The sequence below is a fragment of the Oryx dammah genome, unplaced genomic scaffold (assembly GCF_014754425.2).
Source record: "Oryx dammah isolate SB20612 unplaced genomic scaffold, SCBI_Odam_1.1 HiC_scaffold_27, whole genome shotgun sequence".
NCBI lineage: Eukaryota > Metazoa > Chordata > Mammalia > Artiodactyla > Bovidae > Oryx > Oryx dammah.
Genome location: NW_024070211.1, coordinates 64,548,403 through 64,663,279, shown reverse-complemented (window position 1 = coordinate 64,663,279; position 114,877 = coordinate 64,548,403). Strand labels below are relative to the sequence as shown.

Genomic DNA, 114,877 nt, shown 5'->3' with positions numbered 1-114,877 from the left:
GAAAGGAGGTAGTCGGCTTGGAGGCTGGCAAAGAGGAGAGTCTGAGTGGTCTGGCTGGACAGCGTACCCTCGGCACACTTCAGGGGAGGGGCCCAGGATTGGGGGAGGGGTTATTCCAGGGAGGGGTTCTCTGTTGAGTGTACAGCCCCTGCCTCATTGCTTTCTTGCCCAGAGCCTCTGCTGCTCAGGAGGATGCCCTGCTCCCAGCTCTTGGTTACAGCTCTTTTGAACAAAGTTGGACCCCGAGCCCCAGAATGACCTACTCAGGCCACCTGCTTTTTCAAGCAACCTCACTTTTCTGGACTAAGGAGATTCTCTCTCAGGAACCTGAACCAGGAAGGGGGCAATCACTGCCATGGGGGTGAAACTGCAGCAGAAGTTCTCAAATCTGAACAAGAGAGATGGCTGGGTCTCAAGCAAGCCGAGTTACAGAGAACAAAATCTGGGGCCTGTCAGGGAAGAAGTGGTGGAAACAGACCCTGAAGGTGTGGCTGGGTTATTTACCAGCACAACACAGTGCTGGGCTTATCAACTTAAATCCTACAAGGGCCAGGCAGGCAACGTGGTGGAGTGAACAGAGCTGACAGTAAGATTGGGGGCCCCAGAGAGAACAGTCCATCCAAAGGCATTTGCATGCTCATTTGATAAGTTGTGCCCGACTCCTTTGCAATCCCATGGACTGTAACCTGCCAGGCTCCTCTGTCCATGGGATTTTCCAAGCAAGAATACTGGAGTGGGTTGCCATGCCCTCCTCCAGGGCATCTTCCTGACCCAAAAATCAAACCTGCATCTCTTATGTCTCCTGCATTGGCAAGCGAGATCTTTACCACTAGCACCTCCTGGGAAGGCCATCCATCCAAAGGGCAGTCATCCAAAGTGGCCACTGTTCACACAGTAAAAGGACCCTTGGGGGACCAAATCATCTTTTTCTTTGGCTGCGCTGCACAGCATATAGGATCTTAGTTCCCCAGCCAGGGACTGAAACTGCACCCCCTGCAGTGGGAGCAAGGAGTCTGAACCCTCAGGGAAGTCCCTGAACTTTGGGGACGTTCCAAACCACCCCCCCACCACCACCACCACCTTTTTTTTAAATTTATGGCTGCACTGGGTCTTCCTTGTTACGTGCACATGGGCTTTCTCTAGTTGTGGCAAGCAGGAACTAGTCTCTAGCTGCAGTGCTTCTCACTGGTGGTGGCTTCTCCTGTTCCCGAGCTCGGGCTCTACAGCTCAGTTCAGTAGTTGTGAGGCACTGACTTAGTTGCTCCAAGGCATGTAGGATCTTCCCAGACCAGGGACTGAACCTGTGTCCTCTTCATTAGCAGGAAGACTAAACTTCTGGTCCACCAGGGAAGTCCCTCAAACCTCCCAAGTTTTGAATTGACAACATTTTTTGTTTTTAACATGTCTACAGACTGAGGTGGTAAGTGGCCAGACTCCCAGACCCTGCTGGCTCAAAGTCTGGAAGCTACCTCCCACCCATCCCTCTACACCCCCAGGGAGACCATACCCCTCTCCCTTACCACTCCTCTGGACCTTCTGAGGGAAGGGAAGTCTACCTTCCTTGTAAATATCAAATCTTATAAAGTGGGTGGTAGGATATTGCCTGGCTTCCCCAGGATTTAGGTGAAGCCCTGTCCAAACCATTTAAATTCCCTTGTCACCATTCATGCTCGTGATCAATTCCTGGCATCTAATTTTGCTTTTTGGACCCTTTGATGTGACAGGTGGGAGCACCAGTGCATTTGGGGAAGGGACGGGCCGGCAGTCTGCTCTATATAAGCACCCTGGATACGTCTAGTGTGTCTGGTTAGCGGAGATCATCTCCTAGAGACTGGTGTCTCAGAGTGTGTGCTGAGAAGTCCAAGGAAGATGCTAGGAAGATGCTAGAGGGACTTCTCTGGTGGTCCTATGGTTAAGACTCTGCACTCCCACTTCAGGCACAGGTTCAATCCCTGGTCTGGGAACTTAAGATCCCCCAGGCCCTGCGGTATAGCCAAAAAAAAAGAAGAGAAGGTGCTAGAAGTCTCTCTGACTCTGCCTGGAAATATGCAGGTACTAGTGCTCTGAAAGGGCACCCATTTTCAAGGGCAGACTTGAATTTAGAAAGGGGAGACCCTACAGAAAGACCACCCTCCAAGCCCACCTACGTCACTCCCTTTCACCTTTGGACAACATGGCAGAGAGGTGGTTCTGGTAAACAGGGATGCTCAGGTAAGATGTCTGGTTCCTGCTTCACTCATTCATCCCTTCCACTAGTCAGTTCAGTTCCCTCGCCCACCTCCCGTCACCATCACTGATGCCCTGGGGCTCTCACACCTGCTGCCCTCCTGGCCATGGGGGACGTGCTATGGAGTAAAACCCCAGCGTGGGCAGAGAAGCCTCTGGGCCACTAGAATGCAGTAAACAAAGTCTGTGTTGCAATTGGGCACCCTGGAGGAGGTCAGAATGCAGGGCTGGAGCTTGAGGAAGAAAAGGCAAAGTGCAGGGGAGGTCTGGCATGGAGGGGATGGGACTGGGCTAGAATCAAGAAACCTCAAGGAGGGGACTAGGAAAAGAGGAAGACCTGGTGGGTGAGGGCAGAGTCGTGGGAGAGGGTGGGGAGGGCAGGGGTCAGGGAAGGGGGCTGGCCTACAAGGCAGGTGAGAGTTGGAGGGACCCGACGTCCAGGCTTAAGGCAGGCAGAGCTAGTTATCAGCTTTGACACTGCCCAGTGAACCAGGCACCTCCTAACAGATTCCCCACTATTGCCTCTGGGTCTCCCTGGGTATCTGCTCCACCTCATCTTGTAGACCCTGTGCCCCAGCTCCTCAAAGGAGAAAACCCCAGGGCAGGGGCCTGCTAAATGTCAGAGCAGAGCCGCCTGCCCCATCTAAGCTTCCTTGGGGTCAGGGGTCATTCCACACTCTGTGCCGGGCAGTTGGCTGGACCCTACATACCCACTGCTCCAGTCCACTACCACGACCCTTGCAACACCAAGAAGGATGTGTTTCCCCATCTGACAGAAAGCTGAGGCTCACAGAAGAGAAGTGATTTGCCCATAGTGCGTCTGAGGCTGCTTCATCAAATAGCAAGCTCTATGGACCATTCCCTGCTCTTGCAATGGGCATGCAGGGGTGAGAGAGAGGCCTAGTGCTGCGGTTGTGTGTTGTGTTTTAGAGAGGCAAACAGACAAGTAGAGAAGTTTAGCTAATGATCAAGAGAATATGAAGGTCTACAACACTGTAAATCAACAGTACTTCAATAATTTTTTTTAAAAAAAGAGTGAGACAGTATATACACAAGAAAAGAAAAAAAATATGAAAGAACCAGGCTCAAGTGTTGGGGAGTGCTACTCTGGCTGGTGAAGTCAAAGGAGGTCCTTGAAGAGGTGACAGCCTGTCCAGCTGTCACCAGGGAAGGCCTGTCACACCAGGGGACCATGAGCATAGGAAGCCTAAGACTGGACAGAGCTCCCCACTCAGACACATCCACCTGGGCCAGCCAAGAGCATGAGGCTCTGAGGGTAGAGCAGCCAGCAGCCTCATGGGCCTTGGGAAGGAGGGAATGGGAAGCTGCACGTAGGGACAGAGGAGGTTGAGAGTGGAGGCAAGGAGGTCCAGCTGGAGGCTGTTAAACATCGTCCACATTAAAAGTGCTGGAGCCTAGAGCTGGAGACAGCAGAGGATAGTGTGGACCAGGATATGGGGGAACAGATGGGAGGCGGATGTGGGCCTCAACTGGGGAGGCTGGGGAGGAAACAGAAATGAAGGGAGGCAGAATTTGACCCTAAAACCCAAGCATCTTACCCTGACAGGAACTTTGTCTTTTTCTTCTTTGTCTCTCATTAGTCAGGACAGTGGAAACACAGTAGGTATACAGTTAACTCATCCATACATTCAATATTTATTGAGCACCTACTAGGTACCTGTTGCTAAAGTTGAAGCTCCAATACTTTGGCCACCTTATGTGAAGAACTGACTCATTGGAAAAGACCCTGATGCTAGGAAAGATTGAAGGCAAAAGGAGAAGGGGGCAGCAGAGGATGAGATGGTTAGACAGCATCACAGACTCAATGGACACGAATGTGAGAAAACTCTGGGAGATAGTGGAGGACAGAGGAGCCTGGCGTGCTATAGTCCACAGGGTCTCAAAGAGACACGATTTAGCAACTAAACAACAACAACCCGTGTGCCTGGCTCTGTCCTAGGCACCAGGGATAGAGTAGTGAACACGGCAGAGTCCTTGGCCTCTGGAGTTTACACTGTGGAGGGAGAGGAGACATGTGGGGGGGGTGGGGGGTGGTAATGGGGAAGCGAAAAGAGGACAAAGGAGCTCTCTTTCAGATGTGATCACGGCAGGGGGTGAGGTGGTGGGTCTTAGATGTGAGGGCCTTGGGGAAGTACATTTCAGGCAGAGGAAGCAGCCTAGAGTAAGACGGTCTGGAGGTGGGCAGTACTTGCTGGCTGAACTGGTTGAGTCATTAAATGATACCTGTGCCCTTGCCTTGGAATGTTCTATTATAAGACAAGTGCCTGAGTCTTTCTCATCAGACAAGAGTGGTCAGAAGGGCGAGTGGGGGCCACATCCCTGCTTTCTTTATACTAGTCCTCTTTCCCCAACACTGGCCAGGCCTAGAAGTGGGACAGGTACAGAAAAGGCAGAGAGCGCCAAGCAAGAAGGTAGCTTCTCTACTCTCCCACCACTCACGCCAGGCTGTTCTGGTTTTCACCCACCCTCTCATTCCCCTGCACCTCTGCCCCTGCCAACTCCCTCCTTCCACCCCGCACTGGGAAACCCTGCCCCTCCAGACAGTCACCTCCTGCTGAGTGGACTGTCAGCCTCTCACTGCCTCACCTGGGAATGCGGTGGGCACTGCCAACCTGCTCTGCTCAGACCTGGTGAAACCATGCAACTCAGGTTGGGACTTGAACCCATGTGGCCGGGACTCGAACTCAGTCAAAACCCAGTCTTCCAACTGAGGTCACACACCTGGTTTCAGGATTTGATGAAAGTTCTTCATGTCTCATCACAGAAAGAATTTGGTGAGAGACGAAGTTATGGGAAAGAAATGGATTAATTTCTTCTTTCTTAATATTCTTTATTGAAGTATAATTGACTTACAATGTTTCAGGTGTACAGCAAGGTGATTCAGTTATACGTATACACATATATTATTTTTCTGCTTATTTTCCATTATAGGTTATTACAAGATATTGACTATAGTTCCCCATGCTATACAGTAAATGTTTGTCACTTGCTGCATATCTATTTTTTTAATTAGAAATCTAGCATTCTATTCATACTGTCCAACAAGTGGAATCAAAATGACATAATTTTTTAGTCAGGCAAAAATTCATAAGCTTTCTAAAATATGTATTATACATACTATTTACATATATGTACACAAAAGCTTTTCTACTATGCTTGATAAAGTCTTGAGAAAGAACATCAAAAAAAAAAAAGAGAGAGAGAGATGGAGAAGCTGGAAAACATAAACTAAATGAAATGGGAGCAGCGAATATGAAATAGAAAAAGTGAAAGAAACTAGATAAAAGTAAAAGAGTGTCATATAGGCCAGTCCATGGCTGCTCATTAGAAACATATCTGGAGCTCTGGAGAGAACAGGCAATACCTGGGTTTTTTTTTTTTTTTTTTTTTCTGGGTATTTTTCAAAAAATTCCAAGATAATTCTGATATGCATCTGGATTTTAAAAAGTGATAACAGTTTTTTCTACTAAATGATAGTTTTGATTATATAGGATTCTATTGTTTTTCTGTTGACCAATCATGAAACAATGGTATTAAGTGAGTATAGTTACATAATCATAATAGTGAAAGATCTTTATCAATTTTCACAATCAATGTGCTCTGCTTAGTCACTCAGTCGTGTCCAACTCTTTGCAACCCCAGGAACTGTAGCCCACCAGACTCCCTTCTCTATTCACAGGGATTCTCCAGGCAAGAATACTGGAGTGGGTTGCCATGCCCTCCTCCGGGAGATCTTCCCAACAGAGGAATCGAGCCCAGGTGTCCTGCACTGCAGGCAGATTCTCTACCACCTGAGCCACCAGGGAAGCCCTCACATTCAACAGCCAGACAGAAACATAAAAGATAATTACAATTGCAAGCCGTAATGGGAACATGATTAACTTAACAATATAAAATAATTACATACAATTTGGGGGCGTCAAGCAGAGTGATGTGGTAAGTGGAAGTGCATACATGCATGTGTTTTCATCCACTTAGCCAGGCTATGTTGGTGCATTTAATCCATTTACATTTAAGGTAATTATCAATATGTATGATCCTATTACCATTTTCTTAATTGTTTAGAGTTTATTTTCTGTAGGTGTTTTCCTTCTCTTGTGTTTCCTGCCTAGAGGAGTTCCTTTAGCATTTGTTGTAAAGCTGGTTTGGTGGTGCTGAGTTCTCTTAACTTCTACTTGTCTGGAAAGCTTTTGGTTTCTCCATCAAATCTGAATGAGAGTCTTGCTGGGTAGAATATTCTTGGTTGTAGATTCTTCCCTTTCCTCACTTTAAATATATCATGCCATTCCCTTCTGGCTTGTAGAGTTTCTGTTGAGAAATCAGTTGATAGCCTGATGGGAGCTCTCTTGTACGTTATTTGTCATTTTCCCCTTGTTTTTAATCTTTCGTCTTTGTCTTTAATTTTTGCCAGTTTTATTACTATGTGTCTTGGTGTGTTCCTCCTTGGGTTTATCCTGCCTGAGACTCTCTGTGCTTTCTGGACTTGGTTGACTATTTCTTTTCCCATATTAGGGAAGTGTTCAGCTATTATCCCTTCAAATATTTTCTCAGGCTCTGTCTCTCTTTGTTTTCCTCCTAGGGCCCCGATATTGCAAATGTTGGTGTGTTTATTGTTGTCCGAGAGGTCTCTTAGGCTGTCTTCATTTCTTTTCATTCATTTTTCTATATTCTGTTCTGCAGCAGTGATTTCCACCGTTCTGTCCTCCGGGCCATTTATCTGCTCTTCTGCCTCAGTTATTCTGCTATCAATTCCTTCTAGGGTATTATTTCTTTCTGTTCTTTAGTTCTTCTAGGTCTTGGGTAAACATTTCTCATATCTTCTCCATTGTTTTCCTGAGATCCTGGATCATCTTCACTATCATTATTCTGAATTCTTTTTCTAGAACATGGCCTATCTCCACTTCATTTGGTTGTTTTTCTGAGGCTTTACTTTGTCCCTTCATGTGGGACAGAACTTTCTGTTTCATGCTGATTTACTTTCTGTAATGTGGCTTTTGTTCTAGCCTCTGTGGGACTGTGGTTCTTCTTGCTTCTTCTGTTTGCCCTCTGATGGGAGAGGCTGAGGCTTGTGTAAGCTTCCTGATGGGAGTGACTGGGTCTTGCTCTGGTGGGAAGGGATTTGCTCAGTAAAGCTGTAATCCAATTATCTGCTGATGAGTGGGTTTGCACTCCCTCCCTGGTAGTTCTTTGGCCTGAGGTGACTCAGGGTTCTATGACCCCTATGGTAGACTTAATGGTGATCTCCAAGAGGATTTATGGCAAGGGGGACCTTCCCAGACTGCTGCTACCAGTGACATCCCTGTGGTGAACCTCTGCCGACCCATACCTCCACAGGAGACCCTCCAACACTGGCAGGTAGTTTTGGTTTAGTCTTCTGTGGGATCACTGCTCCTTTCCTGGGGGTCTTGGGGTGTGCAAGATTTTGTTTGTCTTCTCCCAATACTGTGGAAGTCCTATATTCAAATCCCTCTGGCATTCAAGGTCAGATTCCCTGGGATTCTCAGTCCCTATGTTGGAGCACCAGACCAGGAAGCCTGACATGAGGTTCAAAATCTTCACAACAGTGGGAGAACTTTTTGGTATTATTGTTCTCCAGTTTGTGGGTCACCCACCTGGTGGGTGAAGGATTTGATTTTACCATAATTGTGCCCCTACTACCATCTTGCTGCAGCCTCTATTTTGTCCTGGACATGGGGTATCTTTTTTTGGTGGGTTCCAGCATTCTCCTGTCCTTGGCTGTTCAACAGCTAGTTGTGATTTTGGTGCTCTCGCAGGTGATGAGCACACATCCTTCTACTCCACCATCTTGAACTGGAAGCCTTGAAATTCTTTTCCAGTTTCTAGAGGCTGCTCTCACTCCTTGGCTAATGGCTCCCTTTCATCTTCAATGCCAGCAATGGTCTCACTCAGACCTCTGCTTCTGTCAAAACATCTCTTCCTCTATAAATGGATTTATTTAGAGAAAAACACATTCCAAAGACAGAGTGTATGGGCCATCCCAGAAGGTGAGAGCAGCCTCAAAATCTGTGATTAGCTTTCATGGACTGAGTAATTTCACAGGCTAATGAGTGGGAGGATTATTGCAACTACTTTGGAAAAGAGATTTCCAGGAATTGGATTATCATCCACTTTTTGGTCTTTAATGGTTGGCTTTGGAACTGTCATGGCACCTGTGGGTAAGTCATTTATCTAATGTGTTACAGTGAACATATACTAGTCTCAAAGTCTAGTGGGAGTTGTACTTGTCTACCATCTTGTTCCCATTTGGTTCTAACCAGTTTATGTCATGTTCTCAGGCTGCCCTACCCTCTTCCCTTCTGTTTCACTGGCACTGTGGAGGGACCTTGGAAACCCTGGTACCCTATAAGTCAAAGGAAGGGCTGGCCCAGGTGACCAGAGTGGATGCCTGGTCCTTGGCACAAACTCCACCTAGACTTTGACTGTGTCTTGGGCCACACGCAGCATATGGGATCTAGTTCTCCAACCAGGGACTGAACTGGTGCCCTCTGGAGTGGAAGCATGGAGTTTTAATCACTGGACCATCAGTGAAGAACCTGGGCTTTCTTATGACCATAAAATGATTGGAAGGGGACCATCACTTCCTAATTATTATTCCTAAGTCATTTCTGCTTCTCCAGAGATCTTACTCACAAGACATGTCACTCTAATTTCCATTGATTCAAGACTTTCTATTCTTATCAAAAAAACATAACAGGCAGCATACACACAAATGTGCCTGACCACACACAGAATCTTAGGAAGAACAAAGTGGGCGATAGGTTAAGGGATTTGACAAGGTGTCTTAGGCAGTACTGGAATCAGATGAACATCCAGGGAGAAGGGGGTGGGAGCATTCAGTGAAAATATCCTTGGGTAAACTCAAGTGACCTTCCCTGGTGGCTCAGATGGTAAAGCGTCTGCCTACAAAGCGGGAGACCTGGGTTCAATCCCTGGGTCGGGAAGATCTCCTGGAGAAGGAAATGGCAACCCACTCCAGTATTCTGGCCTGGAAAATCTCATGGACAGAGGAACTGGTTAGGCTACAGTCCATGGGGTCACAGAGAGTCAGACACGACTGAGCGACTTCACTCACTCAAACTCAAGTGAGGGGCTTCCCTGGTGGCTCAGATGGTAAAGAATCTGCCTGCAGTGTAGGAGACCTGGGTTCCATCCCTGGGTTGGGAAGATTCTCTGGAGAAGGGAATGGCTACCCACTTCAGTATTCTTTCCTGGAGAATTCCATGGACAGAGGAGCCTGGCAGGCCATAGCCCACGGGGTGTCACAAAGAGATGGACACAACTTAGTGAGTGAACAACAACTAAAGACACAAATGAAGTCACTGGGGAGCTGCCTGTCTGCCTGAATGAGCCAGATCATTTAATTCACCCTCCTTAGTTAGGGGGCTTCCCTGGTGGCTCAGATGGTCAAGCGTCTGCCTGCAATGCGGGAGACCCGGGTTTGACCCCTGGGTCAGGAAGATCCCCTGGAGAAGGAAATGGAAACCCACTCCAGTACTCTTGCCTGGAAGATTCCATGGACAGAGGAGCCTGATAGGCTACAGTCCATAGGTTCACAAAGAGTGGACACTCTGAGCAACTTCACTTCACTCACTTAGTTAAGGAGAAAGGAGATCTTGCTTTACCTTAAGGAGGAACCCCCTCCCTGTTCATCAACACACACCTTCCTACAACTGAGAAGGGAGGGGAGGGTCTTAGTGGGAATTCACCCTTTTGCGGGTGGGGACTTGAGAACTCTGGCCTTGTCAAAAGTCCAGGAAAAACAATGAGTTTTGTTTTGTCCTGTTTGCTGTTTCTTTTAATCCTTTTTTGACCACCACCTGGCATGTGGGATCTTAATTCCCCAACCAGGGATCCATGCCCACTGCAATGGAAGTGCAGAGTCTTAACCACCTGGACCACCAGGGAAATCCCTGTCATTTGCCTTTTTGATGGTCCCTGAGGCAGCAAGGTGACTTCCCAGGTGGTGCTAGTGGTAAAGAATCCACCTGCCAATGCAGGAGACAAAAGAGGTGCAAGTTCCATCCCTGGGTCAGGAAGATCCCTCGGAGGAAGGCATGGCAACCCACTCCAGTATTCTTGCCTGGAGAATCCCATGCACAGAGGAGCCTGGCAGGCTACAGTCCACAGGGTCACAAAGAGTCAGACATGACTAAAGCAACTTAGCATGCACGCAGGAGGTGGCAAGGAGGCAGGCAGGGTTGTACATTCTCCCTTTGGGAGGGAGGGGGTGTTAGGGTTAGGGTTGCACATCCCTCTTTGGGGGAGAGAAAAGTGATACAGGAAAGACTGCCCTGAAGATTCCACTATTTTCACACTTAACTGAGGGCCTGGCAAGACTCTGATCTTTCATGAACATTATCTCATTTATTAACCGTGGCTCAGAGATGCTTGCTCCTAGGAAGAAAAGCTATGAAAAACTTAGACAGCATATTAAAAAGCAGAGACATCATTTTACCAACAACAGTCTGTGTTGTCAAAGCTATGGTTTTTCCAGTAGTCACGTTCAGATGTGAGAGCTGGACCATGAAGAAGGCTGAGTGCCAAAGAATTGATGCTTTCAGATTGTGGTGCTGGAGAAAACTCTTTAGAGTTCCTTGGACAGCAAAGAGATCAAACCAGTCAGTCCTAAAGGAAAGAAAAGTGAAAATGAAGTCGTTCAGTCCTGTCCAACTCTTTGTGACCGCATGAACCATATCTCACCAGGCTCCTCTGTCCATGCGATTTTCCAGGCAAGAATACTGGAGTAGGTTGCCATTTTCTTCTCCAGGGCATCTTCCCGACCCAGGGATGGAACCCAGGGCTCCTGCATTGTAGGCAGATGCTTTACCGTCTGAGCCACCAGGGAAGTCCAAATACTAAAGGAAATCGACCTAAATATTCATTAGAAGGACTGAGGAAGCTCCAATGCTTTGACCATCTGATGAGAAAAGCCGACTCACTGGAAAAGACCCTGATGCTAAGAAAGATTGAAGGTAGAAGGAGGCGGCGACAGAGGATGAGATGGTTGGATGGTGTCATCGACTCAATGGACATGAGTTTGAGCAAACTCTGGGAGGTGGTGATGAGGAAGCCTGCCGTGCTGCAGTCCGTCCAGTCGCAAAGAATCAAACACGACTCAACGACCGAACAACAGAGAAAAAGAAGAGCCCGGGATCACACAGTACAAGGTGCTGGAAGCCGCGGAGCCCAAGCGGGCGCTGCGCTCTAGACGCCTCTGCCTCCCCTGACGCTCAGGCGGACACGCTGGGGCGGGATCGGGTCCTGGGTCGCTGGCCTTCCGCCTGCGCGGTCCTGGCCGTTGGGAAATCGGTGCCGGGCGCACAGCAGTCCTCAGAGCGAGGGAATAACTCCAGGCCTGGATTTCTCGGGTCCGCCGACCAAGCCTATACTTCTTGGCCTTGTCCTGGCTTCCCACCCCTCCCCAGTGGCTCCTTCCCGCGGCCCCGCTGATTCTGCGTCCACCCAGGAGCCCGGGGAGGGGAACAGCCCCGCCGGCAGCCCCGCCGGCAGCCCGGCCGGCAGCACCAAGTTTGCTGATACCCAGGGCCCCTCCCCGCCCCTCCCTCTGCTCCCCGCCCCTCCCCTCCCCTCCCTTCCCCGCTCCGCCCCTCGCTCGCCCCGCCCCCGACCCACCCTGCGCCCCCGGCCCCGCCCCCTGAGAAGAGATTCCCAAGCCGCGAGGGTCTGCCTCAGCAGATCTGCGCTAGGGATCGTGGAGGCAGCTGGTGGGAGTTCGCGAAGAGCTCGGGTGCAGGATGACAGCCCTCGGCGTTCAGGTGAGCGAGCGGCCGCGGTGAGAGCGGTAGGAGTGCCCTGCCGGAGTCCGGGGGTTGGTCAGGAAGCCACCTGGGACCACTCTTAGGTCCTTCGCACACCCGAGGCTCCCAAAACTCTCGGGGTCAGGGGGTTGTCTTACTTCTCTTTGGGGTCCTCTGTTTCCATCGGTTAGGTTTAACAGAAGGGTCCCTCTTAAAATGGGGCGCTTTTTGGGGGCGGAGGATGGACGGAATCCACTTGAAGAGTGAGGTTCGCTCCTCAGAGGAGGAGACATGTCTCAGGAAGCCAGAACTTTCCTGAACCCGGGCCAGGAGTACCATCTCCCCTCCGCAAAACTGAGTTTTGTAGGGACGGGGACGGGGGTGGTTTCGCTGGGACGCGCGGAAACCTGGGAACAGATTGTAGTGAGGTGAGGGGCCGGCATTGCAGAGATGAGGTTTCTCAGTGATGCGAGGCGTTTGTTGGAGAACCTGCCCGTCTCCCTCCGCCCCTCGGGCGTGCAGTTCTACCCGGCGGCCGAACTTCCATAGCGGACGCGTCCCGCCGGCCCGTGTCCCGACCTGGCGGGCCGCAAACTCAGCCCGCGAGCGCTCAGAGCGCCACAGCACTGACCCCAGAGCTCCGCCCAGTTTACAGATGCGGAGGCTGAGGCTCAGGTGAAGTGACCTGCCGGTGGCGGCCAGCTCAGCCCCAGAATCGAGTGAGAGCCAGACTTGACCCGAATAGGACAAACTCCACCCACAAGCCTCCCGCAAACCTCCTGCGGCCGGGATTCAGCAGCCCGAGAGCGGGATGCAGCGAGTTACTCCCTACTGTTCTGGGCATAATCTGAAGTCCCGACCGGTCTGCCTCCGGATCTTCTGCGTGGAGGGTGGGATCGGGTGTGGTCGCGCCTCGAAGGGCCAGCGGCCCAGCTGGGGAGAGACTCGCAAACAGGATTCAGATGGGTCCGGGGAAGTGAGTGCTAGATCAGAAACTGCGACAGGATTAAGGGGTAGGGGAGAGCTTCTTACCGGGCTGGGAGGGGCAGGAAGACTGGTAGCCAGGTTGAAGGACTTGATTTTTAGCAAGGATGGAGAAGGGAGTTGGGAGGGTGGGCGGAAAAGATGAGGTTAAAACCCTGGAGCGCTACTGGCGGGGCGGGGGTGGGGGGCGGGGGCTGTCTGTGCTTGAAGATAGTCGCTGACTCTTAGGAGCACTTAACCACAGGCCTGGGACTGTTTTATGCAGTTGCGGAGTTCAGAACTCGGTTCAACTCCACCAAGAGGGCAGGAGGCAAGACTAGTTATCTCCAGGGGTAAATAACTTGTCAAAGAGCTAAAAACCAAGCAGACTGGCTCCTGTACTTCTCTGATCAGTGTCCTGGGGTCATGCTGGCGAGAATGGGCTTACTGTTTAGGAAGCTGTAGAAGGGATTTTCTGTGAGGCTCAGTGGTAAAAAAAAAAAAAAAAAAAAAAAATCCGCCTGCCCATGCAGGAGACCCAGGTTGACCCCCTGGTGGGGGAAGCTCCGGAGGAGGAGGAAATGGCAAGTCCATTCCAGTACTCTTGCCTAGAGAATCACAGGGACAGAGGAGCCTGGCTACAGTGAGGTCCCAAAGAGTGGGACACGACTCACCGGCTGAGCACAGACGGGATTTCCAGCTGAAGATAAGGGCCTGACCTGGCCTTGGGCTGAGTGGGCAATGGGAGGTTGGGGCAAATAAGGAGGGAGTGGTGATGTGGAGAATAAGTAGTGGGCAGCCCAGAGTGTCTGCCTAGGGGTTGATGGAATCAGATGGGGTCTTGGGTTGTAGAGGAAGACAGGATCTTGGCAGTGGACTCAGCGGCCCAAGAGTGTCAAGAGACACTGTTCTACAGGTCACTGGAAATCATTCAGGGAGCTGGATGAAAAGGGGAAATGCCTCTTCATTTTTTTTTTTTTTTTTTTTAGTGGAGAAAGTCCAGGCCCTAAGAGACTAAAGTGACTTGCCCAAGGTTACAGAGCTGGGCTGGGCAGTATCAGGGACAGGGCTCAACTGCCCTCATCCTCGGTGGTCCAGAAACCTTCCACTGACCATGCTGAGGCTCAACTGCCCTCCAGGAGAGGTTCAGCCTTGGATGGCTCAAAGCTCAGGTGTGTGTGTGGGGGTGGGGGGTGAGGAATGAGGACTCAAGATGCCTTATTGGTCCTAATGTTAGGACTAGCTGTAGTAAATCAGGACTGCTCATGTGCCAAGCATCTTTATATACATAATCTCATTTAATCCTTGGGAGTTTTATTGGTGTCAGAGTTTGAATGATGCCCTACTTTGGGATGGGAGGGGGGAAATGACCTGATGTCAGCTGTCTTTCTGAATGTCTGAGGGCCTGGAGATTAAAGTCCAGTCTGTGCCCAGGACAGGTGGGGCTGAGCGCAGGACGGCATGTGCTTTTTCTCCAGACAGCGTGATGTCCAAGGTCAAAAGAGCTCTGGGTGCTGTATTCTTATGACTTGTTGCCTGCGTCTGGGGTTTTCCCATCCTAGAAACTTAACAACTTCTAGGGGTGTTAAAACCTCACGAGGTGCCTACATGGCTATGCTTTCCTGCAGCAGTCACTAACTCCTACAGAATGTAGATGACAAACAAGAGTCAAGGGGGTTAAGAAACCTTGTTGCAAGGACAAGCACCTTTATGGTTTGTAATCAGAGGTTTCAAAGCTCCCTTGGTTTTCCTAGCAGTAGAGCCAAATTTTCTATTGAAATCCAGTACAGACTCAGATTCCCAGTGGCTCTGGCAGGAAAAAGGAATCTGATGGGTTGAAGTGAGGAGCTCCCCTCCCCCTGCTAAGAGACAAGGAAATTCCCACCTGAATGCTCTTTACAGCACACCAGGCTGCCTTTATGTCTGGATCTGTATCGGTGTCCTTGGGTGTCCCTCAGTCCCCTCCACTCCTTTTCCTCACCACTATACTGAGCTCCTCACAGGATGGCCCAAGTCAGTATTTATTGGCAGCATGCATCCCCACCCCCACCTCCGCACACGATAGCTGTTGAGCCGCTGTGCCAGGCTTTACTGTGATGTAGGTCAATGCTCTTGGGCAGGTCCCTTGGCCTCTGTGACAGTTGCTGTCTTTGCATACCCCCCATGAAGTTTCCTACTCCACCAGACTAGTTTGTTCTTTTTTTTTTTAATGAAAAAGCAGCTATTTCTTTTCTTTTTTTTAAAGTGGTGGCGAGCCTAGAGGTTACTCTTGATAACGGTGCCCAGGCATCTCATTGCAGTAACTTCTCTTGTTGTGGAGCACGGGCTCTAGGCTTAATTGTGGCACTCAGGCTTAGTTCTTCTGGCATGTGGAATTGTCCAAGACCAGGGATTGAATGCTTGTCCCTTGCATTGGCAAGCAGATTCTTATCCACTGTACCACCAGGGAAGTCCAGACTCGGGTTTAAGGGTGAAATGGGATCCTAACCTTAGGCAGAAGTGCTATCCCTGGGGCTGCTACAGTGGGCAGGTTAGCAGGCAGCCTGATGTTCCTGCTGGGGCTCTGACCACAGGGTCTCCCAGGAGTGAGGCCTTGTTTTCTGCCCCTCACTGAGGGGGTGGCCCAGGCCTGCCTCTGGAAGCCTCTCTTTGCACGTGGGTAGGGCTAACCCTAGAATCCCCTTTTGGTTGGTTTCCCTAGCAGTGATCATCACGCTTGAGTTTTCTGCTTTGCTTACTTCCCAACCAAGGTGTAACCTGGGCTGCCTCCACACTCTCTATAAAGGACATAATTTAGGACTGGGCAGGAGATGGTTTAAAGGGAGCTTCAGGTGAAAGCGGCAGTGGTTGCAAGCTTGACGTTCATTTATCTCATGGCTCTTGAGTATGGTGCCAGGTGCTAGGGAAAGGCCCTGGCCTCCTGGAGACCTCAGTCTCTGAGTGAGACTTAGAAACTTGTCAGAACGGTTCCTCTGAGAGTGAACGGTTCCTCTGAGAGTGACTAGAGGGAGTCCCTTCTGGGTTGGGTGGTTACGGAGGCGGTGTTTTAGTCGGGACATGAAGAATGGAGAAAGGGGGGCAGCCAGAAGAGTCTTTCAAGTAGAGGAGCCAGTAGGTGAGGAAGAAAATTCTAGGCTTGTCCTCGGCATGGGAAGAGGGCTGTATGCCTGAGCAGGGTGGTGGGGAGGATGCTCTGGGTGGGCCATCTAAGGTGTGCCACTCTTGAAGCATTCCTTTTGCTTCTGGGTTGGGGGACCGTGCCTGGAGGGTGCCTCAGAGTTGTAACAAGAGACACCTCACTGGGTGCTTGGCCCAGGTTGCCAGGAGAGAGGACAGTGCACTTTTCCAGGGCTGAAACCAGAGACTGAAGGGGAGCCCCAGGGACTCCCCTTTCAACCCCAGAAGCTGCTGGAACACCTAGTGGTGGCATGTGCTGGGTGGGGTACAGGGTAAGCCAGACTGAAGGGTGAAGTGCAAACATCACTGAGCACCTGGGTCCTGGCAAGTTCAAAAGGTACAGATTAGGATGAAACTGGGGGAGACCAGGAGCCAGGGGAGGAAACCATCACTGATGTGCTAATAACTCTGTGTAGTGTTCTTGTTTCGCATATAAAGAAACCAAGGCTGTCTGCTGGCCCAAGGTCACAACAGCCAGGTCAAACAGGTTTTCTGACTTCAGAATGGGCTAAAGAGTATAGACAGGCAAATGGAATTTGGGCTTTTTATTCATTATAAAATCATTAAAGAAAGGGCAGGGAACTCTTTACCTGATAAATAACTGGATCCACAGACAGTGCTTATAGGTCTTGAATGGAGGGTGGGCCGGGAACAGGCAGGATGGGAGAAGGGTTCCAGTGGCAGTGGGAATCTGAACCTCATGTTGTGGGTCCTCCCTGAAGAGGCTGGTGGGATGTGGTGGGGGGCCCTCCCTGACATGCTGCCCCATGCTGTCTTCCAGGCACAGAGGCTGCTGGGCCAAAGGAGGCCCCACCGGTCCTTCTTTGAGTGCTTTACCCGAGCCCTCATCATCCTGTGTACCTCCCTGGCTGTGGTCCTCTCCTCCATCTCTGTCTGCGATGGCGAATGGCTCCTGGCAGATGACCGCCTCTTCGGACTGTGGCGCTTCTGCACTGCCTCCAACCAGACGGAGCTGCACTGCCTCCGAGACCTGAGTCAGGCCCAGGTGCCCTGGCTGGCCTCGGGCATGGTTGTGGCCCGCGTCGTGGCCACCCTGGCCGTGGTGGTCGCCATCTTTGGCCTGGAGTTTCTCATAGTGTCCCAGGTGTGCGAGGACTCCCTCGCTTGGCGGAAGTGGGCTCTGGGCTCCACCCTCCTACTCATCTCATTCATCCTCTCCTTTGGGGGCCTCCTGAGCTTCCTGGTCCTTCTCAGGAGCCAGGTCACGCTCTTGGGCCTCACCCTGATGTTCTGGAGCGACTTCACAGCTTCCTTCCTTCTCTTCCTGAATGCTATCAGTGGCCTGCACATCAACAGCATCACCCACATCAACAACAAGATGCATCCCTGGGGCCTGCCTACAAAAGTTTAGGACCCTCCTCCAAGGACATCAAGTTACCAGAAAGCCTGCCTATGAAGGGACTTTTCCAGACTTCCCTGGTGATCCAGTGGTTGCAGGGGACACGGGTTAGATCCCTGGTTGGGAAACTGAGTCCCACAATGCCGTGCAGTGTGAGGGGTCGGAAAAGATGAGACTTTTCTAATTCCAACATGTGACATTCAAATTGATGCCTCTTGGCCTTGGTGTGTTTGGGCCAGTGGCCCAGGGGTCTTTGCAGCCGGTCTGCAGCCCAGAGGTCAGGTGGGAGCCTCCATGCCACCTGCTGCACCAGTTTACCCACAGCCATGTTATATAGGATGTTGATTTTACAAGAATAAACATATTTTAAAACCTTTACTTGAACACTTCCTGGGATGGGAATAGACCTGGAAGCAGCTCCGGTCACTGGTGCCCAGGCCGGCTGCACAGGGAAGCACAGTTCACACCTGTTTTATTGACCCTGCTGGGATGTGGGCTGTAGGGCCCCTGGGCCTCCTGGGAGACTAAGAGTGAATCATCCTTCCAGCAAAGGGTGTCCAATTAGTGCCTCAGACTTTCTTCCACCAGCTCAAAGGGCCTTTGCATTTTCCCTGCTTTAGCTTTGGTCATGCCAGGGAAGCAGAGTTCAGGATTGCTTGCATATAGTAGGCTTTCAAACTATTTGACTTTATTTGAACCCTGCCCTTTGAGGGTACCCAAAATCCCAGGATAACCCCTGCTTCCAGCAGCTGGCTGTCCCTTGAGGACTCTCCTTGTGAGTACTGCCTGAAGCCCTTTGAGGAGAGCTGCCTAACTTATAATACTGGCCTCTTGATGTAGGGACTTCCCCGATGGTTCAAGCAGTAAAGAATCCACCTGCCAATGCAGGAGATTCGATCCTTGGGTCGGGAAGATCTCCTGAAGGAGGAAATGGTAAACCACTCCAGTATTCTTGCCTGGAAAATCCTCATGGACAGGAGCCTGGCGGGCTACAGTCCAAGGTGTTGCAAAGAGTTGGACACAGCTGAGCACATGATGAATGGATCTCTGACATAGCATGTGCGTCCATCTTTGGTCAGGGCCAGATAGCCTCAGTACCATTTTTGATCCTAGAGCACACTCCAGACAGCACGTATCTGGACTCCACGGGGTACAGGGAACTGGCCAAACCTTGGATAATGATTAACAACCAGCCTAGATACAGAGGCCTGCAGGTGAAGGAGACAGGAATCAATGGAGATTTCCACCCTTGCTGGCCGCTTTATATTTTTGTGCATTAAATTGCCCCCTTTTCAGTCCCTTTTCTGCCCAGTAGGTGGGGGTTTTTTCCGCCCTCAGCCTATTTCATTCTATACTAGCCCCATGCCCCTCCCTGACCTGATGAGCTCAGGCCTTCCCTGGTTCATTCTGGCCTCATGAGGTTTGGGTTTCTGCCTGCCAGGTCCTCTTTCTGGGTGCCTATACCTCATGATTTTTTTTTTTTTTAACTGATTCGAAGATGCACAGAGTTCATGGGGGGTCTCTGGAGAAAGTTATATCAACCATACAGGCTGACATGTATTCTTAGCCCTGGAAAATGGGCAAGCTGGCCTTTTCACCCCAGGGGCGGTCTATGAGGTAAGAGAGGGTGACCTTGTCTGCAGGGGTGAGATGCAGAAGTTGGGGGCCAGGGCCACTTGTCCAGGTCACCCAAAGCCAGAACTAGAGCTGGGCCCACCCCCAGCAAGATGCCCTTCCCTCTACTCTGGGGAGAGGGGTCACCTCTGCTCCTGTCCCGAATGCTTTCCCTGAGCACGTAGGCAGTGTTTTGTAAAAAGGTTCAAATATTCAGTCCTTTAATCTTCACATGTCCAGCAGAGAAGGAATGCTGATATGCGAGGGAACTGAGATCCAGACAGTTAAGGATAAGATGAAAATTCCCAGTGGGACAGGGAGACAGGCCCCCATTCATCCCGGCCTGGGAGCAAGGAAGACAGACAGCCTTGGAGCGAGCCTGGGGATTTAAAATCAAAAGTCCTGCACTGAGCTGCCACCTCCAGCTGGGTATCTTGGTCAAGTCACAGGACATTGGTGAATCAGTTTCTCTTCTGTCAAATGGATTCTGCCCCATTTTCTGCAGTACTACAGATAACTGAGGGCTTCCTTCGTAGCTAAGTCGGTAAAGAATCTGCCTGCAATGCAGGAGACCCGGGTATGATCCCTGGGTCGGGAAGATCCTCGAAAAGGAAATGGCAACCCACTTCAGTATTCTTGCCTGGAGAATCCCATGGACAGAGGAGCCTGGCAAGCTACCGTCCATGGGGTCTCAAGGGTTGGACATGACTTAGTGTCTAAACCACCACCACCACCACAGATAACTGAAAGCAGGAATAACAGGGTGCCTCATCCCTTGTTAGGGTCATTAAAAGGTTCCCTGTAACTTGATCGAGTTGTCTTGAAGGCTCCGGGGTAAGAGCTGGATGGGTGAGTTGCAATGAGGGCTGGGGAGGGTCCACCCAAGGCCAAGGGCAATTTCTCTGGTTCACTGGTTATTGTTCAGTTGCTAAGTCATGTCTAATTCTTTGTGACCCCATGGACTGCAGCACGCCAGGCTTCATTATTCCTCACTATCTTCTGGATCACTGGGCTTCTAAGCTTATTCCTGAAAACTGGAGCAGGGAGGTCAGGGAAGCCCCCTTCTCCAGAAAGTAGCGGGGAACAGCATCCTCCATCTTGTGTCTCAAGGACAAGAAGACCGACAAATACCAAGTCTCATTCCAGTTACCATTTATTCCCCTGCCCTCTCCTGGGACCCCTGAACTACTCTTTCCAGGAAACTCAACAGATCTGAATCCCAGGCCCTTTTGCTATCCCAGGCCCCATCAGTTCTGAGGAATCATGACCACAACCCCACCCCAAGGCCAGGAGGAGGGGTGTAATAGTCACTGGAGAGACCACACAGCATCTGGCAGGAAAGCAGGCTCTCCTACTGCAACAGTCAGCCCTCAGGACCTGGGGTGACCAGCCTCAGATGACACTGGTCCTATGGGTGGCCCGACTCTGCTCCGAGGGGCTGGCCTTGATGCCATTGCTGAAGGAGGAGCTGGGGGCCACGGGCTGCAATGGGAGCTCACGGAGGTGCCACTGCCGCCACTTCTTCTGAACTTCCAGCTGCACCTGCCCCCGGAGACCAGGAGTCAGCCAAGAAGGAAGGGTGATCTTTGCCCGAGTCCCACTTTTTCCACTGGGGCCTCAGCACAGGCTCTGCCACTCCTGCCCAGAGGGCATGCCTTCCCCTCCACTCAGATTTACCATTTTCAGCCCTGACATCCATAGGGACTGAGGGGCCCCTCTCCCTTAGGACCTTTCACCAGAAACCTCAGCAAACCTATCCTGAAGAAGGGGCCTGTGATCGTTCCACAATCTCCAGATGGTCACCTGGGACAAGTGGACACGTCCCCATGAAGCCACTCTAGCTCAGAACTCATCTAGGGACCAAGGGGCTACTCTTTGGAAATTCCTTCACAACCCCCAGCTGCAAAGCATTTGGGGCTAGGTTTGATGCTTGACTTTTGGGAAAAATATCAGAGGCTACTCCCATTCAAGCTGGGTGAACCAGATGATTGACAGCCCCAGGAAGGGTTTATTTGCATGCAGTACTGTGTTCAACTAACATCAACTGCATGGCCTCTGTGCCAGGAGCCTCCTGATCTGATCCAGATGCTCTGGGCAAGCGCAGAGACTGAAAGTTAAGTGCGCAGCTCCCACAACCCTGCTCAGCAGTCACACTCTTTGGAGGTCTCTGAGGATGGAGGGGCAGACGTTTCACCTGAGTCACTCTCTTTAAAGATGGGAAGCCCTAGGCCCAGATCAGGGCAGTGACTGAGGTCACTCATCAGGCAACCAGCAGTCAGCAGCCTCTGTTAGGGTTGGGGTTCCTGCACTTTCCATTTCCTGAATTTGCCTGAGGGTTAGAATCACCTGGAGTGCTTGTTAAAACATTCTCAGCCTCCAGCCCAGACCTAAAGGATGCCTTTTTGCCTGTTTAGAAACAAGGTGGGACCCAGCAGTTGTTTTAATGAGGCCTCTGGGTGATTCTGTTGATCCCATTAAGTGAGCTCAGACTCCTGGAAGGCAGATTTTGAGCCAGGAGGCCCTGGTCTCCCCAACCCACAACATACCCCGCTCCCTGCCACCCTTTCCAGGTGGCCCTTCTGAACCACAATCCAATGATAAGGGAGCTCCCCAGGCAGCAGAGCAACCCCAGAACACTCACCTCCCCATTGAGGAAGCAGTAGAGGACGGCCACCACCAGGCCCTGCGGAGGAAGCAGGGGCAACGGGATTGGTGAGGGGTTCCAGCATTAGGCCTCCTAGTCCCCTGGGGTCCTTTCATCACCAACCCCAGGCTCACTTCTCCCCATGACTATTTCAGAGCCTTCCCACATCTCTGCTACCTCAGAGGGAATAGGGGCTTCCTCTTCTGGCCCTGCAGTGCACCCAGCTGTGCTGGCATCACCCACACAGACTGAGACCCTTGGGGGCAAGAATGACCCCCAGTCCAGGGAGGTGCCCTGCGCCAGGGTGGTGTCAGTTACATTAAACAGAGGCTGCTAATTCAACCTCGGTGACCAGGCAGGTCATGGGAATTAGTAAGGTGGGGCATCCAGGAGAAGCAGGGAGTGGTGGCACTTGAGACTTGTCCATCCTGCCCAGAGCTCTGCTCTGACCACACAGTCACACATTTGTCTTTCTCTCTGAGTAGCTATCCCTGTTTAAACCTCTCCAGATTTCTAGCTGGTCCTGCAAACAAGCCCACCCAGGCCCAGGGGTTCACATGGCTGCTCCACCTGCTCAGCTCCAGGCAGGATGGGCATGCCTCAGGATGGCCTCCCTTATTAATTCCAGTGACCTGCCTGGTCCCTGTGGCTGAGTTAGCAGCTTCTGCTTAATGCAACTGAAGTCTGAGCAGAGCTCAAGTGCAGGTCTCAGCCAACGAACAGGGGGCCTGACTCCCCACTCACATCTCCAAGGTCAGAGGCCTCAGGGCTACGTTTGCTTTTAAGTTCCCTGGTGGGGTGGGCATCGTACCTATCAGGACCCTCTCTCTCCAGCATCTGGACTCCTCTTTTCCCAATGGAATACCCAGAATTCTGGCATGGAGCCCACCAGGCAGGGACTCCAGGCTGAGATGCAGGATTTGAGGCCTAAGGCTTATAGGGAACCATGAGCTTTGAATAGGGTCTAGCAGTCTAGATGTCCGGCTCACCTAAGGACCCTCGAAGGCCAGCCTACCCTTCCTAACAGGCCCTGCCCTCAGGCCTCCTAGGCTGGTGAGCACCCTGCCCCACAGAGGCCTGGGTGCCACAGCCCTGACTACAGGTAGCCCAACCCCTCCTCCCAGTGCCAACCAGGCCTGCTCCTGGCTACTTAAGACATGGACAGGATTCCAAAGAGGGATGAACCAGCCCATTTACAGTGGGTTTCATGCACGTAACTACTCTGGGATCCCGGCATTCTAACAAGAGTTTTAGAGACAAACTAGAAGGATCTGCTCTGGAGTCTCAGACATGGATGATGTCACACAAAACGGGGACTATGTGGGTGGGGCAGGAACATGTATTCAGGGCAGCGGTTTCCAAGTTTGGCCACACATGGGGATCACTTGGGAGCTCTGGCCTAGGTGCACTCTGTGCCCCAAATCCGAATGTCTGGGGTGGGACCAGCAGCAGCTCTGAAAGAGCCCCAGATGGTTCAAATGTGCATCATTGACTAGGAGTTGCTGTCAGAGAGTGTGAAAGGCAGGCTTTGCAATAAACAAGAGCTGGATTTGGGCCACAGCTTAGCCTATGTAATCATGGCTTCTGGGTTCCAGGCACTTCACTTAATCCTTGCCAGAGCTCTGGAAGGTAGGCAGGGAGGCTCCCTGCTTCCAGGTGGGGGACCTGAGTTACGGGTTTTGGTGGGCCTGGAGCTGGAGGTCAGGCTGTTGCCCCTCTCTGGACCAGGGTTGCCCAGCCTCAGAGATGTTGACACACAGTCTCTCTGTTCAAGTGAGGGCAGGAGCCCTGGGTGAGGGCAGGTTAGATGTGCCCCAGGTAAGTAAAGGGTGGTTTCCCACAGGCAACAAGTTTAGGAAATGCCAGTTTTATACAGTCATTAAAAATGTAGTCTCTGAAGAATTTTAGAGAGCTGAGAAAATGTTCATGATGGAATGATAGAGAATTAAATATAACAAGGAGGATTGAAAAACCACACATCATGATCTCAATTACACGTGTGTAAGTGTGTGTACATGTGGATGTCTTCTTGGCTAGAAAGGAGACTTAGAAGTAAACACACCAATTTAACAGAGGTTATTACATTGGGTTATGAGAGTTTGGATGAATTTGCCTTTCTATTTTAACTTCTCCTTACTTCCAAATTTTCCTCAGTAAGCAAGTATTTCTATAATTAGGAGGAGCTGACTCCGCAACCCTGTGGACTGTAGCCTGTCGGGCTCCTCTGTCCATGGGATTCTCCAGGCAACACTGTTAGAGTGGGTAGCCATTCCCTTCTCCAGGAGACCATCCCAACTCAGGTAACGAACCCAGATCTGTACTACAGGCGGATTTTTTACTGTCAGCCACCAGGAAAGCCCCTAATAAACTTCTAAACTTCTAAAGAAATATATGACAGTCATAATGGTATTGTGGTTCTGCGTGTGTCCTTTAAGTTCTTGTCTTTCAGAAAGTATATACTAAAATGTTTACATTTGAAGTAACATGATGGCTTGAGTTTGCTTAAAATGATGAGAGATGGGGAGTGGATGGAGGTGAAATAGGTCAGGTCACAGAAGGCTAAGGGCTATATGCAGGTTCATTATATTGCTCGTTTGACTTCTGTATATGGAAAAAATTTCCATAATACAGAATTTTAAAAATATTTATTATATCACTATATGTATGTATAAAATATAATAAATGATATATGTTTGTATTTGAACAATGGTTCTTTTTTTAAAAAAAAAAAAACACCCTTAAAGATCTTTTTTTACTTCGTAAACATTCCTATGGGCTGGAATAAAGCACAAGTTGGAATCAAGATTTCCAGGAAAAACATCAATAACCTCAGATACGCAGATGACACCACCCTTTTGGCAGAAAGTGAAGAAGAACTAAACAGCCTCTTGATGAAAGTGAAAGAGAAGAGTTTAAAAGTTGGCTTAAAACTCAGTATTCAGAAAACTGAAATCATGGCATCCTGTCCCATCATTTCATGGCAAATAGATGGGGAAACAATGAAAACAGTGACAGACTTTATTTTTGGGGGGCTCTAAAATCACTGCAGCTGGTGACTGCAGCCATGAAATTAAAAGATGCTTGCTCCTTGGAAAAAAAGCTATGACCCACCTAGATAGCATATTCAAAAGCAGAGACATTACTTTTCCAACAAAGATCCGTCTAGTCAGAGCTATGATTTTTCCAGTAGTCATGTATGGCTGTGAGAGTTGGACTATAAAGAAGGCTGAGTGCCAAAGAATTGATGCTTTTGAACTGTGGTGTTGGAGAAGACTCTTGAGAGTCCCTTGGACTGCAAGGAGATCCAACCAGTCCATCCTAAAGGAAATCAGTCCTGAATTTTCATTGGAAGGACTGATGCTGAAGCTGAAATTCTAAGACACTGGCCACCTGATGTGAAGAACTGACTCATTGGAAAAGACCCTGATGCTGGAAAAGGTTGAAGCAGGAGGAGAAGGGGATGACAGAGGATGAGATGTTTGGATGGCATCACCAACTCAATAGACATGAGTTTGAGTAAGCTCTGGGAGTTGGTGATGGACAGGGAAGCCTGGCAAGCTGCAGTCCATGGGGTCACAAATAGTCGGACATGACTGAGCAACTGAACTGAATTGAACTAAAACATTCCTATGGGAACATTTAGGAAAGTGCTTTCAGTTTTCTCTTAATAAGCACGTCCCCAGAGAAGAGATAAATGGCCTTCCATTGGGTGTAGTCTGCAGCCCTAGCCACAAGCCTAGTTCCAGAGACAGGAAGTCTTCATCTATGCAGTCCTGGGTCTCATCGGGGTCACTACCCACTTCTGTCAGCTGGTCAAGACCTTCCACCCATCTTTGGACAGCCCTGCCCACCTGATAAAAGGGCCATGGTGAGCCCAACCTTCCCCCATGTTACACAGAAACTTCTTAATCCAGAGAAAAATCTCATGATTATACACAGAGACTAAGTCTCCAGGGGTCTGGGGTGCCAGCGAGAGTCTCTGGGCAGAGAACAGGCTCAGAAGAGTGCAGCAGGGACAGCCCTGGGGTGGGGTCTGCAGGCATGGGTTAGGGCCAGACCCCACTCAGGAATGCGTTTCTTGATGTGACTTCCCTGGAACCTGAGCAGGACAGGGGGAGATGACCCTGGGCACACCCTGTCCGGAACAGAACTCCAGGAATGAGGGAGGCACCCAGCCTCACCCTGAGGCCAAGGCCTGCTCAGGTGAGGAAGTCTCTGTGGATGGGCTGTGTGCTGATGACAAGCTGGCTTCTTCAGAAAAACCCACAGGGAGAGATTTCTCTCAGGCCCCAAGACTATAATCCTAGGCTTTCCCTGGGAACCAGGCTGCTTACATCTAAGTCTTGAAACAGAGTGTGTTCCTGTCTTTGCTTTGGCTACTGGGAAGCTCCAGACCAAAATTTATGACACACTTCTCCCCTCTTTAGAGAACTGCATCAAACTTGTTTCTGTGTATGAACTCAATTTTGGCTTTATTTTCTTTATTCACTGATCCCTCATCTGCTTATTTTTTGTCCTTTGTATGTTTTCTCTGAAAGCTACATCATTATTTTTGGAAGGAGATAGTTATGAGTAAATAAACAAATAACATTGTGAAGTTTGGGATTCATGTTAAAAGTTTCTTCTGGCCAAATAGGTTTACTATATTTTTTAACTACAACATCTTGTTGAATTAGTAGGTAGGTCGGTTCTCCTCTCCTCTTTTTCCCCTTTTTTTAAAGTTGGTTTTTATTTTTAGTAAATTGTGTATGTAATTTGTTTCAAAGAGTCAAATGTCTCTTGTCACCAAAACGAAAAGAGAGAAAAGAAAAAAACAGTAGCCTCCTGACCTCCTTGCCTGTGTTTCCTGTTCCGCAGACTTGGAACTCTCCTGACGGATTCTGCATAATATGCTGATGTGGTTACTTCTGGATTTTTCAGCTCGGGGCGTTTTTATGGACTTTCCAGTGTGCAGATGAGGATATTCTTCTAAACAGCCTTCCACCCCACCCCCTCTCCCGCTCTGCTCATCTTCCTGCCCCCCTCCACTCCTCGATGGCTCAGCTCAAGCCCTCACTGCTTGCATTGTTTCTAACGGCTGAGGGCTGTGTGACCTAGTGCACCAGGGCTACGTTCCCTTCTGCCGTCCCTGGAGTCAGTCTCTCTCTCCTGAGTTGCATCTCCCACCGCCGGATGACACGTGACTGGTGGGGAACTTGGGACCCTCTGAGGGTCACACAGCACAGTGAGGCCCTGCCCCTGCCTCTCCTGGGTCTCTGCCAGATGAGGCACTCCTCTGCCTTCGGGAAGATCTGGGTTTTGGCCTAAGGAGAAAGAATGCCTCCTGTCACCTTCAAGTTGCTGCCCCTGGAGCTTACCTGGAATGAGCCAAGGGCCAGTTCAAAAAACAGCTGGATCTCCATGGCATCCTCGGGGGAGAAGGCGAAGATGATGTAGTGGATTCCGAAGAGGGGGATCAGCAAGAGGGTGGACTTGGCCAGACGCCTGGGGGCAGAGAGGCACTGCAGTCTCCGGCAACCCCACACCCACAAGCACCCCCATCTTGCCTGACTGCAGGAGGCTCTGCCACGGTGTCCCCACTGCTTGTTTATTTAGCTTTCATTTTGGAAAATCTCCAGCTCCCACACACCCAGTACCTGGATTCACTCTCCAAACTCTTGGATTATGCAACCTTATCAGTAAAATGCTTTGAACCCGTAGCCACAGGAATGACGCTATAACATATGTGCATATGTAACTATTAAGATATCACACACTGTCTAACATATTATTAGCAAAGCCACCATTCTCATTTGTTGGTTAATGAATATCTGTAAGGAGAAGCTCTTTTGTTTTCTTCCCAGGGTAGGTTGCCAAATTTAGCAAACAAAAATACAGGATGCCCAGTTCAATTTGAATTTCAGATAAACAGCTGATAGTTTTTTGTGTTTTTTTTTTTTTTTTTTTTTGGTGTAGGTACCAAAAAAACTATTAGCTATTTATCCAAGCCTCGGATTAAACTGGGCATCCTCTATTTTATCTGGCAACTTTATTCTTGACCCCAGCATGACCCTACTTCAGAGCCACTGCTCTAAAGATACCCTAGGAAAATCTGTCACCAAGTCATCCAGGCTTCTGCCAGATTCTGAGAACCCAGAACGTCACAGAGAAAGCCTCTGGTGGACACTGATGTGCCTTTAACAGTCGTCATGGGCTGAACCGTATCCCCCTCCCCACAAAAAAAAATTTTAAGTAGAAGCTCTAACTAACCCCTAGTACCTCAGAATGTGAGTGTATATGCAGATAGGGACAATGAAGAGGTGATTAAGTTTAAATGAGGCCATCAGGGTGGGACTGTAGTCTAATCAACTGGTGTCCTTTTAAGAAGAGATAGGGGGATTGCACATGTATAGAGAAAAGGTCATGTGAGGACCCATCAAGAAAGTGGCTGTATACCAGCCAAGGAGTGAGGCCTCCGGAGAATTCAAATCTGCCAACACCTTATTCCTAGGCTTCTAGCCTCCAGAATAGTGAGAAATTAAGTTTCTCTTTCTTAAGTCAACCACTTAAGTCACCACTTTAATGGTGTCTTGCTATGGCAGCCTGAGCAGACTAATACAGCATCTTTCTTGACCATCTCAAAGGTTTTAAAGTGGTTTTGAATCACATTATCTTGAAAATCTGGTGAAGGTCTAGTGAAAGCTGGAAAATACAGTCGACCCTTAGCACCCATGGGGATTGGCTCCAGACCCTCTGCAGACAATGATGCTCCAGTTGCTTATATGAAACGGGGTATTTGCTTAAATCTATGCATATGTCCCCATATATTTAAATAATCTCTAGATTATTTATAATACCTCATACAATGAAAATGTTTTGATTTGGATTTTTTCCCCCAAATATTTGCAATCTGCAATCCAAGGTTGGTTGAATCCTTGGTTGCAAAATCCACAGATAAGGAGGGCCACTGTCCCCATAAAAACTTGAATTTGGGCCCCTGACTCCCTAGCCTCATCCCAAGGGTGAGATATCTGCCCACAAGGGTCCTGCTTAGATTTCTTTTCTCCCCACCTCCAGGGCAGTTCTATGGAGAGGAAAGGACCCACTCCTCCTTCCCTCCACCCCACTGTAAACTCCCTGGGATGAGGTCCCAGTTCTTCCTCCTCCTCTACCTCTAATAGTATCGAGCACCAGCTGGGTAAACAGTAGGTGTTCCGTAAATGCCTGCTGACTGACTGAGTGCCTGTCTTTGCCTTCCACTTACTTATAATGGTTCACTTCATTTCCTCTTGTTTCTTGAGTTCTAAGTTTTCTCATCAGGATTCTTAGAATGTTTATAAAAAGGATGAAATTAATCTGTAAAACACAAGACAGAGGTGAGGCTAAAGATGAGCCTCTCCTGGCTCCAGCCCCAGGCAGGGAAGGCAGTTCAGCCACAGCAAGACGGCACATCTCACCCTCCAGCACACCCAGTCCTGGAGAAACACACTGTCTTCCATGGCTCAGCCTCCACTCCTGGGCTGCAGGAGCTCTGAGGTCTGCTCAATTGCAGGGTGAATCAGTCACAATTGGAATGTTTTGGAATCTTATTAAAATGCAGGCCTGAGATTCAGCATTTCTACCAAGCTCTAGGGGCTTCCCTGGTGGCTGAGAGGTTAAAGCGTCTGCCTGCAATGTGGGAAACCCGGGTTCGATCCCTGGATCGCTGGATCGGGAAGATCCCCCCTGGAGAAGGAAATGGCAACCCACTCCAGTATTCTTGCCTGGAGAATCCCATGGACGGAGGAGCCTGGTAGGCTACAGTCCACGGGGTCGCAAAGAGTCAGACACGACTGAGCGACTTCATTTTCACTTTCCAGGGAATGAATGCCAAAGCTGGGCCTTGGACTACGCCCAAGTAGCAAAGACTTTATAAGCAGAGGCTCTCAAAGTTTAAGGTACAGATTGCTAGGCTCTGCCCCTTACTAGGCTCCGCCCCCAGCAGTTATGGTTTAATTTGCTGCTTCTTCCTTTCTTTCTTTTAGCTGCAGCTTGCAGAATCTTAGTTCCCCCACCAGGGACCAGGCCCTCGGCAATGAAAGCCCGGAGTCCTAACCACGGGACCACAGGGGAATTTGCATTCTTAACAAGCTCCCCAGTGAAGCTGCCAGTTTAGGGACCACATTTTGAGAATCACTGCTTCAAGGACTTACAGTCGCTCTGCAGCTCAATCACCAGCTCCAGGAAGCCTTCTGATCACCTCCTTTTCCTGATTTATTGTAGTTAGGGATGATGCTACTTGTAAGGGCACTTGAAATACTTCAAGGGGCCAAGTGCAAGCATTTGTGTGTGTCCATTAACTGCCGATTCAATCCTGCCTTTCTAAAGGACAGGGACCAGAGTCTGTTGCTTTTGGCGTCCTTTCCCCTCTCCAGTGCCCAGTGCCAGCCACGCTACGAGGTTGCCCATATAGCACCCTCTCTCTTCCCCTCATCCACCAGCTCCAGAATCATTTTGCAGAAGCAGGAATCAGTGGAACTGACTGGGCGGGCATCCTCATTTTCAGACAAGTAGCCTGGGGGCCTAGGGCCGCTTGCCAGAAGACACAGGATTAGTGGCGTGTCTAGGACCCCAGCTCAGCACCCCTGGTCCCGACACTTCTCAGCTCACTCTTTGTGCATCTTGCTCTAAGCATGGTATAAACTAACAAAGGCTCTTTTACTTTTTGCCTTTGAGTTGTATTTAATAGGAAGCATTTGAAAGCAAAAGGGAAAAATTTAACTATCCCAAGAATGAATCTTAAATACTGGAATTCTGGGCCCCGGGACAGGCTGGGAGAGAGATACTTGGCATCAGGAGTGCCCCCTCCCCCACCAATATCCTCAATCACTAGAGAGACCACAGTCTCGTGAAATCAGCCTGGGCCCTGGGGCTCTCCTGGACTAGCCTGTCAAAGTCCCAGAATTATAGCAAGGAAACTGGCTCAGTATTTAGCAGCTATAGCACAGCAGTTGATCAAATAATTTCAAGTGGCATTGGAAAGCTTACATCTACTGCTAAGGGAAAGAAACAAACTAGAACACAAAACTGTAATAAGCATTTTGAAAAAGTACCTGCACTCAAAGAAAATTACGGGACAGAAAAGCACAGCATCATAATGTCCATCTAGGTGCTACAAATATGGGTGATTTTAGTCCCTTTTTAAAAATATATTTTGTATTTTTCCATTTTTATATGAATTGTATTACCATTATTTTAGAAGTGAGAATATGTTTTGATTTAACATAAAAGAAGTACATTCTTTGTATAAGATAATTAGTGATAGAATAGTCAATATTTTTCTGCCATATTATTAGGCTAATAAAAAATGTTCAGACATTATTTAAATGTAACAAGCTGACAAAAAACAACTTTTGATAATAGCAGATTTCAGTATACAGTTTTCAGTGTATTAAGACTGTAATAGGAAATAAAAGCTTAATATCCTTCATTATCCCTTAAATTTTAATTTAGTCAGATTAGAAAACACTACGCTAAAGCTGGCCTAATCAAAATTATAATCAAATTATTTATTTATTAACATAAAGTGACTTTGGGTAGCAATGTCTCAGGGCAGCAAAAATAAAGTTGTGTTTAAAGCATTAGACACCCTCTGTACTGGTGATAACTGTGCATTCCGACCATATCAGTCACTGCATTTCTAACCCTAACCCCTACCCTGAGTGGTTCCAAATTAATGAATGACCTTCACACCCTCTAAGAGAAGCAGAAATAGGGAGAAGTCATTATGCTTTCCTGAGCTATTCAGTGGCCTATCATGGCTGCTACTCAGATTTCTCTACAATTTCTAGCTCTCCTGTTGTGAGTTGAGATAATAGGGAGGATGGTGTAAAATTCTACTCTTTTTTGTTTGTTTTTTGGCCACACCATGCAGCATGCAGGATATTCGGTTCCTCGACCAGGGATTGACCCCTGCATTTGGAGCGCCAAGTCTTAACCACTGGACCATGAGGGAAGTCCCAAATTTTATTATTTTTTCCCCCCAATTCTACTATTTTTGAAAAAAGAAAAAAAAAGGAAAGTGGGTTATGGGATGGCCCCTTCAACCAGACACACAAGGCAAGCCAGCCAGCTAGTGGAAGAAGCGGTTGCTGCCCAGTCTGACCCTCCTGTGAGCCTAGGAAGGGCACTTCCTGTCACCTGGCTCTGTAGTCTTGGCATCCCTCTGAGACTGTGCATATTACTTAGGAAAAGGGCTGCCCCAGGGCGCCCTCCCCACCCAATGGATCTTTCTTATCCTTACCCACACCCACGGGCTTAGCTAAAGGGCTCTGGACTGCAGAGCAGAATCACCTGGGAACTTAACACCAAGCTGAGTGCCCAGACCCCTCCCCAGGACAAGGAGAGCCTGAATCTCTGCTACTGGTATTTTTTTTAAAGGCTCCCAGGTTGACAGGAGAGCAAAGGTTGAGACACCCTGAACTGCCCTAAGAGTCACTCCTCAATCTCGCCCCTGAGGCCACCCCTTCAGGCCTGCCCTCCTGCCCCGGCACATCACCACAGATGACAAGACGACAGAAGCCTTGGCTTTCCCCAGGTGCTACCCCCTCCATGATCCTGGCACAGTGAGTCTGCCCAGTTCAACCAGAGAATGCTTAGAAAAATGATCAAGAGCCAACCATCTGAACCAGTGGAGGCAGAATCTCAAGTGACCCGAGCCAGCCACTCCGGGTAAGGAGCTCTGCTCGGTACACTGAAGCTGCTCCCAGTGGACAAGACCAGGGCAAACTTTTGCTCTGGCCTCGCTCTCTTCCCCTCTGGCTGTCTCTGGGGGCAGGGCTCCCAGACCCTCCTGCTGCTGCCCAGCCTCTGTAAACTCTGGTTTATTCCTCCACACACCTGGAGGCAGCAATGCTGGCCTTGCCAAGGCCCTGTCACTGTTCTGGTCTCTCCCATTGGAGCCCAGATCAGGGGGGCTAGCTACTTACCAGGATGGAGAGGATCACAGGCCCTCGGATGACCCACCAGATGGACGCGTTGGCATTGATGTCCCAGCACCTAGGGAAGGACAGCCAGGCATCACTAGTAGTGGGGAACTGGGCTGACTAGAAGAGACCAGTTCTCAGAGGTGCCCTTTGCAGGAAGGACTACGTTGTGGTCCTGCCCCCTGGAGACTGTGGGCTTAACACCCTTAGGACTGACCGTCTTCTGCTGCCAAGAGCACCGCCAGGGCTAGGGAGCATCCAGGCTCCAGGCAAGCCCAGTGAGTGTCTAGGGAGCAAAAGCACACAGATCTGAGATGGAAGATTCTGGCCCCCAGAGCCAAGTGCATGGTCAAGATAATTGGGGAGCATGGTGGCCAACAGCAGCCAGGCAGGTGAAGTGTCAGGGAATGAAGTGTCTGGGTGAGTGTCATGTGACCTCAGCTCTGGGGACATCATGCCCTGGGGACATGGGGGACTTAGCAAATAGACAGACTGCGCTTGGTCTAAGGTGGCCACAACTCTGCCCAGCTCATTTTTGCCACAGGGGACCTAGGGAATGTTGACAGAACTTTCCATTTGTTCTAGAGAAATTAAAAATCCAGATTTTTTAAAAAAGGGAATTAATTCAATTAAAAGGATTATTTTAGACTGAATTTGGATGGCAAGACACCTCTATACCTCGTCCGCCATGGCCTGGCTGTGTCATTACATGGATGAAACATGGCCTCCCACGGGGCCATGCTGCCTCACCACCTCCCCAGCTTCTTTCAAGCTTTCCTTCCATGAGCCCACTCACAGTAGCCCCCAGGCTCACCCTGTCCCTAAGCCAAATCTTTAGAGAATGAGACTAGATCTCTTTGCACCCATCAGGGATTTGAAGGCTGCTTCTACTCTCCTGCTCTCCTGAGTCTGCAGGACTCACACATCCCATGTCAGGAGGAGCCGAGGAGGGAGCTGCCAGGAAGAGAAAAGCTAGGTTGGTCCTTAGAGCTTCCTCCCTGAGCAGCACTGCTCTCGTCAGGCACCTGACCCAAGCACAGAGCTGATCAGGCAGCAGGAGGGTGGCTCAGCATGTCTGCAAACACACATCCAGGAGAGCTGGGCACTTAGCAGCCTGCACGGCAGAGAACCCACCTGTGGCTCCGGGTCTGAGACTTAGGCCTCTCCTAGATAACAGCTTCAGAGAAGGGTCCATCCTATTGAAAGAACTGGACCATATAAAATATACTCTTGTTACCTCTCCATCCAACAGCTTACCCGACATCTTCCAGAAAGTGCCTGGTGACAGCCCACGAAGCAACAAAGATGGCTGGGGAACCTGAGGGTTAAAAATAAAGGGGGAGGGTGGGCAGAAGGGAGATGACTCAGTTTTCCACACTCTTATGAGAAATAGGACAATCAGTGACTCTAGGCCAGACAGTGAGCAGATGCTGAGGTCTAGTTGCCACAGAAACCCCCTTGCCATCCTGTGTAAATATGCAGCTTCATGCTTCAAGGGTGCCAAGGAATCCTTGGGAACTGACGCAGGATCAGACATATCCTGAAGGCCACTTCGGGGCAGGGGTCTCCTTGGGCCAGACTTGGGCCAGACTCTGAAGGACTGCAGCAGGGGAGAAGGGAGGGGACCATGACCTTGTGGAGGCCACTGGTGAAGCCCCTTTATCAAACTGGGATATTGAGGGAGGGGATTCAAGACCACAGGAGAACAATCAGTTCTATTCAAATATTGATTTGTAGGAACTTTAGCCATTTGACTGATAATGTAACCTATCTACATCATTTAAACAAAAATAGATTTTAGACTAGAGACTTGTAATACACAAGAACTTTAAAGACAAAATACAAGAACATTTCCTGACTTCTAGTTGAACATGTTAAGTTGAAGTTACTCATTTATCTGTTTCTCACTGACACCCCTTCAAAATGATAGTAAAAAATTAAAATGCTACAAGCCTATAAGCCCAAAGAATGGAAAAGGAGGATAGAGCAGATGAGAGATGTCAACACGCTTAGGAGGCTGGTAGCTGGCAGAGGAGTAGTAACTGACTGATGTCCCAGAGCAGAGAAAGCTGAAGCATGAGTGCTGCACAGGGGTGCCTCTGAGAAGGCACTTGTTCTGCGCCTGGGGGTGGGCAGCAGTATGGTTTGGAAGTCTGGACAGGAGGCAGGTAACCACTCCAGGTGGTCAGAACCACCCTCCCACAGCCAAATAGTCAACTGTTCATCTCTGACAGAAATGAATTCTTGGGGGCAACTGAGCAGAGGGTGGGAGGGGTTCTCAGCTGAGCTATGCCTGTGCTGCCCAGTACTGCTGTCTCTCACCACGTGTGGCTTCCGAGCCCTTGCTACGTGGCTGCTCTCAAATGAGATGTGCCAGAAGCACAAGATAGCAGATGTGGAAGATCTGGCATGAATAAAAGAATGTAAAATATGGTATTAACAATTTTTAAAATTATACATTAAAAGGTTGATATTTTGGTTATATTGGGTTACATAACATATACTATTGAATTTCACTAATTAGTGAGACTAATTTCTTTGTGTTTACTGTGGTTACTAAAAAATTTTAAGTTATAATAAAATATAACTCAGATTCTATCTCTAATGGACATGCCTATCTATCCCCTAACTGAGAAGAGCCCCACCCCTAGGCTGCTCAGTTTTCAGACCTCCAGCAGCCAGGATTCTACGCTGCTCCAGCCCTCCAACCTCCACCCCAGGTGGGAGATGAAAGGGTTCCTCCCTGGAGGAAGCAAACAGCCTTAGAAAAAGGGTCTGTAGATAGCCATGCTGAGGACCCCAACACGGTGGCCATTTCCAGCCCAGTCTCCCATGAGAGATGTGACCCAACCCCCAAGCACCACCACCACCCAACACAGACACACACACACACAGACAGCCTTCAGTCAACACTGAAGTGACTCATTCTTAATTATGAATGGTCAAGGTCACCAACATCTGAGGAAGGCTGATTACATAAAAGACAAAGACCAAAACAAGCAGAGAAAAGGAACTCAGAGGAAATAGACCATACAGGCTACAGGAGGAACTTGAACAAAACAATTCTAAGGAATATCATCAGAGAGATTAGAGGGAAGATTACCTCTACAAGACACAAACAGGATGTTGAAAACAGGGAGCATTCAGAGAACAAGGAAGAGGGCTTGGAAACTAAATATATGATGATCAAGACTTTAAAAAATTCCATAGATTGCCTAGAAGATAAAGACCAGGAATTGCCCAGAACACAAAGTGTGGAATGAAAAGTATTAATAGGAGGAAAGAAAGGAGAAAATTAGAAGTCAATTCCAGGATGTGAACCATCTGATTAAAAGTTTCAGAAAGAGAGGATTAAAACCAGAGGGAAAAAAAAGATCAAAGGACAGTGTAGGAAGACTGTCCAAGAATGACATATGTGAGTCTCCAGATGAAAGGACCGCCACTCACCAGCAAAAAGGATGAAAACAAACTTGCATGGGGGCACATTCCTATGACATTTCAAAACGCAAGGGACAGGGACTTCCCTGACAGTCCAGCGATTAAGACTCCATGCTTCCAGACTTTCCTGGTGGTGCGGTGGATAAGAATCGCCTGCCAATGCAGGGGACCTGGGTTTGATTCCCTGGTCCAGAAAGATTCCACCTGCTGAGGAGCAACTAAGCCTGAGAGCTGCAAACTGAGCATGTGCTCTAGACCCCAAGAGCCACAACTACTGAAGCCTGCACACTCGAGGGCCCTCAAGCCCAGAGCTAATGAAACTACTGAAGCTTGTGTGCCTAGAACCTGTGCTCCACAACAAGAGACACCACCATGACGCGAAGCCTGCAGATGGCAACTAGAGAGTAGCCCCAGTTCTCCACAACTAGAGAAAGCCTGTGTGCAGCAAAGACCCAGCACAGCCAAAGCTACATAAATAAAGCAGTGTGTACATGTCAATCTCAGGCAAGGGTTTTAAAAAAAGACTCTGCACTTACACTGCAAGGGGTACAGGTGCCATTCCTGGTTGAGGAACTAAGATCCCACATGCTGCATGGCATAGTCAAAAAGCAAGAAAAAAAGAGAAAAAATCACAGGGGACAGAGAGAAGATTCTGCAGCTTATACAGAGAGGTGAGCAAAAGCAAGTCCCATAACACCAGATGCAAAAATAGAAGACCTTCAAAATTCTGGGGAAACAATTTTCAACCTAATTTCTATGCCCAGGAAAACTATAACTTAGGTGTGAAAGCTGAACAAAGATACATTTAGGGACTTCCCTGGTGGTCCAGGGGCTAAGAATCTCACTCACAATCCAGGGGGCCAGGCTTCGATCCCTGGTCAGGGAACTGGATCCCACATGCCACAACTAAGACGTGGTACAGCCAAATAAATAAATATACTTAAAATAAAAAAGATATGTTTAGATATGGAGTGCAAAAGAATGTACCTTCCATGCATTCTCTGTTAGACAGATACTAGAGGATGAACTCCAACACAACCAAACAGTAAACCAAAGATAGGGAAACAAGAAGTCAAGGTATAGGATTTGTGGAGGAAATGAAGAAAAACTCAGCGTGAAGGTTAAGGGAGTGAGTGAGTCTACAGAACGACCAGAGGGCAGAGCAAGAGGGCAGAAAGCTCCTTTAGAAAGAACACGGGTTAGTAGATTATGTTAAATGGCATATCCTCCTCCACCCCAAAGGTTCATATCCTTAGAACCTTAGGTGTGACCTTTCCCTTTCCTGGAAACAAGGTCTTTTAAGGTGTCATTAGTTAAGATGAGGTCGTATTTATAGGGGCCTTAATCCAATATGACTTATTTTTTTAAGAAGGCACTGAGACCCACACAAAGAGAGGAGACACAAGGGAAGAAGACCATGTTGAGATGGAGGCAGAAATTGGAGTGACGCTCCTACCAGGCAAAGAAGACCAAGGACTGCCAGAAACTGGGGCAGAGGCATGGAGCATATTGTACCTCGGAGACCTTAGAAGGAACTGGCCCTGCCAAAGCCTGACTTTGAACTTCTGGTCCCCACGGTGGGAAAGAATAAATTTCTGTTGTTTTAAGCCAGTGGCAACGTGTTACAGCAGCCCTAGGACACTAATACAGCAGGAATAAACCAAACAAATAGGACTGATAGATTACATCTTGTTGCCTTTGATGATAGGAAACCTGGCACTGGATGGTTTTCCAGTTCTGTTGAGAATTTGGAGAATTAATGACAGCAACATAAAACGAGTCAATTAAAAATGACTCCATAATTTGGGGGTTAACATATACATACCACTATATATTGTCACCCTACTTGTTTAACTTATTTGCAGAGTATATCATGCAAATGCTCGGTTGGATGAAGCACTAGCTGGAATCAAGATTGCAGGAAGAAATCAATAACCTGATATGCAGATGACACCACCCTTATGGCAGAAAACAAAGAGGAATTAAAGAGCCTCTTAATGAAGATGAAAGACGAGAGTGAAAAAGCTGGCTTAAAACTCAACATTTAAAAAACTAAGATTGTGGCATCCAGTCCCATCACTTCACGGGAAATAGATGGGGAAACAATGAAAACAGTGACAGACTTTATTTTCTCGGGCTCCAAAATCACTGCAGATGGTGTCTGCAGCTATGAAATTAAAAGATGCTTGCTCCTTGGAAGAAAAGCTATGACCAACCTAGACAGCATATTAAAATGCAGAGACATTACTTTGCTACTGTCTGTCTTTCCAGTAGTCATGTATGGATGTGAGAATTGGACCATAAAGATGGCTGAGTACCACACAATTGATGCTTTCAAACTGTGGTGTTGGAGAAGACTCTTGAGAGTTCCTTAGACTACAAGGAGATCCAACCAGTTCATCCTAAAGGAAATCAATCCTGAATATTCATTGGAAGGACTGATGCTGAAGCTGAAACTCCAATACTTCGGCCACCTAATGCAAAGAGCTGACTCATTTGAAAAGACCCTGATGCTGGAAAAGATAGAAGACAGGAGAAGGGGGTGACAGAGGACCAGATGCTTGGATGGCATCACCAACTCAATGGATATGAGTTTGAGCAAGCTCTTGGAGATGGTGAAGGACAGGGAAGCCTGGCGTGCTACAGTCCATGGGGTTGCAAAAAGTCAGACATGACTGAGCAACTGAACAATGACATTATATAAAACAATCAACAAGGACCTGCTGTACAGCACAGGGAACTCTATTCAATACTGTGTAATAACCTATATGGGAAAAGAATCTGAAAAAAGTAGATACATATATATGTACAGCTGATCCACTTTGCTGTACACTTGAAACTAACGCAACACTGTAAATCAACTATACTCTAATATAAAATAAAAATTAAATTTAAAAATTACTCCATAAAACATAAAAAGTCAAATATTGGAAGTAAAATGATTCTACACCACTTGGCTTGGTAGTGAACAATATTTATATAGACATAATGATGTATACCAGTCCATACTAAAGGAAATAAGTCCTAAATAGTCATTGGAGGGACTGATGCTAAAGCTGAAATTCTAATACTTTGGCCAACTGATGCAAAGAACTGACTCATTTGAAAAGACCCTGATGCTGGGGAAGATTGAAGCAGGAGGAGAAGGGGATGACAGAGCATGAGATGGTAGGATGGCATCACTGACTCGGTGGACATGAGTTTGAGTTAACTCCAGGAGTTGGTGATGGACAGGGAGGCCTGGCATGCTGTAGTCCATGGGGTCACAAAGAGTCAGACATGAGTGAGCAACTGAACAGGACTGAATGATGTATACACTGAATATGATTTGTGTGTGTGTTAGTCACTCAGTCGTGTTTTACCCTTTGCAACCCCATGGACTGTAGCCCACCAGGCTTCTCTGTCTATGGGATTTCCCAGGCAAGAGTACTGGAGTGGGTTGCCATTTCCTTCTCCAGGGGGTCTTCCCGACCCAGGGACTGAACCCGGGTCTCCTACATTACGGACAGTTGCTCTACCATCTGAGCTATGAGGAATATTTATATAGACATAATGATGTATACACTGAGTATGATTCAGCCCCAAAATGTGAACAGCTCTAATGGGAAGATGAGGTGGTAGATGAAGAATTTTATATCCTTCCCTTCCATCACAAGGAGTCAACCAATAATATCTCAGATGGACAAATCAAGAAATAGTAGAATATCATTTAGAAATATGAGAGTAAATATTAGGAGGAAGAACTGAAAAATGGGAAGGTATTACCTCTGAGAGGCAGAAGTGCGAGCCTTTTCAGGGCACTTTTTTCTTTTTTTTCCTTTTAGGCTGACATTTTATTTTTTAAGGAAGTTTATCCTCTTTTTAAAAATTCTAATTTATTTCTTAAATTTTTGGCTGTGCTGGGTCTTTGTTGCTTGGTGCAGAGTTGCAGAGAGCTGGGGCTACTCTTTGTAGTGGTGCCAGGGCTTCTCACGGCCGTGCCTTCTCTTATTCTAGGCGCACGGGCTAGTAGTTGCAGCACACACGCTCCACAGTTGCGGCTTGGGGGCTCCAGAGCTTGGACTCAGAGGTTGTGGCACACAGGCTTAACTGCTCCATGGCATGTGGAATCTTCCCAGACCAGGGGTCAAACCCATGTCCCCTACACTGGCAGGCAGATTTTTATCCCTGTGCCACCAGGGAAGTCCTAGACTTGTATTTCTATTTAATTCTTTAAACCAAGTTGCAGGTGTGACATTGATAAAAAATTTCTTTACCTAAATTCTGGGTACTTTGGGCAAATATGGACTCTGAGGGCCACTTGTTTATTATTATTTGTTTTACATCTTTAACAGTGAGTCAGTGGAAAAGTTAGAAAACCTGATAACTGCTTAAATTATGGTTTTAAGTGTGGCCCTTGGGACAGGGGTGTCAGCATCACCTGGGGCCCAGTGAGAAATGCAGAGTCTCAGGCTCCACCCCTGCCCACCAGACCAAGACTCTGGCCGGGGGAGGGGCCCAGGGCCGGGTGGGTGGACATGCCCTCTGCATGATTCCAATGCAGCTCCAGCTGCAGGAGCACTGGTTTGAGTTCCCTCTGTGAGTGGGAGGGAGCTTGATTCATCTCCTACAAAAGCCTGAGGTGTCACACTTTTCTGGCACAGACTGACACTCCAGCCACCTTGAAAAAGCAAAAGCTCTGGATAAGTATTAAAAATTTTAGATGCCTGTGCCTTCTGACTCAGGGGTCCCAATTCCAGGATTCTCTATTACATATGTGCTTTGCCCACAAAAGCACTCCTCACTGTGTTATTTGTCCCAGTGAAAAATGAGAAACAATCTTAACATAAAAAAAAAAATAGGTATTTGGTTATATACATCCACAGAGTATTAAAAATGTTTATTGAAGATTTGAAAGAATACAGAGCATGCTTCTGTGTTCAAGGAAAGAGGCAAGATTCAAAATTCTACATACAGGATGATTGTAACCAAGTGGGAAAAACTAGGAGTATAAAAAAGTCTGAAAAGAAACCCCAGAAAATGTTTAATAGATGAGACTATGGTAATTTTTTTTTCTAATCTGAAAAAAAAAAGTTTTTGCAAAGTTTTATGGTTGACCACATACTCATTTAAGCAACTTATCTCGGGGCCTGGGGCAGGAAATAAGGACAAACTGAGGCAGGGGCTACTGCTTTTGCAAGAGAAAAGCCTTTCACAGTTGGAAAAGTTTAGACCTTCCTGAGTCCTTTCATGTCCCCTTGGGGTTGTACAGGCAAAGAGACCTGGAGAGAAGGAACCGGTGCTGTTTTATGTGCGGCTCTAACCCCAGGGCCTGGCATATGGTAGATGCTCAACAAATATTTGAGGAAGAAAAGAAGGTTCTCATCTCATTAAACCTGCTAAGAATCTGTGATGGAGATATTATCACAGTGCAATTTTGTCTCCTTGCTAGACTACAAACCCCTTCAGTGATAGAATCATTTTTATTTTTGGAACCTCTGTAAGCCCTTCTGAGTACAAAGAAGTGCTCAAAGAAAGCTGAATAAATTACGATCCTGATACTATAGATGATGAAACTGCCCATGTTCATTCAGGAAAATCCTGCCAGATCTGGGAGTCAAGGCTCAGGGAGCTGGCTCCATATTGGGGATGTTTGGGGCAGAGTTGGCTGTATAAGGCAAGTCCCTTGTCCCAGGCCCTCTGGGACTACTGGCCAGTGTGGAAATCCAGATCAGCAGGGCCCTACAGCTTCCACTGGCCAAGGGTCATGTGTTAATCAGACTGTCAAGAGTTCAGAAGCAGGAGGGCTTGGCAAACTCTGGCAGTTCAAGCAACTTCCCTGATGGTCTGATAGAGGCAGAACCCTTGCACATGATTTAGACAAGCAGAAAAGACAGTGGAGGGCATTCCTGGCAGGAACACTTCTTAATTAAAGGCACCAAGAAGAGAGTAAATGAAGCTAATGGCTGGTACACATGACTACCTCTGTAAGCCTGTGAGTCACTCACAGAAATCTGACTCTGTCTAGAACCCAGTGGGTAGCTTACATATGTTTATCAAATGAACAGTTGAAGGATGGATGGATGGGTGGCAGGTAGACAGATTGATGGACGTGTGTATGACTGGAAGGATGGATGGATGTTTGTTTGTGGCAGAGTAAGAGTTAAGGGGATTTGCAAAGAGACAGGCCTTGGTTTGAATCTTGACTCTGTTCTTGTCCACAGTGTGAGCTGAGCATGTTATGTCACATCTCTGAGCCAAGGTTCCTAAGAGGCCTCTGGAGGTTGTTGTGATGTGCTCAGCTCAATGCCTGGCATACAGTAGGTGCTCAAGAAATCGGAATTGTTATCACCTTCACTGACCAGAAAGGAAAGGGGGAAGAGAAGCAATTGAATCTACAGTCGGCTGTCTTACTACCATTTCTTCTCCTGCCTGGCCTGAATCCTGAATTTCCTTTGAGAAGCTCTGTGGTTTGAGTAGCTTAAGCCAGTCAGAGGATTCCACTCCCTCAGGCCCCTGTGATTGGTTCAAGGATGTGTATGACACAATCAGAGTGAATCTGAGTATTTGCTGGAATGCTGGGACACAGCCTCTTTCTTTCATTAGATGTAGCAATGAAGCCAGCAGGAAGCCCAGAAGCTGCTGAGAGTTACACTGGGAGCACCAGCCTCATGATAACACTGATGTTACAGGAGGTGAAGTAGAAAAACAAAAAGAAATAATGTTGTGCAGCTGGATTCAGCCTCACCTGAATGGTGATCCCTCGACTTGTCAGTCATATGAACCAATTAATTCCTTTTAAGTTTAAAGCTTATCTAGGTCGGGTTTTCTGATAGCTACAGTTAAAAGCACCCTACCGGACACAGAAAGGAGGTGAGAATGAGGACATATGAATGGAATGTCTAGGGAAGATAAGGCAACAGGTGTGGGGGGTATCAAATCGTAAAACACTTTGGATGCCAGAAATCGGACCTAGGTTTTAGCTATTACTTCCCATTTGACACACAAACTGAGGTCAGAGAGTTAACCATCAAGAAACTTGTCTAACAGCACACAAGTTCACTAACTTAACTAAGCGTGGAGCTGAAACTGGAACCCAAGCCCTTATTGCCTCAGTGCCCTTTCCCACCTGTCATGCAGTCACCATACCCTGGAGAACATACCCCATCCGAGGGCCACAAATCCCTGGAGCCACTTCCGTTCTGAGAAGAAGGAGATGACAAGAAGCGTGTGAAGATAGAGGCCTTCCACCAGCAGCCAGGAGTAGTTGGCCATGATGCAGTACTGGAAGAAGACCATGACCAGCTTACAGCCCACCTACAAAGAGAGGCAGCTGAGTCACAGGCCAGCCATCCTGGGCTTCCCTCCAGGAGACTAGGGGTGCAGTAGGAGTCGGCAGCCAGGCCACAGAGAGCATCTCTCAGGCTCACGGCCATCCCCCCTGGCCTTCCACTATCAGAAGACCAGGCTCATAGATGTCTCTAGAGTGCAAGTCCAGAGGCTGGCAGGCTCTGTCAGCACAGCCAATGGGCTGCTGCAGCAGCAGGAGCAGCATTTAAATTCTGGAACTGGCCGCAAGTTGTCAAACTGTGTCAGATATTGCCCAATTCCCAACAGCAAATGAGGGCATTTTTCAGAGGAGGAACCTGAGGCCTAAAAAGGGAAATGGATTTCTGAGCAAAAGGTTGATAAAATTCTTTCCTGGTTAAGTTTCCTAGAAACAGATGGAGAAGGGACAAGCCAGTACTGATGAGAGAACACAGGACCCCTGCCTGCACTGCATCTGAAATGCAGACCTTGAAACATTCAAGGGGGTGCCATAGGGTGGCCTTGCCTGCTGCCGTGACTTAGGTGACAGCCGTGTCCTCCGTCAGGATCCCGGGAAGCCATGCCTGCAGGGCTGTGAGGCACGAAGCTTCCACGCCCTCTCAGCTCCCACGTGCACCCTATGAGGGTCTTCGTTCCTTTTATCCTCTCTTCCTAGTCTTTCCCTGAGGACAGCTCAGGGATGACAGCTCCTGGGATGGCCAGAGGGCTGCTGACAAAGTGCAGGAGGGTCACGGCCACAGGGGAGCACCCAGGGCCACCCGGCTGGCCAGGTGTGCTTCCTGCCTGTGGTCTCCTATCTTATTCCAGGCATGGCCCACGGCTGGCTGGTGAGTCTACAGTTTAGAAGAACCTGAAAAAGCTGGGCATTGCTGGACTTCACTGGTCAGTGATGAGGTGGGGTCAGAATCTTCTAACTCCAAGCTGGTACTCTTCTGGAAATCTCCCTGACACACAGGGGCACAGCTTGAGGGACCTCTCAGGTTGAGTCAGAAAATACACACACATACACATGCGTGTGAAAAACTACAAGCAATATACAAACTTAACAGAACTATAAGCAATTACAGATGTGAGTGGTGGGAAGGGACAGGCGGGCTGATTAAACCAATCTCAATCTCCAGTCCCCTTTACCCTTGCTTGCCTCCACTATGGAGACTATGATAGTAAAAAACTGAACTTCCCAGCTTCCTCTGCAGTTAGATGTAGTCACATGACACAGTTCTAGCCAGTGAGATGTGAACACAGTCTTGAGAAGCACATTCTTTTCCAAATGAAAAGCCAAAGCCTCCCAAAGAGAGAAATGTTTAACCTTGACTTCCCTCCTTTTTGCCTGAAACATAGATGTGAGGTGTGGGGTTGCAGCAGTCATGTTGCTAACACGCAGTATAAAGCATGGGATCAAGACTGGCAGAGCAGTAAGGGAAAAGGACTGTGTTCATTGTGGCAAGGAGCCACTGTGCTGCCTCTGGGTTGCCCATCTGGGGACTGCTTCTGTGGGGCACAACCCCCAGCTGTTTAAGCCACTGATATATATACAGCAGAAGAGATTATGTTATGTTCAGCAGAAGAGATTCTCAACTGATACACAGAGTGATATTGCAATGAATGAAGACTCCTCTGCTTGTTCAGAAGGAGGAAGAAGGTGAGATTATGTTCCGCTGCACATCTGGGCATGCAGACGCAGACCTGTCCAGGGTGCACTCACCTTTTTCTTTCTACAATCCCAACCATCTCTAGACTTGGCCATCTGTCTACATTTGGGACTTGGCAGGAGTAGAGAAAGAAGCCTTGATATGTGTCTAATTCCCAGAGAGGCTGATGCACTCCGGGACACTCGGAGTTGAACAGTAGCCCCATTGGCTTCTCAGCAAACTGCCTTCATAGGAGTCCCAGGCTGCATTCCAGCCCCAGTGCTGGCCCCTTTGATTCTAGGCATTAAATCCAGCCTCAATGAATGGATGAATGGGGCTGGGGGGAAGCAGGCAGGTCTAGCCCCACCATGGGCCATGTGGGCATGTTACCCTGTGGGCATCACAGTGGGTGGCATCGTCGGAGGAGAAGAGCACGGCATCCTTGATGAAGTTGGACAGGGCGCGCAGGATGAAGGACACAAAGAGGTGCATGTGGATGTAGTTGCGGGTGCAGTGGAGCCTCCTGGAGAAAGAGAATGCAGGGCCATAGGTGGCAGAGCCGGAGGGTTCATCAGCTCAGCACCCCCACCCCCTACCCCATGCACCAGGGAAACCCAGGTACTGGACGTGACATCTCTATGAGTCTCCGATTGAGAGCCCAGGCCCCCAGTGGCGAGCCTACTCTGTTTCATGCTGCAATTGAAAAAAAAAAAAAAGCTGAGATTATAAGAGTGAGATTCGATTCTGCCTCGACCACCTCCTGCAGCTCCCAGAATTGTTAGAAGGGAGGGTGGGGAAGGCGGCATGTGGCACAGAAAGTACACAGGCTGCGGGGAGAAATCAGACCCAGGCTCCACCTCTTTTCAGCTACACGACCTAGCTGAGCAAGCCTTTCAACCAGAGCCTAGGTGTCCCCCTTGTGGTAGGGGCAGGAGTCTGTCACCTGTTCCCCTCCTTCCCTACAGGAACCAGGCTTTCATATGGGGGACCCATTCCAGCTCTGGGTGCAGACAACTCCACTCCCACCCTCATGAGAGACCTGACCAATCAGAGCACTCCACACCTGGCTATGGTGATTGGCTCAGGGCTGGGCATGTGACCCAAGCCTGCTCTCCCATAAGAATTCCCCCAGGACTTTCATTGCAGCTAATGGAGAAAGGGGTCTCCCTGCCCTGGTGTTGCTGAGCTAGTAGAATGTGCCTCTGCAGCTGCTGGTGGTTGTCTCTACTGTCCCTGCATAAAGCCTGCCTGAAGCCAGTGCAGGGCAAAGCAATGGTAGGAGACAGATCTAGTTCTGCACATACCTTTGAGCACCTAGATTCAGCCACAGCTGAAGCCAGATGCCCCTGAAATTGTCAGTTAAATGCTTCAGGTCACCTTTGCTTTTCTTAAGATGTTTTAAGATGGATTTCTGTTTCTTGCAAACATGAGTCTGGCTAGTATATCTGTAAAATGAGGGTGATACCTATCTCTTAATATTGTGTGAATATCAGAAATAATACATTTAAAGCAACCAGCACAGTAAGTTCTTAGTGATGTTCAGTAAATATCAAATGAATGAAGGGATGAAGGAGGTCACAGAAATTTCAGTGTTTTGCCACAGGTAAGCTTTAGATAGATCTAGAGAAGACAAAGTGGCCCACCAGAGCTTCCCTTCTCTGGTCTGAGCAGATAAAAGAGACCCAAAGTGCTGTGCCTGGGGAAGGCTACGGAGACGGAGAGCTGGTACCTGTTCTTACCGAAAGGCACAAAGGATGCTGAGGGCAACCAGGAGCATCACCAGGGAGGAGCTGTAGCCCACGGTGTACATGGTCTTCAGCTTCAGCAGGTACTCGTACTGCAGAGAGAGACCTGTGTCAGCTCACCTACCCACCGTCTGAATCTGCCCTTTTACCTGCTCCAGGTGGCTTGAACCCCTTCAACTCTGACTGCTATTCTGTTCATACCCCCAAGGACACAAATTCATAGACTTATGATATCTTGGCTTGGGAAAAGACTTTGGGCATTATCTGATGCCAGTTCAAACTTCTACCCTATACACAAGGCCCCTGATTGCCACCCTGCATTCAAGTCTTTGCTTGAATACCTCCAGGGATGGTGTCTTCACTGGTTTTTGAGGAACTCACTGGGTATACAACAGTGCAAAGTATTAGATTTTTTTTTTCTCAAATGAATCTAAAATCTATTACTTTAAAATTGTACCTATTGGTCCCTTTTCTGCTTCTGAAGTCACTGCAAATAAAGTGAATCTGTCTTATACCTAAAGCCTATCATTATTTTATTTTTTCATCATTTTTTTAAGTTTTTTTTTTTTTTTAATTTAGATCGTACTGTGAGGCATGTGGGATCTTAGTTCCCAGATCAGGGATCGAACCTGTGCCCCCTGCAGTGGAAGCACAGAGTCCTAACCACTGAGCCACCAGGGAAAATCCCATTTTTTTCATCATTATTTTAAAAATAACTTTTTCATGGTAGAATAGCTTTAGACTTATAGGAGAGTGACAAAGATGCTACAGAGAGGTTTGTCCTTTCTGAATACAGCTCTTCTGCCCCACTGTTCCCCGCTTACTCAGCATTCAGTATTCCCTGTGTCTTTAATCTTTCCATTACCCGTCACCGTTTTCCTCAATTAATATGCTACAGTTTGTGAATGTCCTTCTTAAACAAGACACCCTGAACCGGACACTTGAAAAGCTACAGATGTACTCTCTGACCAGGGAGAAGTAGAGTGGGACCTGGTTTATACACAGCAATCCCTGTTCTACACACTGTACTCCTATTAATGCAGCCAGGCAGTCATTGACTTATTCAGCAGCCACTACACATCACTGGCTCAGCTTTGACTCAACATCTCAATGGAGTGGAATAATGTATATAGAAATAAATGTAAAGACCTGTATTTCTTAGGTTCAAAAAATAAATTGTACAACAGTCTCTAAAAGAACCAAAGAAATAAAGAGTAAAGCAATAATGGCATACCATTTTTTTTTACCAACCAAATTAACTAATATTTAAAAGTACTAATATTCTATGTAGGTGAGGTTATGTGGTGGTGGTGGTGGTTTAGTTGCTAAGTTATGTCTGACTCTTGTGACCCCATGGACTGTAGCCCACCAGCCTCCTCTGCCCTTTGGGTTTCCCAGGCAGGAATATTGGAGTGGATTGCTATTTCCTCCTCCAGGGGATCTTCCTGATCCAGGGATCGAACCCATGTCTTCTGCATTGCAGTTGGTCTCCTGCATTGCAGGCAGATTCTTTACCCTTGAGCCACCAGGGAAGCCTCAGATGAGGGTACAGTGGGAGTGAAAACTGGCTCAGTCTCTCTGGAAAGCAGCACAGAGCAAAAACCACACGCATTCCTTCTGACTTCCCTTTTACCTCTAGGAATTAATTCTAAGAATTATCAGAAATATAAAAGCATATTATATATAAAGATGTTTATCACAGAACTATTTTTAATGAAAGACATGCAAATGCCCAACAACAGAATAATTAACTAAATTCTTTTAAATTCAAATTATTTCAAAATTAGGCTATATTAAAATGCTACTTATCAAGAGTTTCAAAAGATGTCAGGACATAACATAATGCTAAGTGAAAAGGCAGAATACACATTTTACATGTGATTTCTGATTTATGCAAAGAAAAGTGTTGTTGAATTGTATGACTCTTCCCTTTTTTGAAGATCAAAAAAGATTGAATATTGGTCATCTCAGGCAGTTCAATCTCACACATTCATAGAAACAAGATTGTAAGGAGTTGTGTTAGATACTATTAGTGATTAACTTTGGATTACAAACTGGTGGATACAGTCATTATTTTCATTTGTATTTTTTTCTGTACCTTTCACTTTTCTTCAGTGGTAAGTATTGTTTTGTAACCAGAAGAAAAGGGTAACAAGAAAACACCAGCACACAGATACTATTGAGGAAATCTGACAGGCGTTTATACAAAAACGACCTTGAGGTTTGAGTGGGCCACGCTCCATGGTGTTAAAGAAGTGTATGCAGAGGGAACATAGAAAGGCTTCAGAGTCAAGAGACAAGGGTTCCAAACCCAGGACCGCTACTACTCACCAGTCCTGGGCAAATCACTTAACTTCTGGGTGACCCTAGGCAAATCACTAAACTTCTCTGGGAGCCTCAGATTCCTCATCTGTAGAATGGGGTCGCAAAGAGTCGGACACGACTGAGTGACTGAACTGAACTGAACTGAAAATGGAGATTATATCCACCGTGCAGGCTTTTTGGAAGAACAGAAATGGTATCAGGTAGAATATCTAGACAATGCCTGGCCCTTAGAAGACACTCAGTCCTTGTTAATTTTCTCCATCTTCACCTTCTACCCCACTATCCACTGTTCAGTCTGAGTCAGCAGTCTAAGACTTGGTATGAAGTATGAGGCATGAGGTAGCTGCTAGAACAATTAGGCCTCTTCTCGGTTTCATTAATGGAGTGCTGTGGAGCAGCAAGCCACATTGGAATGTCTGGAGTGTTCCAGGCCTGGGTATGTTATTTTAAGAGGAACATTAATGAACTGGAGCATTTCCGGAGGGGAGTGACCATATCATCTGAAGAGTGCATTAAAATACTTGAGTGCACCACATCCTGAAGGAAACAAACTTAGAGAAGAAGGGTATTAAAATGATTGATGTATAAAAGAGTAAGACTGAATTGTAAGCTCCAGACAGGGCAGAAGTTATCAGAAAGTAGATTTGACTCAGAAGGACCAAAATTCTTCTGACAGAAGAGGGGACTTTTTACAGGTTAGCTGCAATTCCAGAAGCCAGGAGCCACCTCTCAGGAATGAGTGCGGGGAACCAAGAGGGCAGCAGGTTGCATTGGGTTAATGGTTTCTAGCCTTTAGGATTTCAAAGAGCAGTGAAATGTCAAAAATCTGGAGACTGATGTGCCGTCCCTAGGATTTTGCCATATGCAGGATACACCCCAGAGCTGAGGGTTATCAAAACCAGGGAGACACCTGGTTTTGCAGCCCTGGGTCAGGAGCAGTGGGTCAGCCTGTGGCAGCACGAGGCGGCATGGATGACAAGTGTGGAGGGTCCAGGCTGAGAATCCAATGCTGTCCTGTGGCTGGGTTACTGTCTGCCAGGTGACCCTCAGGACATCCCAGCCAGCTCTGCCTTTGTCTTCGAGCTCTGACCCCAAAAGACCCCTGTCCCCCCGAAGCCAGATGTGACCTCAGTGCCCTCAACCTCTGCGACACCTGCTCCCAGAGGGCTAGGGGTCCAGAAGGAAGCCTCACTGCCATTGGTCCTAGATGAGGCTACCTGTCTCTTTGCTGTGTGTCCTGACTGGGTCCCTTCCTTCTCCATCCTCTACATTAGGACACAGCAGACATTTTCCATAAAGGGACACACAGCAAACATGTAAGCTTAAATATTCTGTCTCTTTTGCAACTATTCAATTCAGCCCCTGCAATGCAAATGGATGTGGCTGTGTTTCAATAAAACTTTATTTGTAAAAGCAGGTGGTAGGCTGGATTTGGCCCAAGGGCCCTAGTTTTCTAACCTCTGCTCTGGGTAAACAAAGTCAGCTTTATGTACCCATGTGGCTTGGCAGCTTTGCCTGGTCTTTCTGTTAATCTGAGTCCACTGTTGGCAACTGGTGCATGCCAAGTCAGGAAGTTGCAAAAAGACAATCAGTAAATACATACTTTCACAATCATTTGATTAAAAGATAAAAAGACATTTTAACACTCAGAAAGGATGATTCAATTCTCAGCATAAAAGACTAAGTTTGTGGGGAACTCCTTGGCAGGGCAGTGGTTAGGACTCCACACTTTCACTGCCAAGGGCCCAGGTTCAATTCCTGGTTGACGAACTAAGATCCCACAAGCCACATAGCCAAAAAGAAAAAAGACAAAGCCTGTTCTTGCCTGGAGAATCCCAGGGATGGGGGAGCCTGGTGGGCTGTCGTCTCTGGGGTCACACAGAGTCAGACACAACTGAAGCAACTCAGCAGCAGCAGTGCTTGTCTGTGGTCTGGCATCAGGGACCAGTATATCCCATGGTCTGGAAAAACTTACACCAATCTTAGGGATTCTAATATTTTTTTACATGAGCTGAAGTTATAGTAGGTCTTCTTCTTCTTCTTCCTTTTTTTTTTTTTTTCACTATTTTTGGGCAATTAATTTTCTCAGTTAAGTCCAGAACTTTGCATTTATCTTTGTTAAATCTCTGTGCCTTCTCTGGCATTTTAGAGTTTCAACCCAGCCTTGAATTTCATGGTTCAGGCCCTGGGCTTTGTTCTTATCCAGCTGACTGTTAGCCAACAGTTCTTAAGTGTGGCTTCAACAGAGATAACTCACAAAACCAAAAGCTCTTTAGGGTCCTCAGTAATTCCTAAGGGTATAAAAGGGTTCTGAGGCCACAAAGTTTGAGAACTGCTGGTCCAAGCCATGCATGCGTCCCATCCCTCTGCCAGAAAGCGTGCAGAGGTGGACAGGCTCAAGTCACGTTGGGTCAGTGAGATGTGAGGGCGGGCTTACTGGCTGTTTGCTTATGAAGCTTTCTTGTAGTTAGCAAGAGGTCAGGCTGTCCCTCCTCCTGGACAGGCAGGCCTGGGAGTCTGCGGCTGCTGTCACCAATGGCATACACATGACAACAGGATCCCAGCCCCGGGATAAGTCACCAGGCTAGCAGGAAGAGAGATGGAAGAAACCTCGTCCTGAGTGGCTTTGGGGTGCTGCTTCATTACAAGCGCCGGACGCCCGTCCACTGTATCATAGTTACATGAGCCACGTTAACTTGTGAAGCCCCTTGGAAGTTTCTGTCACTTGCAGCCTACGCATCCTTCTGAACCTCCATCCTGCCATCCATTATACATGTGATCCTTCTGAATCTTACGGACTTTACAAATGTGATCCACATAAGCCTCCTGTCTTCACATAGGTCAGAGACAGAAATGGAAATCTACAGAGGTCTGGGCCCATCCACTGGCCCTCTAAGACCATGCGTAATCCCTACTAAATTATTCCACCTGGATCTGAAGGCCTCACGTATCTTCCCTAACTGATGATAAGCTCTGGGAGAGAAGGAACTCCATCCTCCACTACCATCCCTTACCCAATCTCCTTCAGGAAGGACTCTGAACCGAATGGCCTCTTCAGGGCGCCCACACACCAGCATCCTCTCTTAAATCAGGCCTGCCTGCAGCTGGGTGCTCCTGCCTCCTGGAGCCTGAATCTCCTCTGAGAAGGGACCTTTGTGAGCAGGTGCTGTGGCCCCTCACCCTTCCCAGCACTTCCAGGGCTCACTCTGCTCCCCCTGACGAGCTCAGGACTATTACTCACCCCATTTCCCAGAGGTTACCTCCTCCCCACCCCCACCAAGGCCACAGGGCAGGTTCAGACTCTCCACTGGCCCAAGCAGTTAGCCCCAGTCACTGAGCTTTGGGTTTCATGCCAACCTGGCCACAGCGTCCCCAAGGCACGTGGCAGTTCTCACTGCGCCATGGTCCTCAGGGCCAACCCCTCCAGGCTGGTGGGCCAGGACAGAGAGCTGGGAGGGTGTGGGGCTGAGGAGGGCAGCCCCGGGTCACCTGACCTAGCCCTGGGCCGGCTTCACTCTATCTCCCCAGGCACCTCCACCCCATAGGGAGGCGTGGCAGGCTTACCCGCTTCTCGTTGGAGGAGTCATTCACATTGACCCCACAGGCCAGGTCAGGTCTGGGGAAGGTTTCTGACCAGCCGCCCTGTGTGCAGTTCCGGAACATGGAACCTGTGGGCACCAAGCATCCTGTGGTGAGCGGAGGGACGGACTGATGGCCGGGTTTCTGGGTGCCCTTGCCCTCCTTAGTTGCAGGTAGAGGGAGCTCCCTTCTGTCACTCTGTCCCTTTCTCCGAACCACAGAGGGCAGCTCCAATTGCTCAGCTGACCCTTGAAGGCTTTGTAAGAGTCAGTCCGGAAAAGTGGCAGGAAAGGTGCAGGCAGACAGCCCGAGTGGGGATGCGTGTGTACATGCGAGACACAGAGCCGCGATTCTGGATCCCTTGATGTGCAAACCTGGTGGGCCCTGAACCGTTAGCCCCCCGTAGCCTCTGAGCACTGCTCATCTTCCCCTGGGCTCCCACTGCCTCACCCACACCCCACACGCCACACGCCCTGTGCCAGGCACCAGGCTCCACAACGAGGGAGGTGACTGACACATGTCCCAGGCCCCAGGCCCAGCACAACTTCCAGGGTCACTGCTCAGCTACCTGGGTGCCCCTCAGAGAATAATAAAACCCTCTGGCAGGCATGGCAATGCCTCCAATGATGAGAGAGGCCATATGCAGTGCTTAAGAACAGCAGGTTACACACCCCAAACCAAACAACACTGACCTCCCACTAATGACAGTGTGTTTATTCAATTATAAAACCTCATGCTGTACTATAACGATACACAGTGATTGCTATATGCCAGGCACTGCTCTAAGCATGTGAGAGGTATTAACTCATTCAATCCTAACAAGACTATGAGGTCGGCACTGTTACTTTTATAGTAAAATGTATTGTAACATGAAAATACTACACCCATTTTATAGCTAGGGGAACTGAGGCACACAGTGGTTAAAGAACTTGCTCAAGACCACACTCCAGTCAATGCAGAACATGGGATTTGAACCCCAGGGCTCAGGCCTATGTTCTTAGCCGCAGGCTTTGTACTAATCCCTTTCTTACTCTGCTCTTCCTGCTCCCAGGCCCTGAAAAGTGAAAGTCACTCAGTCTTTGCAACTGATTCTGCAACCCATGGGCTGGAATTCTCCAGGACAGAATACTGGAGTGAGTAGCCTTTCCCTTCTCCAGGGGATCTTCCCAACCCAGGGATCAAACCCAAGTCTCCTGCATTGCAGGCAGATTCTTTACCAACTGAGCTATCAGGGACAGCCATCTAATGCGTGAGTGCCCCAGAGAAATCTGCCTGCTTGGTGAGGACCTGGCCACGCCCATAATTAACTTTTTACAGGCTCCTGGTTCTACTCCTGCGCTAAGAAGTTCTATTTATTTATTTATTTGGCTGTGCAGCATGCAGGATCTTAGTTCCCTGACCAGGGATCAAACGTTCCTCCCACACTGGGAGTGTGGAGTCTTAGCCATAGGACCACCAGGGAAGTCCCAGAAGTTCTACTTTATATATAACTTCACACCCTACTCCCCAGTGTCTGAAAATCAGCAGCGCTAACACACATAACCTCCCAGGGAGCCTCTCTTTGGTACTTCTCTGTACTATAAACCACAAGATCACTGCAGCCCTCTCTGTCTCTCAAGCCTGCAGTGTGTACCTCTCACACGGAAGTAACCGTGGCTCCCCTGCCTCCCCTCCCAGAGATTCTCAGGGGCTCCCTAGGGCCTGCCTCCCCAGAGCCTTTGCTCATCAAACATCTGTAGGCTGGCTGGCTAGGAAAACAAATGAGGGAGGAGGAAGGGCCCGTTCTAAATGTTTTCACAAGGGAAGAGGTAAGAGCTTACCCAGGAGGAGCTTTTTAGAGCAAGAGCCCAAAGACTGGGGTAGAGGAGCTGCCAAGCCAAGACAGAAGTCTGGGAAAGCCATGCGGGGAGCTCCCCTGCCTGCAGCGACTCGCTCGGCTGCATCCTCCACGCTGCCAGGGGGGCCGAGTTCCAGTCCCCAGGTCTGGCTGCTCTCGAGGCTGCAAGGGGCTGACCCCAGCTCTGAACAAAGGAGCCCCGCTGCTCCTTTTGCTCCGGTCAGTATCCTGTCAGGGCTCCCCAGCCACCCGAGCTGGGCCTGTTGTGTTTCTCTCTGACTGGCCCCATGGTCTAGGCCACCGTCTGTCTCTCAGGGTTTAGGACCAAACAGCTTCCACTCAGCTGGAGAAACATGGTGGCCATTTCTAGAAATAGCCACTATGTTAACATGCTGATCCTAATGGCACTCCTCTGAAGGAGGTTTTGCGGGCCTACCTCACAGATAAGAAGACCAAGGCCCAGAATTGGGCAACAGAGCCCAGCCTCAGTGTGGCCCGTCATTGTCCCACCCTCCTGCCTTCCCCCTCCCTGAGATCCCAGAGGCAACTCTAGCAGGAGACCATGGCCTTTGGGCTCTAGGCATGCCAGGTCTATGACGGCTCAGGAGACCTGGAGCACAGGTCAAGAATCTGAGTTCGAAACCCAGCACTGGCTCTCGGTTGCTGCGTGCCCTTAGGTGCATCACTTTTCTGTACCAAATAGGAATAATCACCTACACTGCAGGATGGGGCAGGAAACCCAGGCTGGTGCTGGATACAGAGAGGGAGCCATAGGGCTACTTCCCTTCTGCCTCTGGCCTTTCTAAATTAGACCAGAAATGATGGGGCCTGGAGTCTTGGAATTCAGGAGATGAGTGGAAGCTTTCTGTTATTAAATCAAGCAATCTAGGTTGTCAGAGAGGAAAGAATGGTGGTCAAAGGGCGGCTGGTTGGACAAGAAACTGAAATAAAAGCACACTTACTCCCTGGAATCCAGAAATGGTTATCAGACAGTGTATCCCTGGAGGCTGGGCTGTCTGTCTGGACGCCTCTCCTCACCGACCCAGCAGGATTCCCACGACAGCACTGCATGAGATGCAGGCCAGGTGCCCTCTGCTGACATGCCTCTTAGTAGAACCGCAGAGGAGACAAGAGGTGAGCTCCCATGGGCTCCCATCCACTCCCCCTGGGTTTAATTCCTAATATGTCAGGGGTTCTGACCCAGGTTCAGGTCAGTAAACACTTCAAGGGTCCCCAAAAGTACAGTCAGTATTTTTGTGCAAATGTGTGTTTGTGTGTGCATGCGCAGGCAAGCAGTCCAGGGAAGAGCCAGGTTAAAGCTTTTATCTGACTCTCAAAAGCCTCATCAGGTTAGGAATCTCTGCTGCTGTAAAGCTCCCATCCCCCATCAAGACAGAAGGGAAAGAAAGCCAAGGCCTGACCCCACTCAGGAAGTGTGCTTTTAAAGAAGAAATACTGGAAGACCAGGGCCCTCTTAAGAATCAAAGGAATGCATCCTAGACTGAATATTCTAGGCTCCAGCACAGACACACAAGTATCTGGGTACATAATCTAGCCTGTGGTTTCCCAGCCACACAGATACTCATTCTGCCTGGGCCCATGTAGTAGGTACCCTGAGAAACAGTTAGTTTTTTCTACTTTTTTTTCTTCCTTCAAAAGGAAGAGTCTGGAGCACCAGCTTGTTCTCACTGGACACACTTTCCTTTCTTGGGGTGGGGAGCCCTGGAACCCTTGAGACACTATCGTGGAGCCTTTCTTCAGACTCCAGACCCAAGGTGGATTTATGGGCAGAGAGCAGGTAGAGGACAGATGGTTCTAGGTAACTTGAGGCTGGACTGGTCCTGACTTATGCTCCTGGGCTGGCCAATCCCCTGGGCCCACAGCTGGGTATGAGCACAGCAGGCCTCAGGCCGAGATGATCCCCGCTGACCCTCATCCCCCAACGGTGCCCTGGATCCCTAGCATGGAACCCAGGGGGGCAGCGCCTCTGTGAGACCATGCAGGTGGGCGGATCCTGCAGCCCCACAGCGACACCGGGTGGCCGAGAGAAGAAACTGCAGTCCCTGTCTCTCCATCTCCCAGCTGTGAACCTGAAGCCAAGGCTAAACCCCTCCCAGACCTTGTTATTTTCACTGTTTAACTAAGCCAAGTGGAAAGAAAAGGTCTGTGGTTTGCAGGGGTTTTGTGACAACTAAAGTTTAAATCTGTAAAAATGCCTAGTACATGACAGGGTTTTGTCCAGCATTATCCCTGTTAGTCCCTAAGTGTTCCCTGTTGGAGACAACTTCCTCACTTCCTCGTCTGAAATTAAGGAAATCCTTATAAACTGCAGCTTTGCTTGGGTGAGATATCCCCCAGGAGACCCGAAGCTTCCAGAAAGGGCAGAGTTCATCAGCAGGGCCTAGTAGAGAGGGCGCAAAGGAAGTGAGCGTCTTGGAAGGCCAGCCTGGGCTAAGTGGGACCCAGACACAAGGGCTGGAGCAAGGGCCCTGGGTGCTAAGGGGCCAGAAATGTGCAAGGAAGGAGGGGAGCCCCTCAATGGGAACACAAGGCAGAGAGGAGCAAGCCTGGCCTCCTTTACCCCTTCCCTGGTACTTGGCCCTCTGGCCCCTTGCTTGGCACTGACAACTCAGCCCACCCCCACACACCCCCAAGCAAGGCTTCCAGTCGCCAGCAAGGACCACTCCCATCCTTCCATTCACTCCCTGTTCCAAAAGAAGTCTTGGCCTCATGTTTCCAGGCCAAGGCCCACCCAGAGGGCTGCCCCACAGCTGCCCAGTTGGGCCCCTGGGCTGAGTTGTTACCATTCCTGCCCACGAGCATCCAGAGGAACCGGGGGCATGCCACTTCCACTGTCTGTCCCAGTGCAGAGGATGGCCAGCAGCTGGTGTTGTCCCATAGCCCCCGGCAGCCTGCCGAGAAGAGCAGCAGCATCAGACAGTGTCTCAACGTGGACACAGCCCCCCACCCCACCCCCACAGCCTAGCACATCCCCAGCACCTGTGCCTGCTGTTGCCCCCCCACATCCCTTCCCGTAATCTGGTCTCAATGCAACGCAATGCTGAACTTATGGTGAACAGCTTATAGACACTGAATTTGAGGTCATTTCCTCTTTGTTTCGTTTGGCTGCTAGGAAGCTCAGAGCCAGATCAGTGGCCCATTTCTGGTAACTGAAAAACTTTGACATGAAAAAATTACTGGGTGTCTATAATGCAAAACTAGGCGCTGTCTTAAGCACGGCCTTCTGGTTTACCTGATTCTGAGGTTCTCTGGCCTGTTGTGTCTTTGAGCTATTTCACAACTCTATAAATTGTAGATAACTGATGGCCATGCTAATGATTCCTGTCCAGAGGCATTTGGGGTCCACATTTCTGTCACTTTCTTTGCATTTGCATGACTATCAATTATCTAAAACTTATATGAAATTGTTTCCAGCCAGTTTTGCATCTATTTGCCTTATATATGCAGTACTTTGAATTCTCCTGTGAACCAGTGGTTAATGTATTACTGGTTCTCTCATTACTTAAGTACAATGTTTGGCAGGCATACTCTGTTAGAAATTATCATTTAACACAACCAGCCACCAATTCTCCCACAGTAGATCCCAGGGGAAGAAAATCAGAGAAACCGCTCCTGTGACAGACTTCTGGGGGCCCATGCCACCTGGGAGGCCATCACCAGGAAGGTCTGGAGCATGCTGGAAATAGAGGTGATACCATGAGGTCCGTAGTCACCTTGCATCCAGTTTGGGGAGCACAAAGCAGACCACACCACCCTGGAGCCCACAGCCCTCAGAAAGAACTCAAGATTCTTGAATCCCAGAGACCTGGGTTCCAGTCCTCCTCACCACACCTCTCTGCCCAAGCCCTCAGCTCTTTTGGGGAAACAGATGGCTTTCTCCTGAGGTTGTCCAGGGGAAGAGATCATCTCCACGTGGAAAGCCTGGCACTCACTGGGTGCCAGGGAATGGCAGCTCCCTCCTGCAGTCCTCCCCAATCTTCTTCCTCACCAAGTCCTTTTCCGTTTCATCCTGGCATTGGGAGGGGGGCACCCAGCTGGGTCCTCTGAACTGCAAGGCAATTTTTAGGTCCAGGGACTGATGGATAGGGGTCTGAAGGGGTCCCTGGATTACCCAGCTGGCTAATTCCCAGTTTTTATAAAGAGCAAGAGTCTCTTTTCAGGCATGAATAAAACCAGGCTCAAAGTTTCAGCATCATCCTGGACACTTTTGTTCCCTCCACGTGAAGTCCCCCTGGCGATCTGTCCCACTTTAGAGGTATTGATCCTGCAGTAGACATCTGTGTCACTGGGGAGGTTCTGACTCAGTCGTCCTGAGTCCTAGGAATCTGCAGGCTAAGACCTCCCTACAGGTGTTCTGTATGTGGTCGTTAGGCTTTGCTTTGAGAATCTTCATACTGCATCCCTCCCTTCCCGCTGCAGAGGCCTCTTCTTCTGGGCTCACACCAGCCTTGGGCTCCAGGAGCCCATCCAAGATGATTGTGAGAGGCCAGGGGAGGTCATAGCTGGAGGGGGCAGGGCTCCTCCTGGTGCCTGGGTGCAAATGGCTCCCCGCCCCGGGCAGTCGATATAAAGAGCAGGAACCAGTCTGATTCATGACCACTGGAGGCCTGTGCCCACAAGGACTGGGCAAGGCACAGGCACTCAACAAGCATCAAAGGAAAGGATGAATGCCCGAGTCTCTGGCCTCTGTTCCCCTCCTTGTCTCCCACTCCTTGTAAATGGGCATTCGCCGTGATGCCACACATGATTTCTGAATCCCACGTCCTCTGCTTGCCAGCTCTGCTTGATGCCAGCAGGAGTCGCTCTGTGCTTTACACACAGGAGAGCATTCAACCCACAGCAGTGCTGCAAGGCACCCAACTCTGCCCTCATTTACAAATGAAGCAATAAAGCAAGGAGGTGGGTACCTGGAGTCACCCAGCCAGGAAACGGAAGGGCTGTGAGGTAACTGTCCAGCCAGGCTCCTGGGTGCCACCTCATGGGCTCTGCCCACCTGCTTATCTCCAGAGGCACCAGCCCCAGTTTCTTAGGGAAAGATGCCTGGCTGGGGCAGAGCAGCCCTGGGAGGTTGTGGCCCTGAGCAAGGGGGGAGAGGACAGAGGAGGAGAATGTCACGGGAACTCAGAGTGGGGCCTAATGGAGCTCCCACAGTGACAGTGGAAGCTTCCAGGGGGCCAAGGACCAGTGTCTGAGTTCTTTGAGGAAAGTGGGTCATAAGAAACCCCCCTGGATGTTCCAGAGCCTTCACCCCAACTCTCACAGTGTGCACTGAAAGAGGGCAGGCTGGACCTTCTTTCTTCTTGAACCTCCCCAGGGTACACAGGAAGGTTCTGCACCGTCTGGGCACCAATCCTCCAGGTTCCCACCATAGACGTGGCTCACCAGGCCCCTGAGTGACTCTCACCTCCCCAGATGCCCCTGGGACAGTGACATGGTCCTGAGAGGCCCTGGACAGAGGGGCACGGTGTGCCTTCGCCTGGCACAGCACCTGGCGGCTGGAGGGTGAGGCCCACCCCACATCCTGACTCCTTCTGCAGAAGCCCCGTTTACAACGCGGCCGCCCTTCCTCCTAGAAGCACTGGGGGCGCTGCCCGCTGCAGGAACACAAAGGAGCCTCTCCCTTTGGGAGAAGTGGCTTCAGGACTGAGGCTGATCAGGTCAGCCAGGGCACTGGCCCAAGTCCCTGAGGCTGGACAACCCAACCCACGTCCAGCTAGCCAGACAGATGGGAAGGGTGCCAGGGCATCTGGCAGGCTTCCTGAGCTGGGTCATGTCAGGTCTGGCCCACAGGGACAATGGCCTGGTGCTGCGGAAAGCAAGAGAGGAGCAGCTGGTGGGGGGTGAGAGCGAGAGGGAGCCAGGTTCCCCCACAGCTGGCTTATGCCCATATCCTTCCTATTGGCCAGGGGGAAAGAAAGGCTGGGAAGGGGCTGTCCAGGCTGGCACTGTACAATGCAGGGGTCGAGTAGGGTCACTGCCCCAAAGCAGAGATGAGGAACCCAGGCCCCAAGAGGCAAAGTGACATACAGGGCGCCAGCAGCTAGGATCCCACCTCCAGGCTGACCATTGGTGGCAGCAGCCCTGGACACTAACTCCACACGGTACTGCTCATGTCCCAAGCCCTGTGTCATGGCCATCCTCTCCCAGCCTTGGCCTCGCTGTCAGGACAGGTTCAGCACTGGAACAGACCTGGCCCAGCATGTGAGGAGCACGTCTCACTGGTAGGCTCTGGTGGCTGGTACGTGGTTGAACACTTTTAATTTTAATAGCTACACCTTTTTAAAGACAATTTAATATGCATTAAAAGGTTATACAACAAGTATATCACAGCTGTGATTTTGTAGTTACTGCTGTTTAGGATGAGGCTAAGTTCAGTCCTGGGTGTTCACTGGAAGGACTAATGCTGAAGCTGAAACTCCAGTACTTTGGCCACCTCATGCGAAGAGTTTGACTCATTGGAAAAGACCCTGATGCTGGGAGAGATTAGGGGCAGGAGGAGAAGGGGACGACAGAGGATGAGATGGCTGGATGGCATCACTGACTCGATGCACATGAGTTTGAGTGAACTCTGGGAGTTGGTGATGGACAGGGAGGCCTGGTGTGCTGCAATTTATGAGGTTGCAAAGAGTTGGACATGACTGAGCGACTGAACTGAACTGACTTAAGTTAAAAAAAAAAAGTCAGTTTAAAAAAGAAAACCTTCATGCACTGTTGGTGGGAATGTAAGTTGGTATAGCCACTGAGGAAAACAGTGGAGCTTCCTGAGAAAAATTAAAGTAGAGCCACCAAATGATCCAGCAATCTCACTACCGGATACACATCTGAAGGAAATGAAATCACTGTCTCAAGAGCTATCTGCAGCCCCATGTTCACTACAGCATTATTGCCACAGCCAAAGTATGGAAGCAACCTTAGAGTCCATTAAAGGAAGAATCAGATGAAGAAAATCACAATGAAACATCATTCAGCCTAAAATTTTTTTAATTTTTTAAAAAGGAAATGCTGCCATGTGTGAAAACATGGATGAACTTAGAAGACATTGTGCTCAGTGAAAAAAGCTAGACACAGAAAGACAAATACTGCTATCATCTCACTGGTATGCGGAATCCAAAAATGTTAACCTCATAGAAGCAGAAAATAGAACCGGTGGTTACCAGGGCTGGGTGTTGGGGGGAAGACGAAGAGGTTGGTCAAAGATTACAGAGTTGGAGTTATATATGATGGTGGTGGTTTAGTTGCTAAGTCGTGTCTGACTCTTGCGACCCCATGGACCATAGCCTACCAGGCTCTTCTATCCATGGAGTTCTCCAAGCAAGAACACTGGAGTGGGTTGCCATTTCCTTCCCTGGGGATCTTCCTGACCCAGGGATTGAACTCAGGTCTCCTGCATTGCAGGCAGATTCTTTACTGACTGAGACACCAGGGAAGCCGTATATGATGAGTAAGTCTAAGATTTAATGTACAGCATGATGAAAAAAAGAGTCACCCCATTGATATAAAGGAGACCACAGTACAGATGGTGCCTGGTGCAGGTGGGCTGGAAGGCCAATGGCTGGGGGAGCAGGCAGCAGAGTGGCCTCCTGGCTGCTTGCAGGGACCCCGTTTGCACCGCTCCAGAGTGTGAACGGAGGGCCTTGGACCCCACTCCCTACAGGCTCCTGCTGAGTGAGGGATGGCTGCACAGGTGGAGCACGAAAGAGAGGGGGCATGGCGTCCTGGTCTGGCCTCCCCTGGGGCTCTGGCACAGTACTCGGTTCAGTGGGTTGGGGGAGGGCTAGGAGTTTTAGACCCAGAGCTGCAAAGCTCAGTGCCTGAGTCAGGGTAGAGGGGGACCCATGAGGTAAGAGATGGAGGAGTTTTGTAAGTAGATCTACTGTCACTGAGCCACTAGGGAGGGCAGGGCCCAGGGAATCCCCTGACCCTCTACTATCTCTGAGGTCACCTGTCAACACTGACCACCTGGCTGGAGGGGACAGGAGGGAAGACTGGGGAAAGTTCAAGCAGGGAAACAGGAAAAGACACCATCAGGCCACTAATGCCATGTGGGCAGCAGGGGGTGCCTGCCCAGTGCCCGCAGCAGAGCGTGGGGTCCTGGGTTGAGGTGAAGTGTGGTGGGGACAGAGTGAACTCTGAACACACCACTTACATGTATGAGCGCCACCTTCCTCATCTATAAAATTGGTCTCATCTATAAAATAATGCCCCCCAGAATTTTGGTGGGAAGTAAACGATGTGTGTGTGCAGTGGGTCTTTTTTTCCTCCTGGCATTTTTTTCCCCTTTTTTCTCTCCTTCCTTCTCAGATTACTGGTTCACAGCCTCCGAGAAGGGCAGGAAAACTTACAATCTCCCTGACCTGTTTCCAAAGGGCCCCCAGGGCAGGAGGATAAAGAGGAATTCTGGTGCAATCATAATTCTTGAGAAAATCATAATTTTGATTTTCTTGATTGCAACCTTGCAATCATAATTCTGAAAAAACAGAAACAGAGCAAGACTTCACTCAGACTAGGGAGACAAGAGTGATGTGATGAGCAGGGAACAGAAGGTTCCCAAAAGAGGCTCAAGGGCCCTGCTGCCCATTTGCCCCAGACAGTGGGAAAACCCAGAGGGGAAATGGCTATGGGGACACATCAGACAAGCACAGCCAGCAGCCGGCTTCCTGGCTTCATCAAGCCCCCTCTGCCTTCCTGAGCCCACCCCAAGGGCACCCTAAGGAGGTCTCCTCGCCGGCTGTGCGAATGACCTGACCTACAGTATTCAGGTCGGGAACCCTGTTGCCCTACTTGTGATGGCTGGACCACACACAGAGGTGGTCAGGGTGGGGTCCGAGGAACTGGAGGCCCAGGCAGCAAAGGCATTAAAAAGCACAGCACAGGAGGCAGGCACAACAGAAAGCCTGGGGGTGCTTCTCTTTAAACCAAGAAGCACAAGCTATTCCTTGGGATGAACTATCTTGGGGAAAAGTGAGCTCTCCACTACCGAAAGAATCCAAGCAGAGAGGGTCATGCAGCTAGGAGGCTGCACTGGATGAGATACAGACCCTCTGAGTGGGAGGCTGGGTGCTGCTTCCCTGGGGCAGGTTGGTTCTTCTCCCTCCAAGAGACTTGCCCAAGGCAAGTGCTTCTGAGCTTGTGAGCACTGATCCTGAGCCTCCTCCTCCCCAGACTGTACAAACTGCACTGGCCCCACAGAGTCCTCCTCAACCACCCACGAGCTCTTCCTCCTCCAGCTGAAACGCTTCTTTTCATGCTCTCACTCTAATTAGACATTAATTGGCACCAACAGTCTCTCTCTTCCTCTATTTTTTTTTCAAATGCAAATCTTCTTGGGGGAGAGTGAGAGTATCAGTCACTCACAGTTCAGTCTGGATCGCAAAATAAACAATCCTCAGGATTTGCAGTCAAAAGATGTGGGCTGAGAGTCCTCTTTCAGCACTGGGTAATCCTGTGCCTCTAAGAGCCTCAACTTCCTCATCTGTGAAGTGAGATGGTAACAGTACTTAACTGCATGGGTTGCTTTAATAACTAAAAAAAAAAAAAATGTCTAAAGTGCTACATAAACATAAGTTTCTTGTTTCTGAAAAATGAGCCAAGGTCAGCTGTGGCAAGGAAAGGAAAGGGAGAGGTGAGCTCTGGGTAGGGTGAGGGTTGTCCCAGGGTGTTTGTCTGCCAGAGGCCATCAGGGGCCAGGGGAATCCAGAAAAGGACCTGGAATGTTTGTTAGAGAAACTGCATTAAAGGCCGGCATGTAAGACACACTGATACGTGCCACTACATGGATGAAGCTTGGAAACATTCGTGGAAGGAGACAGACTCAAAGGTCACGGATTGTGACTCCATTCGTATGAAATGAACAGAGTCAGCAAATGCACAGAGACAGGGAGTGGAGGTATGGTTGCCAGGGGTAGGGCAGAGGAAGGAGGGAGATGAGGAGCGATGGGTACAGGCTTTATTTTGGGATGATGAGATGAGAGTGCTCTGGGGCTATATAGAGGTGGTGGTTGCCCTGTGAATGCACCAAATGCTATTGAACTGTTCAGTAAGATGGTTAATATCATGTGAATTTCACCTCAATAAAAAGGCACACTGACCCCCCCAACCCTTTAGAAGGCAGCCCATGTTCTTTGGGAGTGGGGAGCCCACTGTCAAAGAGGAAAAGGGGATGGTGAGTTCCCCCTCTGAAGGCAAGGACATGAAGAACCAGAGAGGATCGGGGTCTTGCCCAAGGTCACACAGCCCCTAAGTGACAGAGCAGTGCCCCTGTCCGACCACTAAGCCCACACCTTTCCTGCCTCCACTCTGTCTCCGGAACATTCCTCCCTAGGGTGAGGCAGAGCCCTTCCACCAGCCAGCTCTGAGGGGGTATCAGCTTCTGAAAACAGAGTAATAAATAGCCCAGTAAGGCAGGCCATGAAGCTATTAGGGTGACCCTGAAATGCTCCCAGGAAATGCTGGGAAGGACTTACCTAGCCCAGAATAGCTGAGGAGTTAATTTTTTATCTGTGATAAGTGTGCCGAGTTTGGTGACAGCTTGGTGAGTGGCATTTCCTGTCTCTCTCTTAGCATTCAAACATTAACCTCCTCCCCAGGGAAGACCAGGCAGCTTAACCATTAACCCCGTACCCCCAACAGAGAGTCTGCCAGCCCCTCCTGGCCTCAGGCACCAGACAGATCCTTCCTGGGGATGGAGGGCCTTCAGGAGTCATGCTCCTGAGCAGAGTTACAGGGCTGGACCCACATCCAGGCAGCCTCAGCCCAGCCCCTCCACCCACCAGGTTCTGATGGGGATGCTGGGGCTGAGCCTGCCCAAGGGCTCCATGGCTTTTCTGTTTCTCCTGTTTTCTTTCTTGGAGGGAATCTTCCCCTGCAGCCACCACATCCGTTCTAAGTTCCATTATGGCTTTTCTGGCTCAGCTTTCTCAACCTCTAAGCAGAAAAGGCCTGAAGACTTTCCCAGGGCTGGGTCCTCACACATCTTCTGCCCCAGGGGCTTTTAAACCAGGTTTTCAGAGCAACAGACACTTTTTCCTAAATAAAAGTTGCAGAAGGCCAAAATGCAAAAGAGATCGAAGAGGTCTGAGCCTTTGTGCTAGGGTGGGGTCAACCTGGGCCCCTTTGCTCACTGGCCTGGCAGGACATAGTGGCAAACACTGCGAGTAAAGGACGGCCTCACTGCATGGAGAGAGCAAGGTCTCCCCAAGAGCTCACAGCAGAACCTGGCGGGAGTCCCTAATGAGCCCTCTCAGCCCTGGATGCACAAGTAGGATTCTGGGGACAGAAGACAGTCAGACCTGCTGCAAGTCAGTCAACCTGGGTATATTTACAGCCTCCCTGGTCCTGCAATCTGAGGTCAGCGCCCACAGGGTGATGGGCCAGGTCAGGCTCTGGGAAGCACCTGCCATGGGCAACGTGGCCACACCACTCACCTCGGCTGGTCTGTGACAAGCTGGGCAAGCTGGGAGCATCCACATCCTCGACCACAAAGGCTCTGCCTCATCTCCCTCTGTCTCCTTCACGCCTCCTCTCTCTACTCTCAGTCAAGGGTCTGCACTCATTCACCTTGTAAGTCAGTCAACAAACACACAGCAAGTGCTCGGTCTTAGAGGAAAGGGACGCAGTCTGTCCCAGTCCAGCAAACGCATCTCCACAATGCAGTGCAGATGTGCCAGGAGGGAAGAAATGTTGGGGGTGGAGGTGGGGTGGTCCTGCAGAAGTCAGGGTGGCCAGCTAGGCCAGCAGAAATCATTTCCTGGAGGAGTGGCTGACAGGACTGGAGACGAGGAAATGGAGCTAAAGCAGAGAGATCAGTATGTGCAAATGCCCAGAAGCATGAGAGAACTGACATGGTCAGAAAGTTGTAAGCAATCTGGTTGAGCCAAGTGGAAACATTTGGAGTGGATGCATGAACAAGGGCCAAGTCAGGAGCTGACCCTCATCCTGGAGCCCTGGGGAACAACGGCACATTTAAACACTGCAGATGCTAATTTTTAAAATAATCATCTATAACTTCTTGATGTGAGCTGAAGTTTACCATCATCTCTCCCAGGGGCCTAACATTCTGGGCTTTATCCCTAAGGCCTGAATACAAGCCCCACACTCTGTCACTGGAATTTTAGACATTTTCCTTGGGGACATGAGGGCAGCCGCTGTTCCTGGGGTGGCAGAGGGCGCCCAGGAACTCAGGAGCTGTGACTCAATGGTGGGCCCCCTCTGAGCCATAAGGTCCCAGTTTGGTTCCCCCGCAGCACCTTCCACAGCCAGCATAGGGGAAGGAAGTTCTCATCCTGCCCACCCCTCATGCGGAGGCTAGTAACTTGGCCAGAGCACATCACAGCATCCACACTGCTTGACCTCTGCTTCCCAGGGCACCATCTTCCTTCTGTCTCTGGCTGCACCTGGCGGGTAAGTGCAGGGATCTCAAGGCCACTCCTCCTACAACCCCAGTCTCAGTTGCCACCCAAAGAAAAGCGTTCCCCAGCCCAATCTTCCTCTGAAGTCTCCATTATGTGTGTCTTGATCCGAACTCATGATTTTCATCTCTCTTCACCCAAAATACTCTCCCCTCCTCCCAAGGTGCTGCAGCCACCTTACAACCTGGCAGTGCATGTCACACATTGAGCAGAAAGAGAGGAGGAATATGGGATCTGACGATACCCAGGAACTCTGCACGAGCTCTGGATCTTTTGTGATGTGTGAAAAAGCAACCCCTATATAATGAAGCTTGCATATCAAGTCTCTGCCACGTGTACAAAAACATATTCCTAAGCCAGAAGAGAGGAGTCTACATTGCCATCAATCTTATCATTTTCATCTCAAAACAAGAAGTGTTAAATATTTTTGAATGAATGCTTTTATTTTCACACCAATCCCATAAAACAGATGTGGAGATTGAGGTCCAGAGACATTAAGGACTTGTTCAAGATCACACTGTCTAATTTAAAAGCCTGGGCCTCTCCTTTCCCCTCTCCTCACCTCCACTCCTCTTCCTTTTAAAAATTGAAATGAAATTCACATACAGAGATGGGTTGCCTCCACCTTACAGCCACCATCACGACTAGACTAGAGAGTCTTCCCTGGAGCAAGGAAGCAGACAGGAAGGGAGAAGAGAGGAGAGCCTCGCAGACACAGCTAAGAGGACAAGAAGGCTGCATCACACCCATCAGCAGCTGGGTGGCGGCTGGTTCCTGGGCGTGTGTGGGGTGGGGTGGGAAAGGGGTCACGGGCCTGGCCACGGGGACAACAAGAAAGCAGATAACCGACAGCTCAAGAATTTCATGAACAAAGGCCATGACCTGGAGAGAAGGATACTGCAAAAGAATACGCCTGGTGAATAAGCTAGACGAAAAGGATCATTTTCCAGAAATACTCAAACTACTAAGACGGAGGCAGGAGCAAACAAAAATCAGAACAGACCTCTAACTAGTCAGGAGATTTAATCTGTAACAAAAAATCTCCCAACAAAGGAAAGGCCAGATGGCCACACTCATAGAGTCTACCAAACGTTTAAAGAATAATTAACACCAAGCCTCATCAAACACTCCCAAGATACTGTAAAGGAGGAAATACTTGTAAAATCATTCTATGAGGCCAGCATTATCTGATACCAAACACACATAAAGACTCTACAAGAAAAGAAAACTACAGACAAATATCCCTGATGAACAATGATATAAAAATTCTCAACAAAATGCTAGCAACTGAATTGAACAGCACTTTAAAAGAATTATACACGATAACCAAGTGGGATCTATCTTTGGGATGCAAGGATGGTTCAACATGTGAAGACTGCTTTGTGTGAGGCACCACATTAACAGAAGAACAAAAAACACATTATCATCTCAACTGGTACAAATAAAGTGTTTGACAAGAATCAACATCCTTTCATGATAGAAACACTTAAACTAGAAATAGGAGGAAACTATCTCAATAAAATAAAGTTCATATATGCAAAGGCCACAGTGAACATCACATTCAGTGATGAAGCCCGAAAGCTTATCCTGTAAGATCAGGAACAAGACAAGGATGCCCACTTTTGCCACTTATGTTCAGCCTAGTACTGGAAGCCCTGTTCTGTGCTGTGCTTAATTGCTCAGTCATGTCCGACTCTTTGCAACACCATGGACTGTAGCCCGCCAGCATCTTCTGTCCATGGGGATTCTCCAGGCAAGAATACTGGAGTGGGTTGCCATGCCCTCCTCCAGGAGATCTTCCAAACCCAGGGATTGAACCCAGGTCTCCCACACTGCAGTTGGATTCTTTACCATCTGAGCCATCAGGGAAGCCCAAGAATCTGGAGTGGGAAGTCTATCCCTTCTCCAGGGGATCTTCCTGAACCTAGGAATCAAACCAGGGTCTCCTGTATTGCAGGTGGATTTTTTACCAGCTAAGCTACCAGGGAAGCCCACTGGAAGCACTAGTCTACAGCAATTAGGCAAGAAAAATAAATAAAAGTTGTCTAAATTGGAGGAAAGAAGTAAAATTATCTGTTTTTAAACAATGTGATCTTACATGTGGAAAGCCCCAGTGATTTCTGAAGTGGATTCAGCAAAGTGACAGGGCAGATATAAAAGCAATACACAAACATTACTAATTATCAGAGAAATGCAAATCAAAACTATGATGAGGCATTATCTCACACCAGTCAGAATGGCCCTCATCAAAAATCTACAAACAATAAATGCTGGAGAGGATGTGAGGAAAAGGGGACCGTCCTACACTGTTAGTAGGAATATAAACTGATATAGCCATTATGGAGAACAGTACAGAGAGTCCTTTAAAAACTAGGAATAAATCTACGATATGATCCAGCAAACCCACTACTGGGCATATACCCTGAGAAAACCACAATTCTAAAACACACATGTACCCCAGTGTTTACTGCAGCACTATTCACAATAGCCAAGACATGGAAGCAACCTGGATGTCCATCAACAGATGAATGGATAAAGAAGATGTGGTACATATATACAGTGGAACATTGCTCAGCCATAAAAAGAGTAAATTTAAGTCAGTTCTAATGAGGTGGATGAACCTAGAGCCTGTTATATAGAATGAAGAGAAAACAAACATTGTATATTATACAATATTTGAAGAGAAAACAAACACTGTATATTAATACACACATATGGAACCTAGAAAAATGGTACTGATGAACCTATTTGCAGAGAAGGAATGGAGATGCAGATGTGGCGAATGAACTTGTGGACACAGTAGGGGGAAGAAGAGAGGGGGGTGAATGCAGAAACTAGCATCAACATATGTACACTATCACGTGTAGAATGGCTAGCCGGTGAGAAGTTCCTGTACAACACAGGGAGTCCACTCCAGTGCTCTGGGATGATCTAGAGAGGTAGGGTGGGGTTGGGAGGCTCAAGAGAGAGGGATATGTGTGTAGCTGTAGCTGATTGCATTGTTGTGCAGCGGAAGAGAACAGAAGATTGTAAAAATTTTTAAAAAAATCAACACACAAAAATTAGTTGCATTCTTATACACTAATGAGAAACAACCTACAAAGGAAATTAAGAAATAAATCCATTTATAATAGCATTAAAAAGAATAAAATACTTAGGAATAAAGCTAACCAACAAGATGAAAGCCTTGCGCACTGAAAACTACCAAATGTTGCTCGAAGACATTAAAAACACAAATAAATGGAAAGACATTCTGTGTTTCTGGATTGGATGAGTTAATATTTTTAAGATGTCAATACTACCCAAAGTGATCTACAGATTTAATGCCATCTGTATAATTCCAATGACAAGGAGTTCCCTGGTGGCCCAGTAGTAAGGACCCAGCGCTTTCACTTCAGGGGCCCAGGTTCAATCCCTGGTCAGGGAACTGAGATCCTACAAGCCACATGATATAGCCATTAAAAAAAAGGTCCAAATGACAGAAATCTTTTAATATTTGTTTATTTAGAATTTATTTAATATAATCAGTCTTCCCTGGTGGCTCAGACAGTAAAGAATCTGCCTGTAATGCAGGAGTCTGGATTCCATCCCTGCATCGGGATGACCCCTGGAGTAGGGAATGGCTACCCACTCCAGTATTCTTGCCTGGAGAATTCCATGGACAGAGGAGCCTGGCGGGCTACAGTCCATGAGGTTGCAAAGAACTGGACATGACTGAGTGACTAACACTTTCTTTTCATTTTCAGAAATAGAAATATTCATCCTAAAATTCCTAAAGGAATATCCAAATGGCAACCCACTCCAGTATTCTTGCCTGGAAAATCCCATGGACAGAGGAGCCTGGTGGGCTGCAGTCCATGGGGTCGCAAAGAGTCGGACACGACTGAGCAAGCGACTTAACTAAGGATCTTGGAATAGTTAAAACCATCTTGAGAAACAACAAAGTTGAGGATCTCATAATTCCTGATTTCAAAACCTATTTGAAAGCTACAGTAATTGAAACAGTGTGGTACTGGCATAAAGACAGACATACAGACCAATGGAATAGAATAAACATCCCACAGATAAACCTTCACATGTATGGTCAAGTGATTTTTTTTTTACCAAGATGCCAAGACCATTCAATGAGAAAAAGACTATCCTTCCACAAATGGTGCTGGGAAAACTGAATGTCCAAATTCAAAAGGACAATTAACTTATACCATTTAACAATTAATCCAAAATGGACCAAGAACCTAAATGTAAGAGCTAAAATTTTAAAATTCTCAGGAGAAAGTTCTATGAGACTGGATTTGGCAGTGCTTTCTTGGATATGATGCTAAAAGATCTGATAACAAAAGTAAAATTAGATAGATTATAATAAGTCAAACTTTAAAACTTTTGTGCATCAAAGGATACAATCAAGAGAATGAAAAGGTAAACTACAGAATGACAGAAATTATTTTCAAATCATATACTGATAAGGGGCTAATATCCAGAATATATAAAGAACTCCTGTAACTCAATAACTAAAAACTAAACAACCCTACTTAAAAATGGTCAAAGAACTTGAAAGAACATTTCTTTAAACAAGACATACAAATAGCTAAGAAACACAGGAAAACATGCTCAGTATCACTGATCATCATGTAACTGAAGATCAAAACCCCAGTGAGATACCATAAAGTGATCACAAGAAGACAGAAACTGTAGGAGTCCACTTATTTGAGGTTCCTAGAACCATTTCATTCACAGAAATATAAAGCAGAACGATGGTTCCCAGTGGATAATGGAAGAAGGAAGAGCAGTTGCTGTTCAATGGGTACAGAGCTCCAGTTCTCCAATATAAAAGGTTTTTAGAGACTGGGTGCTCAGTAATGTGAACTTAACCCAACTGCACATTGAGAAATGGTTAAGATGATGAAATTTATGTATTTTTTTAGATTACATTTTCTTTAAAGTAAACACACAGATGGCCAACAGGCACATGAAAAGATGCTCAGCATCCCTAATCATCAGGGAAATGCAAATCAAAACCACAATGAGATGTAACCTCACACCTCTCAGAATGACTGTATCAAAAAGATAAGAAATAACAAGTGTTGACAAAGATGTGGAGAAACGGGAACCCTCATGCACTGTTGGTGGGAATGTAGAGTGGTACAGCCACTCTGGAAAAACTATGGAGAGTCCTCAAAAAGTTAAAGATATAATTATCAGGTGATCCAGCAATTCCACTCCTGGGTATTTATCCAAAGAAAACAAAAACACTAATTAGAAAAGATATGTTCATTGCAGCATTATTTACAATAGTCAGGATATGGAGGCAACCCAAGTACCCATCAGTAGATGAATGGATAGAGAAGATGTGGTATATATACACAACGGAATATTACTCAGTCATAAAAAAGAATGAAATCTTAACAGTCGTGGCAACATGCATGGACCTAGATATTATGATAAGTGAAATAAGTCAGACAGAGACAAATGCTGTATGACTTCACTTATATGTGAAATCTCTAAAACAAAACAAATGAACAAACAAAACTAAACAGAAACAGAGTTACAGATACAGGGAACAAACAAGGAGTTGCCAGAGGGAAGCTGGGTGGAGGAAGAAAGAAATAGATGAGGGACATTAAGAGATACAAATGTCCCAGGTGCAAAGTATATGAGCTACAGGTATGAAATGTACAGAGAGGGGAATACAGTTAATAACTATGTAGTATCTTTGTATGGTCACATATCATAACTAGATTCATCAGTGGTGATCATTCTGAAATGTATAGAATATTAAATTACTAATTATGTAACAGAAATTACATAGTTTTATAGGTCAATTATACATCAAAAACAATTCAGATATGTGGTTACCAGAGGCGGGGTTAGGGGGAATTAGATGAAAGTAGTCAAAAGGTACAGACTTTCAGTTATAAGTACTAGGGATGTAATGTATATCATGATAAAGACAATTAACATTGCTGTATGGTATGTATGAAAGTTGTTAAGAGAATAATCCTAAGAGTTCTCATCATACAACTTTTTTCCATTTCTTAACTTTGTACCTATATGAGATGACAGATGTTCACTTAACTTATTGTGATAATACTTTCATTATGTATGTAAGTCAAATCATTATGCTATATACTTTAAACTTATGCAATGCTGTATGTCAACTATATCTCAATAAAACTGGAAGAAAAATAAATAGATGAAAATGGTTAAGATAATAAAATTTGTTGTAGGTATTTTACTACAATTAAAAAAACAAAACACATCAAATGCTGGCAAGGATATAGAACAACAGGAATGATCATTCATCACTGGTAGAAATTTAAATGGTGCAGCCACTTGGAAGAGACTTTTCAATAAAGTCTATCGAAAAGAAATTCATATAACATAAAATTAACCACTGCTGCTGCTGCTGCTGCTGCTAAGTCGCTTCAGTCGTGTCCGACTCTGTGTGACCCTATAGACGGCAGCCCACCAGGCTCCCCCGTCCCTGAGATTCTCCAGGCAAGAACACTGGAGTGGGTTGCCATTGCCTTCTCCAATGCATGAAAGTGAAAGCATTTTAAAGTGTACAGTCAGTGGCATTTAGGACAGAGTATTGTGTGGCCAGCACCTCTACCTAGTTCTACACATTTCACCGCCACTAAGAGGCAGTGCCTACGCAGGTGCTCCGCATGCCATTTCCCCTGGGCCCCCGACAGCCACTAATCTAACTTTTGCCTCTGTGAATCTGTCGAATCTAGACATTTCCTACAAGTAGAGTCATATCACATGCACATGTGGGTTGGTCACTCGGTCGTGTCTGACTCTTTGGAGCCCCATGGACTGTAGCTCACCAGGTTCCTCTGTACACGGAATTTCCCAGGCAAGGATACTGGAGTGGGTTGCCATTTCCTACTCCAAGGGATCTTCCAACTCAGGGATCAAAGCCCTTGTCTCCTGCATCCCCTGCACTGGCAGGCAGATTCTTTACCAACAGCACCACCTAAGATCTGTCCACATTGCGGCATGTACCAGTACTTCACTCCTTTTTAAGGCTGAGCACTGTTCCATTGTAGGTACAGACCACATCTTCATCTTTCATCAGCTGACAGACACTTGGGTTGTTTCTACCTGTTGGCTACTGTAGCCAGTACAGTGAAGACCTTTTCTGTACAAGTCTTTGTTTGACTATTTGTGAAGGATTCTTTTCTTAATGCCACATCCTTCGCTGCCTTTAGATGAGTAAAAGCTAGGAAGATAAGTGAAGGAAGGGAGTAGAAATAAAATTAATATGTAAAGAGCAAATTAATAATATTGACTGTCTTGACTAATTATAATAAATATTTATATTAATAATCTTTAAGAAGCACCTATATTTAACATCTTTATCTTACATATATTTATAATTCTAACATACTTTATCACCTCTGATTTATAGATCAGGAAAGTGAGGCTCAGAACATTAAATAATTTGTTCACATTTACACAGCCAGTGAGGGTCAGCCAGCAATGGACCCTGAGTTTTCCAGACCCCACACTGCCTTTCTGTTACCTCCCCCATCAAACTAGCAATGGAGGTGAGAGAATGGATAAGAGGTACACCACCATGACAAGTAACTCTCATCAAAACACTCACCTGGCTGAAGTCATCATGCAGAAGCTAATGGTTCAAAAACCCTGGTTGTACCCATAAACTCAGAGAAACAAAGAGGGGTGATGATGTGATTTTCAGCACGTGTAGACAGCTCACCAGGGTCACTCTAGACCCTTCCCCTCTGCTTTATCTCTGAAAGAATACAGCTGGTCCAGCCCCTACCTCCCACACACCCAGTGGAACTGGACATGAGCACATCCCAGAGTGGATGCAGGTAGGCACGTACCTGGGGCTGGATGCTCCGCGCTCTCCCGGGAGAGCTCCTGCAGGCACTGGTCCCTCTCCACCTGCAGTACCTGCAGCACATCACACAGTCGAGGTGGGGTACCAACCTGAAAACCCAAAACCAAGAGCACTAGTCAGCACCACAAAGCTGATTCTAGCACATAAGGCCTCTCTTGAGCAAGACTGGGGCCAGACAGCAAAGATTCAAAAGGAGGAAGACAGAATAGCGAATGTAACAAAAAAGAAGTGGACTTCTATCCCTTCTCCAGGGGATCTTCCCGACTCAGGAATCGAACCCGGGTGTCCTGCATTGCAGGTGGGTTCTTTACCAGCTGAGCTATCAAGGAAGTCCCACAGATACAGAAACAAACTAGTAGTTACCAGTGGGAAAAGGAAATGGGAGAAGGACAAAATAGGGGCAGGGGAGTAAGAGGCACAAATTGTTAGGTATAAAATAAGCCACAAGGATACATTGTACAACACAGGGAATATAGCCCATATTTTATAATAACTATAAGTGGAGTATAACCTTTAAAAATTGTGAATCAGTAACTGTATACATCTGTAACCTGTATAATATACATCAACTATACTTCAATAACAATAGACTTGTAAGAAAAAGTAATTGAAGCTATAGACTTTAGTTAATGTATCAATATTAGTACACCAACCATAACCAATGCACCACTTTAATGCAAAACATTAATAACAAGAGACACTGGGGAGGAGGGATTGAGAGGGGTATATGGTCATTCTTTGCACTTTCTGCACAATTTTTCTGTAATCTTAATTCCTCTCAACAAAATAAGTTATATTAATTTAAAAAAATAACTGGGAGAAATCAGTTCACCTAATTTAAAGACTTGCTGCATAGCTATGCTGGATCATAGAAAAAGCAAGAGAGTTCCAGAAAAACATCTATTTCTGCTTTATTGACTATGCCAAACCCTTTGACTGTGTGGATCACAATAAACTGTGGAAAATTCTGAAAGAGATGGGAATACCAGACCACCTGACCTGCCTCTTGAGAAACCTATATGCAGGTCAGGAAGCAACAGTTAGAACTGGACATGGAACAATAGACTGGTTCCAAATAGGAAAAGAAGTAAGTCAAGGCTGTATATTGTCACCCTGCTTATTTAACTTATATGCAGAGTACATCATGAGAAACACTGGGCTGGAAGAAGCACAAGCTGGAATCAGGATTGCTGGGAGAAATAGTAATCACCTCATATATGCAGATAACACCACCCTTATGGCAGAAAGTGAAGAGGAACTAAAAAGCCTCTTGATGAAAGTGAAAGAGGAGAGTGAAAAAGTTGGCTTAAAGCTCAACATTCAGAAAACGAAGATCAGGGCATCTGGTCCCATCACTTCATGGGAAATAGATGGGGAAACAGTGGAAACAGTGTCAGACTTCATTTTGGGGGGCTCCAAAATCACTGCAGATGGTGACTGAAGCCATGAAATTTAAAGATGCTTACTCCTTGGAGGAAAAGTTATGATCAACCTAGATAGCATATTCAAAAGCAGAGACATTACTTTGCCAACAAAGGTCTGTCTAGTCAAGGCTATGGTTTTTCCAGTGGTCATGTATGGATGTGAGAGTTGGACTGTGAAGAAAGCTGAGCGCCGAAGAATTGATGCTTTTGAACTGTGGTGTTGGAGAAGACTCTTGAGAGTCCCTTGGACTGCAAGGAGATCCAACCAGTCCATTCTAAAGGAGATCAGCCCTGGGTGTTCTCTGGAAGGACTGATGCTAAAGCTGAAACTCTAATACTTTGGCCACCTCATGCAAAGAGTTGACTCATTGGAAAAGACTCTGATGCTGGGAGGGATTGAGGGCAGGAGGAGAAGGGGACGTTAGAGGATAAGATGGCTGGATGGCATCAACAACTCGATGGACGTGAGTTTGGGTGAACTCTGGGAGTTCGTGATGGATAGAGAGGCCTGGCGTGCTGCAATTCATGGGGTCGCAAAGAGTCGGACACGACTGAGTGACTGAACTGAACTGAACTGATAGTAGTCAAAAGAAGTTGGTATTAGCAGAAGAATAGGCAACAGTGTTATAGTAATTGGACAGCTATAGATAACAAAACAAACCTAATACTCATACCTTATATAAAAATTACCTCAAAATAATGATGGACTTGAGTACAAAAAATTCAACTAAAACTTTTAGAAAAAAGCACAGGAGAACATCTTCAAAATACAAAGCAAGACAAAGATTCTTTATACTTGACACCAAAAGCAAGAACCATAAAAAGAAAAACTGATAAACTGGACTTTATAAAAACTAAAAACTTTTGCTCCATGAAAAACCTTGTTAAGAGGATGAAAAGACAAGCTATAGACTAGGAGAAAATATCTGCAATTAACAAATTAGGATTAATATCTAGAATATATAAAGAACATTCAAAACCCAATAGAAAGCAAATTTTAAAAATCTAACTAGAAGATAGGCAAAATGCATGAAGAGACATTTCACAGAAGAAGATATACAGATGGCAAACAAGAACATGAAAAGATGTTCAACATTATTAGCTATTAGGTAAATGCAAATTGAAACTGCAATGTGATATTACTATATGCTTATTAGAAGATCTAAAATAAAAAATCACAACAACGTTGGCAAGGCTGTGGTGAAACTAGGTCGCTCACATTTTGCTGGTGGGATTGTAAAACGAGACAACCACTCTGGAAAACAAGTAGGCAGGGTCTTAAGAAAAGCTAAACATGCAACTATTAACACTACGTGATCCAACCATTGCACTCCTGGGCACTTATCCTGGAGAAGTGAAAGCTTATGTTCACACACATACACACACACACACACACACACACAAATACTTGTATACTAATATTTACAGCAGCTTTATTCCTAATACCTCAAAACTGAAACAATCCAGAGGGCTTTCAGTGTGTAAGGTGAACTATGGAACATCCATACTATGAAATTCTGTGCTTAGTCTCTCAGTCAGGTCCGACTCTTTGTGACCCCATGGACTGTAGCCTGCCAGGCTCCTTTGTCCCTGAGGATTCTCTAAGCAAGAACACTGGAGTGGGTTGCCATGCCCTCCTCCAAGGGAACCCAGGGGTCAAACCCAGGTCTCCCACATTGCAGGAGGATTCTTTTACCATCTGAGCCAGCAGGGAAGCCCTCAGCAATAAAAAGGAACAAAGTGGTGATACATGGACCAACCTATATGAATCTCCAGAGAAGTATGCTCAGTGAAGAAAGCCAATCCCAAACAGTTACAGTATGATTTCATTTATATAATGTTCTTTTTAAATTTAATTTTTATTTTATATTGGAGTATAGCTGATTTACAATGTTGTGTTAGTTTCAGGCATACAGCAAAGTGATTCCATTATCCATATACATATATCCATTATTTTTCTGATTCTTTTCCCATATGGTTACTACAGCACAGTATTAAGTACAGTTCCCTGTGCTACACAGTAGGTCCTCATTGATTATCTATTTTATATATGGTAGTGTGTATATTTTAATCTCAAACTCTTAATTATCACCCCCACCGCCACTGGCATGTCCCCTTTGGTAACCGTAAGTTTGTTTTCTATGTCTGTGAGTCTGCTTCTGTCTTATAAATACATTCATTTGCATCATTTTTTAGATTCCACATCATTTCCATAACATTCTTGCAGTGGTGAAATTGTGGAGATTGAGACACTAATGTGTCAGCTGAGAAGGAAAGCTGAGGGTGGGAGGGGGAAAGGCATGACTGTCCCAGGGTGCCATGATGGGTCTTCAGGGTGCAGACGTGCTCTGCACAGTGCCTGGATCAGTGTCAGTATCTCAGTTGGTCAGTCGAGCCCTAGCTCACTCGCAAACACTAAGAAAGAGAGGAACATGCATTGCTACCTGCCACTGAGTGTCTGCGATTGTTACACAGCATAGAGGACTGGGTGGGGGTGGCATCTCCTGAAAGCGGGTAGTGATGTGCATCCTTGGAGGTTGAAGAAAGTGGCACTGTAGCAGAGGGCTCTTGTAAGTGAAGGAGCAAGATGAGGAATGGGGGGACACCTGCAGTGGGAATCCTCTCCAAGAAAGGTTCAACTTCCTTCATGTTTTTCCCTAGGACTATGGGAAAATATGCACTCCTTTCCCATCCTAGCAAGGTTGTTATGCTCAAAATCCTTCAAGCTAGGCTTCAGCAATACATGAACCAAGAACTTCCAGATGCACAAGCTGGATTTAGAAAAGGCAGAGGAACCAGAGATCAAATTGCCAACATCCACTGCATCATCGAAAAAGCAATGAAATTCCAGAAACACATCTATTTCTGTTTCACTGACTACAATAAAGCCTTTGACTGTGTGGATCACAACAAACTGGAAAATTCTTAGAGATGGGAATACCAGACCACCTTACCTGTTTCCTGAGAAACCTATATGCAGGTCAAGAAGCAACTGTTAGAACTGGACATTCGGGAACAATAGACTGGTTCCAAATTGGGAAAGGAGTACATCAAGGCTGTATATTGTCACCCTGCTTATTTTTAACTTCTATGCAGAGTATATCACTCACAATGCTGGGCTGAATGAATCACAAGCTGGAATCAAGACTGCAAGGAGAAATATCAACAATCTCAGATATGCAGATGATACCACTCTAATGACAGAAAGTGAAGAGGAACTAAAGAGCTTCTTGATGAGGGTGAAAGAGGAGAGTGAAAACACTGGCTTAAAACTTAACATTCAAAAAACTAAGATTATGGTATCCAGTTCCATCACTTCATGGCAAATAGATGGGAAAAAAGCAGAAGCGGTGACAGATTTTGTTTTTTCTTGGGCTCCAAAATCATTGCAGATGGTAACTGCAGCCATGAAGTTAAAAGATGCTTGCCCTTAAAAGGAAAGCTATGGCAAACCTAGACAGTATATTAAAAAGCAGAGACATCACTTTGCCAACAAAGGTCTGTCTAGTCAAAGCTATGGTTTTTGACTAGATGTGAGATGTGAGAATTGGACCATAAAGAATGCTGAGCACCAAAGGCTGGTGCCTCAAATTGTGGTGCTGGAGAAGATTCTTGAGAGTCCCTTGGACAGCAAGGATATCAAACCAGTCAACCCTAGAGGAAATCAACCCAGAATATTCATCAGAAGGACTGATGATGAAGCTCCAATGCTTTGGCCATCTGAGTGGAAGAGCCGACTCACTGGAAAAGATCCTGAGGCTGTGAAAGATTGAGGGAAGGAGGAGAAGGGGGTGACAGAAGATGAGATGGTTGAATAGCATCACTGACTCAATGGATATAAGCTTGAGCAAACTCCAGGAGATAGTGAAGGACAGGGAAGCCTGGCATGCTGCAGTCCATGGGGTCACAAAGAGTCAGAGGTGACTTAGCAACTAAACAACAACAATGGAAGAATAAACATTAGAGGATAGTTTAGCTTCTTTTAATTCTAAATTTCTTAAGTTGTAGCAAAATATACATACCATTTGCCACTGCAATCATGTTTAAGTGTACAATTCAGTGGAATTAAATGAAAAGTTGTACAGTGATCACTCCTATCCATTTCCAGGACTTCTACAGCCCAACAGAAACTCTGTACCAATTAAACAGCAACCTCTGTTCTACTTTCTGACTCTGTGAATATGTCTGTTCCTGTAAGTGGCATCATACAATATTTGCTCTTCTGTGTCTCATTTCACATCCATGTTGTAGCATCTATTGGAATTTCATTCCTTTATATGGATGAATCAGCGAACTAAAATGGACTGGAATGGGTGAATTTAACTCAGATGATCATTATATCTACTACTGCAGGCAGGAATTCCTCAGAAGAAATGGAGTAGCCATCATGGTCAACAAAAGAGTGTGAAATGCAGTACTTGGATGCAATCTCAAAAATGACAGAATGATCTCTGTTCGTCTCCAAGGCAAACCATTCAATATCACAGCTATCCAAGTCTATGCCCCAACCAGTAATGCTGAAGAAGCTGAAGTTGAATGGTTTTATGAAGACCTACAAGACCTTTTAGAACTAACACCCAAAAAAGATGTCCTTTTCATTATAGGGGACTGGAATGCAAAAGTAGGAAGTCAAGAAACACCTGGAATAACAGGCAAATTTGGCCTTGGAATACAGAATGAAGCAGGGCAAAGACTAATAGAGTTTTGCCAAGAAAATGCACTGCTCATAGCAAACACCCTCTTCCAACAACACAAAAGACTTTACACATGGACATCACCAGATGGTCAACATCAAAATCAGACTGATTATATTATTTGCAGCCAAAGAGGGAGAAGCTCTATACAGTCAACAGAAACAAGACCAGGAGCTGACTGTGGCTCAGATCATGAACTCCTTATTATCAAATTCAGACTCAAATTGAAGAAAGTAGGGAAAGCGCTAGACCATTCAGGTATGACCTAAATCAAATCCCTTATGATTATACAGTGGAAGTGAGAAATAGATTTAAGGGCCTAGATCTGATAGATAGAGTGCCTGACGAACTATGGAATGAGGTTCATGACATTGTACAGGAGACAAGGATCAAGATCATCCCCGGGGAAAAGAAATGCAAAAAAGCAAAATGGCTGTCTGGGGAGGTCTTACAAATAGCTGTGAAAAGAAGAGAAGCAAAAAGCAAAGGAGAAAAGGAAAGATATAAGCATCTGAATGCAGAGTTTCAGAGAATAGCAAGAAGAGATAAGAAAGCCTTCTTTAGCGATCAATGCAAAGAAATAGAGGAAAGGAACAGAATGGGAAAGACTAGAGATGTCTTCAAGAAAATTAGAGATACCAAGGGAACATTTCATGCAAAGATGGGCTTAGTAAAGGACAGAAATAGTCTGGACCTAACAGAAGCAGAAGATATTAAGAAGAGATGGCAAGAATACACAGAAGAACTGTACAAAAAAGATCTTCACGACCCAGATAATCATGATGGTGTGATCACTAATCTAGAGCCAGACATCCTGGAATGTGAAGTCAAGTGGGCCTTGAAAAGCATCGCTACGAACAAAGCTGGTGGAGGTGATGCAATTCCAGTGGAGCTGTTTCAAATCCTGAAAGATGATGCTGTGAAAGTGCTGCACTCAATATGCCAGTGAATTTGGAAAACTCAGCAGTGGCCACAGGACTGGAAAAGGTCAGTTTTCATTCCAGTCCCAAAGAAAGGCAATGCCAAAGAATGCTCAAACTACCGCACAATTGCTCTCATCTCACATGCTAGTAAAGTAATGCTCAAAATTCTCCAAGCCAGGCTTCAGCAATATGTGAACCGTGAACTCCCTGATGTTCAAGCTGGTTTTAGAAAATGCAGAGGAACCAGAGATTAAATTGCCAACATCCGCTGGATCATGGAAAAAGCAAGAGAGTTCCAGAAAAGACATCTCTAGTCTTTCCCATTCTGTTCTTTTCCTCTATTTCTGCTTTATTGACTATGCCAAAGCCTTTGACTGTGTGGATCACAATAAACTGTGGAAAATTCTGAAACAGATGGGAATACCAGACCACCTGACCTGCCTCTCGAGAAATCTGTACGCAGGTCAGGAAGCAGCAATTAGAACTGGACATGGAACAACAGACTGGTTCCAAATAGGAAAAGGAGTACGTCAAGGCTGTATATTGTCACCCTGCTTATTTAACTTCTATGTAGAGTACATCATGAGAAACGCTGGACTGGAAGAAACACAAGCTGGAATCAAGATTGCTGGGAGAAATATCAATAACCTCAGATATGCAGATGACACCACCCTTATGGCAGAAAGTGAAGAGTAACTAAAAAGCCTCTTGATGAAAGTGAAAGTGGAGAGTGAAAAAGTTAGCCTAAAGCTCAACATTCAGAAAACAAAGATCATGGCATCAGGTCTCATCACTTCATGGGAAGTAGATGGGGAAACAGTGGAAACAGTGTCAGACTTCATTTTGGGGGGTTCCAAGATCACTGCAGATGGTGACTGCAGCCATGAAATTAAAAGATGCTTACTCCTTGGAAGAAAAGTTATGACCAACCTAGATAGCATATTCAAAAGCAGAGACATTACTTTGCCGACTAAGGTCCGTCTAGTCAAGGCTATGGTTTTTCCTGTGGTCATGTATGGATGAGAGTTGGACTGTGAAGAAGGCTGAGCGCTGAAGAATTGATGCTTTTGAACTGTGGTGTTGGAGAAGACTCTTGAGAGTCCCTTGGACTGCAAGGAGATCCAACCAGTCCATTCTGAAGGAGATCAGCCCTGGGATTTCTTTGGAAGGAAGAAACTCCAGTACTTTGGCCACCTCATGCGAAGAGTTGACTCATTGGAAAAGACTCTGATGCTGGGAGGGATTGAGGGCAGGAGGAGACGGGGATGACAGAGGATAAGATGGCTGGATGGCATCACTGACTCGATGGACGTGAGTGTGAGTGAACTCCGGGAGTTGGTGATGGACAGGGAGGCCTGGCGTGCTGCGATTTATGGGGTCACAAAGAGTCGGACACGACTGAGTGACTGAACTGAAATGAACTGATATGGATGAATACTATTCTACTGTATGGACAGACCACACTTTGTTCATCTACTCATCACTTGGGTGTTTCCACCTCTTGGCTATTGTGAATAATGCAGCCAAGAGCAGAGGTGTACAAGTATCTCTTCGAGTCCCTGCTGTCAGTTCTTCTAGGTACATGTCCAGAAGTGAAATGGCAACCCACTCCAGTGTTCTTGCCTGGAGAATCCCAGGGACGGGGGAGCCTGGTGGGCTGCCATCTCTGGGGTCGCACACAGTTGTACATGACTGAAGCGACTTAGCAGCAGCAGCTGCTGCTGCAGGTACATATCCAGAAGCAAAATGGCTGGATCATATGGTAATTCTGTTTACTTTTTTAAGGGACTACCACACCATTTTCCACATCAGCTGTTCCATTTTACCTTCCTACCAACAATGCAGAGTTCTAGTTTCTCTGCGTCCTCATCCTCAATCCTATTCTTCTGTTTTAATAATATCTATTGTGCTGTGCTAAGTCATTTTAGTCATGTCTGACTCTCTGCGACCCTATGGACTGTAGCCTGCCAGGCTCCTCTGTCCATGGGATTTTCCAGGCAAGAATACTGGCGTGGGTTACCTTTTCCTCCTCTAGGGGCTCTTACCATCCCAGGGATCAAGCCTGCGTCTTCTCCGTCTCCTGCATTGGCAGGCAGGTTCTCTACCAGTAGCGTAACCTGGCCAGCTCCAATATCTATCTTAGTGGGTGTGAAGTAGATCATTCCACAGTTTGTTTACCCTTAACCCTTTCATTAAAACTGAATAAAGCAAGATTATTTTGTGTGGTGGCATGTCAATTGCAGAAACGTATGCATCCACTGTTTGTATGACAGCAACAGTATTCTGTTGAAACGGCTGACTCTGTGGATGAGTCTGCAGCGTGCAGACAGTGGCCTCAGTGACAGAGTGGGGCCATCAGCGTAGCTGGGAGTGGCTGGGAAGATTGTGTTCATGGAGCAACAGTTTGTTAGATGCCTCAGAGGGAGAATGAAGGGGAAAAAAGCCCCCGTATCATCTAGGTTTTCCTAGAGGAAAGAAGAGGCTGATATTTAGAAGTCAAATGTATGTATGCTTGTTCATGTTTCTATATAATCAATAAATTTCAAAGTATTGGGAATTTCCTGGCAATCCAGTGCTTAGGACTCTGTGTTTTCACTGCAGAGGGCATGGGCAGGTTCAATCCGTAGTCAGAGATTGAACAAGCTGGACAGCACAGCCAAAAAAATCTTTTTAAGACAAAAACGGACTATGCTCTCTAGTGGACCCCTTTAAAATTTTCCTCTAAATTCACAGGAGAAACAAGTTACGGTGAAAGTACTGCTAAAATTTATATAAAATACTCCTCACAGCAGGAGCTATTAGTCTTGAAAAGGTCCCTTTTAACAGTTTTTAAAAATCAAGTTTGGATAGGTACTTTTTTTTCTTTTACTTGTCCTAGTACTAAAGTGCTTATAGCGAGAAACAGCAGTTCCCTTGCCTAACCTTTTCCTGCTCTCCAGGGAAAACCACTTTCCTTTTCTTTAGATGTATATTTTCATTTTATCTCTGTATTTCAAAATTATCTCATATTGTTATTTCTTGGTTTATCAATTTGAGACATTATCCAAAACTCTCTATTACGGAAGAGAAAGATTTAGATGTTTTTAAACCTCCCTACATATACTTCCCTCCCCCCATATAATATATTGACATAGCCTTCTCTTAATTTTTAGTTAAATGAATGGTGTGTATTTATAATGACTTACTTTGACTATGAAATATTGTTCACTGCTGAGTCTAGCCATGTAAAACGATTATGTCTCTTCTTGTACATTTTGTTTTTCCTGTGGTCAACAATTTACTTTGCGTTTTCATCTGATTAGTTTATCTAGGTAGATAGGATTAATTTATCCAAATGCTCCAACAGCCTTGATAGACATTTATCAAGAGGTCTATTCTTTCAGTCCCTGGAGCCCTCTCTCCCACAGACCTCTGCCAATGGGGCCTGAAACCTGGCTGTGCTTTTAGGGGGCCTCTCCCCGGCTCCCTCAGTCACAGTTCCATTTCCTATATCCCCTGTCTTTTTCTTGCCTTTGCTTCCTTGTTCTTCAGAAGCACATTCTACAGTAACTTCCTGAGAAAGCACATATAAGGAGGTCAACTTTTGAATCTTTTCAGGAGTGAAAAAGCTTTTATTCACCTGCTGCTGCTGCTGCTAAGTTGCTTCAGTTGTGGCCAACTCTGTGCAGCCCCGTAGACAGCAGCCCACCAGGCTCCCCCGTCCCTGGGATTCTCCAGGCAAGAACACTGGACTGGGTTACCATTTCCTTCCCCAATGCATGAAAGTGAAAAGTGAAAGTGAAGTCGCTCAGTCATGTCCAACTCTTAGCGACCCCATGGACTGCAGCCTACCAGGCTCCTCCATCCACGGGATTTTCCAGGCAAAAGTACTGGAGTGGGTTGCCGTTACCTTCTCCAATGAAAAACTACTAAATTCCAAAGGAAGGGAAGAAACTCAACACACTTTGCTTGTCAACTGCCAACCTGAGACTGGAAAGGAATAGTTTCACAGGGGAAAAAAGAGAGATACTAGTCTAGTATATACAGTGAGAAATAAAGAGGGAACTTGATCCTACAACCAGTTCCAAACCCAAAATGTCATCTAGCACTTACTGGGTCTCTAGGATGCTCTGCAATCGAAGGTGAGCGGACACAGATCTTACTGCCGTGGGCTCCAAGGGGTCCAGAGGCACCTGTGGCGGGAGCATGCGGGGAAGGTAGTGGCCAGGTCACCATGGACCACAAGCAGTGGCAGGAAACCCCTGGGAGGCCCTGCACCACGTAGGCGAGAAGTCACCCCCATAGCGGAGGGAAGGTGCACAGATGTGACAGGGGCCAGCAGGGGCTGAGGGCCAGTTGAGGACAGGGGCCAGCCTGGTTCCTATGTGTCTGCTTTGGGTACCCCAGTAACTCCAACAACAGGGAAAACAAGGACAAGAGATGTGAGTTTGGCAGCAGCTGAAGTGAGATAAGCATGGTTAAGGTTGGATTTATATCACCTTAAGATGGGCAAGGAAACTCACATAGTAAGAGAGAGCAGCGGGCATAAGGAGAGCAAGGGCCAGAGACAGTGCCTGAGACAGTGACCCTGACAGGCTGGGAAGATGAGCAAAAGGAGGGACAACGCGGGAGGAGGGACCACACAAGAGGAAGGAACCATGTGACACGGGGACCTCGAAAGAGGGAAAACCTCACTTGAGGCACAATGGGAACCACAAGCCTGTGAAAGGCAGGCACCAAGGTGAGGAAGAGGGGGAGGGACAGAGTGTCCCAGCACCAAATGTCTCTAAGAGGCTGGAGTCCTATGGGTGCCCCGCCCATCTTGCCCAGAACAGTCAGGGTGTGTGCTCGCTGCCTTGATGTCATTAGTCATAGCGTCCAGACTCTCATCAACCATGTGTTCCCCTTGGCTGGGACAGAGACCACGCCATGTCTAGGGAAAGTGGGATAATGCAGGGCCTGGTGAGACTGATGCGAGTGGGGAACGGGTGGGACTCAGGGTGCTGCAGGCTGAGGAACGGACAGAGGTGGAGGCAGGGATCATAGATGCATCTTCCAAAATGCTGGCCATGAGCGGTAGTGGAGGAACCACAGCCAGAGCTGTAGAGGTCCTTTGCCACTTGGTTGGATGGGCTTGGGCAGGTTGACTAGCTGATGGAAAATCCAGTCAAGAGAAGCAGGATGAAGGCTACCTCTGTGTCATCTCAGGACAAAAGTCACTGAGCATGGTGGGGGGAAGAGGTCAGGAGCATGGGGCTGGAGCAAAGCCTCTATTCCATTAAGGTGTGATGCAGGCTGAATGTCTGTGTCCCTCAAAGAATACATTGACTCCCTAACCCCAGGTGTGGCTCTGTTAGGAGACAGGGCCAAGAAGGAGTTCATTAAGGTCAAATAAGATCACAGGGGGCCCAAATTTGATAGGATTAACATCCTTACAAGAGATATCAGTGAACTCACTCTCTCAGAAGTCAGAGGAAAGGTTACATGAGGATCAGGCAGCCAACTACAAGCCAGGGAGGGAGGTCTTCCCAGAATCCAACCATGATCTGGGATATCCAGCTTCCAGGCCTACGAGAAGAAAAATTTCCACTGTTCAAGCCCCTCAGTCTGTGCTGCTCTGGCACGGCATGACGTTCAAGGGGGTGCAGGAGGACAGGAACAGGAGGATCCAACTTAGATTCATCTGTGAGGGCAAGATGCTGCTCAGAGGAAGTTCATTCTCTGACTCTCAGGATACGGGAGGTAAACCCACCTATTGAAAATGAAAGGAGGTAGTAAGGTCAGAAATCTCAGAAGACACCAAGGGGAGCCTTGGGGAGCCAAGAGAGAGGGAAGTGATGTGGGGCATGTGGTGATTCTGGAGAAGTCTGGAAAACTCAGGAATCCTGGCAGCACAACCACCAGGAGATTACCGATCAGGGAAGTCCCTTCCCCAGACGACCCTTGGACTCTTTCAGACATGGAATATTGAAGCTGGGTGGGCCCCAAGAGATCCCTGCTTTCTCATATCCTCATGAATACTTATATACTCTGCCATGTAAGCAAGTAGATAGAATCTGAGTGTTGTGGGTCTTATCTGGGGCTGCAGGTTGTTCCAGAGCCCGAGCAAAGGTCAGTGGTGACCTCAGCTTGCTAAGGTCAGGGATGCAGGGACCAAACCAGAGGCCACTCTCGGGGCAGAGCTGTAATCCTGGTTGTGGAATCTGGGCTTTCAACAAGGGGTACCAGGAAGAGACCTGTGCCCTCCAGTGTCAAGGGAGGGGGTTTGGGGGATGGGACAGGAGGGGAGCTCTGTAGCAACTCCTAAAGGGGGTACCAAAGTCTAAAGGACTCCCCTAAACAGTGTGGGAAGCATCTCTCCTGTTTTTTGAATTTGAAGCCCCAAGCTCATGTCTGGCCACCCTCAATAAAATGCTGTGTGTAATTCCGCATTTGGTTTGTCTTTTATAAAGTAATTAGATTAAACTGTAGTTATTGTCATTTTGTGGTTTGAGAAAGATTTCATGACAGTGCCTTGGGAGCCAAAAACCAGAGCGGCCTCTCTTTGGAAGCAGATGCACGTGCTGGCTAAGCACAGTTGGGTTTGGGTCCTTACACCATCATGTCAGCTGGGTGACTTGACCAATGGTTTCACCTCTTTCTGCGTCTCAGTTTCTTCACATGCACAGTGAGGATGATGACTGTTGGTGAGAGAAGTCAAGCAGTGCCAGGCACAGCTTAGCAGAGTATCTGGTGTGAAGTAGGCAGTGAGGGAAGCCTTCACCATCATCATCATCATGGTCATCAGTCACATGAATTTTAGGAAGAGCAAAAACTCAAAAAGAAATCCACAATGCTACCTCGGAATATTGTTCAGGGATACAAAGCTCCCAGTGACTTTTCTCTAAGAGGCATCAGTAGTCAGATCCTCTGGTGACCTTGCAGGCCTTCCTAAAATTCTGCTCACCCAGCTTGTCAACCTCTGGGTCCAGATGCAGTCCAGAAAGGGGTGGGGACCACCACATGCCAGACCCCCGCCTTAGAGTTTTTGTGTTTCTGAGCCATCAACCGAGAAGAAATGAAGAGGGACATGGGGGAGTGGGAAGGGAGGGTGGAGAAGCCAAAGGAACACATGCCCTACAGAGGTCTTCTCATCCGGAGATGGATTTTAACTGGTACACCTGCTTCTGTCTCCAGCTCAGATTCCCTGTCACCAACCCCACTACTCTGAATCCAACATCCAGTGACACCTACTGCGAATCTTGTTCACACGTTTCCCCTGAGACATAATAACTTTTAAGGCAGTAGTTCTCAACCAGGGCAGTTTTGCCCTGCCTGCTCCCAGAGGACAGTTGGCAATGTCTGGAGACGCTTTGTGTTGGCACAACTTGGAGAGAAGATACTAGCTTCTGGTAGGCAGAGTACAGGGACGCTGCTGGACAGCATACAATGCACAGGGCACCCCACCCCCTGCTCCCCTCTCTCTAACCACCATCTCTACCCTCTCGTTCCCTCCCATGCCAGGGGAGGGCCTAGCTCTTGTCCCAGCATCCTATGTGGAAAGCTCAGATTTAATATCCAGAATTACAGTGTCAAACTTAAGAAACCCTGCTTGAAGGAAAAAGGAACCCCTTATACCCCACTTAACTCACTCAAGTTCTCAGGTGGGCAGTTGGCCAGATGCCCTGGATTTAAAAGCCCTCCCCTGAGAGACTGCACCTTTGCCTGGCAGATTTATGTACAATTTTGTAAGCAATGATTGCTTGTAAGATGTCATTCTTCACTACCTGTTGTTATATGAAAGTGCCCCACATGAGGGCAGCCACTAGGGATAGCACCATCACTTCATTCATTCATTCAGCCCACACACAATCATTGACTCTTTCTTCTGATATGACAGGTTCTAAGGATAAAGGATGAGTGCGACTAAGTCTCAAGGTTCAAGCTCTAAGTGAACGTATTGGGGAGGACGGGAGGGACAGGTGCGCTGGTAAATAATGACAATACTGTTCCAGGTAAAAATCCTCATGAGAGACATGGGTGGGGACAGTAAGGGGAGGTGAGGCCAGAGTTTCTTATGAGGGTCTCAAAAAACTGCCCCCACCAGCCACCAGCACTTTTCAGTCCACTTGCAAAGGACCCTCCCTACATCTCCGTGTGAAAAGGTGGGGAGTTGGGGGGAGTAGTAATAAGCAATTTGGCCTTAGTGATCCCCCACCACCACCAATTGGGAAGATGCCTATGATTTCCCCCAAGACGAAGCATGAAATGATAAGGAATTGTTTGAATGTCCTTCAGTTTAAAAATTAAATGTCTGACCACTCAAACAGGAAAAAAGCAGGGTTCCATAGGCTGGGAAATCCTCCAACTGAAGCCGGGCAACTCCATCCCTATTTGTTGACGGAGTTCTCTGCCAAGAAGTGTGAACCTCAGATATGGATAAGCCCATAAAACCACCAGAGAGCCAAGACTTACACACAGGAAACCACCTGGCAGGAACATAAAGTGGTGCGTGAGTAGATGAAGATGTGAGCATAGACAAGCGACAACTCAGACACAGCCCTGGGCTGTTTGTTGAGAAAGGTGAGATCTGGGCTCCAGTCCCAGAGCTGCCACAAACTTACTGATAAGGAGCAGGTCCCTGCTCTCTGTGGGTATCAGTTTGCTCCACTGTAAAAGGAGTAAAGTGGACCAGGGCATAATAAAGCACCCTTCCAAGGCACACAGAAGACCTGAACCAAGGGATCTCATTTTCCCCTGGGCTTATTCCTAAAATGACGCTGGAGATTAAAATGTGCATTGAACCTTAGTCCTGAAGACCCAGCCACTTGTTGATTTCTTCTGACAACCGCAGTGTTACTGCAGATACTTAGAAAGGAGGCTGGCGGTGGGCGGAAGGTGGGGTGAGGTCACCAAAAGGGCTGCCTCCCAGCTCTGGGCACCAAATAACACACTCGGAGGCTGAATTTGGCTTTGAACTGTCCCCATTTCTCAGATGGTGTTTCCCCAAAGTGGGAGCTCAGACTTGCAAACAGGTGCTGTTGTCCTAGCACCTTCCAACTGCAGCGCTGAGGACAGGAGGCTCCATGTTATTAACACAGGGAGCTGCACAGGAGGGCCGATAACCGCACTCTGGACACCACAGGAGCTGTGCCTCCTGCGTGTCAACACTCCCACCCCTCCAGAAGCAGGTCTTTCTTATAGCCAACCAGGAGAGGACCACAGGAGGGCCACTGATGGGTTTGCAGGTAGGGTTTGCCCAGGACAGAGATTTCAGGCTGGGAACTGAGTTCCTAAGTGCTTTCCCTGGGGAGTTTCTTGGGACTGAGGCGGTGGGGTGCCTGTTTGGAATGCTGGTGGAAAGGGGAAGTTCTGGAATCTGTGCGCCCCTTCCTCACCTTTCCTTCTGCCCTCTGGGCGCAGCCACCCTCTTTCACAAATCCCACAGGCAGAGGCCAGGACTCCCTGGAGTTTGTGAGAAAGCAACATAAGCCACTCACTCTGCTGCCTTCCCTTTTCTCTGCCAGTTCCCCCCTGGACCTGGTTTGGGGAGACCAGCTGCTCCCAGAAGTCCCCAGACCCACCGCCATTGCGGAGCCAAACCCACAAGACCAAGGAGGAGGCGGCAAACGCTGGCGTTACAGCTCCGGCAGTTACGGCCAAAGCTTTCGAAAGTCTCCCCGTCCGCAGTGCAGCCGCTGTCTGTGCAAATGGCAAGGCTCTGGGGCAGACAGACTGGGTTCCAGCTGTCTTTTCTCAAGGCAAGTTTTTTTTTTTTTTTGGTCTTTCCAAGTCTCACTTTCCTTGTCCGCAAAGTGAGGGTGAAAATAGCAACTTCGAAAGTCGATGATGAGGTTTTAAGGAAATACTGCAGGCAAAGTGCCCTCACACAAAAGGCACGGCCAGGGGCGGCTTCCGAATTTCCGCCCAGGAGCGCCCGGGTGGGGTGAAGGGCAAGGTAAGTTATCTCAGCGCTGCCTGCGCCCTGGCACATACAGATTTCATTTCGGAGGAGAGGACCCTCCGGAGAGGAGCAGACAAAAATCATAGTTGCGGGGAAAGGATGGGGAGAAACGCCTCCCACTGCCCAGCAGAAGATCTGGTGGGGCCCTCCACCCCTCACCCCTAGAGGGACCCGCGGAAGGGCGCGTACTCACCGCGTGCACGGCGCAGGCTAGCAGCAGCAGCCCGGCCAGTGGCGGCAGGCGGGGGCGCATGGTGCCGCGTGCGCTCCCCTGGCGCCCCGACGGCCGCCTGCCCGCGCGCACCGCCGCTCAGCACTCAGCGCTCCCTGCCGCCTCTCGGACCCCGGCTGGCCGCCGCGCCCAGGGGAGCCATGGCCCCACCCGCGGCGGGCCCGGGACTGCGCCTCCCCTGACGGGGTGGCCTCGCACCACGCCGCCCCGCCGGTTGATAAGGACGCGGCGCGGCGTGCGCTCCTCCACCCACCCCTGCTGGCTGGCCGGCTGGCGGGGGCCAGCGCGGAGGCCAGCTGCGGAGGAGGTGGAGGGAGGACGCCAGGCCTAGAGCGGCTCCCGCAGGCTACGGTCGGCAGGCCCCGCTGCCACACCCGCCACAGACTAAAAGAGCCCTCCCCAAGGTCCGAGTCAGCGCCGCCACCGCTGCGCTGCGTGAGGATGGGCAGGAGGCCACCTTTTGGAGCCTCAGGTTCTCATCCGAACAGTACCTCTAATAATACCCGCCTTCTGGGTGAAAAGTTTGTTCTAGTGCCCTGTGACACAGCCGGTGCTCGTTAAATCCCTATGACACTATTCCAGGGGGCAGCTACTCCATTTCCGATTTTCACTTTTTTTTTCTTTCTTATTAGATATTTACGCTCCTTCCAGAAAGTTGCACACATATGAGCTCCATCACACTGAGAAGCCTTTGATGATCAGGTGAGACCAAGGAGGACCATCGGTGCACCCCAGCGTTTGGGGCTGTGCTGGAGCTTTTGTGCTTTCTGGTTTCCCCGGGAGCTATTTCAGTATTAGGCAGGTGTGCCCAGCAGCTGCTCATCCTGAGTCTGAGGGCTTAGATCTCCTTGTTGTTTAGTCACTCAGTCGTGTACAACTTCTTGCGAAGCCATGGACTGTAGCCCACCAGGCTCCTCAGTTCATGGGATTCTCCAGGCAAGAATACTGGCGAGGGTTGCCATTTCCTTCTTCATCGGATCTCCCGAAGGTTGGCTTTGGCCTCTCAGTACAGTACAAGGCACCCTCAGAGGGTTTTTGTAGACCCAGTTTTTTGTTTTGTTTTTTTTTTCCTGCTCTGGTGCACATCCCCTTTCCTTTTGTGTCTCCTTCTATCTAGATCTTTTTCTCAGGCACTTGAAGGCCATCAGCTCATTGACTTCTCTCCCTCACCCTCTTACCCACACATGGAAGGGAGGTGAGCTCTACCTGGCGTAAGGACTGGAATGAGATTCTGGGCACGTGTACATGCGCATGCACACACACACGCGCACACACCCTTTCCTTTCATAGTGTCCCCACCAGCAGAGAGCCAGTAGCTGGATTGCCTTGGCCCAGGCTGTCCTTGAAAGTCAGGGTTCTGACTGCCTTGATCAGATGTGGCCAGTGGCAGCTGGTGGTTTCTCCCCTCTGGTCCACAAGTATAAACCACATTCTCTGAGACCATTATCACCAACAAAAGTGATATTGGGTCCCATTGTCTTCCTCGTATTTCTCAATTGGTTCAAGATTCAGGCTGGAAAAATGTTATGAACTAGTTTCTCTGACATCATAAATGTGCATTAGAAAAAGTGCATGCGGTAAGGATATGCCATTTTTACTATATAGACTTTCATGTTGATGAATAGTTTCTGTAATGACTGGATGTATTGCTTTTTTGATGGAAAGACAAAAAAAAAGAAAATAATGCAAAATGCAATCTATGCTCTATACCAGAGCCTCGTGATCACCAGTGAAAAAGCAAAACGACATTTGTTCTGGACAATTCAATCAATTTCTGGCCTGTGGAAAGCCATTGTTCCTTAAATAGGAGGCTCTGTCTCTCAGAATATGGAGGAAAGGATTTGAAATGCTCTGTGGGAAGCCATGGATGCCGTCAGTGGCTTTGTAGAACCTGCCTGAGAAATTTCAGAATAGGGTGGAAGGGAGCATGTGGGGAACTAACCATGTATTTAATACCCACCATGTGCTGGGGAGTTTTTTAATAATTGGGTGTATCATCATAGACAATCCTCCAAGACTATCTGAGAGACATTGACTTTCCTTGATGAATCAGATGGGAACTTGAGGCTTGGGAAAGTAACCATTTGCCTCAACAATGCAGCCAACAAGGGGCAGGGCCTGGATTGAACCCAGGACTGAGTCCGAAGCCGGGCCCACGTCCTTTGCATGGCACTAGAACTTCTCTCAATCCTGAAGATGACTTTCTTACTCTCAGTCTTTCCAAAGCTCTTTTGCATGCAGCATTTCATTTGATCCTTGAAACAGCTCTGTGGGGTCTGTAGGACCAGCGATCAGGGGCTGCAGGAGAGGGAGAGTCCATTGCTCACATGGTTTCATTGAAAGTTTAATGAGAAGGTGCCCTGCAGAGGTGTGGGTGGGGCTCAGGGGACCAGCAGGGGACGTGCAGTTACCCAGGTCAGCAACGACAGGCCTGGTCAGACTCCTCTGCGCCTCTTCTGCTTTGACCTTGGCCCCACCTGTCTTTGGCCTGCCTCAGCAAGACTCCTGCCATGGGTTAGTGAGAATCTTCCCCCTTGATATCTCGTCAAGTTCCTTGTCTCTCCCACCTTTGATGGATAATCCTGTCCTGCCTTCAGCAAGAAGGGTGTTAAGTCAGTTTAGCAGAAATCTCCCTGTCTTGATGTCTCCTCTTAGTAATCGTCCATCCATGGCCGCCCTCACCCTGCTCCATCGCTACGAATCCCCTTTGTTTCTTGTTATATTCTGAGTTGAGCCCTGGTTCTCTCCTCTATTGCAACACCCCTGTTGTAACAGTCTTGAATGAAGGCTTCTTTACCATTTTAATAAGTGTCAGGATAATTTTCCTTTAACAAGGAGCAAAGAGAGAAATCAGTGTCTCCCCAAGCAGGCAAGAGCTATCCTTGGGAGTGGAGCCACCACAGGATCTTAACCAGAGGGGAATGCAGCCTCTGTCAAAACCACAGTCTGGGACTTCCCTGGTGGTCCAGTGGTTAAGACTCTGTGTTTCTGCTGCAGGGGATGCAAGTTCCATCCCTGGTTTAGGAACCAAGATCCCACATGCTGCATAGTACAACCAAAACAAACAAATGGGAAAACTGTCAGGTGTTGGGATAAATACCCTGACCTCTCTTCTGCCCTCTGAATCTCCTGGCTATGTCTTCCATTGGCTGAACCCAACCCAAAGCCAGAGACAAGACAGACAGATTGAGGAGAAACTGTCCATAGCATTTCTCTATGTCCATAGAGTTTAACCTCCCTCCTGGGTGGAGAAGGCAGAAAAGAGATTTGAGAGGGATGAGGCAAAAGGAGAATAACCCCACTAGGATATATCAGTCTAGCCATTTAACAGATGAAGAAACCCGAACAGATGAAGATGGGTGGGGCCTGAACTGCAGATCACACAGGACTGTTTGCACTGAAACTCTGGTTTTTTGATTCCCAGCCTGAGTTCTCCACCACGCTTATGTCTGTTACACCTGAAACTAGTGCTGGAAAATCAGAGCAGTGATTTACTATCACTTCACAGTCCTGGGGGCTGGCTGGGCTCGGCTGACAGTTCCTCACGCGATGGCAGTCAGAGTCCCCCGGAGACGTGCTCTCTTGGATGACTGGGGCTGGGCTTGCTCCACATGGCCCTAGCTCCAGGCAGCTTCAGGGTGTCTGTGATCCCAAAGGTGCTTGTCCTGAGAGAGAACAGGTGGAAGGTGCACCGTGATTTATGACCCAGCCTCGTCTGCTTCTACTGCTTTTTGTTGTCCAGATAATCATAAAAGCCAGTCCTGGTTCTAGGGGAGGCAACATAGACTCTGCCTCTTGACGGAGAGTAGGAAGATCCTGGAGGAGCACGTGAGACCCCTAGTACTAGTAGTACTAGTACTAATACCAGTACTGTTAGCGGGGCTGTGGGGAAATACTTTATGTCCACCCTCTAAATCCATTATATCTCCCAGGAGCAACAGAGAGGGGTGTCTCTTTGATTCTGATGCTTTTCCAGGTCTGGAGCCTCATTCCTTTCTCCAAATTACACTGGAGAGGTAGGTGTAGTGGGCCATAGGAAACTAAGTCACGACCATCCCCAAACACTCTAAGTCACGTTCTCACAACAGTAACTTAAAAGTTACCCTGAAACTTTAATTCAAAAAGATAATGCACCCTAATGCTCACAGCAACACTATTCACAATAACTAAGTCTTGAAAGCATCCTAAAATGTCCATCCACAAAGGATTGGATAAAGAAGATATGGTACATATACACAATGGAATATTCCTCAACCATAAAAAGAATGAAATAATGCCATTTGCAGCAACATGGATGGATCTAGAGATTACCATGCTAAGTGAAATAAGTCAAACAGAGAAAGACAAATATATGATATCACTATATGTGGAATCTAAAAAAATGAAACAAATGAACTTATTTGCAAAACAGAAACAAGACTCACAGACACAGAGAACAAATTTAAGATTACTAAAAGGGAAGAGGGGTGGAGGAGGGATAAATCAGGAGTTCGGGGTTAGCAAATACAAACTACTATATATATACATATATATATATGCAACTGAATCACCTTGTATACACTTGCAACTGTTTAATAACACAACATTGTAAATCAACTATCAGTTCGGTTCAGTCGCACAGTCATGTCCAGCTCTTTGAGACCTCATGGACTTCAGCATGCCAGACTTCCCTGTCCATCACCAACTCCCAGAGCTTGCTCAAGCTCATGTCCATCGAGTTGGTGATGCCATCCAACCATCTCATCCTCTGTCGTCCCCTTCTCCTCCTGCCCTCAATCTTGCCCAGCATTAGGGTCTTCCCCTGTGAGTCAGTTCTTCACATCAGGTGGCCAAAGTATTGGAGCTTCAGCTTCAGCATCAGCCCTTCCAACAAATACTCAGGACTATATATGTCAATAAAAATTTTAAGTTACCCTGAGGATGGGAGACCATGTATTTGGTTCCAGGATGACTTGTTCTCCACTGCTTCATACGGATAGTCTTTATCACCCCAGGGAGGCAGAATATATGAATGTTATATTCAGAAATATAGTCAGAAATACTGAATGTTAGCCAAAAGATGCCACTTTGGCATAAGTATTGTTTTGAGCCAAAGGCAACTGAGAACCAGAAGGTACAGGAAAAGCTCTTCACCTCCCCAGAGATGCCAAAGTATAAAGTACAAAAGTGCCCCTTTGTAAAGGAGACTTTTAAGAAATGGAAATTTCCTTTACAAAGGGACTCATTTGTACAGCAGAGGAGAGGAAGATAACTGGTCTTTTTACCTGCCAGAGTCTAACCTACACAGGAGGACACAAGGGGAGCCCTTTTGCCGTCCAGCTCCCCCATCTCCTTCCCAGCTCGCCTCGCCCACCCAGAAGCCCCCAAACCACTTCTCCTTTGTTAGCCTAAAACAGTGTAGAAACCTCAGTCATTTGCTGCCTCCTGGGCTCTGTGAAATTTCCCTGAGAATCCTGTGCCTATCTGGGCAATTAAAAATTTTTCTCTTGTTAATCTGTCTTGTCAGATTGATTTCAGGCTTCAGCCATTGAACCTGGGAGAGGAGAAGGAATAAGATTTCTCCCCCCACCACACCAAAATGAAATATAAAAATTTCCCTAGGGTCAAAAGAGAAAGAAAGCTTTTCTTCTCTCCCTTTTCCTTCAGCATTTCCCTTAGAAAACTTGTAAATCCCCTCTGTCTCTGCTGCTGCTGCTGCTGCTAAGTCACTTCAGTCATGTGCGATTCTGTGCGACCCCAGAGACGGCAGCCCACCAGGCTCCCCCGTCCCTGGGATTCTCCAGGCAAGAACACTGGAGTGGGGTGCCGTTTCCTTCTCCAATGCAGGAAAGTGAAAAGTGAAAGTGAGGTCACTCAGTCGTGTCCAACTCTTCTCGACCCCATGGACTGCAGCCTACCAGGCTCCACTGTCCACGGGATTTTCCAGGCAAGAGTACTGGAGTGGGGTGCCATCACCTTCTCCGCCTCTGTCTCTGAGATGTATGTAAATCTTTATAAAAGCTAAATAAGCCTGGTGCCAGTTTTGCATCCCAGGACCGTCTTTCTTGAAGATCTTAAAAACCTTCTCTTTGAAACATGATTGTCCAGGAGAATGGTGCCCTGTCTTCCTAATACTGTGGGAGTTCAGCCTACATGCTTGACTCCAAGTTGTAATTTTCCAGCTTGTCAAAAAGATCAGAGTTTTGTTTTTCCTTTGGTAAAGACAGTTAGCATGTGTGTGATGGATTGTGTGTGTCTGGCTGAAAGGGTAAGATTTCTACTTGTCTTTGCCATCAGAAGCCAGTGATGTGCACCAGAGTCTGGTTTCATGCGCACTCAATAAAAACACTGAATTATTAGTTTCTTCATTTTGTGGAGAGGGGTTACCTGGTTGGCTGGAGATACTGTTTACTACTTCAATAAGAAATTAGTGTATGTATATATATATATAATCTCCTGCTTGTTTCCAATAGCAATAAACACTTGTTGGAGAAAGTAATTAAGCACATCCATTCAGTGCTTATTTATTGAGCACCTGCTCTGTTTCAGGTGCTATGCCGGACCCATACAGGCCTGTGGAAACTGCTTGCATGAAGCCCTGTGACTGCACCCCTCCCAGGAGGCCCAGAAAGATGACTGAGGTGGTCAAGACTTTAGAAGTTCGCCCAAGCACACATTTAACAAACCTACTGGTTGACTGAAGTAAGCGACCGTAGGGTGCATGGTTGTTGCTACCCAGTCACTAGTTGTGTCCGTATGTATGGTGGGTGTGGTCTACTGGGATAAATTCTATGGGAGCCTACACTCAGGGACCAGAGTAAGCCTTGAGGGTTAAGGTATTAGGCCGAGTCCTTCAGGCATCATTTTTGTAGGGAAATTATCAATACATTTGGATATTGATGATTTTACAAGGTTCAACCTGTGGTTCTATATGGTCAGCCACCGTCACCTCTTCTGAGACAAAGAGCTCCCTTATCCATCCCCACCCTCAGACTGTGTGGTTTGGGTGGGGCTTTCACCACCAATAGCTCAGGTGTGAGCACATAACCCAGACCCAGGCAAGGAGAGTCACCCCCGCCAATTAACCACAGGGAATGGTTGGCAGATGGGCACAAAACTGAAGAGGGGCCGCTAGGAGTGGCGCCAACAAAACCTACATGATGGCAGACGATGCTGAAGCTCATGGCATGAAGGCAGACTTTCACATGTTGTGAAGAGACCCAAGGACAAAGAAGCCACCCTGTTGTGCATGCATGCAGCCATGATGGGAGCCTTGATGGATAGGAGACATGCAGATAGATAAAGATATACATAGATAGATAGGCAGACAGATAAATATTATAGATAGATAGGTAACCAGAGAGAGAGGTGAACAGATAGGCAGATAGAGAGCTACATTGATAATTTTCATTAATTTTTAAAATTTTATTGAAATATGGTTGACTTATATTGTGGTCATCTCTGCTGTACAACAAAGTGACTCGGTTTCTTTTTCATATTCTTTTCCATTTTGGTTTGTCACAGGGTATTGAGTGTAGTTCTCTTAGATGGATAATTTTTAAAAATCTTTCTTTAACCTTTGAATTCTTTTCTGTCACTTGTAACAAAAAGAGCCCTGCATGGACTTATGGAAGCTTCCCAGGGATGTGATGCGTGAGTTACAAGGACTGCTTTGGGAGCGGGGGTGAGGGTGGGATGAGAGGGTGAGGAGTTGACTATGCCTGGGGGTCCAGGTTTAAGCCTTCCCTGATGACTACACCAATGAAACGAACTTGCTCCGCCCCTTCAGCTGCTCAATAAACCAAACAAAAAGGTCTGTTCTCTTCTGCGTGTGAGCTCTTCTGAGAGTCAAGCTAATGCATTATTGATGAGCCATAAATAATGAGGCCAGCATAATTTCCTATTCAGTGCTGAAGTACAAAGGTATAACACTGACTTTTTAATGAGGTTTTTATGACTCAGGTTCATTGTTTACTCTGGAAATGGGGGCTGGCTTTTTCAAGAAAGCTGTTTTTACTTTACTTTTGTTTTCCTCCTCCATTTGTCAGCATCCTTTTAAATATTTGTATGAAATATTAGCATTAAAACAGATCAAATAAAAGAGAGCAAATAGAACCGCATCTGAAAGACAGTGTTGCTAGTGCTCTTCAAGCCTTATCTTCACTGGATGGAATAAAGGAAGGTCAGGTACACCCTGGCCTCGCAGAGGCTTCCCCATTTTTCTGCCTACTAAGGCAGTTTGGCTTGGCACACAGAAAAAAAATGTTGGCAACAGACAAACTTGGATTCAAATCCTGACTTAGTCTTTAATCACCTGACTTAGCTGGGTGACCTTGGGCACTTTAAGCCTCAATTTCCTCTTTTGTATCAGGGAAAAAATAATACCAATCTTTCAGCTTTGCCATGAGGTTGAAAATAGTTCAGCACAATTAAATTGTCTAGATGTACCAACCAATTAAGATGCATGTGGCTGCAGATAATAGTCAAACCAGGTCAAAGGGGCTAAAGCAGCAATAAGGCTGGGTATTGGCTCCCATGACTGAATTCAGAGACGGAGCCTGCTTCAGGGTGGACTAAATCTAGCTCAGGTTCTGTTTGCCTGTGGTTTTCTCAGCTTTGCCCTCTTCTAATCTAGAGAACCTCAAGCTGGTAGCAAGCCAACTGCAGTAGTTCTATAGGCTAATATTCACAGTTGAGGCCAGAGGAACAGAGAATGATCTTAAGATGCTGGCCCATCTCCATGGAAAGGTGGGACCTATGTTCCCTCTTCTTACACCTGAATGCACCTTGGTAATGGACTCAACAGAATAAGGAGGTGATGCTGAACCACTTTCAAGGCCGGGTCATAAAAGGAAATACATTGTGGCTAATTGTTGGAGAAATGCAAATCAAAACTACAGTGAAGTACCACCTCACACCAGTCAGAATAACCATCATTAAAATATCTATTAATAAAAAATGTTGGAGAGAATATGGAGAAAAGGGAACCCTCCTACATGGTTGATGGGAATGTAAATTGATGCAGCTACTGTGGAGAACAGCATGAAGGTTCCTTTAAAATCTAAAAATAGAGTTGCCATATGATCCAGAAATTCCACTCCTGGGCATACATCTGGACAACATTAAAATGAAAATATACACACTCCCTATGTTCATAGCAGTACTGTTTATGACAGCCAAGACATGAAAGCAATCTAAATATCCACTGACAGATGAATGAAGAAAGAAGATGTGAACACATATACATGTAGAGAAATATTATTTGGCCATAAAAAAGAATGAAATAATGCCATTTACAGCAATATGGATAGACCTAGAGATATAGGCCGCAGTCCATGGGATCGCGAAGAGCTGGACACGACTGAGCGACTTCTCTTTCACTTTTCACTTTCATGCATTGGAGAAAGAAATGGCAACCCACTCCAGTGTTCTTGCCTGGAGAATCCCAGGGACGGGGGAACCTGATGGGCTGCCCTCTATGGGGTCTCACAGAGTCGGACACAACTGAAGTGACTTAGCAGCAGCAGCAGCAACAGAGATAATCATGCTAAATGATGTAAGTCAGAGAAAAACAAATATCATGTGATATCACTTACATGCAGAACCTGAAAAAAATGATACAAATGAACATATTTACAAAAGAGAAACAAACCCACATAGAAAACAAACATAGTAACCAAAAAGGCTAGTGAGTGGGGGATAGATAAATGAGGAGTTTGAGATTAAAGTAAATATGATACTAAATATAAAACAGATAACTAACAAGAACCTACTGTATAGTACAGAGAAGTATATTCAATATCTTGTAATAACCTATAAGGAAAAAAATCTGAAAAAGTATATATATATGTATATTCTTTATATATGTGTGCTAAGTCGCTTCAGTCATGTCTGACTCTTTGCAACGCTATGGACCATAGGCTGCCAGGTTCCTCTGTCCATGGGATTCTCCAGAAAAGAATACTGGAGTGGGCTGTCATGCCCTCCTCCAGGGATCTTACTGACCCAGGGATCGAAACTGTGTTTCTTACATCTCCTGCACTGGCAGGTGGGTTCTTTACCACTAGCGCCACCTGGGAAGCCTATACTGTGCTGTGCTTAGTTGCTCAGTCGTGTCCAACTCTTTGCAACCCCGTGGACTGTAGCCCCTCAGGCTCCTCTGTCCATGGGAATACTCCAGGCAAGAATACTAGAGTGAGTTGCCCTCCTCCAGGGGATCTTCCCAACCCAAGGGTTGAAGCCACGTCTCTTGCATTGCAGGTGGATTTTTTACTGTCTGAGCCACCAGGGTAGCCCAAGAATACTGGAGTGGGTAGCCTTTCCCTTCTCCTGGGGACCTTCCCAACCCAGGAACTGAACTGGGGTCTCCTGCATTGCAAGTGGATTCTTTACCAGCTGAGCTACCAGGGAAACCTGGGAAGCCTGTATGTCTATAATATATACACATATATATCTGAGTCACTGTGCTGTACAATTGAACTAACACATTGTAAACTAACTATACTTCAATTTTAAAAGTTTTTAAAAGGAAATACAGCTTAAACCTGGCTTTCTCTTGGGATACTTGCCCTTGGAATCCAGAAACTATATCATGAGGAAGTTAAGGCCACTTGTGGGTATACTGGCCCAGATCCTCATCTACACTTGCAGCTGGCAGCTTTAGCATCAACTGCCAGCTGATGCTTTCCAACTGCTCCACCTCCCCAATTTTGGGGTCTTCCAACTGAGTCCCAAACTTTATGAAGCAGAAAACAAGCCATCTCTGCTATGCTCTGTCTGAACTCCTATCCCACAGAAATGAGAGATGGTAAGTGATTATAGTTATTTTAAGTCACTAAGTTTGGGGGTAATTTGTCATGGAGCAATACCTAATGGCGGGCTTCCCAGGTGGCGCTAGTGGTAAAAACCCTCCACCCAGTACAGGAGCTGTGGGAGATGCAGGTTCAGTCCCTGAGTTGGGAGGATCCCCTGGAGGAGGGCATGCCAACCCACTCCAGTACTCTTACCTGGAAAATCCCATGGACAGAGGAACCTGGCAGGCTACAGTCCATTGGGCCGCAAAGAGTTGGACGCAACTAAGTGACTAACATTTCTAACACTTCTGAGGTGACTTAGCACTCATGCAGAATACATAATGAATATAAGATTTTAAAAAAATTTTTTTAATTCTTCAAGCCAAAAACCATTAACAGCAAAGTCAAATGACAAGTGGCTGAAATTTTTTTCAACACTTATCAAAAAACAAAAGGCCATTCATAGGACATCTGCACAGGCTCAGTTTTAGGATCAGTGGTCCCAAGTAGCCCCAGCTGGCTCACACAGGACAGGAGCTGACTCCAAAGCTCTCGTAAAGTAACTGCCCCAGTGACACTGAGAATGCGTGTGATTAAAGAGAGGAAGGAAGGAAGCGGAAGCAAGGGAGGGAAAAGGGGAAGGAAGGAAGAAAGAGGAGGAGGAAGAAAAAAAGAAACTAAAGCAAACAGAATCAATGAAGGCTGATTACAATGAAGGCAGAAGCAAAGTGTTTTAACAGACTGTTCCCTTATCTGTTGTTCTGTAAGACAGGTTCAAGGATTTCTGTTACTTATCAACTTCTGTGAACTCTGTGGCATACCGTTTCATGATCACTCAGATTTATTTTTAAATGGGGAAAAAAGGAAACAGATGAATGAGTAATTTGGCTTCTCAATAGGGGATGAACTGCTTACAAATACAAGCATACATATAACTGCTTGTGTATGCATAGCATGGGCTTCCCAGGTAGCTCAGTAGAAAAGAATCTGCCTGCTAATGCAGGAGACTCGGGAGACATGTGTTCGATCCCTGGGTCAAGAAGATCCCCTGGAGTAGGAAATGGTAACCTGTGCCAGTATTCTTGCCTGAAAAATTCCATGGACGGAGGAGCCTAGCAGATTACAGTCCACAGGGTAGCAAAAGGTCAGATACAACTGAGTGACTGAGCATGCACGCGTGCATAGCATATGCCTTGACAGATAAATAAGAATCTGGCAATATGGATTACCTCTAGAAAAGGGAAACTGGTGGCTTAAGGACAGGAGTAAGAGGGACATTTTTTACTTTTTGAATTTTGAACCATAAGGATATATTGCCTGTATTCCAAACATATATGTATGCTCTAAATGGATATTATATATCAATTTAGAACTCTCTTGGCATAACTCATTAATTACTTAATTCTCTGAATATTTTGGAGGTCCCACCATGTACCAGGTAGTGTGCAAAGTGATGAGTACACAATCGTGAACAAGTCAAACTTCATTGAACTTATGGTCTAGAAAGACATGTCAGAAATGGAAAGCCATCAGTCTAGAATCACACACTATGAAAAATGCACTGAAGGAAGAGAACCCTGGGCTGGAAGACAGGATGGTGGGGTGGGACCTGATTAAGTGAGGGAAGCCAGGAAAAGCTGGCTTATCTCCCGTCTAAGGAAGGGATTCTCAGGCTGAGCAGGACTGAGCAAGTTTTCGATTATTTATTGTTGCAGCTAGATCTGTTCCAGAGCTTGCAGGCTTGAAACAACAACCATTTTATTCTATTTTTATGAACTTTGAGGTCAGAAATTCAGGCAGGACTGGACTGGGCAGTTAGGGCCTGCAGAACCTTGAAGTTTGTGTTAAGGATTTTGAGTTTTATTTTCTGTACGATGTGAAGCCACCAAGGAGTTTCAGGAAGGGAAATTCATGGCTCCCCTGTGCAAAATTTTCCATGTCTCCTGTCATACCTATTCCATTGCATGAGCTTGAGCAAGCTCCAGGAGATTGTGAAGGACAGGGAGGCCTGGTACGTTGAAGTCCATGGGGTCGCAGAGTCAGACACAGCTAAACGACTGAACGACTGAACAACAAGTTTGGCAGAGGCTGAGATACCCTTGTATTCTGCTCATTGCAAATGCTAAGTGAAATAAATGTGAAATACATAAATGAATTGACTATATAATTGATGATCAAGAAAAGTTAGAATTGTAGGGCATCGGTTCAGTGATTCCCAGACTTGAATGTGTCCATGAATCTCTTGGCATGGGGTGGGTGGAGGGGTCTTATTAAAATGCAGATTCTGATTTGGAAGGTCTGAGGTGACCTGAAATTCTGCATTTCTAATAAGCTTCTGTGCTACTGCTTACACTTTTGAATAGTGAGTGTTTAGAAATCATTGTGTCAGAATGTTTTTAGCTGAAAGAGGTAATGGGGACCTCCCTGGTGGTCCAATGGTTATCTGCCTGCCTGGTTATATTCAGGAAACGCTGGTTTGATCCCCAGTCCAGGAAGATTCAACATGCTGCAAGGCAACTAAGCCTGTGCCTCACAACTGCTGATCCCACACTGCGCCACAAAAGAAGCTACCACCATGAGAAGCGTGCACAACTACGACTAAAGAGTAGCCCCTGCTCGCCACAACTAGAGGAAGCCTGCGCGCAGCAAGGAAGATCCAGCGTGGCCAAAAATAAATGAATAAATGAACTTTTTTTAAAAAAGAAAAGAGAGCAGTGTGATTTGGTTGCCAAACGGTCAAGAGATGAGATGATGTCCTCCAGATGAGGCCTCACTCTCTTCTTCTGATTCTGCTATCCTCCTCACCACCTTCACTGTCCTTGCATGAGGGTTCCATAAGGCCCTGAAGCTGCTGCTCTTCCAAGGAATCACTTCTGGACACCACACTGTCCAGAAAGAGAAAGGTGCTGTGTGTCTCTTTTCTTAGGAGAAGGAAAGTCTTTTTCCAAGTTCCTCCAGAAGCCCTCCCCTAATGTCTCTGTGGCCAGAATTGAGTTATATTCTCAACCGTATATCAATCGTGGGCAAGAGGACTGGGAATTCCATGATTGGTGTAGACTAATCAGAATCTAAGTGGGATCTAGGGAAGTAGGGATTAGGGAGAAAACTTAGCAAAGCTGGGGTTCTGATTTTAAGACCGTGGAATCAGATGACCAATAGTAAATACCACACAACAATATGCAGTTTGGCTCATTGACTGTAGAGAAAATATATGTTATATCTATATCCATATCTAGCTATCTTAACATATAAAATAGAGAATTCGGCAAATTTATTTAAAAACAAGGGGAAATTTTAAAAATGTTATCCAATACCCATTAAAAAGTATATAGAGGGAGTTCCCTGGTGGCTCAGTGGTTAAGAATCTGCCTTCCAATGCAAGGGATGAAGGTACAATCCCTGGTGGGGGAACTAAGAGCCCACACACCACAGGGCAACTACACCTGTGCGCCACAACAGGAGAGAAGCCCGCCTGCTCAAATGAAAGGTGCTGCGTGCCACAATGAAAGCCCGACACAGCCAAACAAATCAATATATATTTTTTAAAGTGTACGAAGATAAGTATTTGATAAGCTCAGGTGGAAAAAGGATATGAGAAACAATACTTGTTCTGAAACCGACAACCTTTCTGGGGCAACACAACAGAAAGAATTAAAGCAATCTACAACATAAGCAAGTGAATTTTGTTTTACCCACTTAGCCAACAGTTACTGGGTAATCACTATGAACAAAGGCCTGCTCTAAGGGCTGTGGGAGATGCAAAGATAAGGCATAGTCTTTTCTTAAGAATTTTGGAGCTTAAAACACACATATAATGATGAGTTTAGCATATAAAAAATGTGACAAGAATGACAGAACAAACTGAATGGGAGCCCAGAGAAAGGAAATAGCCCTTCTGGTCTGGAGGGTTAAGGGGCCAATAGCGGATACACCATCTCTAGTGAGAGCCTTGAAAGATGGGTAGATTTTTTATTTTTAATCAGGGATGATGGAAGGTAGAAGGGAGGAGTTGGAGAACGGGAAGATTGGAAAGGTGAATATTGGAGGTCGGGACAAAAGCACATGCAACACAGGTGATGAAAGTGTGGGAGAGGTATCCTTACTGGATTCATATGACAATCTCTTATCAACATGAAGCAACATCAAGCAGGTGACACCTCATACATGGAGGGAGCAAGACAAGGACAGATCCTAGGAAGAGAAACCTGAGCTATCAGTGTAAGGAATAATGTCCGTGGGTGAGCAGAGTGAAGTAAACAGAGCAGGAGGTCTGAGGAGCTGGTCCAGTTTCATGGTTTATCATCCCTAAATATCATTATCAGGACAGAAACAGTTTCTTCAGTGAACAAATTGCAACAACAATAAAAAGATATGGTGGGAGAATCTACTAATAAAAAGAGACCTAAAGGACATATCAGTTTATTATAATGTGTGGATTTTATTTGAACTGTGATTCAAACTCAAAAAAAAAGACGTTTATGAAAACTGAGTACCAAGTATTTGAAGTTGCTAAGAAATTACGTAATGTTTTAGGTACTGATTGCGGTTATATTTTTTAAAGGGCTAGTTATCTTTTGGAGGTATATTCTGAAATATTTATGACTGATATTGGGATTGGTGTCTGGGATGACATTATAATATCTGGGATTGCCTTAAAAAAAAAAATACAGGGAGTAGAGGAAAGGTAGCGATAAGCTGATAATTGTTGTGGGTTGGCGTTGAAGATTCACCATACTATTCTGCTTGGCTTTGTATATGTTTGAAATTTGAAACTTATCATAATATTAAATGTAAAATGAACTGTATCGCAGTACGGAATCGAGGATTGAATTGCCCTCGGGGAAGCTCCACCCACTGAGCGTGGTAAGCCCCACCCCTTCAGCCCTGCTCGGCCTCCAACTCATCTCAAGGTGCCCAGATGTTTGTGTCTCCCTTTGGGAATTCCTTGGGAATTCGCACGCTATAAATCGCTCTCTCTGTTCTTACTGACTCCAGAGACTGCTCTAAGTCCCCAGAACTGACCCATCACTTTCAGACCTCGACCCGCGGCTGCCCGGGTTCCACCCCCACGTCCCAGGGGAGTTTGGTCGCGTCCGACCGCGACCCCGGGAGCGTCCGCGTCGTCATGGCGACGCTCGGGGAAGGTGGCTGCGCCCGCGGATTCCCGCCCCGGAACCCGCTCTGGGGTGAGCGGCCGGAGACCTAAGGCTGGGGCCGGGCGGGGTCGGGGGGGGAAAGAATTGAACCCCGGGAGGGTGTCCAGCCGCAAGTCAACTTGGGCGGGGGCGGGGGCGGAGGTAGGGCCCAAAGGGTGAAATAAGGATAAGGGTGGCGCCTGGGTCAGGGGTAGACCGTGCTCCGGGCAGGGGCTGGAGTATAGGGGCGCTGAGGGGAGCAGGCCTTTGGCAGCGGTGATAGGGACTGCTCCGCAGAGCTTGGGGCCCGAAACCAAGGTTGCCTTGGGAGGGGGTGAGGAGGAGGGACGAAGGGGGACAGTTCACCTTGGAGGTGAGTGACTGGGATAGGAGTCGGGTGACAACCGTTTGGTTATTGTGCCGCCCTGAAGTAGAGGTAGGGAATTTGAAGGAAGAGGGCTGGAGAGTTAACCGGGGTAGATGTTGAACGGTTGGAGGGGAAGGAAGGCTGGAGGAAGGAAGTCTGAAGGAAGGGTTGGAGGGAGAGATGGAGGCTGTTCTGAGGAGTGGGCACCTTCAGCCATGCCAGTGAAGGGGGATGGGCCGTGAGGGGAAAGGAGAAACTTGTTTCAGAAAGTGATTATTAAGCATTTCTTCAGTACGGTCAGTGTATTTTGCTTGATATTGTAGTCTTTAAGGAATCTAAAACTATGAGCCTTTTCACACACACAAAAAGGCACATAAAAATCCACATATGATTTTACATCCAATTTCAGGGGCTTCACTGAGCAGCCTCCAAGTTTAGAGACTTAGCTGTGGAAGATATAGACATGTGGGATTTGTAAAGTGTCGTCACAAGGCAATACGTGATTAATGCCAGAGGAGCAGTAAAGGCAGCAATTGCTAAAGAATGTCGAAGGGCAGGATCAGGCTCCCAAGACAAGTCTGCCAAAAGGTGTGACATGAGCTGGGACCCGGTGTCCTAGAACAGAGCTCCTAGGAATGCGCCCAGTGGCGGGGGAGGAGGTCTGTGGCTTTCCACATCCTGTGCCCACAGAGGGGCCCAGGAAGGTGACTCATTATGCCAGTATCTCCCAGTGTTAAAGGGTTTCATGGTCACATTCATCTAAGAAACTGATTCGGAGAAATCTCATAAAGAAGAGTCCTGTTTTGGACTTCCCTGGTGTTCCAGGGCTTAAGAGTCTGCTTTCCAATGCAGGGGATTTGGGTTTGATCTCTCATCAGGGAACTAAGACCCCATATGCCACAGGGCAACCTAGCCCAGGTGCAGTACCTGGAGAAGCCTTCGAGCCACAATGAAGACCCAGCACAAGTAAATTTGGAAAAAAAAAAGAGTCCTGTTTAACTGCTGACTTCAACATTTTGCAAACTTCACTGGCCATGAGAGCCTCAGAAAGCATCAGGACTACATTTTGAGAAAAGCTTTTAAGGAGATTTAAGGACGGGAGAGTTTTGAGCTGTGACACAAACAGAGCAGGACACTATATCCTTCCTTCCATGTCCTCAGCCTGCCTTTTGTCTATGGGAAAACTTAGCCAAAGAATAAGTTCAATCAGAGAAGTGAGAGAACGCAAAAGTAGAGAAAAGCAGTTAAATAGGACAAAATAATAATAGTTTAGTCCATAAGCAAAATCAAAGACCTTTGGTTGCTTCTCAAGGGCTATAGGTAATCTGAGCCATATCCTCGGAGCTGTCTTATAGAGACTGAAACCACCACCGGATAGAAGAAATTAACTACATGATGACCAGGCTGTAGCTATGACATTTATTGTTCAGTTGCTAAGTCATGTCCAGCTCTTTGTGACCCCGTGGACTGTAGCACACCAGGCTTCCCTGTCTTTCACTATCTCCCAGAGTTTGCTCAAACATATCCATTGAGTTAATGATGCCATCCAACCATCTCATCCTCTATCACCCTATTCTCTTCCTGCCCTCAATCTTTCCCAGCATCAGGATCTTTTCCAATGAGTTGGCTCTTTGCATCATGTGGCCAAAGTATTGGAGCTTCAGCTTTGGCATCAGTCCTTCCAATGAATATTCAGGCTTGATTTCCTTTGAGATTCATTGGTTTGATCTCTTTGCTGTCCAAGGGACTCTCAAAAGTCTTCTCCAGCACCACAATTCAAAAGCATCAGTTCTTCAGCACTCAGCCTTCTTTATGGTTCAACTTTCACATTCATACATGACTATGACATAAGCTGCCACCTCCAGAGAAGTGGCCTCAAAGAAAGGGAACAAGTTGACTAGAACTAAAGATTAACTGTTACTTAAAACAATCAAGATGACACTGGTCGAATCACTGCATGACCAATTTCAAGATGACTGTTAGAGCTGGCTGTGTTGTTTCTGTATGTAGCCCCCTTCCTTCGTCTATAAAAGCTCTTGTCCATTGGTTTTCAGTTGGGGGAGCTGGTAAGTCATCCTTTCAACAGAAGTCCACTTCCCCGTGCTTGCTGGCATCCAAAATAAAGCAAACTTTCCTTTCACCAGCCTTGCCTCTTTATTGGCTTTTGAATAGTGAACAGCTGGACCCGACTTTTGGTTACAACATGGCATTGGGGTTGATGTGTGACGCAAGATGAACAGGACAACCTGTGTGGGCAGAGTGGCCAGGAGTGAGGTGAGAGGTGGGGAAGACTGAGCCACAGCAAGCCACACAGTGACAAGAGGTACATTTGTCAATGGTGTGTGGTTTTCTGTGGCTGATTATACTACTACTGTTTTCTTCCCAGGAAATGACCTTTGGCTTCAAAAAAAGACTCCATTTTTCATGATAAAATGGCAGCGGTGAAAACCCCTAGCAGAGACGTAAAGAATGCTGAAGAACCATTTCAAAATGTGTCGCCCCTCCTTTTAAGGAACCTAGTGGAGGAACCCAAGAGACCAAAAGAAGTACCCAATCATCTCCTGGAGTCAAGTAAGTGGTTAGAAAACAGGTTTGCTTTACAACTCAGGTCTTCCCAGAGGATCCAAAGTCCAGAAAGCATCACAGAATTTTGGGTGCTGATTATCTATATTTGTTTACAGGCTTGTCATAGTTTTTATTATTATGAACAATGATTCTATTTAGATCCATTCACTGGATCCGGTAGACTTTTGTGGTGCAAATTAATCGCCAAGTTCTGTTCCTTCCACATCCTCAAGCGTCTTTGCCCTCTGTCCATACTTTGTCCTCAGGAGGTCACCAGGACTACTGTAGGCCTGGCTCTCCTCCCTAGCCACACTCTCCTCCCATCCACCCTTCCCCCCCCCGCCGGCATTTTCTGTCCTAGAATCCAGGCTGGCTCCTATCCTCACCCTATTTGAATGTTCTCAGGGGATCCTCTCGTGTAAAGAATAAAGTTTCGGTTCCTTTGCCTGTCGTTTGGCCCCCTTTGCCTTGATCTGAAACTGTCCACTCTCACTCCTCCCGTCCCCCACTTCCAGCCACACCCCTTACTCCTGTTCCTTCAAGACCACTTGCGTTTATACCTCCTTGCCTTTTTCTGTGCACATCCTTGGCCTAGAAACCCTGGTAAATCCTATAGCTATTGTGTAGAAGGCTAATCATTTTACCTATATTCTCACTGAATCCATCTTAACATCACAATACTGTCTATTTCCATTTTACTCTTGGGGAAGCTGAGACTCCAAAAACTCCAGTGAATTCACCAGCGTGGCTCAGCTGAGTGGGGGGTTGGTGCTAAACTGTAGCCACCCAGTGTCCAGATCTCTGTGTCTCAAGCAGCTTGTTTCCTGCTCACCATTCAAGGCCCATCGCAAATGAGGGACATGCAGCATTTGGTGTGGCTCTGTTGTTACTTTAGCACACATTGAATTCAAGTCAGTATACTTGACTGTTTCTGTGTATTAACAGGGCAATGCCCATTTTACATCTGTATTATGGCCCTAAAAACAAAACTCTCAGCATTAAAAAAATTACCAAGTAATGTTCATTTTAATACTTAAAAATTGGACTTTCCTGGTGGTCCAGTTGCTAAGACTCAAAGCTGTCAGTGCAGGTAGCCCAGGTTTGATCCCTGGTCAAGGAGCTAGCAGAGAAGGCCGTGGCAACCCACTCCAGTACTCTTGCCTGGAAAATCCCATGGACAGAGGAGCCTGGTAGGCTGCAGTCCATGGGTTTGCTAAGAGTCAGGCATGACTGAGCAACTTCACTTTCACTTTTCATTTTCATGCACTGGAGAAGGAAATGACAACCCACTCCAATGTTCTTGCCTGGAGAATCCCAGGGACGGGGGAGCCTGGTGAGCTGCCATCTATGGGGTCGCACAGAGTCGGACACAACTGAAGTGACTTAGCAGCAGCAGCAAGGAGCTAAATCCCACATGCTGCAACTAAGCCCTGGCACAGCCAAATAAATCAAAATAAATATTTAAAAAATACTTAAAAATTTACCAGACAACCCTGTCACAGTCCCCCTGAGACACCATCCTTACCCTAGTCTAGCCCTTCAGTTTGGCCCCAAGCTGACGACAGTGACTGCTCATCGCTGGAGGAACAAAAACACCAAACATTTCACACCCATTTTAGTGGAATACAAAGTCACAGAGGGTGGAGGCCGGGGTCAGGGTGTCTGTGACTCACAAGGTTTGGGTACAGCCGAAGGGGAAAGTCTGTCATTTGTAAGAAACTAGACAGTGCCTTCACTTCAAAGGAGGCAGTTTGCTAGTCAGAATCAGGCCTGGGCTTGATTTTTACAAAAATGGAAACAATGGAGGATTATAAACAAATGCCAGGCATGAAGCACGGCAGAGCTTGGGGCATGAAACACAGCAGAGCTGGGGCATGAATCACGGCAGAGCTGGGGCAAGTTTTGAAGACACTCACATGTCAAGAGCAAATTGAGACATTACCATCCAGAGTGATAATTATTCAGAGCCTTAGGATTACTCTGTATCACACTATAATTCAGTTCAGAGGAAAGCAAATAGTAACAGTTAAATACACAGCAATAAAATGAAACACTTGGTGTTTGCATTCTTTGAAGTGGATGTTCATTACATAACAATCACAGTATTATACAGTGTGTGTCCTTTAAGGCTTGTTTTATTATGAAGACTTGTACAAAATGTGTACAGAGCAAGTTATTTTAATAGATAATAAAAAACAAATGTGAATTTATCTCGTGATGGTAATATCTCCCAAGCAAAATGTTAAAATAGTGGGAGAAGCAGTCCAGTTCATGTGGAACATCATTAATTGTTGACAGCTGTATCCTCTGTCTGAAACTTTCATGTGCATCAGTTCAGTTCAGTTCAGTCGCTCAGTCGTGTCCGACTGTTTGCAACCCCATGAATCGCAGCACGCCAGGCCTCCCTGTCCATCACCAACTCCCGGAGTTCACTCAGACTCACGTCCATCGAGTCCGTGATGCCATCCAGCCATCTCATCCTCTGTCTTCCCCTTCTCCTCCTGCCCCCAATCCCTCCCAGCGTCAGAGTCTTTTCCAGTGAGTCAACTCTTCGCATGAGGTGGCAATACCCTAAATTACAGGGAGTCCTTTTTAATAGGATCTTCTTTCACTTAACTTTTTTTTTTTTTTTTTTGGTCTCATCTTGTGGTATACTTATGTGCATTGTTTTTACAGAGGTTTATGCAAATCTTCTGAATAATAAGGTCATACAGGCAAAACCCGGCATATTACATTTTGGAGGCTATCAAGTAGAAAAACAACACCAGCAGATATTGGTAGGTGCTTTTTTTTTTAAATTAAAAATTTCACTGAAGTATAGTTGATTAACAATATTGTGTTAGTTTTAAGTATACAGCAAAGTGTTTCCGTTATACCTATATATGTGTGTGCTTAATCACTCAGTCATGTCTGACTCTTTACAACCCCGTGGACTGTAGCCTGTCAGGCTTCTCTGGTCAGGGGATACTCCAGGCAAGAATATTGGAACGGGTAGCCATTTCCTTCTCCAGGGGACCTTCCTGACCCAGGGATCAAATACAGATCTCCTACATTGCAGGTGGATTCTTTATCATCTGAGCCATACATTCTTTTTTATATTTTTTTCCATTATGGTTTGTCACAGAATATTGAATATAGTTCTTTGTGTTCTATAGTAGGACCTTGTTGTGTATCCATTTTATGTGTAATAGTTTGCATCTGCTACTCCCAAATTCCTAATCCTTCCCTCCCCAACCCCTGTGTAGATAGTGGGATAATTAGCTCTCTTTAAGTGAGATAATTATAATAATGAAATGACATGAATGTTCTCATTTATATTACTCATTCATCTAAAGAGCAGCATAATCAACAGAAGGGAAGATATAAATTTGACCAGGAAAGGCAGTAGTTCTAGGATGAGAAACTTTAAAGTTGCATCAGTTTCCTTGGACAGGTTTCCTCCCTCTGCCAAAGGCACCTCCCAACACTCTTTCCAAACTGGTGCTGTATCTGAGGAATCCTTGAGGGCCAGAAACTATGCTTTGTGTCTCACATGTTTCCGTTTAGTCCTTAGGCCAGGTTTGTGGCGGTTGTATTGTGACTCTGTAGAGATGGGGAAACCGTGATTCAGTAAGGTGAAAGACTCACCTCAAGAACACAGTGATGAGACAGACTCACTCTCAGGCTGCCTTCCTCCCAACCAGTGCACTCTTGCTCCAGCCAACAACACCAGTGGGAGAGATGTCCCTTTCTTAGGAGGGTCCAGCAAGGGTTCCATTCCACCTGCTTGGGTCAGATGGCCAGGCCTAAATTAGTCATTGTGGCCAGAGCCTCCAGCTAGAGCTGGGACGGCAGCTCCACCGACCTCCACAGAAGGGACAGGTGAAGGCTGCCCTGCAGAGTGGCTGCAGCTGTGGGGACAGCAGTCCTGGGTCCCCTTTTTTGATTGAGATATCCCAACTGGGGAGGGCTCGGT

The 114,877-nt window shown here is 47.2% G+C and overlaps 3 protein-coding genes across 4 annotated transcripts in view; 2 read left to right on the top strand and 1 right to left on the bottom strand.

The window, feature by feature from the left end:
- The first annotated feature begins 11,930 nt into the window (after window positions 1-11,930).
- On the top strand, window positions 11,931-17,904 carry TMEM37 (transmembrane protein 37). The gene is made up of 2 exons (XM_040228968.1): window positions 11,931-12,044; window positions 16,948-17,904. The coding sequence occupies exons 1-2, from the start codon at window positions 12,024-12,026 to the stop codon at window positions 17,536-17,538; spliced, it is 612 nt and encodes a 203-aa protein (XP_040084902.1). The 5' UTR covers window positions 11,931-12,023; the 3' UTR covers window positions 17,539-17,904.
- Window positions 17,905-20,275: 2,371 nt separating this feature from the next.
- On the bottom strand, window positions 20,276-92,104 carry SCTR (secretin receptor). Its single transcript, XM_040227924.1, has 13 exons — window positions 92,045-92,104; window positions 74,872-74,977; window positions 57,395-57,502; window positions 52,739-52,842; window positions 46,844-46,941; window positions 45,495-45,627; window positions 43,308-43,461; window positions 33,985-34,045; window positions 32,731-32,800; window positions 29,028-29,119; window positions 27,142-27,268; window positions 21,782-21,823; window positions 20,276-20,682 (listed from the first exon to the last, which is right to left on the bottom strand). Exons 1-13 carry the CDS (start codon window positions 92,102-92,104, stop codon window positions 20,533-20,535), a joined length of 1,305 nt encoding a protein of 434 aa, XP_040083858.1. The 3' UTR covers window positions 20,276-20,532.
- Window positions 92,105-107,962: 15,858 nt separating this feature from the next.
- Window positions 107,963-114,877, top strand: part of CFAP221 (cilia and flagella associated protein 221) — a 122,629-nt gene continuing 115,714 nt past the window's right edge. The window contains exons 1-3 of one of the 2 annotated variants that reach the window (XM_040228966.1): window positions 107,963-108,041; window positions 110,744-110,928; window positions 113,599-113,699. In XM_040228966.1, coding sequence (XP_040084900.1) covers window positions 110,790-110,928; window positions 113,599-113,699 — 240 coding nt within the window. In that variant the 5' untranslated portion in view covers window positions 107,963-108,041; window positions 110,744-110,789. The remainder of the gene's footprint in view (window positions 108,042-110,743; window positions 110,929-113,598; window positions 113,700-114,877) is intronic. The other variant, XM_040228967.1, reaches the window with a different exon arrangement.

Excerpts from the sequence above, each read along its gene's own strand:
- SCTR (XM_040227924.1), bottom strand. The coding sequence starts at position 92,104 with ATGCGCCCCCGCCTGCCGCCACTGGCCGGGCTGCTGCTGCTAGCCTGC. Across the intron at positions 46,942-52,738 it reads ACTCCTCCAACGAGAAGCGG|TACGAGTACCTGCTGAAGCT; the intron begins GTAAGCCTGCCA and ends CTCTCTCTGCAG. Across the intron at positions 27,269-29,027 it reads AATGAAGTGAACCATTATAA|GCGTCTGGCCAAGTCCACCC; the intron begins GTAAGTGGAAGG and ends CTCTGCCCCCAG.
- TMEM37 (XM_040228968.1), top strand. The coding sequence starts at position 12,024 with ATGACAGCCCTCGGCGTTCAG. Across the intron at positions 12,045-16,947 it reads TGACAGCCCTCGGCGTTCAG|GCACAGAGGCTGCTGGGCCA; the intron begins GTGAGCGAGCGG and ends GCTGTCTTCCAG.